Below are 127,091 nucleotides of genomic sequence, written 5' to 3'. Positions count from 1 at the left end.
GGACTCTTTGGTATATTGGTTCAGTCCTGGTTCAAGAGTAGAAGTTGTCTAGACAATGATAGAGGTTCCTATTGGGGCTACTACAGATAGGTTTTTATAATGATGCTACTACAGATAGGTCCAGGTATCATTTTGGTTGACTTATTCATAATGCAGGGACACCCAATTTAATCCCAAAACTACTATAAAAGTTCTACAGTATATTCAAGTAGTTTTTCAAATCTGTATCTTTTCTAGTTGGGTATCCAACCTTTAATTTGACTAATGCTCTACCCTTATATTGAGCTTCTCTTGACTCCTCTTGTAGGTGAGACCAGAGATGGAGAGACATGAGTGGGTGGTGGTGAAGAAGCCGGAATTGGTGAAGTCAGCCCCTCCATCACCCTGCTCCCGACCCCGCTCTTACTCTAATGGATCCCGTGTCTCTACATCTCCACTGCGTCCATCAACCCCAACCCTTTCTTCTGCACCCAGCAGCCCATCGCTCTTTCCTAATTACCTGACAGTCCCAGGAGATGGCTCATGTGGACGGCTGTCTCCCTTCCTGTCTGTCAGGCACTTTCAGCTACCAACTAAAACTGCCTCCATGTTTATGTCTGGGAACAACAGTGGTATTATAATTGGTAAGATATGACCAGTAGCTTCTCATTGGAACACTGCTGGCCAATTTTTTGGTGAAGTTTGTATGTTCTCCTCCTGTCTATATGGGTTCCTCCGGGTGCTTTGATTATCCTTCCGCCCTCCAAAAACCATACAGCCACTATTAAACCTCATATGCCTGTGAAGTGTGTGTGTTCCTGATGTATGGAAATTAGATTGTAAGCTCCACTGGAACAATGACTGATTTAATGATTTAATATTCTCTGATAAGAGCAGCTTAAAGGAGAAGGAAAGCTACGGAGGCATTTTATTGCCAATAGATTAGCTGAAATAGTGCAAGCTAGAATGCTATATTTATCATGTAAAATGCTTTACCACACCTTCTAGAGTAAAAAAAACTCTAGAAGCTCTCTGTTTGTTTAGGAAAGCAGCTGCAGTATTAGCTTTATGTGACGTCGCTTCCTGTCTGAGTCTCTCCCTGCTCACTTATAGCTCTAGGCTCAGATTACAGCAGAGAAGGGGGGGGGGGAAGAGGAGCAAACTGAGCATGTTCACTCCGGGGGCAAGGAGGTTTAAGCTGAAGGTAGGAAGTCTGGTACAGAAGCCCATTTGTACAAAATAGAAGGAAGGAAATTTTTTCTTTTGACAGAGGACTCAGAGCAGCACTACTTTTAGGGTTTACTGGTAAATTTAGGTGGACCTTTCTGATAAGACTTACTTAGTTTTAACCTTTCCTTCTCCTTTAATAGGTCACTGCTGTTTAAATGAAGCACAATAAGAATAATAAAATGCAGGGCCAGTAGGCTTTACATATCATTTTCATAAGCATTTAGAATTCCGAGCAACAGTCCTGCTGTTCTTTAATCGGACCCAGCGTCTTTCCGAGAAGCTCCAGGGAGGAGGCTCATAACATAGTCTTGCTCATCATATTTTAACTACAGATCTACTTTCCAAAATACTTTGTTCTGGATACCTCAAGTGTTTATCAGTTTTATATGATTTATCCTGGCAGCAGTGGCTTCCCGGAGGCCTGTCAGTGTGATGACTTGGCCAATGGCCCATAAAGCGCCTGATTTGAAATGTACCAAGCGTGAGTGGCTGCTGGGAAGATGAATATGTATGGAGCTGACCTCACAGGAGATTATGACAGCTGTGTGTATTATAACTACTAACGTTACCCAAAGAAAGCAAGAATAATTCAGGTCTTAAAAAAGGATGGGCACGCACGATCTTAAATACTGCCATACGGCAGGATGTTTTTCATTCGTTTTAATTGGACATTATTGGCAGTTAGTACTCTTTCTTGTATGAAAGAACTCCCTTTTAATACTAATAATACACAGTTTGACCAACGTTTCCCCACAAGATGTCTCCATGTTAGAGGAGGAAGCAGGCCCCCCCCCCTTCCATTTGTTCCAGGAATTTCTTATTACAGGTGCACCGGTGACTGTTGCCCAAAACTAACAGCAAATTAGAATATGTAGCTGGGAATTCAAATTTGCATCATTGGCAAGGGAAACAGAAAAACAGACCTTGAATGGAAACATTTTTGGGAAAGAAAAACACAAGACATCTTAGGTGGCTGAGGTTGCTGGGACTTGCAGTTCTTAGCAACAGGAGAGCTACAACTTTATGCTTTTATATTATTTGGCAACCAGGCCTCAAATTGCACCACTTAGGACCCACTCATGTGCCATTGCCCTGAATGTTGTGCAAGGTGCAAGGTACAGTGCTATTGGTGCAACTCAGCACCTGCCTGCTGTAGGGGGGGGGGTCTACAAATTGCTCTGTCTGCCCCACAAGTGCGCATCTGCGTTTATTGTGTTAAATACAAAGTTTCAGGGGTGTAATACCAGGTTTTTTGGCAAGCTTGGTCCTAGTTTAGCACGGGCCGTAAAACTATAACACTAACTCTGATATCCCCTTTCAGGTGGTGGAGGCGGCCAAGCTCTGAATATCGATGCTAACCTGAATATTGGAAGGACAGAGCACTGTGAGACATTCGACAACCCCCCTCTCTGCGAGGAGAACTTCCACATTCAGCACTTAGAGGTTTGGGGGTGCCAGAATTCCTGATCCAGCTCTCGGAAACAATATGGAGCACAACAGTATCATTCCAACCAGGAATCTCTAGGGCAGTGGTACCCAAACTGTGGGATTGCTCTCCCCCCCCCGGGAAACTGGCTTTGTTGGGGCCGGGGGCCCCGTCTAAAGCCCAGCATTATGGTGAGAGTATGATTTTGGGGTGACCACTAGGGTGCTGCCCAAGATATCCTTGGTATTGTGCTCAAATGGCTGATACAGTGATATAATTTACCTTGTTTAAAACTAAAGAGGGCCCCATGGATCTCACAGAGGGGTATAACCTAAAAAGTCTGGAAACCACTGCCTTTGGGGATATTTGTGTGGATATATATGGGACATATAATCTGCGACCATTTGGACTGTACAGTTTATATTACAGCAGAGCCCAGAGCTGCAGTCATATTCCCCTTTGTATCCTATAGATACACCTCTAAGCCTCCAAAAGGGGCAGAAAGCTAATTTCATGCCCATGTGAGATCTCAATGCATTGCTGAACTAAACTCCCCAGTGCCCCCTGTGGTACAGCATGCTGAGAATTGCAGTTCTGCTGAGAAAACCACCTTTTTCGACCGAATATGTAATTTAACATCATTTATTGCTGTCTTCCCATCATCGCGCAGCCTTCAATATAATTGTAGCACTTTTACCCCTCCCAGCATTATCACAGCACCATTAAAAATGACTGAGCATGAGTTAGCCACACCCATAGATCTAACATTAAAGGCACACCTATACAATGTTGGCTTCATCTTTTATGTATAAAAACTTGCTGTGTGCCAGGGGAAACCGCAGATCATTATTATGAGTCGCACCTGCCAGTGATTATTAGTACTAGAATATGTGCACATGTATGCCTTTTATTACATAATCAATAATAAGCTTCCACGTCAGATAAACAAAGTCCGGCCTTGAGCCAACTCCTCTATGGAGCAAGGTAGGGGGCCTTTAATAAAAAAGCTTGCTGTATCACTGGCTGAGCAGAGAGGGAGAGAGGGTATCAGACAATTGGGTGTGGTTCAACTGGAACCTGCTGTATCACATCTGTAGAATGACTTACTGCGTTACGGTATTCTGAGCTGCTTTAATTAATTTGCTTTTCTATTATTCCTTTGATATTGTTTGGCTTATTAGAGAGTGTTAATGAAGATGAAAAATAAAGTTTAATGAGTGTTTCCTTTTTTTTCATTATAAAAGACAAAACCTCCAACTCTCACAGGCTTGTTTTGGAGGGAAAGGGTTGAGACCTTCAGGGAGCCATGAGGGCTAAGTGATTTGCAGCTTGTAAATTATTTTGTAAGCAGCCAATCACAGTAACTCTGCCCAGAGGCCACACCTCTGATTGCATCCAAGAGGCTGCAGTGGCTGTTAGATCCCAGCAGGGGCAGTGGTTTGCCCACACAGTAATATAAATAAGAGCTGCCACACTGTTTCCCTTGCACAATGTAATTATCAGATTACATGCATATATACTTATATGTAGTAGTACCCCTAAGTCGACAGGTGATCACATACTGATAAATTAATAGAATTATTACAGAAACACATAGCAAAACATGTCGTCAAACATACTGCGCATGAATTTCAGGTTAGCGCATGCGCAGGAAAGGTGAGACTGGCTGGCGGTAGTGCGCAAGCGTATAGTTTTGGTTGCCTGGTTACAGGTAAACAGGGGATAAGTTGAGGGTTGCTGGGCGACGAGAGAAGCAGAGAGCAGTGATGGCTGGACAGGGAGAGGAGAACCGGCTGGAGTTGCAGGGGATCATCGGGTTTAACGGTGAGAAAAGGCGGGGAGGGTGAACTGCGGCGGATGGTGGGTGGGGTGGTCACGGGCCTCACATTTGAGGCTCAAGGGAGACCAACCATTTGCGCTGGCAGCAGGTACCCTCCTGGTAGGAAGCAACTGGCCCCTGGGTATACGATATCCATTCAATAATCATACTGATAGGATCTGCATTAATAATAGCCATTTATATTCTCTAACCTGCTGCATCACTCCATAGAAATCATTACAGCCTGCAGCATGCGTGAGATCGCGATCAGCTGCCCTGCCAGGATAGTGGGAAATCCCTTTCATCCCCTTCTAAAGAACTTGCAGGAAAGGCGTTTGGCCCCCAGCCTCTTAAAAACAAGAGCATATAGTTTGCAAAAAATCCTTGGAGGGTGCTGGGAGTTGGAGCTGAACATGAACTTCAGGGGGCAGATTTATCAAGGGTCGAAGTGAATTAGAGGGAATTCAAAATTCTAAGTAATTTTTTTGAATACTTCGACCATCGAATAGGATACTACGACTTCGACTGCGAATTCGTTTCGAAGTAAAATCGTTCAAATATTCGACCATTCGATAATCGAAGTACTGTCTCTTTAAAAAAAACGTAGACTTCAATACTTCGTCGAAATTAAACCTGCTGAAGTGCAATGTTAGCCTATGGGGACCTTCTAGAGCAGTTTTCTAAGTTTTTTTGAAGTTGAAAAAAATTGTTTGATCGATGGATGAAATACTTCGAATCGTTCGATCGAACAATTTTACTCTGACAGCAAAACGGTCAAATTCTGTGAAAAAAACTTTCGACTTCGATATTCGAAGTCGAAGTAAAGCCATTCGATGGTCGAATTTCGAATTATTCCTTACTTCGAAATTCGACCCTTGATAAATCTGCCCCCAGGTGTTGCAGAGTGGAAATCACTGATTTATGTAATTCCACTCCCCAGATCCTGCCTTTATAACTCCAGTGATTTCATGAGAAACTCACAAGGGGGGGGGGGTTTACTAACATACGGTTTTAATGTTGAACCAGTGCAGTAACCCATAGCAACCAATCAGATCTTTGTTTTCCCAGCCAATAAAACCTAATTACTGGTTGGTTGCTATGGGTAACAATTGGGTAATCAGCAAATCAGCCTTTGTTTTTTTTTTGTGACTTCATTATTTTATTTTAAACGGCAATTTCCTAACTAAGCAACTTCCAAATAGCCATGCATTCCACGTTCTCATTGGGTTTATAGTTATGTGTAAACATCATTGCTGTTGTCTGTCTGTCCCTTTCTGTTATCTGGGACTCAGGAGTTCAGAACCAGCAGTGCAGCGATTATAAACAAACACTGCTTTTAATATGGTTTTGTGTAAGGTTCACATTAAATTGGCACACTACATATAAAGGGACAGTTGTAGAGATATGGGGCAGGTTCCTACAAGCACGGGGGAAGGGGGTCAAGAAGGAGATCCCCAGGTCCCCCGAGGAAGGAGCAACCCTCTGGGCGGGTGAATTATGAGAGGTAATTTGGGGTGTGTGTGACGGAGCTGTTTGGTATATACATGGAGATGAGACTGCTGATAAGAGGGAACGGGGGAGGGGAGACAAGGGTCTCACACACAGGGAGCTGTATGATGGACTTACCAGGAGTGTTAGTTGACACCAGACCGGGAAAGGGAGGTTCTGGGAAGATGATCGGCTCCTGATAAGACAAGGTAGAACCTGAGAAGGAAGAACCTAATTAAGAGGATCAGATGTCTGTACAAACCTGAAAAAGCAAGGCAGGACCGTTGCTGTTTTTTCTGGACAGGAAGTTGAAACAGCCAGTCAGGTACCCCGTACCCCCCAGACTGGCACAGTAAGAGACAATAATGTTGCCCAAGTCCGTTTAATAAACCAAATGTTGTTTTGCGCTTGTCCAAGCAGTTTGGTTCTGTCTCGTTTAGGACATGTTCCGTCTGGCCTGCTCAGTCACCCTGATAGAGAGCATCTGATATACCCCCTGGGGTGCACTATCATCATCGAAAACCTCAACACCCGCAAGCAGCAGTTCCTTCAGGGTCACACCAATAATGTGTCCTGTTTGGCCGTGTCCAGGAGCGGCCGATACCTGGCGTCTGGTCAGGTCACCTACATGGGATTTAAGGTAAGGACCTGTCTTGTCTCATAGGAACGGCTCTACAGTGAGGGCACCCATGAGTAATTATGGGGTCATATACAGTATTAGATTAGCAGGGCTCTCCTCAAATGGGGCCACTTGGTCGCCTAGTCATCCTTCTGTTTCCGCAGGCAGACATTCTCCTCTGGGATTACAGCAGACGCGAGGTCTGTGCCAAACTAACACTGCACAAGGTCAAGGTGGAGGCTTTGGCCTTTTCTCCTAATGACCTGTACCTGGTGTCCCTGGGAGGCCAAGATGATGGAAGGCAAGTAACCCCTAAGTTCCTGAATCCCCGGGCTGGTATCAGCACCATTTCCAGACACATAAGACCCTTCTTACTATATTTCCAGTGATTGTGGATTTCTCTGGACCAACTTGGGGCCAGTGCAATGTATCTATTATTATAAATAATGGATCTTTAGCTTCTTTCATCCCAGGGAAATACTGATATGTTCTTTATTCCCACTTGTACACCTTTTCTTCACTTGCACCCGTTATTTTCCCCCTGGCAGTGTCGTGGTGTGGAACGTGGCAAAGCGAGAAGCCATTTGTGGCAGTCCTGCTTCTTCCCTTAGCTCCGGACATGCCTCCACCGTCATCTTTGCTCACAATAGTGATGAGATCTTCATGACTGGAGGGAAGTAAGTACCTGGGTTTAGCCCACCTTTCAAGATTCTGTTCTTGCAGGAAACTGGGACATTGCAGCACAGCTGGCTATGATTATATCGTCACCTTTATCTACCACAATGGGCACCGCTCTGGCCCCATACAGTGACCCCCCCTTCTTTACAGTGTGCGGATAGACTGGCGAAATAACATCCACTATAATGATGCCCTCAGTCAATTCTTGTCCAGTAGAATATATGCTTGAGAGAACTGGGCTCCTCCTTCATGTAATCCCTTACTGTGTCGATCTATCCCTGTTATTATAGCCCTCTGTGATCACACATATTTATGTTCTCTCACTAGTGGGACACTTCGTGTCTGGGATCTGGATCTGCCCAACAGGAAGATGAGGCCTACTGAGTGCCAGTTGGGCCAGATGAAAAGAGTGGTGACTTGCCTGCAGGTCAGTCATTTAAGAGGAACCATCAGTGTGTAATGTTGGGTCAAGCAAAGTACTGATTTATTTGTACGCTGGTAGGTGTTTTCTGGTAGCCATTTGATTTAGTCTGCTTCCTTCCTTCAAGGAAGAGCAACCCCTCTGGTAGGAGGATTATATATGTTTACAGCACAAGTGGAGATCCTGTATAATGTGTGGGTTGGCAGGGAAAGAAAGAGGCTTTGAATATCCATTTGATGGAATCACGCCAGTGCATAGTGGCACAAGTTTGGTGCAGTAGGAGCCACCAGCAGGTGGCAGTACAGACACAAGGAATTCATGCTTGATACATATCTGTTCCCCAGGTGGCAGAGGATGACAGCTGCTTCTACTGTGGCACCACTACAGGGGACATCCTTAAAATCAACACCAAGAACAAGCTGCTGAACAGTTGTGCTCCGCAGAAGGGCAAGTTCAGCCTGGTGAGTCAGTCACCTACAGTGATGTTGATTGGCCAGGCGCAGCAGGTTAAAGCCCAGGCCAATGAGTAGTTAGAACAGGGAAAGTGAATATCTGCTGACCGTTATTAATCCTTGCCAGGGTGTGACGGCTCTGACCCTGCTAAAGACTGGTGAACTGCTTGTCGGTTCTGGGGATGGAAAGTTGGCTCTCTGCAAAGGTCCAAACTACAAAGCAGCCAAGTAAGTGTTTTCCAATCCAAAACCTGCACCTGGGAAGTAACTATGGGGTAGTTGGGAAGGGGCCACAGTTTAGGGGTGAAAGATTTGATTTATTCTGTATTGCACTTGCAGGACTGTCCAGCTCCAGGGCTCCGTCAATTCAATCTCACTCCGAGGCCAAGGCCACCAGTTTTTCGTGGGCACAGGAGGGGCACAGATATACAGATTTAACTACCCAGAATTCAAAGAGGAGCTCATCACCACTTGTCACAGTGAGGCCATCAATGACATCACCTTTCCCTTGTAAGTCTTCCTGTGCCTGACGCTCTACTTGCTGATCATGCTGGGAAATGACGTCCAGTCATTTCCGAGAAGCCACTAACTGGAAAACTTTATATCTCACATATAGTCTCACATTATATCTCAGTGTATTCATGTTGTGCCTCAACTCACTTTATATCTTCAGTGGCACCTCCGAACTCTTCGCCACCTGCTCCAAGAATGACATTCGAGTCTGGCACACAACTACCCACAAGGAGCTGCTCCGGGTCACCGTGCCAAACATGACTTGCCTCGCCATTGACTTCACAAGAGATGGGAAAAGCATCATATCAGGTGAGATAAACACAACTGGCTGATTAGATGCCCCTACCACATAGGGCTCCTAGCAGCCTGGCAGGGATGTCATTAGAAATCTCACTGTCTGACCATTACCACAGCTTGGAATGATGGCAGGATCCGGGCTTTTATGCCAGAAAGTGGACGGTTGATATACTGTATAGAGAATGCCCACAGCATGGGAGTGACAGCCATTGCTGCAACCAGTGACTGCAAGAGGATAGTGAGTGGAGGAGGAGAGGGGCAGGTGAGTAGCTACAGACTCCCATGCTGGATATGACACCCTAAATGACACCCAGGAGTTACATTAACCTTATTCCTGCCCTGCAGGTTCGGATCTGGGAGATTGGCAAAGAGACTCAGCGACTGGTGCAGTCCATGAAGGAACACAAGTCTTCTGTCACCTGCATCAAGTTAAAAGGAAATAATCGGGAGTGTCTCACAGCCAGCTCTGATGGCACCTGTATTATCTGGGACATTGTGTGGGTATTCATGGAATTATTATAACTTTTGACACTTTACAGCCCAAACTGCAATGCTATATAGTTGTCAGGGTCACTGACCCCGGCAACCATACAGAGCATCGATGAGCTTTCGGTTCTCTTTGTTATTACTTTTCTCTCTGTTCTTTCCCTCTCTTATTCATTTTCCTGCTGTCTAGTTGCTAGGGTAATTAAACCTGAGCAACCAAGCCCAAGCCTGGGTTCTGCAGACTATAAGATTACACCCATGATATCGTTCTGCCATTTCTGCAACTTGTTTTCATTTCATTTCCTAGTCGCTTTACACGAATCCAGATGGTCTTGTCCAACACGCTGTTCCGATGTGTGTGTTATCACCCCGAGGAATTCCAGTTTGTCACCAGCGGCACTGACAGGAAGGTGAGACTGTGCCCCAAATCTTTGCCTTTCTTGGTTGCCAGTCAGTGACCAGGATAATACCGTGCTCCACCAATATTACTGGGTCCTTACACTGGTGCCAGTGATCTGCGATATGTGATTAAGCGGATTTTTTAATCATTATTGTCCCTTGTAGATTGGATACTGGGAAGTGTTTGACGGCTCAGCCATCAGGGAACTGGAAGGGTCCATGTCTGGGGCCATTAATGGGATGGATATATGTGATGAAGGCTCACATTTTGTCACAGGTAACGTATTTAAACTACCAGTCCTCTGTATTAATGGATAAGAACAAAAACAAACTAAACTACCTCTGCTTTCCCTGTGTGACAGGTGGAGACGACAAGCTGGTGAAAGTTTGGGAATACAACGAGGGCGAAGTGACCCACATGGGCATCGGGCACAGCGGAAACATCACTCGGCTGAAAATCTGTCCCATTTCCAAATATATCATTAGTGTAAGCACAGATGGGGCCATACTGCGCTGGGAATACCCCTACAAGCTCAGATAATTCTTGCCCTGTGCAATGCCTCTTTGGGTGGGGGATGGTGTGTGGTTACAAATCTACTCCTCTTTAACACTGACTTTGGCATCTCAGCTTCTACAAGTCGAACTGAGCACAGAAATATGGACTGAACCCCCAGTGCTGAAACAGAGGCTGCTGCAAGGCTATAAATAGCAGCTCTGCAGCAGACACGGAGTGCCCCGTCTCATACTCACCCCATGTTGTTGTGCTGATGCTGTTTTATTTGGGGGAAAAAAGCTGACACTGAATAAACAAGTTGAATGTTGTGGTCAGTTAGAAATAATAAACCACCTCATCCTGTAGCCTGCAGACCCTCAGGACAAAGGAGACATTAGTCTCTGGTGCATTCTGAAGTTTAGTCACTAGATGGCAGCTGTATGCTGTTAAATGAAAGCACATTGTTGTGCCTGGATTTATGTAATAAGGAGACACAAAGTTTGCCCAGATGCAACCAATCAGCAGGTAGCATTTATTAGCAACTATCTTATTGGTTGCTATGGGTGACTGCACCTGGGCAAACTGTGTGCCTTTTATTACAAATTGGGGGGTTATTATATATTTTACACAGAGATGTAACACTAGCCTCCTACCAGAGATGCATTATTTACTGCCCACCCCTGGCTCCTGTTGTACTCTAACAAAATAAACAATTGATTTGCAGATATTCAGTAGCAATATTGTTCTGTTAATCAACTAACAATGTGATGGGTGTAACAATGATTTGAGGCTCGACTGAGCAGAAAGTCAAAATGTGTGTAAATGTAAATGAATTTGTAGTCTGCTTCCCTGCTGCTAATGTTCAGCAATGCAGATCAGCAGAAACTTACAGTTTCACTGATTACAGAATGATGCTCCACTCACAAGTCGTTTCATGAACAAATGTTTTACGGTGGTGAGGGATTCAAATTATTTTTATTGTTGGTCCCAGGGATGTCTACCTTTATCTCTGGTTGTGCAGGTACAGGTGCCCAGTGTTACAGCTGCAATCAGATAAACACAATGATTGACACACCAGCAGGGCACACAAATGGGCAGAACAGATGGGCCTGTGAATACATTTGTACCCAGGGATTGGGGTTGGGATGGGGCAGATATGATTTGAAGCACAGAACTAGACTTTATTACATAATGAGCAGAATGTAAGGACTAGGGCCTGGCCCTGAGGAGCTGCCACTGTACTGAAAGGGGGGGAGTGCTGTGGGTGAGGTGGTGGAATGTGCAAGGCTTGCCCACTATAGATTTGCTTGCCTTCACTGCACCGTCTGTAGCACAATTAGATTCAAATGAAGCTGGCGATGCAAGGACCCTTGATAAATATGTGGCCATCGCTGGCCTGGTCTATGCATGGGGCCAATTGATATCTAATCATAATCAGGATTAGGCTACTGAGGAAGCCAGTTAATCCCATTAGAAATGATAATAGGCCACGGGTTTGACTCTCTTCTGATAAGGCACCTATCTTTTTGGTCCCACCCATAATGCACTCTACCCTGCCTCTATGACATGGCATTTACAATCCATAGACCACATTAATCTCACCCACAAAGCTCCATTCACTAAAATCAGTCTCCCTCCCTCTCTCTAATCTCAGCCATGCTATGGGATTAAATGCCTGGGTTACCTGCCCTCATCCCCAGCCCTGTCTGGTCTGACTCACTAGCACAGTGACTCGTGCAGCCCCTACCCCATCTGCACCCCCCTAAGGGTCTTTCCTTTAATTCCCCTGGACAATTAGCACGGATTTCCTGCTGCTGATGCCTCTCACAATGGAACACAATGGATTAATGACAATAAGTCATTCATTAACAGATGGACAGAGCCCAAGCGTCAGGTCTCAATATCAGTAGTCAAGAGGATTGGTTATAATTAACCTCTTGCTGGCTGTGAGGGCCAATGACGGGACCAAAAGGCTCTGGTTTAAGTGAGTTGTTTCACCTCTCTGCCCTCAATATAGATATATTCCAATTGGTAACACCAACAGTAACACCAAAAAATTAAAGTGTTTTAAAGTAATGAAAATATCATTTACTATTGCTCTGCACTGGTAAAACTTATCTGTTTGCTTCATAAACACTACTATAGTTATAAACAAGCTGCTGTGTAGCAATGGCGGAAATTTGAATAGCTGCCCCCATGGCTATACAGCAGCTTGTTTATATAAACAATAGTAGAGTTTCAGATGAAAGCACAGCAGTTTTAACAGAACAGGGCAATACTTCATTATATTTATTATTTATTTTTTGATGTTACTGTTCCTTTAACAAAGAAGGGAGAGATTAAAATAGATTTATAGATGATGAGTTGCAGAACACCTTCTCAGCACTATGTAGCATATAGTGTACCCAGAACATGCCTTCTCTGTATATTTGTATTTATTTATATGGGTAACATGAGCCACATTTTTCCCTTATACAGTACAGTGTGAGGGTATAGCCCAGGGATCCCCAACCTTTTTTTACCCATGAGCCACATTCAGATGTAAAAAGGGTTGAGAAGCAACACAAGCCTTCAAAACATTCCTGGGGGTACCAATAAGAGCTGTGATTGGCTATTGGTGGCACTTATGTGGACTGGCAGCCTACGGGAGGCTCTGTTTGGCAGTACATCTGGTTATTTTATAAACAAAACTTGCCTCCTAGCCAGAAATTAGAAAAGTGTCTGCTTTGAGGACTCTGGGAGCTACACCCATGGGGCTGGTGAGCAACATGTTGCTCATGAGCCACTTGTTGGGGATCACTGATTCAGCCTATTGTGTGCCCAGAACTTTCCTTCTCTGTATTTTCTTTATACATATAGAGAGGAGCTGCCATATTGTTTACCTTAGATAGTATAGGGCAGCGTGGAGGTACAGCTTATTCTGTGCCCAGAACATTCCTTCTCTGTACATTTGTACTTATAAATATGGGAGGGAGGTGCCATATTGTTTCCCTTAGACAGTAAAATATGAGGGTATTGTGTGCCCAGAACATTCCTTTTCTGTATATTTATATTTGTACATATGGGAGTTTTTCTTTATTAAAATCAATATCATACACATACAGAAACACAAAAACCATCAACACATTAAATCACCAGAATGAAACATCAGAAAGAAATATGAACATTGTCCCATAACCTAAGATTTCCCTTACAGATTTTAACCTCTTGTGCCTTAATAAAGTGGATTTCACTTATGACAGCATTGACAATATATTCAATGGAATCTACATCTTGGTCTTGATTTTTTACTGTGTAATGGCATAAACAATACTGGTTTATTGCAATTATGATATTCAGTGTTTCCTTATTACACAGGCAGTGCCTCCTCAGTATCCCATATGCAGCTTCAGAAAAATCTTAATTACTTAGACAACCACATCCCAGTTTCCTACAGACTTGATCATAAAAGGCTTTTGTTATTGGACATTCTACCCGAGTCTCGGCCTCCCCGCAGTTCCATGAGCAGTTTCTATCCACCACATTCAGGTAACTTGGTAACTTGCCCTTAACAAAAAAAGCTTTCCCTGAAAAGCCAACCAAGAAATATAAAAAAAAAAGTAGGCAGCCTTTTACTATTAAAATACTGCAATGTTTCTTGTAGAGTGGCACTGGGCAGTCTCTCAGCACAACAGGGGAACAGAGATGAGCCCTTCATTATACTGCAAATAGTCTTTCTGGGGGTCAGATTTAACATACTAGGGCTAATACTTAACTTCCTCAGCATTTTCAGTGCCCAAGCCAATTATGATGGAAGAGAACCACCACAGACCCCTCCCTGCAACCATTCCTTAATAAAGGAGGACACCTAAGATTTCCCACTGTTTTCCCACAGAAATTTACTATTTTGAGATAAAATCCCCAAATTAGACTTTAGAATAGTGATGGATAAATTTCTCCCATTTCGCCGAATTTTCAGCGAAATTCGCGAAACTGAAAAATCTTTTTGATGGAAATTCATAGTGAATTTGCACCTGCTGAATAAATTCGCCCATCACTAAATGATATCAAAGAACAACATGGCACATATCATACCCAGACCCCCCTCCTCCCTCAGTAGGAACATATGGGAGGGAGCTGCCATATTGTACCCCCTAGATGAGTTTGGGGGGGAACAGCTGTAGGCCCATATATATGTGTATAGGAAAAGAAGGGCTAGGGAAAGGCTTGGGGTCTGACTCTGTATCTCGGCTCAGTGTGGAATATCTATGAATATTTGATGAGAATAATATCCTGTTGATTTGAGGAGTGGAATAAATAGTAATAATAAATAGGGTTCAGTTGAAGTGTAGGGGGCTGTTCGGGACCCTTACATTCCCTTGGTTACACAACCAGACAGATGGGTGGCCGCCATGGGGACACAGTGACAAGAATGACTAAATGCATATGGAATGTATGAGCTGCTTGGCCGGATCTCACCAGCAGTAGCAGCAAAGCCTCCCCCCCCCCTCTGCACCCGCCACAAACCTGTCTCTCTCGCTCTCCCTCTCTCTATTCTCTCCCCTTCCCTTGTCTTCTTTCAAAGTAAACCGGGCTAATAAGATTCCAGTGGAGGTGGAGCTGTAGTGGCGCGCAGGAGTGCACTGAGCAGCCAAGTAAAGCTGTTACACACACATCACACACACCAGGAACATGGGCTGCCTCCCTGCTCCACTGCCAGCAAGGTAGGTGAGCTGCAGTAGGATGTGGGAGCAGCTATGGGGGCTACCTGGGCACCCCCTTAATATGGGCAGCCTGGAGCCAGCCACTCTGTGTCTGTAAGAGAAACTGGAAGGTACCGGGATTCCCAAATCCTCCTCCTTCTTCCTGTTCAAGTTGCACTGGCTGTAACCCCGGCTCCCTGTAGCAGGTAGATTGGCGGAGACAGGTGAGCAGACATGGAGCAGAGCAAGGACAAGGCTAAAGGAAAGGGGCAGGGGTCCCGCAAGCTTTTCCGGAGTCGGTCGCTGAAATCTGTTGGGGATTTTGTGCACAGGATTCTCAAAACCATAAGCCATCTGTCCCACATGGGAGAGGCGAGAAACGAGGATGGTGAAGACGATGATGGGGGGTTTAACCAAAAGGGAATGGCTCAAGAAGATTCCCGTGTGGTGCACGGTGGCGACAGCAATAACAATCTAGGGAAAGCACAGGTGCCTGTTCTGGGCCAGGACCGAATCTCCTGGAGTTCTGATGATAAGGTGCCCGGGGTGCAGGGCATGAAGAATCATGGTAACACCTGTTTCATGAACGCCGTGGTACAGTGCCTGAGTAACACCGACATGTTGGCCGAGTTCCTGGGCATGGAGAGGTACAAAGCCCAACTCAACAAGGCTAAAATAAATGGGGTGGTGGTGAGGGAAGCAACGGCGGAACCCCCCGGAGCAGCTGGCGAAGTCACAGAGAGGCTGGCTTCACTGGTTAGGGGTCTCTGGACATTGGAGTACACCCCCCAGCTCTCTGCAGAGTTCAAGGTAAGTGCCCTCCTCTCGTCAGCAACAGAAGGAAGCTTTATTGTAGTAGGAACAACAGTTCAGCTGTTTGGGTGCTGCTGGGAGTCGTGGTTCAACAACAGCTGGGGGGGAGTGCCAACATATTTCATAATTGACAAATAGGCTCCTGAGCCTCAGCGCTTACAATCTACAGTTCTCCCTAACTTCATGCCAGTTCAGTTGTATAATGCAGCCACTTGATCTCTGGCTGCATTATATCAAAATACTGATGTCACTCCAGGGCCCTTGAGCAGTATTGGAGGGCCACATCTGTTCAGCCCTGGTTTCCATGTATAAGTAATCTATTTTTGGGGTACAAGGGGTTATTTCCAATGGTTACAGCGCAACCCGTGTTGTGTGATGAGCCGGCGTGCCATTGGGTGCAGGGGTTAAATGCTTATCTGCTGAGTGTGAGCAATTGCACAAGTGCTTATTTTAGTGCTTGTAAAGCTTTTTCTTTCACTCGTGAGACGTGCACATTAACTCATTACTGCCTGTGGGGGTTCCAGCCTTTCCCTTTAGAATACAACAGCCATGAGAGACGTGCCCATGTTTAGGAATAAACCAACAGAGGCATTAATAAGGCAGTTTTGCACCAATGCTGGGTAACTGTGCCAACTGTAACTGTGGCACTTTTCTATTTGGTTCTCACTGCCTTGGCCTCCCTCCACTCTTACATTCTTGCTCTCCTGCCAGTTTTTGGAGGGCACCTTATAGTCACCATTAAATGGGAAGTATCATAAGGAGGAAATACTTTGCATGGGGGTGTACCATTTCTGTGTGCAAAGGGCCACACATTTCTCATGCTTCACAGTTTATGGTAATAATGCACCGGTGGCTGATTGGCCCTCCCTTGACCAATTATATTGTGCATGGGACTAAAACGTGACCACCTTCCTTATTGATAACTGATCAGTGCTCATTAGTGCGGTCATAGCAGATTGGAACATGACTTGGGTGCTCATACAGTATAGAGATCTGCTACTGGGCCCCATGGCAAAATAATTTTAGGGCCCTCATTGGGAATACGTACCAGGTCAGTACTCCTTGTGTCCCGTATACATCGAGGCCCCCAGCAATCACAGGGTCTGCTTATAGTTATGCTCCTGGACTTGTGCTGAGGCCCCCATGTGAAGGAGCAGGTGTCATACTGATACAGAGGGCTATTCTGCACCCTGTGCCACCCTAAGGCCTTTTTTTCAATGCCATTCCACCTTACCACACTGTGTTTAGTTTTCCAGTTCCAGAGGGGGTCCAGGGGGTGGGCACATCGCTGGTGCAGAGAGCGCAATAGCATTATGTGCAGTAGAAGAGCTGAATTTCCGGTTAATATTTAGAAATTTGGCTTTTATCACATCTGGTAATTTGCAGGGCGTTGTCGCCTAAGACAAGGTTTTCACCTTGCCTCATAGCAGGAGCACCCCTGATACTAACGAGGATTGGCTTGGGCTGGGTTGGCATCACCCTGAATGTTGTTATTTAGGCCATAGCACACTCATAGTGATTGGTTACTCAGTACCTGAAGAGATAGAGGCAATAGAAAAAGTTTCAACGTTTCTAACCCAAAGGCGAACACTTACACACAATAGTTGAGGGGAAGGGAACACTTTATACTTATAGCCTCCTCTTGTTGGCACTAAGTGCCCTCTGACTTTAGAGTGCCACTCTCTGACTCTGCGCACATAAATGGATTAAGTGGCCCTAAGGCCGGCAGATCCCATTACTGCTAATGGTGAGTAAGTGGGGAATTGGCACCACACCCTCTAATAAGTGCTGGACGCGGCACAACCACATTCTCAGGGATGCCAGGCAACGCGACTCCTGAAAATAATGACTTCTCATGTTACTGATAATGTAGGCTGTAGGTAAGAGGAGGAGCTAAAGGGACGTAAGCCCAGAAATAAAATGTTGCCAAATGAAAAAAAATATGATTTTTCCATTGGGCAAAATGTTATTTTGGAGTTTATATGCCCTTTAAGTCATTAATTACAAGTCCATTAAGATACTGAGACCTAGAAATCCTTGTTGCAATTGCAGCCATACTTGTTTCTTTGTGCTGGGGGTGCTGCATAAAGCAATTTGATTGGTTGGTACAGTACACTGTTCCCTGAAATTGCTCGTTAGCGGAGTCATATGATCAAAACATTATGGCGCCTAAATGAGTCTAGTAGCGGTAGGGTGGTTCTATGTGCAGTCATGTGAGTGCAGACGTATCAGTGAGAACTGTGCATGCATAAGAGTTTATACACAACAAACACACCCGTACACACTGTGCCAATAATAATATAGGGATTTTTGTAATGATTAATGCACCCAACACCCAGTTCATGTAAACATGTGACATTTATATGGAGGCAGTGGCACAGGCTGTAGAGGGTGGCATTTAGATGCAGAATGCACCGTAGCAGAGAGACGCTACAGTTGGGCTGCATAGTAAATATGGAGACGCGTCCATCAAATTCAGTCTTTTGCTGCAAAGGGGCAACTAGAAGCCCCATAACAAAGTTATGCAGGATTATCTGTTTCCCTGTGAGACCTTATTGATATTGTACATTAGAAAAAACCCCGCCACAGGGGCGCCTTTATTTATGGGCCCCAGCACTAATATTTTCAACATCTGCCTGTAGCCAATCAGGGTGCCAGACACATTGGCACTGAGTCCCTTCTCCCTGTTTATCTCACCGTCAGGAACCTTTGAACCGAGTTCCTAAGATACAGGGCAATTAAAGCTTTAAGGACAAACAATAGGGATGGAATGAAGCGCTTGGGGTTATTATAGCGCAGGGGTGGGGCGGAAGGTAATGAAGACTGGCACACATAAACCAAAAACTCACCCCCCTACTCATAACTCCCCCTGACATAAGATATAGTGAGAGCCCAGCTGAACCAGAAGCAGCCACACTCACCAACCAGAGACTTTGGGGTGCACAGAATAAAGGGGAACCCATCCAGACCCTGCACACTTTGGGGGCTGTAATTGTAACAAAGTGCATGCAATGACCCATACGATATGCCACTTGAGGTGAATGTACTGATTCTGTATGCTAGGCCGTACATATGGGCAGCTTTCTATTGTCAGAGTCAACCCACCTTAATTTCTTATTATTTTTATAGTTTTTAATTATTTGGCTTCTCCTTCATGCTCTGTAAGGCTACAAATTTATTGTTATTGCTACTTTTTACTACTCATCTTTCTATCCAGGCCCACTCCTATTCATATTCCAGTCTCTTATTCAAATCAATGCATGGTTGTTAGGGTAATTTGGACCTTAGCAACGGGATTGCTGATATTGCAAACTGGAGAGCTGCGGAATTAAAAACGAAATAACTCAAAAAACACAAATAATAGAAAATGAAAACCAATTGCAAGTTGTCTCAATGTGCATCATACTAAAAGTTCCTTAAACGGTGAACAACCCCTTTAAGGAAAAAAGGGGCTGAAACTGGGGTGATAGTGAGTATAGTAAGGAAATTTGGTCTCAGGGGAACGAGCCGTAAGTGTGGGATGGTTAGTATTGTACGGTAAGCTGGTGTCAGGAAAGAAACTCTAAAATGACTTTCCTGACACTATCAGAACAATGGGGTGAGTTTTCGGTGCAGCTGCACTGTGTGTAATTGTACTGGTAACATTGTATTCTATCAGTGCAAGAATCTCATGGTTCATCCTTGGGAGCATCCTGTTGGCACCCGCGGGGCACAGGCTCGCACAATAGCTCCTTGTGCACTGGGAGACCACAGAACTATTTCACATTTTCAGGGCTCACATCCTCCTGATTAAGTTCCCTCCGTTGCCCCTGACATAAGGGTGTGCCTGTGCCTGTACCTAGCTGTACCTGCCCTTTCTACAGGGTCCTGCTTTGTAATGGCCATGTGCACCCCTCCCACCAGTGACCTGTACAAACTGTCAAACCTGGGTGACATAATATAGAGACATATCTGGATTTCATTGTACTCTCTCCCCACCCTTTATATCACCCCACAGAGCCAGAATGGGGGAAGGAGCTTGGCGTAGAATATATGCATTGCTCTCCTAGTAAGGGCATGGGGAATGACAACCAAATTAATAACGAGAATGAAGATGGGGACCAAGTTGGGTGGTAACATGATATAAGGGGGTATACAGAAATATATATAGCATGCAATTAATTCACTGGTGCCTAGTTGATTTTTCTGGGACCACCAGAATTCTCACCCAGAAGCCTCAGTACTGGTAGACAGATAGATGATGGATGATAGTTAGATAATAGATAGATAGATAGATAGATAGATAGATAGATAGATAGATAGATAGATAGATAGATAGATGATAGATAGATGATAGATAGACAATAGATAAATAGATAGATAGATGAAAGATAGATAATAGATAGATAGATGATAGTTAGATGATAGTTAGATAATAGATAGATAGATAGATAGATAGATAGATAGATAGATAGATAATAGATAAATAGATAGATAGATAGATAGATAGATAGATAGATAGATAGATAATTGATAAATAGATAGATAGATAGATAGATAGATAGATAGATAGATAGATGATAGATAGAGAGAGAGAGAGAAAGAGAGAGATGGTGTCAGGAAAGGTTTAGGGCAGCTTCACATGGCTTCCTTGAAGTTAGGTTTGGATCTGACCCGTACCTTTATTAACCTCACTTACTGTAAAACTATGTAGCCTTTTCTGTCACTGTTACTTCTACCCCCCCCCCATCCCTCTGATACCTCTTCTGCCGGGCAGCAGCTCTGTTGATTCATTGTATCTTAAGATACTGACTTGGCTGTTTCAGAGCCAGGAGAATGGCTGCATTATGTACCCAATCTATCCCTGGCGTATTCTATATAAATATACATATTCCTATAGATAGTAAATAACCCGAGGGTGTCTGTGTAAATTCAGACAGCATTACCCCAGCAGATCAGGGGTTAACAAGCGTCACTGGAATCTGTGAATGGATTCACTGGCTTCCTGCTAACAATAGTCTGACAGAACAGGATGGGCCGGTGCAGCTCTTGAGCGTGTTCCTCCCATGATCCCTTGCACCGTCTGACGGCTTCTCTCTGGTTGGAAGGGCAGAACCAGTTCCACCAGATTGTCATATACGTATTGGTATCTGTCTGTGTTAATCTTTCACATGTTTCCCTTAAGGAGGATGCAAAATGTTTTTAAGACTTCTTAGTGTACATTACAGAATCTGTAGCAGCTCTGTGATAGCTCAGAAAACAAACCCAGTTGGTTGTTCTTCCATAAACACCCGTTCCGTGGTTCACTTAGTTCTTCTTTCACTTGCACACTCCCCCAACTACTTTGGGTCTAAGAAGTTAGTACTGACCCTAGGAAGGACTGACCCATAAACATGTCACTGACATTAGTTTACTTTGGGTCTAGGAAGGACTGACCCATAAACATGTCACTGACATTAGTACACTTTGGGCCTAGGAAGGACTGGCCCATAAACATGTCACTGACATTAGTACACTTTGGGCCTAGGAAGGACTGACCCATAAACATGTCACTGACATTAATACACTTTGGGTCTAGGAGGGACTGACCCATAAACATGTCACTGACATTAGTACACTTTGGGCCTAGGAAGGACTGACCCATAAACATGTCACTGACATTAGTACACTTTGGGCCTAGGAAGGACTGACCCATAAACATGTCACTGACATTAGTACACTTTGGGCCTAGGAAGGACTGACCCATAAACATGTCACTGACATTAGTACACTTTGGTTCTAGGAAGGACTGATCCATAAACATGTCACTGACATAAACAATCAACCCATTACTATGAGCCCTAGTTGCTGGCAGTTAGTCATTACATGACAGTCTCTATAAATAGATCCACTAATTGGTGCTTTGTTAGACACTGTCGTCCAGGAATGTTAAATGAGGATTTGGCTTCCCTAAATAATTGCTTTAATTAGCAGGTGTAAGTATTATTTGTTTGGCCCCGTGGCCCTGTGGGTGAATCAGTAGAAAAGAGTGTTTGTGTGTCTTCTGGGGAATGTGTCCCAGATCTTCTCTAGTTCATCCGCAGTGAGCTGCCCATGATTAGCCCTGCATGTGTGTAACCTCTGTGCTGCTTCAGGGTTACACCACGTGTCCCTTTTACCCCCCTTATTTGCACAGGGTGAGGCAGGTCACACTGGGTACAAATCATTTGCCCGCACACTATGGGAGTGTAGCTTCATATAGTGTGGCTCTATGGGAAAAACATTGCTCATATGGGCCAAGCCCTCTCCTACAAACCAAACCAAGTTCTGCCCTGTTGGTCCCTACTCCTGTGGCACAGCCTGGGCTATACTCATCACCCACCTATCCTCTTCTCTCCCCAGAATGTTGTTTCCAAATATGGTTCCCAGTTCCGTGGAAACTCCCAGCACGATGCCTTGGAATTCCTGCTCTGGCTACTGGACCGAGTCCATGAAGATCTCAACCCCACGTCTAGCCAGAAAGCCAAGCCATCAGCCAAGGTGAGAACCAGGGTCAGACTGAACTGCCAGGGTGCCAAAGGATCTCCTAGTCGATGTTTTATGTTTTACCCATCAGCAATTTGCATTATTGCCTGTGGGAAAGGATTTTTGGTAGATTTGTTGCCGCGGTAGCGCAGATTAAACCACAGTGGACAAATCTTCATATGCTATTGCTTTAAGGGTTAACACTAATCCAGCCTCCCATACCAAATACTGCTGCCTCCCTTACAGAACTTTTTTCCTTGACTGGCAGAGTCTGAAATCGCCAGTCCCTAATCCGGCCTTAATTACAAACGAAGATGTGCTAAATCCGACTTAATTGTCTCTTCCAGATCCAGACAGTCAAACCTGCTCATTATCGGCCCAGCTTCGTTAGGGAACATAGGGGTGGGGATGTGAGGCTTGGAGGAGAGTTTTTCTTGAATGACTTCAGATTAAATGTAGGGATTATTCATTGCAGTACCACTTCCCACCAGTTTTAGCCAGTGTTCTCCATAGGGCTGCAATAGAACAGCACCACCATCTCATTGCTGCTGTAGGTAGCTTCTGCCACAGCATGGGGCCCTTCATCCAACACCGGGGCACTAGCAGCCCATTTTTTAATTCAGCTCTGCAGTGCCTGTGATTTGTGATGCTGGAGCCCCAATACCATTTCTGTTCAGGGGCCCCCTGCTGACTGTGCCTCTTCTGCACAGTGGGAAATGGATGGTTAAACATTTAAAGGAACAGTCTGAATTATTAACATTGTGTGATGCCATGGTGCATGAAAGGATGGCACGCACATCTCCTCTGTGCTGGAACTCTATAGCTAAATAAACCAGCCAGAACTTCCAGCATTCAGGACATTGGACAGAATACCATCATTTATATCCAGATGTGCTGACCTACAGATCCCAGCATCCCCTGGCAGCCTAATTTCTTGGTAAAGCTAAGCAAACCCTCTGCCATTCTGTATAGAAACCCCTGTCCTTTCTAACTGACATTTATCTCTGCCTCCTGTTTTTCATCCTGTCCCACTGCTTGTTTCTCATCTTCTGTCCTTCCACTCCCTCTCAGATACTCTGTATATTTCATAATCTACTTCCTTCTCTCTACACTCCAGCTCCTTCCTCTGACTCCCTCCATTACTTTCATTCCAGTCAAAGGGGAACTTCACCCACCTAATAAAAATAAATTGTAAACAACTTTCTCCTCCAGGACTAGCTACATTCTTCATGGACGAGTCAGAACCAGCAATGCAGAGAAGCAGCCAGACAGGCAAAATCATTCAGTCACATACACTTTGCTTTCTTGTGGGGTTCCAGTATTTCATGGCTCATTTAACCCTTTTTTATAGTGTACTAGGCCTATGGGCTAAAGCAATTGTACTCCCAGCAGAAGGCTTGACTGCCTCTCACGTGCAGCATAATGTAGTGAAGAGAGTGGAAAACAAGTGACAGTGCAAAAACACAATAAAAGAAAGAGCACAGTGATTACATTCTGTATAGGCCCCGCCCCTTATTGTGCAACAGGCCCTGACTTATTATTACACTATACAATTACTGTATTTACATAAGGGATGGGCTCTGAATGGGCTTCTGGGAGTTGTAGCTTAAGATCAACTCGAGGGCTGCAGGCGAGTGGGGGCTGACATACGACCTGTCAAGTTCTCTAGTTATCTCCTATGCTCTGTTGGACAGATTTCCATTCTACACCCCAGTCTGAACAAGCCCCAATCAACCATTTCGTTTTGATTAGTCTGCTACAAGTTAGAATATAAAAGCAAATATATGATTGGTTGGTGGAAATTTATCTATTGGGCAGGTTTTTGGGTTCTGTTTGGACCAGTGTGTGGATGGCCAAACTGGGCAATAAGCATGCTGGGAGTTGTAGTCCAGTTTTGTGCCTGATGCCATTCACTTCCTGTATTTGGCAGCCAGACAGGGCACATTGTTTTTCCACAGCTGAGCCAGTCCTAGTGGTTTAGGTTTCGCAGTTTAGCAGGCCCAGCCCACAACCTCACTCCCATGACATCACCACTTCCTGGATCTTTATTTACAAGGCAAATAAGGTTCTCCTGGCAGGGCCCCCGTGGGCTGGGATCATGCCATATGTCCGGCTTTAGCTGCTGAGTATTTTAGCAAACAGGTAACATCATGTCATACTCCAAATAGCACCGAAGCACAGACAGGGCGCCCAGACAGACACAGGGCAAATGCTTATGTGCCAATGTCGGATTCAGATCACGCCTCACATTCAGCCTGTAACTTCTTTTTACGTCATATTGGGGAAAGATGGTGACAGTAAGGGGCAAGACATACAGTGGGACAAGATGGAGATTATAGGGTAATATGAAGGTATTGGGGCAAAATGGAGACAGAAAGGCAAGTCGGAAGTATTGGGGAAAGATGGAGACAGTAGGGCAAGATAGAGGTATTGGGGCACAATAGAGACAGAAGGGCAAGATGGAAACGGTGGGGCAAATGGAAATATTAGGGCAATACTAGCCCCAAGCGGGTGGGGGTGGCAGTTGAACAGAGGGTGAGGGCAGCACAGTTAGGCCAGTGCCACATAACAGCTCATGCAAGGCAGATAGATAAACAGTGTATTCTTTTTAGGAAATCTCTGCACCCGCCTCTGCTCTTGGCATGCAACTGGCAGGCCTCTTCTAAGCTGATACTGTGTATTTTTCTTAAGTGCCTCACACAATCGCCTGCCAGCGCCTGCCCCCGGGCATACGTGTATATTTAGAAACTTCAACTTTGCCAGTGAGCTTACAGTCACATTTAGAGTGGCGCCAGCTGTGGTTTATGACTCTGTACACCACCTTAGCTAAAAGTGTCAGAGCCTTGTACTAGCTGCAGCTTATCTCCTTGTGCTTGCTGCCAGATTCCTTCAGGAACATGGCACTGTACCCAGAGGCTGGCATCCCTACTTCCTGTTATCAGATAAGCCTTGGGCTCACAGTGGTACATAAGCTCCGCGTGGGAGGCATCCTTATGCTCCCCCATTACACAGACTGCTCCCACCACACAGGGGACATGCCAAGTTGCTACCACAGAAATGAAGAAGCCACATAATGCACACATATATATATAGCAGACATAGCCTGTGGTATTGTGTTCTACATAAGCTGCCGCACTGTGGTCCCTATGCCCCTGACTAACATTTGCTTCCATTTTCACTACAGGCTGGTGCCGAGCAGAACCAGATGGTCCATCCCCAGTCTCCAGAGTTGACAGGAGGAAGCCAGAGCTTTGTTCAGGAGCATTTCCAGGCTCAGTACAGGTAGGAGACAAACTATTTCCCTGGAACTTACTTATCAACCTCAGGGCATGATAGAAAAAAGAGAATAAAGGGCAGATTTTAGTTTTGTGTTCCCAGGCTCACAGACTCAGGGCCAACCAGTTGGGTATCTGAGGAATGTGCCAGTCTGCTCTCTCTTATCTGTGGATTCCTGAGCGCTGACTCCCCCCTCTCACACCTCCCAGTACATAAGCCGATGATACATCCAACTATAATTACTTCTACCCAGAAGCCTCAGCTGGTTCCACATCAGCTATGTATAGTGCCAGTTATGGGCAAACATAATATTATGTATAATATTATCACTCTCATGGGCCTGCTTGTATTAAAGGAGCATTAAGGGCAATGTCTGTGAACTCAGGTGACATTTCTGTTCATGTAGAGGAGGAGACTGGAATGCAGAATATATCTATTTGTCTGCACTTAAACAAACACTGCAGGCACCTCTGACGGGCATAGCCAGCGCTCAATTGTTATGCCTCCTTCACTTAAGTCACATCCTCTTGCATTGCTGACCTGCAGTTAGCTCTCTGCCCAGCAGATTAGCTTTTGACATGGCTCAACTGTGTTAGTTAACCCAGAAACCAATACTCAGCACACTGTTCTACTCACCCGAACCACAACTGCAAAAATGCTAAACTGCCTTTCCTGCATGTGTCAGTTTTCTGCCCCATGTCAGTGACTCTCATGAGGTATGAATTGTTGTCTGTTTTATTTCAGGTCATCCCTCACATGTCCCCACTGCCACAGACAGAGCGACACATTTGACCCTTTCCTATGTGTCTCCTTGCCCCTCCCACTGCGCCAAACCAGGTACTGAATTCCACATGTGTCAGTGAAAGGACAAGTGCCTCAAGCCACTTATGTGTGTATTAGAGATATGGATACTGTCATGTTATATTGCCAGTTTGTCATACTGTCTCCATCTTGTCCTACTGACTCCATCTTTCCCTACTGTCTCCATCTTGCCCTACTGTCTCCATCTTGCCTTACTGTATCCATCTTTCTCTACTGTCTCCATTTTGCCCTACTGTCTCCATCTTGCACTGCAATCCTCATCTTGCCCTACTCTCTCCATCTTGCCCTACTGTCTCCATCTTGCACTGCTATCCTCATCTTGCCCTACTGTCTCCATCTTGCCCTACTGTCTCCATCTTACCCTGCTATCTTCTTCTTGCCTTGTCTAAATCTTGCTCTTTTGTATCCATCTTGCCATACTGTCTTCATCTTGCCCTATTGTCTCCATCTTGCCCCACTGTCTCCATCTTACCCTGCTATCTTCTTCTTGCCATATCTCAATCGTACTCTTTTGTTTTCATCTTGTCCTACTGTCTCCATTGTGCCCTACTGTCTCCATCTTGCCCTACTGTCTCCATTCTGCCTTACTGTCTCCATCTTGCTCTACTATCTCCATCTTGCACTGCTATCCTCATATTGCCCTACTGTCTTCATCTTGCCCTACTGTGTCCATCTTATCCTACTATCTTCTTCTTGACCTATCTCAATCTAGCTCTTTTCTGTCCTATTGTCTCCATCTTGCTCTACTATCTCCATCTTTCCCTACTGTCTCCATCTTGCACTGCTATCTTCATCTTGCTCGACTGTCTCCATCTTGCCCGACTGTCTCCATTTATCTTCTTCTTGCCCTATCTCAATTTTGCTTTTTTGTATCCATCTTGCCCTATTGTTTCTATCTTGCTATCTTCATTTTGCCCTACTGCCTCAATGTTGTCCTTGTATCCCTGCTATCTCACACTTTTCCTACCTATGATTTTTTAGCCCTCGTCCATGTACTCACTAAAGACAATTCTGCTTACATTGTTTGTATTGACGGGTAACACAGACTATTTGCCCCATGGCTGTACCACATGAAAGTTCTCCCATTGTCCTTGACAGGGCCCTGAACCTTACATTAGTCTTCCAAACCAAGCAGCAGCGGTTTCTACGTGTCGGGCTGGCGGTGCCTCTGCTTGGTACTGTGGCTTCCTTGCGGAAGATGGTTGCAGATGAAGGAAATATGGCACCAGATCAGGTAACTTAACACAGTGCATAGTCTTTCTCCACTGAAATGGCTTCTGGTTATCAGACTCAGAACCCCAGGCAAGGCCATATGCAAACATGGTTTGTTACTGTAATTATATGAATGTATTTGTGGGTGCATGGGGGTTAGCTGGATGGGCTATTGTCATGTAAATGTATCTAAACAGAATGGAAGCCAAGGGGAAAAATTAGATAGCAGATCTGGAAATATACTAGAAAGTCAGACCAGGTACTCTCGGGTAAATACCTAGTTATTTAACAGTTTAAAGTTTTAGTTAAGACCAAGTTACCTAGCAATGCTACAGTGTATAATATAGGAAAAGGGACAATGAATATATTACGACATACTTATCCCTAACACTAGGGACCAGGAACTAACACTAGGACTGTCAATCTGAATTTATATCTATATGTCTGATACCAAATGTTACTGTGAACTGTAATATAAAGGACACCACTCATTGTGTTTAATACTTTAATATGGATATGTATAAATGTATGCACCTTGATTAGAAGAAAAGAGGTTCCGCCTAAATATTCGGAAGGGGTTTTTTACAGTGAGAGCTGTGAAGATGTGGAATTCTCTCCCTGAATCAGTTGTACTGGCTGATGCATTAGATAGCTTTAAGAAGGGGTTGGATGGCTTTTTAGCAAGTAAGGGAATACAGGGTTATGGGAAATAGCTCATAGTCCAAGTTGATCCAGGGACTAGTCCGATTGCCATTTTGGAGTCAGGAAGGAATTTTTCCCCCTCTAAGGCAAATTGGAGAGGCTTCAGATGGGTTTTTTTTGCCTTCCTCTGGATCAACTGGCAGTTAGGTAGTTAATAAACAAAAAAAAAAAAAAAGGTTGAACTCGATGGACATGTGTCTTTTTTCAACCTTACTTACTATGTTACTATGTTACTATGTTACTATGTTGAAAATGCAATAAAAAAACTATTGTTAAAAAAAACCCAGAATGGAAGCCCTTGGGGCCAGTTCCTTGGACAAATGCTTATGAGAATGTGCTTCCCAAGGTGATCCTGGTGGAGTTGTACCCCAGTGGCTTCCAGCGATCTTTCTCCGATGATGAGGATCTGAACACCATCGCAGAGGGAGACCCAGTCTATGCTTTTCAAGCCCCTGTGGCCATACCCAAAGCAAGTGGCTCCTCTCGTTCATCAGGTAGGTGATCAGGCAATTACTGACGGCAAGAGCTCCATAAGGGTTGGTAAGGCAACTATGAGTGATTAAGGGCAACAAACCAGAGTAAATAACAGGGCAAATAATTCAGCAGAGTATAAATAATTGGTCAATAATCCATTAAACTAATAGGGCCCTCTCATAGTAAATGAGGGTTTATTTTCTCCTTTAGGACATCCACGCAGCTTGCCTTCCTCCCCCCGCTACCCTGACCCCGAAGCCCAGAAGTTCACTGGAGCTGGCTCCAAATCTTCTGACTTCCTGGCTGATCCCGACAAGATCTTGCTCCTCCTGTGTAACACTGAGGGATCTGGAAAGCAGGCCAACAGGTAAGGACAGAGGATTTCTTCCTGCAGTAACTGACAGGTGTTTTTAATTTGCTTCTGGCTGGATGACCATTTAATACTTTTATTTGGGGCAGATTTGGGCCCCCTCTGCTGGTTAGAGAAGATAGCACAATGTCCTGGGATCAGCTGCAACAATGTATCCTTGGAAAGCTCCGCTACCTTTTAAAGAACGAGTCACACCTCCAGGTGAGTATCTACAGACCTCAGAAGACTGTAGGACAAGATGGAGATAGCTGGACAATATTGCGACAGTTGGACAAAATGGCAGTAGCAGAGCTGGCAAGACTAAGGCAAAATAATGACAGTAGTGCAAGATGGAGACAGTAGGGCAAGATGGCAGCAGTAAAGCAAAATGGAGACTGTAGGGCAGGATGGTGACTGTAGAGTAAGATGATAACCCTAGGCTAAGACCACAATAGTAGGGCATGCTGGCAATGGGAACATTATATATAATTCCTGCCTAAAAATACAGCCTTTCAATTGATGGAGTACAACTCCCAGCACCCACTGACAGATGTGAGATCAGGCAAACCTGCTTTAATTTGTATGGAATGGAACATGTCTTAGGCAGCTAATCAGAATTCAGAATCAAAGGACCTTTCATCCTGTGTTCATTCCTTGCTGTATTCTTTTAGCAGAATGGAACAGCACTCCTCCATGTCCGGGTTGTCGGGGGTCCTGCAAGTGGAAGTTACCTCAATCCTAAAGACCCCCAACCTCTCCAACACCCTGCAATTGACCGGTGAGTTAACATAATTACATTTTTAGATCTGATTTTTTTTTTTTAAAAAAAAAAAGGTTTCATATAATGTAATTAACAGCACTGCTTAGCTGCCTTCCTAAATAGTGACTGCCACCCAGTGGCTTTTTTTTGGTAATTCAACCCCAAATACATTATAGTGCTAAAATTATTTTCTGTACATCATAGAGCTTTGAAGCTTAGCGGAGCAGGAGGGCCGCCCCATGTCAAACTGGCAATAGAATGGGATCCAAAGACCAAAGAACGGTGAGTCTGCAGGCCGGAACTCTGTACAAGTACACACAAAAAATGTGATTGATAGGATGAAACAGAATAGCAACTGTGAACAAGTCCTGAAATGAATCACTTTGATGGTTCACATGTGAATAAAAGATTTAAGGTTATTCTGGTGTTAACCCCTTAATTGATTTAATTGCAGTGCAGTATAGTGTGTTGTTTAGTTGATGGCAGTGAGAGATTATCACAGTTCATTGATTATACAAGCAGGGGCTCAGTCAGTAAATAATGAGAGTATAATAGTGCCTTTGGCTTCCAGGCTGTTTGGGAACATTCAGGAGGAGGTGGTGCAGGATGATGAGTCAGTGAGGATACAGCAGTTGGAGCACCAGCAGCAAAACTGCACCCTGGATGAGTGTTTTCAGCTCTACACTAAGGAGGAACAGGTATGTCCCCTCCTACAGGACTGCTTGCTACAATACAGTCATGGTGCCCTGCATATTACTTTTCAGCTTTACATAGTGAGAGCCACTTACCCAGTATAGACTAGAACCCCTGCCCCAAAGTGTTAAGTGTAACTGGCATAGGACAATATGGCATTTAGCAGGGTCTTTCTATTAAGCCAATGAATTTAGATGCCCTAATTAGGTGTAGGTTACCCTTACTGGCAGAACTTTCACCTGGAGGTAGGCTACAGAGCCCAGTGGTACAAGGCTTGAGGCCTTAGTAACTTTATACAGACGATAAATATAGCTTCCCTATCCAAAATAAATAATTTTCCGAATTCACATTCTTAGCCATAAAGAAGGACAGTGATAAATAAGAGTATTAAATACAACTTACCCCATTGGTGCCAAGGGGCTCAGATGTCAGCAGAAATTCCCCCTTGTGCTGCTACTGATCCAGAGTAGGAACCAACAATGACAATCCATTGACTCCTGATTAGGAATTAGTACCTGTCCCACTTGTGCTGGGTGTGAAACTGGGTATTGTATCTTAATACTGAGCCTTTCTACGAATAGGATCCAGCCCCCCAAGGCAGGTATTCATGTAGGAGTGACACAGGCAAGGATTTGGAGGTCTTCTCTACATATATATTCAGCTTTTTCTAGAGGGTTGCAGTTAGGGCCGGAATCCATGAGCATTTTTCGTCTGATCGGTGTCAAAAACGCACACGACACGACTGTCGGATGCAGACTGCATCCGACAGTCGTGTTGCATCGGATCAACGCTGAAACACCATCCGACAATGCTACTACTTACCTTATTTCTGTCGCATCCAAAATGACGCCTGCGGAAAATCGCCCGTGGAGTCCTACCCATAATTGGAATGAACAAAATTTGCAGGTAAAAACGACACGGATGAAGACGTTGCTTTCTGCGTTCACATCCTACAGTCGTGTCACGTTGTATGTGATGTAGTTTTTACCTGTAACTTTTTGTTCAGTCCAATTATATCTTGGCGCCTTCAAATCTGTCTGATTTGTCTCCCGCGTTTTGTTCTGGATGCCGATCCAAAGAAAAACACTCATAGAGGGTGAAAGCCCTGGCCAGTTCTATATTGTGCCCCTTTTTCTGGGGAGGGTGTGTATAGTAAGGCAAGACAGTTGTAAGGTGCTTGAGCTCTGAAAGGAATATTAATAAGCAATGTAATGTAAACCCTTTCTGCCCCAGTTGGCTCCTGATGATGCCTGGAGATGCCCTTACTGCAAGGTCCTGCAGCAGGGCACAGTGAAACTGAGCCTTTGGACTCTACCAGATATTCTCATCATCCACCTCAAGAGGTTCCGGCAGGTGGGCGGGCGCAGGAACAAGCTGTCAACTTTGGTCAGGTTCCCCCTCACTGGGCTGGACATGGCTCCACACGTGGTTAAGAGGAGCCAGGGTAGCAAGGGGATGCTGGGGCAGTGGTCATCATGGAAACAAACTCATGCCTCTATGGAGAATGGACAGCTGGATGTCCATTATGACTTGTATGGTGTGTGCAATCATCATGGCAGCCTGCAGGGAGGTCACTACACAGGTGAGATTCATCTCTAACACACCCTAACCAATAACCCGTAAATGCCACATTTAAGTAATCCTTTTGCCCAGGAATAGTATCCAGTAAACTTTTCCAATCATTAAGGGACCAGAGTGCATATTAATAACCATTTTGTGTTACCAGCATACTGTAGGAACTCCCTGGATGCGCGCTGGTACAGCTACGATGACAGCAATGTTGAACATGTCCAGGAGAACGACGTCTGTACACGAGGTGCCTACCTCCTGTTCTATCAGAAGAGGACCACTATCCCAATGTGGTCAGCTAGCAGCTCTGTCAGAGGTAGGGTATCTGGTCCATGACATATTGTGTTACCACCAGGATGAGTCCAGTTCAGCAACCATATATTGTATTTCTAAGACACAAAGATGGTGGTTTGGAGGAGAAAGTGAGACCAGGATATCTTAGTCACTGGCACCAACTTTGATCTCCTGAAACATTTGTGCATGATTACACTGGATTACCAATAGGAATCTAATAATATAGGTCTTTATCTTCCATGTTACTGTCTCATTCAAGGTTCTACAAGCTCCTCTGTGTCAGATCATTGGATCTTAAGATTGAATGGTAGCAGGAGAGAGAGTCTTGCCTCACGCGCCACCACTAACAACTGCCCCAACCGTATTCAGCCTCCAGACTCCCCAGTCTTCCTTGAGAAAGAAGTGCACCCTGAAAAAGGTAATTGGTCAGCTACAGTAGTAGTGCAATAAAGTTCAACATTTTCTATAGAGAAGGCCAAATATTCCATATATTGTAACACATACTGTATTTAGGGGCTTGTTTTTATTAAAATAATGATTTCACACTGGGGTTCATTGTTAAATTCCATGGAGGGCCACCTCTAAAATGATAAGTTTTAAGATATCTTCATTTTCTATTTATTCCCTTTAGGAGCTAGTGGATCTAAATCATTTGTACGAGGTGTAAAAGGAAGGAGTGCTAGTATGAAGCTGCCTTCTGCCTCCAAACTCAAGTTGAGTATCAGCAAGGCAATGCCTTTACGGTGGTCCTTTGGATCCAAAGATAGAGCAAAGCGTGAGACTGGCGAGCTTGTAGAGTATTTGGAATCTGGACGGAGACCCAAATATACCAATGAGTCTATTGTGCCATTGATGGCTGGTCTTACAAAAACTGAAAAGGGGGTTGAAGGACAACAACCAAAGGCAAACCTTTCAAAAACACAAGTGGTCAATGGGGCAGCAGCTTCCAGTCCTTCAGCAGGACACTCCAAGCCAACACCATCATTTGCAAGGTTGGATTCACAGATGGGGAAGCCAAAAGAGAAGGATAATCTCCAAGAAAGCACTTTGAATGTTCAAATGGAAAAAGGGGTAGGGTCAGCTATGTTGAAACGCAGAGAGACAAGGTCAGCTGGGGACTGTGCATCGGGGATGAGTTCACCAGATCCAGAATATGGTTTGAAAGGCACAGTATTATTAGCCAAGAAGGGAGAGAGCAAACAAAGGAACCTTATTAAAAATGGCAACAATATTAGAGCCAAACCTTCTGAAGCTGAAGGACAGCAGGATGGCAAATCAACAAATCTAAAATCCAGCCTGGTTAAGAAGGAGATCAGGAGACAAAGTGGCACAGAAAACTCAAGTGGGATGGACCTTTCTAATGGAATGCCTAGGACTTCTATAGACAATGCCATTCTGGGTGATGGGAGGACTAGTAGTACAATGACACGTCAGCACAGAGAGGACCTCACTAAAATCAAACTCCAGCAGGACATGAGGCGAGCCCATAGCTCATCTAATGTCCAAAACAAGGCAGACTTTAATCTTAAGAGGTCAGTTTCTTTGTACAGGAACGGCAGTGCCTCCCAGCAGCCTTCAAGGCAAGTGGCTGCTGAGAAATACTCAACAGGGTCACTGCAAAGACTAAAATACAACACATCATCCACAGGCAGGAAGAAATCTGTTCCTGAATCTAGCTTCTAAGGATGTAGAGATTCTCCCCTGTCCTGGTAAATTTTGTCTGCTGATCTGATGTTGCTACTTGGTCCCCTCTTAAAACCAGGAATGTGCAACAGGTTTTATTAATAATTCTTTGGGGCAAGAAAGGGACACATAGAAGTTACATTAACATTTGTTATATTTATATCTCTAGAATATTGTGTACCTTGCATTGCTGTTATATCTGGGTGCTCTTCATCCCACAACTATAGTGATACCATAATACAGTCCCAAACACAGAGGCAGGTGTTCTATCAGCAAATCAGAAGAAATGTGTGTGCTTTATTCTATGTATCTCTGCATCAGTTCTTTATAAATACAGAGGAAAGGGACTGTCCCCAGACAAACTCATAGATACAAAAGAAACAAGGACTGGACTGTTAGCAATGGATATTTGCAGGGGTGGACATATGCGCCTGCACAGGGTCCCCCACTCAATCAGACAATCCATTCAATTTTGGGGCCCTTGCACTATTTCTGCACGGGGGCCCTATGCTCACTGTGTCCACACCTGAGCTATTTTCTCCAACATTGCACTTCTGTCCTGGGTCTACGTAAATGACCCCTAAGGTATCTTGATGATTTATGACTCCTAGGGATTATCGGTGCTTCACACTCGTGGGTTTCCCAAGAGAAAAGTATAAACTTGATAAAAGCAGATATTTATAGACATTTATAGATGTTGCACCAAAGAGACAGTATGAAAATAGCATTAAGCCTTATACCTACTGATTCACTATCTGTCCATTGTACAATCATTACTCTGACCTCCCCCTTTCCCATTTACCTAAATGATCCTGTATCTGAATTGTTTTCTTATTAACGTGTTTGTAAATAAATCCCGGCAAAAGAAGGATAAAAACAAACAAACAAACAAAAATGAACTCTGGAACTGAAGGATTGTGGGTGTACATGTGAACATACTCACTGCAGCTATATGACTGCAGCACTTTTTTTAGTGCCCTAATGAGAAGCTCAAATCGTTTGCTGTTTCATAGAGAAAATATTTATTATTATTATTATAATATATATATATATATATATAAAAGGAAAAAATATTTTCTATAAAATATTCGTACAGGCGCCTGAAAGGGGCCTCTATTTTGATAAGAAAAATGTGAGTTCTGTTTCTCAGATGAAGTTCTATGCAATAATACATTTTATTGATTCTCATTGATTCTTTCCTAATAACATGAAGTTAAAGTGTTTTTTTTGTTTTTTAAATAAAGCGTTTTTGTATTTCTGGGTGTTTTGCTTTCTGATTTACTATAACTTGAATATAAACACAATTGGAATGGTTTATAATGCACTAAATCTAGAAACATAATAATATAACAATAATAATAATTATATTATAATATATACAAGTATGGGATCCGTTATCTGGAAACCCATTATCGGAATTACAGAATGCCCGTCACCCTTAGACTTCATTTTATCCAAATAATCCAAATTTTTTCTGTAATAATAAAACAGTACCTTGTACTGGATCCAAACTAAGAGATAATTATATTAATCCTAATTGGAAGCAAAACCAGCCTTACCATATCTTACCATATATTAACTGCTTAGTGCCACAACTCAATGCAACTTTTGTAAAATATAAACTGCAACTCACCTTGCACCTATGACCAATGTTATATGGTGACATATATGAGAGATACTCTGAGTTCCCTGTATAACTCAGTCTGCAGCCTTCTGCCTTTATATGGTCACAGAACCCCCCAGTGTCTTCTAATATCCTTATAATTTACAGTAGGGGGTACATTATCCCTTATAATACATGGGTGATACTAAGCGTTCCCTGTATAACTCAACCTACAGTATAGCCTTGTGCCTTTATATTTCACAGAACCCGCCAGTGACTTCTAATATCCTTATAATTTACAGTAGGTTGTACATTATCCCTTATAATACATGAGTGATACTCAGAGTTCCCTGTATAACTCAGCCTGCAGCCTTGTGTCTTTATATGGTCACAGAACCCCCCAGTGACTTCTAATATCCTTATAATTTACAGTAGGGGTACATTATCCCTTATAATGCATGACAAAAAAAAAACCTCTAGTTTGAGTCAAAATGACTAAAAAAAGGTAGTTTTTCCCTTTCATTCAGACTTCATATGCAGAGGAAACTGGATTCCACTTGGCAGGCTCTTTGGAAGGTGAATCATTCCCTTTCTAACTTTGTAACCAATCAGGAGTCGGTGAGTGAGTATTTAAATAGTCACTGGGACAACAAGAAACTGGAAAGACCAAAGAATTAAATCCAAGCCTGGCCCTCAAATTCGGTTACCAGGCTACCACAATGCTTTTGTAAATAGAAACAGCTAGTTACAAAGCTGCTCCGATCTCTTCCTCAAATCCACTTACTTTCTAATTAGAAAGCTCTATCCCATAGCCTTCTAAAATATATTTAAATATTTTACTCAGATTTTTTTGGGGGGAATGTCATCATTATTGATTTCCTCTTTTTAAAATTTAATTATTTTGAATATTTTTTGAAAGAGGTTAAGACGTAAAACTTTTCTTAGATTTTGTTTTTTCATCCCTAATGGTTTGAAGTTAAATATTGTTTGATCGCCAGTATTGTTCGTTGGTATGGAATGGAGGATTATGGGAGAGCCAGAGAGACACCATGGAAATCAGAACCAACACCGGAAAAGAATGGAAGCAGCTATTTCCACCAGCTGCTGAACAAGCGTGTAGTGATGAGTGCCAGAGAGGATGTGGTTGGTTTTTTATTACTATCTGGTTATTTGTATACTATATATATATATATATACATACAGATGTTGTAACTGTGGGGCAGTGGGTATTATAAGCCCTTGGTATTAGGGTTAGTTTGGATTCTTGTTAGGCACACTGACTGTATAGATTGCTACATGTTTAATGCTAATGTCATTTCTGGATCCTGTTCCTTCTTTTCAGAAATGTCTTCTTCATCGTTTGATCTTTGTCTCCAAACTGTCTCCAGATCTGGCAGATAAGAGGGACCTTGGAGGTAAGGAATTGTTTGGCAGAAGCTGACAACTGTTGTTAATCAGCAACTCCCAGAATCCCTTTTAGCTTCAGCATAGTTTAGCAGGAGTAGGAGCTTGCACATTGCACAGCCCTGATATAAATTTATTGGGCACAAAATAGGTTCCTGCTCTTTGGGGTCCCAATGAATTGAGTGGCTTGAAGGCAGACCCATCAGTCTGCACCCCATTGCTCTGATTGCTGGAATCCTAACTAGGAGCATGACTTTTGTGGGAAGAACAGGATCCTACTACACTCGCTAAAAAGGTGTCAACCTGAGACATGAAGTGCCTATCTATCCCCACCCCTCGGCTCAAAGCTAGGTGACATTTCCTTGGTCAGTTGTAACATGATACCTACTATTGTTAGCCAGGCTTTGGCACCTTAATGTTGTACTGCAGAATGCAAGCTCACTGAAGTGCTTGAAGAACACTAGGATCTGTCCAGGAGTCCATTGGGCATTTTTGGGCTAGTGGTGTTATCTGGAGGGTTGGTAGAGGGCATGGTAATTTATAAGGGGTTCTTTACAATCTAAAAAGAAAAATCCCCAGAGTAAGGCCAATAAGTAAGTAAGGCCAATAAGTTTATCTCACCAGTAATACATGGGGTCTGGGTGCACATGCCCCAGACCTACAGCTCAAGGTGGAGGTATCCAACCAAAACAGAAAATGGCAGACTCTCAGAGATCCAACAGACAGGATTGTAAAATAACTTTATTTCAGGCCACAAAGTAAATTAATACATAGCCTTGGGCACTTAATCATAGACTTTATGATCTCCTGCAGATTACTGGGAAGGTCAATTCCAGCGTTACAGTCAAGGAGAAGCCGTCACTGGTCTCCTGTTACTGTATCCTTCATATACAATACATGTGCTAGAGGTGAGTACTCCATCACATCCATTTACAACCTTCCCAAACAATGTTTAGTCAAGCTATCAACAAGCTATTAGTAGGGAAAGCCACAAGCTGTTGAAGGTATTTGATGGCTGCATACAAATCCTGGGAAGGGAATGTGTTGAGGTAGCTTGGGAGGTTCTCGGGTCCCTTGGAGTTAGGACTGACATGGCCTCTATATTTTAGTCCAGCAGTGAAGTCCTGTACTGTGTTCTCCACGAACTTACACGGATGAAGAAACAAGGAGGCAGGTGAGTGAAAACAGGACTACAAACCTAAAGGACTACAAATCAGCTGCTTGTTACTATTAAAATGGCCTATGGAGGAGAGTAGGTATAAATCTATCTGGAACTTACCATCAGGTCTGGACTGAGAATCAAAATAGGCCCTGGCATTTCAGGTACCCAGAGGCCCACACAGACCCCACCAGCCCACTAAATAGTGAGTGTCTATGGCATCTTACAGCAGCCCGTCTGGCATTTGCCAGTACCCACAGATTGCAAATCCGGGCCTGCTTATCATATTGACGTAGATGATTATAGCATATAGAACACCAGAGCATTCCTCTTTCAGTAGGATATTAAATTAGAATCCAATAATATAGACCTACAGAACTTTTTTCTTTTCACTTATCTCATGAAAACAACACTTAAGGTGGCCATAGACACACAGATCCTATCGTACGAATCGAGGATTCGTACGATTTTCAGATCGTGTGTGGCGTGTGCCGACATCTTTCGTCCGGCAGAGATCGGTCGTTTGGTAGATCGGTCAGGTTTGATTTTGACCCGACCGATCCCGCCAGAGCCCATGGCACATCGTAATCGGATCATAATCAGATTACCCCCGATGTAGCCATGCCATTCGTATCACTTTATCTTTGCGTCAATGGCCAGCTTAAGTGTTCCTAGTAGGAGGATTGCACTAGACTAGATGATTGTGTAGTCAGTTTTAAGTTTAGTGCAGATCTAAAATCACTCCATGCACAATGTGCTTTCTCTTCTGTACTGTGTCAGATCATGGGATCCCCCCATCTGTGGAGTCTTTCACTTTGACAAGAAGTTTTCTATCTTCCAAGCACTCACTTCTCACTTCATTCTCAGGGCTCTGGTTTTGGACCCCAAAATCCTGGTGATGTCTCACAATATTCCCAACCGACTGTTTAACCAGTGGTGCTACAAAGTATTAAACGTCCCAGGTCAGCACCTGGCTGACAAGTACAACGAGTCGTCCACGGACAGTGTTATCAGTGAGTGTCTGAGCAAACTGCTACAGATCGGAAAGCACCTCACTAAGTATCCCAAGGTCAGTTGTGATAAGAGCATACAAGGATGGGGGCATGGATAGAGCTGGGTAGTGGAGGGACTGTGTTTGGGCTAGAATGCTGTGAAGAGTAATGTAAGGCAGGAAGTTGAACATAAAAAACTATGCTTTAACTTTAGTTATAGGAACAATTATCAATAGTAACCCACCTGGGTATGGATTTATGTATGGTTATGTTTGTTTTTTTTGCTGTCATGAAGGGCTCAAAGAACATCCCAGACTCAGTGTTTGAGAAGGTGCCAGAGTTGATTGTCCCACAGGCTTCCATCTACCACCTCCTGAACTGCAAAGAGCTTCTCACTCCTGACCAGTTCCTGCAGGTCTACGGCTCACCTCTTAACATTCTCTTAGATTCTGGTATGTAACCTGCACCGTGCATTGGCCCACTGGCACAATGTTCTTACTTGGATTGAATGCAAAATGTTGCCAGTGCTCTTCATGTTCTTCTTCTTGTAGAAAGTGTTCAAGAATCAGTGGTAGGTCTGGGCACACAAAAAGCTATACCCTCATACAGTACTGTCTAATGGAAACAATGTCCTACCCATATGTATGATTGTTCTGGGCACATAAGAAGCTATGCCCTCATATTGTACTGTCAAAGGGAACCAAAATGGCATCCCCTACTCATATATATACATATAAACATACATTTGAGGAATGTTCTGGGCACACAATACTGCTCAAGGAAACAAATATGGCACCTCTGAGAATTTGGGTGGCTGTAGCCTTGAAGATTAATAAAGCCTTTGGGAGGAACAATACATGGTATAATAGTCCTACTTAAAAGGATGGTCCACTTTCCACACACTTATTTCAGTTTATTTGTATTCAGAGCTCCTCCAGGCAGACATAAGAAGGTGAAAAATTAAACTTTAAACTTCAATATTACAAAAACTGCCGCACATAGAAAATATAAAGTAATTGAAAAAGACAACTGCAAAAAATTGTTGAAAGGTGAACAACCCCTTTAAAAAACAGGGTATATTTCCCATCTGAAAAATGCATCTTTTAGGTAACAACCTCATAACTAGATTGATCTGTGTTTATTTGATTAAAGGACATGTGTTTGGGAGTATAAACCAGAGCACAGTGTAGGCTTCTATGAGCCAGTGAAGGTACAGTATTGTATGGAAGTCCAGTCATTCCTGCATGTTATTTTCCCATCTCCACTCTACTTTTGCCCTATGGGGCTACATCTTCCCTCACTACCAACGCGATCCTCGCCTCTGCTAGCTTGCTTTTAGTGGAATGTGTAAGTAGCTTGTTGGACTGACTTCATGAATGTGCATGCTTCTAGATGTAGTAATTAACATCTAATTTCCTCTTATGTGTTAAGTATTCAATGTGTGCACTGTGGCCGAGTAGAGGGTGTAGAGACCGTCCATGTCATGTGCCACTATAAAAGGTATTTCACTGTATGATGCCCATACAAGTGCAGGCATCCTCAAGAGATCATTTTGGCATCCACTGTACTCCTCCGAAACTGTTGCAAGAAAAAAAATAAAGGGTCATTTTGTAAGTGGGGGGAAAATATTATACTTATATTCTGCCAATATTCCTTTAAATACATTTCCTGCCAAATAACCAGAAGCTGTCTATCAGCTGGGATGGAAGCAAACATATAAACTCTTCCTTCTCTCCCTCAGATTGTAAGAGAATAATTTGGGGTTTAGAAGAGAGACAGTGGGGGTCATTTATCAACTCTGGGCAAATTTGCACTTGGGCAGTAACCCATGGCAACCAATCAAATTGCTGCATTCATTGTTCTACTTGCAGCTGGCTTCAAAAAGCTAATCACTGATTGGTTGCTATAGGTAACTGCCCATGGGCAAATTTGCCCAGTGTTGATAAATAAGCCTCAGTGAAGTCTAATAACTCTTCAATGTCCTGCAACTTACATACTGGTAGATCTGCAACACAACACCTGTTAGTATAATGATTGTATCATTGAATGATTGACTCATATTTCATCAATAATGAAGATGAGTCCATCAGATTTTGTGGCATTTTTAAATAAATCTGCTATAAGTAGTGATGCAGAAAGTAGGGTTTCACTGAAACTTATTTCAAAAGCTAATGCCCTGCTTTCTTTTTTCAGACCGCGTGTGGCCAACTCCTGTTCATCTAACGCCAATTAAGACTATAACTGCCACTTAAATTTCCTCTGAAGATGTTGTGACGTTCTACATTCTCTATATTGTCAATACAATGTCAATGAATGAGTTCCTCTGCCATTGTGCTGTTTAAGGCCTCCTCGGGAGTACCATTTTTGGCCCAACAATAAATTCGCTATGAACACTGATGTGTGACAGACTCCCGCAGGTATAAATTAATTGCCTTGGTATCATATTTATTTACTTACTTACCATGATCAAGGTGAAAAATACCTTAATTTCATGCCTCCAAAAGCATTAAAAGCTTTGTTTGTACACACCAAGAAATTGTGTATTAAAGGAACAGTAACCCCAAAAAATGAAAGTCTTTTAAAGTAATGAAAATGTAATGTGCTGTTATGCTGCACTGTTAAAACTGGTGTGTTTGCTTCAGAATCTCTACAATATTTTATATAAACATGCTGCTGTGTAGCAATGGGGGCAGCCATTCAAAGCTTGAAAATAAGAAAAGGCACAGTTTACATAGCAGATAAAAGATAAGCTATTTAGTATGCAATGGGATTCGTCAGAGTGCATCTGTTATCTATTGTATATCCCCGTGCTTGAATGGCTACACAACAGCTTTTTTTATATAAACCATAGTTGTGTTTCTGAAACAAACACACCAGATGTACCAGTGCAGGGCAACAGTACATTATAATGCCATTCCTTTAAAACACTTTCATTTTTTTGGTGATACTGTTCTTTTAAATGAAACTTTGTTTTTATATAGGGATCATTTACAACTGCAAGTGCAGTTGTGGTTACACACACTGTTGTGCATAACAATCTCATTTATTAAAGGTACCTGCTAGGGATGCACGGAATCCAGGATTCAGTTTGTGATTCGGCCCTTTTCCGTATGATTTGGCAGAATTCAAGTACCATGGTGAGCCGAATTTGAAAAATTACGTGACTTTTAGTCACACAAACAAAAAAGTCAAAATTTTTTAACTGCATGCTGTACTCGTCATTTTCTTTCCTCCTTCCTTCCCTAAATTACATATGCAAATTAGGGTTCGGATTCACAAAGGATTCGGACTAATCCCAAAATAGTGGATTCAATGCATCCCTAGTACCTGCATCAAAACATGCTCCTTGCATGTTGCTCTGCCTGCTGTTCCAAATTTCAGCGCAGTGTTCCTTTTGATGCAGATAAACCCTGAAGCTACTGCCACCTTCGGAAGGTGGTGGTAGCTCCATGAATGGCTTTTATCAATAGACGGAAGTGCACTTGTGCTTTAAAGAATAGGACCTGCATGTTATTTTGATGGATGTGACAGCAACCACACATATAAAATTCTCAAAAGAATTGCATCAGTTGTATCTCCCCCTGGCGTTAGGGTTGCCACCTTTTCTGGAAAAAAATACCGGCCTTTTTTCTTTTTTCCCTATTAATAACATTGGGATCAACCATCATTTTTTATTCCAGGTGGCAACCCTACCTGGCATCCACAATTACTCTGGAATGATGGCACTTTGCACACTGCACTTGGGGTTGTAAATGTCCCTTATAATGTAATACAATACTTCCTTTTAAAATTATCTGATATAGGGCTGCAGTCAGCAGGGCCGCCATCAGAAATCACAGGGCCCTGTACGACAAAAATTTCCTTAAGCCCCACCCACAAGCCCGCCCTCCCCACCCCACAGGTCCACCCCCTACCACACTAAAAAAAACAACAACAAAAAACATTGGTGGCTAGGGTCCCCACATCTTAATAAAAAAACATTTGTGGTCAGGGCCCCCCCTTAAAAAAAACATTTGTGGTCAGGGCCCCCATTAAAAAATATTGGTGGCTAGAACTCCACACAGTAAAAAAAAAATTGGTGTCAATGGCCCCCCACGTTATAAAAACATTGGTGGCCAGGGCCCCCCTTAAACATCCATGTAAAAAAATTGCCCCCCCAGAAGTTTTAAAAAAAATTGGTGTCCAGGGCCCCACCACACAACAGGGACCACAAAGGGTTACCTTCAGGGGGCCCTGCCACGTTGCACTTACTTCATTAGTGTGACCCACCTGCTGTCAGTGAGCTGCCAACTTCAGAAGGGAGGAGGGGAGCACAGGTGGCTGCATCTTCTTCCATTGACAGTATTTTCTTCCCTTATTGGTCACAGAATTTCAAGTTCCGGTAAAGCTGCATGGTGATTGGATGAGCTGGAGGGGACGTTCAAACATCAGCTATCCAATCCCTGAGCAGCTCAACCGGGACTTAAACTCTGTGAACAATAAGGGAAAGGAATGGACAAAAGATACCTCCCCTTGTGCTCCCACCCTGCCTTCCCGAAGTCGGCAGCTCTCAGAAAGCAGGGGGCCTGGCTAATCAAGTAAGTGCAGCATGGCCGGGGCCCCCCTTAACCCTCGGAGCCCCCTACAACTTTCCCCCCTGTCCCCCCCTGATGGTGGCCCTGGCAGTCAGGTTTAAAAGGATCTTGTAGATTTTTCTCTCATTCATTCCTTCTACATGGGAGAATATTCCAGAAATTGATCTTGGAGGGAAATGACAGTGAGGCCGTGCTTAGCCAGAATCTCAGAGGAAGAGGAAAAAAGCAGTCATCTTTACTTTCATTCATCTTGGTTTTTATTTAAAAAAAAAAAAAAAAGAAAATAAACCATTTTGGGGAGCAGAGCCCCTGGAGAAGCAATGTCAGACCAGTTGTTTGATTACAGAGTGACGCACTGATACAATAGATTTATCTGTAGGATATTGAGACACAAGAGACAGAGAGACAGCCTAGGGACGGCCTGTTAGGAGATCCACTGGCAGTTGTAATGCTCTTACACAAACACACAAATCACAGGGATCCGTTTCCTAGTTGTGCATAATAATATTCAACTGTATAAAAGGTCTGGTCTGTTATTGTGTTTGCCGACTTGCATATGTCAGTGGTGCTGTACAAAAATAAAAGAACTTTGCGCTGATGTTCCTCTCCGTGTGCAGCCATCTTTAGGGGCGGGAGGTTCACAGGGCAGGGAGAGGTGTGGCAGACTACACAGGTTACAAGGCTTGGCTATTAGCAGTTCATTTGTAGATAAAATGTATGGCCCAAATTATTGGTTACTATTAAACATATATATATATATATTGATTTGCCAACTTCTTCCCCTCTCCTAATTAATCTCATGCCGACAATTAACAATTCAACTTTAAAACCACATTGGCAAGAGAGAAAGAGGAATTTCCTCAGTGCATGGGAAGTGGCAAATATATTGAATTCGAGCCTAGACTTCGACTCCTCCAGTCTATGTTTTATTTTCAGAGGGGCCAAAGTGAATCCAGGATTAATTATAAAGTGGTTTATTCTTACCCTTCTGCCTTAACAGAATCCATCCCTATTTATATAGTACTAAAATTATTACTGAGGGGTCTGCCCATTCTGTCCGGGGTCAGGCTGCTTTTTGCACCTCAAGGTGCAATGTGCAGCATTGGTGAGCACACGGAAGCCCTGTTCTGTTCTGCCTGCCATAGGGCAGATGGTAAGTACAGGGCCTCAATGTAACCTACGTCTGCTGGCACTCCCTAACTTGCACGTCTGAATAATGGCCAATTTAGGGGGCAGGAGGGACTGTGACTCATGACTCCCACCACCCTCCCCCAAGAATTCATAGGCAGCACTGTATTCATGGGGCAAATGTAGGTCTCTGCACTCAGAAACAGAAAGCAGAGACCCGTGGCAATTCTGGTACCTGCAGAAGACATAACATATTGCACCTGTTTTGTGCGTTTTGCACCCTGCTCCACAGGTAGTTAATGACCCCTTTCTTGATAATGGCTCCACACCCATATCCTACATTAAGACTGCAGTTGGAGGAGTACAGGGATTACTGCAGTCAGGAGTCCCATGGCAGCAGGGCATCTGAGATAGAAAAGCATCATTTGTAAGATGCAAAGGAGTCAGGTTTACAGGGAATGAGAAGGGCTTGTGGATTGTGGACGGGATTTAGGCAAAATTGGAGTGTGCCGGGACAGATCAGGGATATGACCATGCTTACAAAGGCCTTTTTTTCAGAGGTGCCTAATTTTACTTGTTAGCAGGACCCACCACCCAGGGGTCCCATTGAGCTAATAATTGGGCAATCCTGGGGTAAGAACCTGCTAACTTTGTTGTATGTGGCTTAATGATTGCTGATGGCAGCCCTACCCGTCATTCTGTACAACCAAAATTAATACAGGCCACACCCTCTTACCCATCATTCTGTTGGATGGATGCCATAGTACAACTGAATGGGTCTGGGCAAAGAGGAATACGTTATATAAACCATTTACTTTCATGTAGGTAAGTGAGCCTATCACATAAAAGATTACAATTCAGAGGGAGATAACATTATATCCAGTGATATACCGCCAAACATTCTAATATACCCCTATCCCAGGTGGCCTTGCAAATAGGGATGGGCAAATTTGACCCATTTTGTTTCGCCAAAAATTCTTTTTGACGCGCGTCTTTTTTTTGTTTGACGCACAACACCATACAAGTCTATGGGCATCATTTCTGCTGCAAAACAAGGCGAAAAAATCCGCCCATCCCTACTTGCAAATATTATTTTTAATATTTTGATCAAATGGGTAAAATATATTCCCTGCTGAGGGGAAAGACTTGAGAATGAACAGCAGGCCGCTATTTACCCATAGCGTCGGCAATACCATAACAGATATAAGAAGAGAAGGCGTAACAATGGGAGATGGACGACAGTCATGGTAAACTGCAGGACTGACAGACAGATTTAATAAATCTAATATTTACATCACTGCAGGAAAATACAAGTCTCTTCTCTTAACATATCAGTGTATATGTTGTTTTTCCTTTTTTACAGTTTTACTGTACATTAGTAGACTCTCATATATTTGTATGAACCGATACCTATGTACATACGCCTTGTTTGTAACACTCAGCCACGCACTCACTCCTACACAAGCAAATAAGCTTAGAAAGTCATCATCTGATAAACAGCCATTTATATTTATATATATATTTATATATAGAATCTCATGTAAAAAATAAATATTTAAGCGACCCCACCCTTCACACACAGACAGACAAAAATAATCTCACTTGGGGGAGCCAAACAAATGGATAGTTACACTTAGCTGGGGGTGTAAATGGAATAGTATTACATCAATGCCAAGTCACATGTTGAACATTGAATTTGCTGCACTGACAGTAACATCTCTGGCTTCATTACCCCAGGGGAGGGAGACCTCTCTATTTAGTTTCTCTTTATCTCAGTTAAATTAAGATGTAATCTGTATATTATATTTAAGACTTTCTCTGTAGGCTACAATCAGAGCTGTAGCCCCTACAAACTCTTGCACCAAATACTGCCTATTTTTCTGCTCTAACCACGTTATTGTCCCTCCTTCTTAAATTAGAGATATCCTGCTCAACTCCCTGATAGATGCGATTGGAGAGTTCTGGTCCAGCCCACTGTTTGAATTTACGCTGCTTGAGTGTTCTGTTCTTGTCCATTGCTTGAGTTACAACCTCCCCTCTGTAAGCTTCAAGTGTTGTAGTCCATCCCACATCGTAAGTTTCAGACTATCTTCCTCTCTAGACATTGAGTCTGTAAAGGTGGCCACACACGGGCAGATTAAAGCTGCCGATATTGGTCCTTTAGACTGATTCGGCAGCTTATCTGCCCGTGTGTGGGGGCTCCCGACGGGTCCTCCCGATCGATATCAGGCCAAAAATCGGCCAGATATCGATCGGTCGAGTTTGATTTTTTGTACGATCCAGGACCGCATCGGCTAGTTGATGCGGTCCTGTGACCGTCAGAGCCCATTCTTAGTATTGTGTCAAACGAGTGGATCTTATAGTGTATGGCCACGTTAAGTCAAGCAAGTGGGTTGGACTAAACACTCTGATGGCAGCTTACAGGAAGAGTGTGGTTTAGCGTGTCCATTCTCTCTGCATGGTTTCCAAGATGGCAGCCACGTGGTTTCCCAGCAACAAAACTCTGGTGACAGCGTATTAAACGCTGATGTGTCACGTCCCATTTCCAAGTTCAATGCCCAATTATAGGTTTTATTCTGTAAGTTCCTGGATGTGTTTTAAATTGCTTTTTCTGACTGATATTTCAGTTTCTGAATCTGCTAATCCATTCTGACAACTCTGATTCCTGCCTGCCTTGACCTTTGCCTGTATTCGACTATGAGACTCTTTGGGGCAAATTCACTAAGCGCCGAACGCTAGCGTTAATTCGCTAGCGTTTGGCATTTTCGTTACTGCGCAAATTCACTAACGAACGCTGGCGTAGTTTCGCTAGTGTTACTTCGCACCCTTACGCCAGGCGAATTTTCGCTAGCGACGTAACTACGCAAATTCACTAACTTGCGCAGTGTACTGAACACTACCTTTTACGCTAGACTTCCTTCGCCACCTCAGACCTGGCGAAGCGCAATAGAGTAGATAGGGATTGTTTCCAAAAAAGTCAAAATTTTTTCTAAGTCCCAAAAAACGCTGGCGTGTTTTCTACATTATTGGTGATAGGCTGAAAAAGATCGAAAAATTTTTTGGGGCTCCCCTCCTTCCCCCCCTACATTTCCTGACTCATGGCAACTTACCTAGACAGTGGGCACATGTGTAGGGCAAAATAAAATTTTTATTTGATGATTTGAAGGTTTTCTTGGCATTTGTAGTGCTGATACGTATTCCTCCATTGAAATTTGAATTTGGTGCCGTATGCAAATTAGCCTTCGCTAGCGTAACTTCGCTTTACATAGCGAATCAACGCTAGCGCAACTTCGCAACCTTACGCTACCCCTGAGTGCAACTTTGGATTTTAGTGAATTTGCGGAGCGCTGGCGAAACTACGCCTGGCGAAGTGCGGCGAAGTTGCGCCTGGCACAACTTCGCATCTTAGTGAATTTGCCCCTTTATCTCCTTTGACACTGCGGTAAAAGCACTAAATCTCTATAAAAGCTTCAGCATACTGAAACAAGAAGTTTTCTAAATATATTTCATTAAAAATTCTGTACTGTTTCTGAAATAATTAAGTTTATCTTCACTATCCCTCTCTCAGCATCTGTTTCTCCTGATTCTGTCTTCATGCGAGAGTTGGGTGTTAGATATTCATTGACAGTTAGATCCAATATATCTTATAGGGGGGGCTTCTTTTGCCTAAAAGATGGATTAGATCTTACTCTATGAAAATCACCAGATATTCGGTCTCTCTACATGCAGAATTTGTGCAAAAGTTATTTTGTTTGTACTGGAATCAGTTATTTGAGTGAGCACCAATACATCTGCTAGGAAAGGAAGTCCCCTGTAAGGTATATTGGATCTAACTGTCAATGACTATCTGATACCCAACGCTGCAAGAAGACAGAATGAAGAGAAACAGATGCTGAGAGAGGGATAGTGAAATCATGCAGAAACAATGCAGAATATTTAATTGGTTGTATTTAGAAAATTTCTTATTTCAGTATGATAAAGGTTATATTAAATTTTCGCGACAGTTCCTTTTTAAGCAGTGGGTGAACACTCTGATGATAGCTTACAAGAGGAGGGGCATCAAGTCTTTAAGGCAAGCAATGGGCAGGACTAGAATACTCGTCGTAGGGAATTGAGTTGGTGAGTAGCAGCAGTTAGTGTCACTAGAACATACTAATGGCAGCTTACAGGGGAGGGGGAAAGAGTCTGTAACTCAAGCAGTGGGTCGGGCTAGAACACTCTGATAGCAGTTTATAAGGTGTGGTTGGGGCTAGAACACTGTGATGGCAGCTAACAGTGAGAGGGGGAGTGAAGTGCAGTAGTCAGAGTAGAAGGTGGAAGTTACAGTGAAAGAAGCTGGAATCAGTGGCCCAGGATGGGATTTATAATAGGCCCTGGAATTTCATGTATACTGAGGCCCAAACACTCCCCTCACCATTTCAAAAAACAGTGAGTGTGTATAGTATCTTAAAGGAGCCCCTCTGACATTTGTCAGAATCCACAGATTAACAGCCCAGGAAGCTAGCAAGTGAAGCGGCAGGGACTCTGTAAAACTCCTTGTTCCTTTTAAATTTAAAATTCACAGACAATCACATTTTAAAATTCTAAATCCATGTAGACATCCAAGTATACCTGAAATGAAAATATGTTTTTTTTTTCCCTTTAACAATAAGAATGCATTGCCCAGGATGTCTAGTCAACCCTGGGAACAAAAATGTAAGTCAAAAAAAGGAGATAAATCTAATTAAAACACTTGGACTTCTTTGAACACGATCAGGAAAAATAGCATGCCAAGTAACCCCTTATTGGCATTCTTCTCTCTTTATAAAACTCTGCAAGGACAATATATTATTTTTTGCACTGGTTAAAAGTGGGGCTACCCTCCCAGACATAATGATACAGAAGCACTGTATAACACAAATAAAAGACTATAGACTTGGTGAAGACTTGGCCCCTTTGCCATCAATTAAAGGCTTAGATACAAACTATTTTTTTTTATAAATTAAAATATAAAATAAAATTGCATCTGGATATAAATATTTTTGTTTTTTTAAGTCCTTTTTTACCACTTGCTGACCAGGAAGATATGCAAAAAAAATGAAGGTGGCATGGAACTTATGACATAACCAAGAGCTTGGAGAAATTCTGCAGATTACTTATATGCCCTTTCCTTCCCATTGCTGAGAATGGAGTATAGGTTGGGGTTCTTTCTTTACTGACTCTTATTCTTTACTGACTCACTGCTGAAAGGTTGCAGCTATCAGAAGTCCTGTGTGCAGGGCGACATTTTCTGTTTGGAGCAGGATTCCCATTTGAGGATATACAATTATATGTGAATACAAAGCAGTCTCCTTTTGGGGAAGCTACGTCTGCCTAAACCTACATTATTTTCCAGCTATGAAAGCTACTGAGCGGTTTTAGAACATGCAGGGCATGCACTGATGTCACAATACTCAGCACTGTTCTAGAATGTGCTGTCCCATTGGCCTGGAGTATTTTAAGCAGCTCTATCCTGTTTGGTTTGGTTGCAATATTAAATGGTATGACAGCATACTGAATGAGGCTGCAGGAACTTGTATGCAATTAGAGAAGAAGTGAGTAAGCCTTATCTTTCCATTGCCAGCCTCTCTGTGACACACACAATGTTGCTTGCTTATTGCAGCAAGCCCAAACCATATTCTTGACACTGGTTCTTTTCATCCATAACTAGGTCAACTAGTGTGCCCCTCCAAGCACTAATGATTCCCCCCTTGGTTTGAGCCTTGTGGATAATTTGGCGCTGAGTGCCATATAATAATGGCTGTGGGTAAGGTGCAGACAATTTGAATGCCTGTTTTGGCTTTCCAGGAAGGACCAGCCAAATATTTCTTCTGATGCTGGGTATTTAGATGACAACACACCAGTACAGAGCAATGGAAAATGACCACACGCAAAGCAGAAAACCTGACTAGTCTGGGCAATTGACTTGCGAATATAGCTCCATATTGTGAAAGTGGAAGTAAGCAATGAGCTTAACGTTTACAAGGTGGGGCCGATAAACAGTGGCCAGGTGGAATATGTAGTCATTCTGAGCAAACAAAACTAAAATAGCAGCAGTGACCACTTTTAACATGGCTGAGGATTTTCCTAGATTTATGTACATATAGATGGACACATTACTATCTGCATCAATAACCCATTGAGTTCTAGGGAAACATATATTTTATACGGTGTTTGTTCCTTATTCTTATTGGTTTGTGGCCCAAAGGATTGTAGCATGAATCCTGTGTGTGTAGAAAGGACCCCCTTTATCAATTCCAATGGCACCCCGATTGTAGAAGCGGAAACATGGATATAATACAGAACTTGGCACAGGTTTGGCTGTTGGGTACGGAGAATGACTAACGTCAAAGCACCGTGCTTTCTGACTCCTCATCTGATTCAGCTCTGCCCTCCATGGAACGCCTTTCTCGTTCCTCTTTCATGGCATCACGTTTCAAGGCAGTGTCAATTTCAATAAGGATGGACGGAATGTCGAAATGGATGATATCTAGGAGGCAAGAAGGAAAATGAAAAGAATTAGCAAGCATCTGTCTTATTGCTGTTCAATCAAGAATGCTCAGCTCAAAGAAGCTCCTACAATGCTTATGAGGAACCTGGAATTAAGCTATAAGGAATGGAAGGTTGTGATTTGCTTAGGAAGCTGCCATGAGTTCTTTTTTCAGTAGCTCCCCATTCGTTTCTTAATGGGCAGTATGAGGGTGAAAGGCAATGACAGACAGAAAGAGCTGATTCCTAATTCCATACATACAAACACCCCAATATATTTTGGCTTCTGGCTCTACTGTTGACCATGTTCTCTTAAATTCATATATTTAAGAGCTGAATTCCACCCTTTTCTCTGGCTGCAAAGAGAACACTCATGAAGTATAATTAAGCATTCAATATAACTGGGGTACATGCTTATATCAATCACAGTACCTCTTCAAGGTCTATAGCAATGCCTAAAGGTGGCCATACACGGATAGATCCGCTCGTTTGGCGATGTCGCCAAACGAGCGGATCTCCCTCCGATATGCCCACCTTGAGGTGAGCAATATCGGGCTGATCCGATCGTGGGCCCTAGGGCCCAACGATCGGATCCTAGCGTTCGCCAAACGGGCGGTCGGATCGCGGGACCGCATCAACGAACAGATGCGGCCGCGATCCGACGGGATTTTTAATCCCATCCGATCGAGATCTGGCCGACTTTCGGCCAGATCTCGATCGGGGAAGCCCGTCGGGGGCCCCCATACACGGGCCAATAAGCTGCCGACTCGGTCTGTCGGCAGCTTTTATCGGCCCGTGTATGGCCACCTTAAGTCTCATAGCATCCTAGATGACCGCTAGCTACTTAAAACTGAATATGTCTAAGACAGAGCTTTTCATCTCCTCCTAAACCTGCCCTCTTCACTCCATTCACCGTTACCCTCAACAATACCACTCTACATCCAATCTCCCACAGTCGGTGTCTGGGTGTCACATTATAAGATACCCTCAACTTCAGAGTTCACATTAAATACCTGACCTGGACATGCCGCTTCTTTCTCAGGAACATAGAAAAAATATGTACCTTCCCGTGCCTATCTACTGCTAAATCACTGAATCAGACCCTTATCCTTTTCAAGATAAAATACTGCAATCTCTTACTAGCTGGCCTCTTATAAATGGCCACTTCAATCCATCCTCAACAATGCTACTCATATTATCTCACCTGCTTCTAAGCCACTCTCCTCCCTTTTACTACTAAAGTCTCTCTCCTGGATTCTGGTCAAGACAATTCTCATTCTTTTTTTCAAAGTACTGCTCAGCTCCTCCTCGCACATTCTGTTCTCCATATATGCAATTTAATATATTGTTGTTCATATTGTTGTTGGGCGCATGATGATGCAACATGGCTAATTATGCTGTTGTTTTTCTTCTTGTAGCCTGGCTCATGCCTTTGGCTTGTCTTTTTCTAATAAGATATTGCCTGGACCTGTTCTGAATATGTTTTTTTCCTGACTCAACCTCGGATCTGCCCTTGGTACAAATAAGAGATACGGGGAGCACTACTTACACTCTTCAGGTGTTGTTGCATACAGTGGTGCTATTCCTTAGATGTATGGCCCCCTGAAACATTGTTCTGTACTTAGAGTGGTAAAACTGGCTAAAATAAAGGATTATTTGCACAGCAAGAAGTGGTAAAGTACTTGCCTTTCCTGTGAAACTTAGCCCTTGGGTCCTCACAGACCCAAGGGACCATTACTGGCCTTTATTCACATTGTTGGTTTGCTGTTCCAGCCTCACGCAAGCTTGGTGAAGGTTAAGCTGCGTGTGGGTCATTTCCTATGCCTGATCCAGACAACTGTCCTGATGGTGTGACCACAAGAGCTGAGTCTCGCATACAACCATTTCCCCTAATTGACCCAAGGCTCTACAATGGTCTACAAGACAAGCCACTAACTTTTTTCTCCTGCAAAACACTCCCGACTATGGGGCAGGGACAATATTCCAATTGGGTATTTGGGTGAAATGGCAGCTGTTTAATACCTTCAAATCTAGCTTCTCAGCAGAAATATGTATTATTTTGAGAACATAAAAGCAATTAAAAAGATGCAGTTTAAGGAGTTTTAAGGTTAATATGTTACCCTAAAAAAACCTTAGGGAAAAAAAAGTTTTTATGATTCCATAAAATACATTTCCTAAACTCAGATACACAGCTACTAGTTACCTACATAACCAAACACCCGGACCATAGAACTAGTATAGAATGAATTAGCCTCATTATGACCACGCCTACACACTCGTCCAACTTTGTCTTGCAACATCTGTAAATGGAAATGTTTTGACTAATGTTTGGAAAACGACCAAAATGTTAATCTTCAATAACGACTAATATAAATGCTACTTTTTATGCTTCGACCCAAGCAAAATCAGCAACGCATTTCCAACCACATTAACACAATATTGAAAACACAGAAAAAGGCTCAAACATGTCAGCGACACACAACTAAGAAGTGAGCAAGACATGTTTACAACAGACTTCTGTGCCAACTGAACAATTTGAAACGCAGGGGGGGAACTTACAACAAGCAACTAGTTTTACTCAAGTATTTGTGGACTGTTATTGCCAAGAGGTAAGCGGCTAAAGCTGTGCGTTTTGGCTGTAACCTCATGCGAAGGCTACACAGTAGGAAGAATTAGTGATGGGGTAATACACATAGCTGTCAGGTCTCCTCTCAAGGGGAATAGTGGAACATAAATAAACTGAAATAGGAGTCAACAGTTCATTGTCCTTTCCTTGAATATGAACATACTTCAGTAAAAGATGCAAAAATAGTAATGAGGATTGCAAGTTGCAGGAGCTCCTAATGAATTCTATAGTGGATTTGGCTATGACAGCTAAGTGTAGAAGCATAGGTGTGCAGTCAGAACACAGTAGGAGATAAAAGAGGCAACAGTTTATCAGTGATGGGCAACCAAAGGCAAGAAGAAGGGCGTAGACAATGATTTCAAGGCATGCCAGTCTTAATTATACCTGAATTAATTTTATTATTATTATATTATATTAATTATGCCTGAATGTCACACAATTGCACTGTGTTATAGAAATACAATTAGGTTCATAAATCTTTGGACAGAGACAACTTTTTTCTAATTTTGGTTCTGTACATTACCACAATGAATTTTAAATGAAACAACTCAGATGCAGTTGAACTGCAGACTTTCAGCTTTAATTCAGTGGGTTGAACAAAAAGATTGCATAAAAATGTGGGGAACTAAGGACCAGTAAAGGCCTGGCAGAGCATTAAAAAGGAGGAAACCCAGAATCTGGTGATGTCCATGAGTTCAAGACGTCATTGTCAGCAAAGGGTTTTCAACCAAGTATTAGAAATGAACATTTTATTTTCAGTTTTTTTACTTTTGAGTCCCTGAAATGAAGTGATTGTGTGAAAACAAGCTTTAGTTCCTCACATTTTTATGCAATCTTTTTATTCAACCCACTGAATTAAAGCTGAACGTCTGCAGTTCAACTGCATCCGAGTTGTTTCATTTTAAATTCATTGTGGTAATGTACAGAACCAAAATTAGAAAAAAAGTTGTCTCAGTCCAAAGATTTATGGACCTAACTGTATGTACTTCCCTTCTTGAAGCATTTCCATTCAGATATGCGGCAGAACTAAACCCTTTGCACTACGAGCTTATATTAATATTATGACCACTATGAGCAAAGGATCATAATGTTGGAGCGTAATGGCACTTGCAGGGGAACAAACTGGCAGCTTGAGTGCCCTGCCCAGTACCTTCTTTGGTCAATGGTTGCTCAGCTCTGTCTATAGCAGATGATTAAGGCAGGTGTGATGTGGTGGGATCTGCAGCTTACCAGGAGATTCCCCCTCACACATAATCCAACACAGCGCCACTCACGTCAAACGGCTGCAAGGAAAGGGGTCAGGAGAACGAGGGGAGACAGAGGGGACACAACAGAAAACAAAAAAAGCTTAGTACTATGTGTTTGTAGATTTGGGTATTGGGCAAAGTTTGGAGAAAAGGGATGGGTTATCTGTGAGCAATGCAGCTAGAAGATTTTTTGCCTGACTTATTGTTTTGTATTCTTTAATATAATCTCCTGACCTAAACTACTAATAATTTAAAACGAAATCTCTCAGTGCCTATCGACTTTGTTAGTGGGTGGTAAATGGCTATGTTTCTAATGTTATCTTGCCCTACCATCTCTATTCTGTCCTACTGCCTGCATATTGTGCTCCTGTCTCCATCTTGCCTTACTGTTTCCATTTTGGCCTACTGTTTATGTCTTGTGATATTGTCTTTATCTTACCTTACTGCATCCCCTTTACCCTAAAGTCTCCATCTTGTTCTACTCTCACAATAGTAAAGCCGAATTTCCAGTTTAAAAAACGGAAATTCGGCTCTTAAAGGTACCAGGAGCGGCTTTTTGCTGCCCCTGGTAACCTCTCCAGCGTTGCCGCCTGAGGCGAGTTTCTCAACTCGCCTCATTGGCGGCGCCCCTAGGTGTAACGAGATATTACTGGGCCCCATAGCAACTTATTTTCAGGCCCCCAAAATGTCTACAGGTTGGCCTATTTTACCAATATTTATTGAAATTGTATATGAATTAAGGCCTTGCAGCTGCAGAGTTCTGCTCCTGGCCATAACATCTTTCTCTGCTATATCTGTTATCCCCACAGTTTGTATAACTGCTGAATTGTGCGGCCCAGGACAGTCACTCCTATTTGTTTCTTCAAAGGACATATCTGTTGCTTTAGCCCAGATTAAATCATTATAGATATAGCTTGACTGTATTCCTTAACCTTTAATTGAGTTTTAAGGGGCAGATATGAGATGTAAAGAACAGGCTGAGCCTGCAACATTCCTAAAAGATATATATCTTACACTGGGAAAACAGATGAAATTGTGGAGTAGGAGATACATACCTGTAGACATACTTTCCCCAGGAGATAGGCCATCTAAGATGCTGTTCTCCACAGACTGTGGGCTGGAAGCAGACTGACTTGAGGTGGGAGGCTGGGGTGGGGGAAGAGATGGTCTCTGTCTTGGTTTTGGCAAGGGACGGGATTTGTTTAAAGTGCTGGTCAGCGGTGGGGGTGATGATAGATTGGGAGCAGAGGTCAGACAACCCTGGTAATTCAGTCCATAAGGAGATGGGGTGCTGGGAGGTGTTGGGGAAAGACTGACAGGAGACGGCTGACCCGTGGATTGGTCAGACACTGTTCCTGTCTGGTTATATGTAATCTTGGGTGGCACTGGTGCTAGTTTCTTGGATACTGTTAAAATCAAACAAAACACAGTAGATGAATGTGACATATAGTAACATAGTGAAATCAGGTTGAAAAAAGACCAAAGTCCATCACGTTCAACCCCTCCAAATCAAATTTAGTGTCCATACATACATACACACTTGCACCAACCCTTCCATACACTCAGATAGACTATATACACCAATATCTATACTAATTGTAGATTTAAATATCACAATAGCCTTTGACATTATGTCTGCCCAAGAAATCATCCAAGCCATTCTTAAAGGCATTAACTGAATCAGCCATCACAACATCACCCGGCAGTGCATTCCACAACCTCACTGTCCTGACTGTGAAGAACCCCCTACATTGCTTCAAATGAAAGTTCTTTTCTTCTAGTCTAAAGGGGTGGCCTCTGGTACGGTGATCCACTTTATGGGTAAAAAGGTCCCCTGCTATTTGTCTATAATGTCCTCTAATGTACTTGTAAAGTGTAATCATGTCCCTTACAAGCGCCTTTTTTCCAGAGAAAACAACCCCAACCTTGTCTACCCTCATAATTTAAGTCTTCCATCCCTCTAACCAATTTAGTTGCACATCTCTACACTCTCTCCAGCTCATTTATATCCCTCTTAAGGACTGGAGTCCAAAACTGCACTGTATACTCCAGATGAGGCCTTACCAGGGACCTATAAAGAGGCATAATTATGTTTTCACCCCTTGAGTCGGCACTTTATTTTCTTTAATAGCCATAGAATGACAACTTGTTATCTCCAAAACGTGTCCTTCTCAGTTAAAGGGGTGATTCACCTTTAAGGTAACTTTTAGTGTGTTATAGAATGGCTTATTCTAAGCAACTTTTCAATTGGTCTTCATTATTTATTTTTTACAGTTTTATAGATAGTTCCCTTTTTCTTCTGACTCATTGCAGGATTCCAAAGGGCGTTGCTGACCCCTTCTAAAAAGCAAATGCTCATTAAGGCTACAAATGTGTTGTTATTGCTACATGGCATTCCTCATTTTCTATTCAGCCCCTCTCCTATTCATATTCCAGTCTCTTTTTCAAATCAATGCATGGTTGCTAGGGTAATTTGGACCATAGCAACCAGATTGCTATAATTAGTAATATATAAATAAAAAAATGAAAACCAATTACAAATTGTCTCAGAATATCCCTCTCTACATCATGCTAAAAGTTTTCTCAAAGGTGAACAACCCCTTTAAGGAAACTCCCATTTAGTGTATAACTTGCATTTATATTATTTTGCCAAAGTGCATAACCTTGCATTTATCAACATTGAACCTCATTTTCCAGTTTGCTGCTCAGTTTTCCAATTTAGTCAAATCCCGCTGCAAAGTGACAGCATCCTGCATGGAACCTATAGTTCTGCACAATTTAGTATCAGCAGCAAAATAGAAACAGTACTTTCAATGCCCACCTCCAGGTCATTAATAAACAAGTTAAAAAGCAAGGGACCAATGACAAATGAAAGACCCCTGTGCTACTCCACTAACAATGGTCCAAAAATGTTTCATTTACCACCACTCTTTGTTATCTATCTTTCAGCCAGTTCTCTATCCAAGTACAAAGACTGTTCCAGGCCAACATTCCTTAATTTAACCAGTCACCCTCTCTGTAGTACTGTGTCAAATGCTTTGGCAAAGTAGATTACATCCACTACCACCCCAGAGTCGAGGTCCCTGCTCACCTTAAGAAATGAAATTAGTCTGGCAAGATTTATAATGCATAAAACCATGCTGGCACAAACTCATAGTATTGTTATTTGTAATCAAGTCCAGTATCTTATCCCTTAATACCCCTTCGAAAATCTTTTCCACCACTGATGTCAGACTAACTGGCCTATAGTTTTGAGGCTGAAAACGGGATCCCTTTTTGAATAGCAGCACCACATTAGCACATGGTGCAGTCTTTCAATGAATCCTAAAAAATTAAGTAAAGAGGTCTGGCTATCACAGAGCTAAGTACCCTGGGATGAATAACATCTGGTCCCGGACCTTTGTTTATCTGTACATGTTCTAGTCTCTTTTGAATTTCCTCGTGCGTGAACCATGCATCATTTGTTGCATTACTAGAATTGAGACTATAAGAAGGAAACCTTTATTAGCTGGTTTCTCTTTTGTGCTGACAGACAAAAAAAACAGTTCAGAATCTCTCCTTTTTCTCTGTTCTCAGCAACCAACTGAACCCCATCTGATATTAAGGGTCCCATTCTTTCCTGCTAATTTTTTTTTACTATTTACACGTTTAAAAAATACGTTTGGATTGCTGCAATACCCTTTTCCATCTCAATTTTATCTTGTCTTTTTACATGATTTATTGGTCATCTTGTAACTCATAAACATTTCAGCTATCCCAGGTAACTTGAATGCTTTAAAAGCACGTATTTTCTAACCCACCTCAACACCAACATCGAACCACAAAAGTTCTATGACAGAGGATAAGGAAGAGTACAATCGATCATGCTTAAACAGTTTTTACATGTAGTACAGTATTTGTCATACCTAAAGTTTGGGGTAAACTTCTGATGTTAAACAAAGAACTCAGTACAGCAGACTAGGGACTATATGAATCCCTTGGGTGACAACATTTGGCCCACGAGCCTCCAGTAAGGCAGGCCTGATCTAATACATCATACAAATGATCATGTTTTTATTCAACTGTTAAATGCGTAACTCAAGTGCAAAAACAGGGCTGTGTGGTACTTGGTGCACACCATTTTCCCATTTTCTTTATCATATAACAGACACATGAAATTGGGGAGCATGCAAGTACCTTTCCTAAGAGAATGAGGGCTTTGCTCTATTGAAAGCTGGCTCAGTCCCATCCCACCTGAAGACACCACATGGCCAGTACTCGTGCTCGATTTTGGACCAGACACAGGTGACAGCTCCTTTCCTTTTAATGTGCTGAAATATAAAACAAAGCACTTTAAAAAAAAAGAAAAAAAGTTGATGCTCTGGAAAACTGTATTTCTAAGTCTTATTTTGTCTTGGAAAGTGTCTCCAGATACCATATTTGGTTGCCCTTTAGTGTAAGTAATCATATAATAATGGCGGCCCAAAAGGGCACATCTTATATCTTTAGGAGACTTTCAATGAACAAGCAGAGCTTGACTAAACATTTCTCCAGTTCTGGACATACAAACATGGCATAGGTAAATATTACACAGACACCAATGGAAAAACATTCTCTTTAGTTTTGGCACTTTCAAGTCAATGTGAGTTGTCCCAAAATACTACAAACCATGTAGATGTCACTAAGTCTGCAAACACTGCTATCTGTGTCTGGGGGTTAAATGGCAATAAACAGGCAAATTTGCTAGAAATGTGGGCATCATCTCAATTAACATTTTTTATTTAAGGGGTGGTTTACCTTAAGGTGGCCATACACAGGCTGATAAAAGGTGCCTACAGACAAAGTGTATAGGGGCCTCTGATGGGCTCCCCCAATCAGGTAGGCTTAAAATTTCTGCTGGATCAAGGACTGCATCAGTTGGACGTCGTGGTTCTCAATCCCATCGTCTGCATTAGTGGTGTTGTGATCCCTAGGGCCCATGATCGGATCAAGGTGGGCATATCGGTGCAAGATACGCTCGTTTGCCAACCTCTCCAGACAAGCAGATCTGCCCATGTATGGCCACCTTAAAGGGGTTGTTCACCTTTGAGATAACTTTTAGTATGATGCAGAGAGTGATATCCTGAAACAAATTGCAATTAGTTTTCATTTTTTATCATTTAAGGTTTTTGAGTTATTTCAGTTTTTATTCAGCAGCTCTTCAGTTTGCATTTTAAGCAATCTGGTAGCTAGGATCCAAATGATTCTAGCGACCATGCATTGATTTGAATAAGAGACTGGAATATGAATAGTACTGGGCCTCAATAGAAAGATGAGTAATTAAAAGTAACAATACATTTGTAGCCTTACAGAGCATTTGTTTTTTAGAAGAGGTCAGCGACGGCCATTTGAAAACTGCAAAGAGTCAGAAAAAAAGGCAAATAATTATAAAACTATTAAAAATAAATAATGAAAACCAAAAGTTGCTTAGATTTGGCCATTCTTTAGGTTATCTTAAAGGTGAACCCCCCCCCCCTTTAAGTATGTCAAAGAATGGCCAATTCTAAGTAACTTTCGAATTGGCCATCATTTTTTATTTATTATAGTTTTTCAATTATTCTTCTCATGACTCTTTCCTGCTTTCAATAGGGGTCAATGGCCCCATTTCATATAAAAATCAAATGATCTGTAAGGCTACAAATTTATTATTATTGCTACTTTTTATTACTCATCTTTCTATTTAGGCCCTTTCTTATTCATATATACATATACTCTCTTACTTAAATCAATGCTTTCTAAGGTAATTTGGACCCTAGCAACCAGATTGCAAGCACTGACTCTGCAAACTGGAGAGCTGCTGAATAAAAAGCAAAATAATAAAAAAAAACACAAATAATAAAAAATGAAAACCAATTGCAGGTTGTCTCAGAATATCACTCTCTACATAATAATAAAAATGAATTTAAAGGTGGACAACCAATTCAAGAATAAAGAAAGTTATAAAATAATCTGATCTGCTTGTTCTTAATACTATCCACACTTTTTATAAGGAGGTCGTTTTGATAAATAAACACTCAACCCAATAACACAATGCTTGAAATGGTTTCTAAGCAAATTCTGAATAATAACTAGTAAAACAGATCTCATATGCCTAAAACACAGATTGTCCCATATGCAATTCTTCGCTGCTTGTCTGACTCGTGCTGCTAAATCATTTTGTCTCTTTCCCAGAGCAGATCATTAGAACACGATGTTTCCAATCCCCTGGGGATATTGTAGGCTCTCCAGAAAATCTATAGAAGCAGTTTAAAGCTAAAGTCACAGCCTTACTCTGGAAACCATCAATCATTTCCTGCTGGCATGAGAATTTGGGGTTTTTATATGCCAGCTCTGCCAAGCTATACGCCTCCCCACAATGTGCCTTACATTACAATCATAAACAACAAACTTTTTTAATTACCTAGTCAGCTTGGTTCCCTTGTCTCGAGCACAGGAACAGCTGAGCCATGGGGGTGACATTGTGGGAAGGTTAGGTGTGCCAGATGGGTCGGGTTTGGTTAGAACAAGTGGGGTTTTGATGTAGAGGGGAGAGATGTTAGGTTCTGCAGTGTGGGGTTCAGTCAAGGAGCTCTGCTTAGTGAGGTGTAAGAAGCAAGGTTTGGGGTTGGAGTTAATGTCAAGCTTTGGTGGGGAAGGAGGCAAAGTCTGGCTGTACCCAATCCACCGGTAGGCAGAAGGGGCATCAGCTCTGGCAGCTGGAGGAACTTTTGGAGGGTGAGGAGGGAGGGTGGGGTATTGTGAACATGAGTGCAAGGATGTGGTTCTGTCTTCTTCAGGGGAAGGATAGTTGTAACAGGAATCCGACCACTGAGGCGAAACCTCATCTCCACTGTATTCGATGGAGGGATAACAAGGATGGGGCAAACACGGGAACAAAGAGAGTTGAACAAAAAAAACGAGAAGGAAAATAAAAAAACAGAAAAAAGAACAAATATTTGTACATGGAAGAACCCAACGAGATAGAAGAGAGAGAGAGGTTGTGAGAAGAGAAACGTGATAGGAATAGAGAGAGACACTGCTAGAAGCCATTCGCTCTGCGTGGCACAAAGGGGAGCTGGAGGTGGCACATGAGTGAGAGACAGGAACGCAAACGGCCATTGGATTATGGCTTTAAAGCACAAACAGTTTCACATGACATGCAATGGAACGGCTAAAGGGGACTCACGGATACACATTTCTTGTACAAACATGGGCACACACATATGCACAGGCTGTATGGACTTGAAATCTGGACACAGAAAGGCCAAGGCAAAAGGTTTTTATTATTACTGGAGTAAAATTAATATGTCGGCCTTTAGCAGATTACAACTTGCTGTTTCCAATTTAACAGAAATTTTGTGAAAGTTCTCATTCATCCAGGTCATGGGATAACTATATAAATAAGTCAAATCAACTGGACGTGCTATGCTTCAAGAAAAAACACAGCAAGTCCAGTTGATTTGAATTATTTCTATAGACAATTAAACAGAACTTAAATAGGGCCCCATTGTCATATGACTAAATATAAACCTACACCAGATTCACAAAGTCCCAACAGAGACATTTCTAAAGCTCAAAACTTGGCCAAGGAAATCTGGTAAAGTTATAGCTGAGAGGCTTATATGCATAAAAGAGTTGGAGGCCATTGCAACTAGGGGTGTTTATAGTGCAGAGTCAATGGGCAGGCTGTGTTTTGGATGAATGAAGCAAATACACAGCAGCCAGGCACATGCCAGAGGAGAATGAGGTTGCTCTTCCAAATTCCCCGTGTACGTGCAGGGCCGCTTTTAGGTAACAGAGGTGATGGGGTAATTTCTCCCCGGTCTTCAAAGTGTAGGTATCTACATATCAACGCCTTATTGGGACAAATGGAACACTAGCTCATCATGGCTACCCAATATCCAACCCCTTTACATCTAAACTGAAATTTGCCAGCATTAGGTCCAGTCTCATTTCAGCAAATGAGGCTTCTCTGAGGTTTCCACTGATGGAACCTACCTAAAGCTGTTTGGAGAAAGAGTATAGATTCAAATGGACTCCAGCAACAGCAACTGGAATGTTTTTGGGACACCTAAAAGCGGTCTTGGAGGAGGATTCTTGTTAGGGTGGTTAGAAAAGACGTGGAGCTGCTCGATGCAAAGCTATGGCAACAGCGTTGAGGCCTTACCTTGTCCTCTCAGGACCCGGTTGGGAGCCACTACTGGGAGGAGTAGGGGAGGGACTTTCTACGGACAAGTCAGGATTTGGTGACTGAGGCATGGCTGCGGAATCGAGTGGAGGAGGAGCAGGGGGCTGCATGGCGGGTGGGGTGGAGGGGCCTTTGCGGACTAAGGAAGAACCGCGCCGGGCAACCCATGAAGTGTCCATCACCCTCACGCCCATGCTAAGGGGGGAATACAAAGACATCTGCTTACCATCTCTATAAAGGAGGTTAGAGAGAGAGAGAAAGAGACTGTAACACTGTAGAACAGACTCCCACACAGCAGGGGAGTGGAAAACAAATGGAAACAAAGGTTTAAAATAAAACATATATACAATTATATACATTTCTTATGTGTTGGGTACACCAATATATGCTACTGTATACACTGATACCGAGTACAGGACGCATCGTCTACCAGTAACCTTTATTAGGTAAGCTCTATATATACATTGTGTGATATTTGTGCCAGTGATGAAGCTCAGAATACCCCAATATTGCTATGGTTTTTACCAATGGCAGAGCTGTACACAACTATTATTTCCAAGGGGACAACAGGAAAGGTTTGTACCAGTTCAACAACCCATAAGAACCAACCAGAGGTTCAATCAGGTGCACATAGTTTAGTTACCATGAGTATTTTACTACATAACCCAGGTAAGATGTAAAAAAAACATACTCTGTATCATTATGCAGTACATTCAAGAACAAAGAAAGTCAGTGAGACTCGGATTTGGGAAGGGTCACAAAACACGTAGTTTACACTGTACAACACACACCAGAGAATTTAGTTATGCTAAAGGGGATAAAGAATGATGTGGGGGGGAAGGATTACAGGACAAGGCACAACAATAGCAATAATAGATTAAACATCTTGGCAAAGCCTTCCCAGATATACACCTTACCTTTGTATTTTCCTAAGGCTGCATGGACAGAATCACAAAGAACATTAGTTGGGATATTAGTGGGACATGTGTGTCTTGTGCACCCCCACCGCACTGAGCAGAAAGGGTTGTGTTACTATATAGATTGTGATGGCTCTACTCTGGTTGGATGATTTTTTCTCTTTAAAAGCTGCATTAATATAAATAGATTCTGTACATTTTTGGCACCTACAGGACAGTATTAATAGGGAACATAACTGTATTCAGCTTTTGGTAGTTTGGTGTTAATCTGACCATTTGTGTTTCTTTTCACTAGCCAGTAGAGTTGGAAAGGGTTTCGGGACAGAGTGGGAATAGTAGAGTGACACAAGCTTTTCTTTTTTTGATACTATCTGCACTTTAACAGCAGCACTTCACTTTTTGTGAATTTAGTGCCACAAAGTGATTTATTGGCTCATAGTGGCGTAAAGACAACGTTTCGGGCCACACAGGGCCCTTTATAGACTTGATATATGAGCCAATAAATCACTTTGTGGCACTAAGTTCACAAAAACAAGCTTGCCGCTGATTATTTGAAATAGACGCTATAGATAATTGACCTTAGGCAGTTTGGATCAAGCGGTCAGCACCTGGTACCTGCAAAAAGGTTCCCGGTCCAACTTGAGCACTCTGTATTTGCTGCGACTATCGGCAATAAAAACATAACAGACCTAGTACAAAGCAGGAGCTGGTGAATGACCAATGATACCAAATGATCACTCTTACACTATGTTTCATATGTTTCTTTTACATGGTTAATATAATCCTTATTGATTATCAATTTCTCAGTCACTGTATCTGTCAGTTTGTATTGCATCTTTAGATTACTGGTTGTCCTCCAGGGGTAAACATCTTCAAAACAGAACCCAATCACCTGAATGATAGATGATTACATGTGTGTATTAGGCTAGGGCCAAACGATCTTTACGAAAGCCGATTCTCCGCCGGGGAGAATCCGCTGCCCTGCTGCTCCCCATGGGGCAAATTTACTAAAGGGTGAAGTGACTGACGCTGACTAGCGTGACGTCATTTCCGAACTTTACCGATTTACAAACGGACGCTGGCTTAACTTTGCTAGCGAATGAAATAGACTCTAGCGGTACTTCGCTCCCTAACGCCTTGTGCTCTGGAGAATGGACGTAACTACGCAAATTCACTAAGATCCGGATTTTACTGAACGTGACCTCTTGCGCCAGACTTGCCTTCGCCACCTCAGACCAGGCGAAGTGCAATAGAGTAGACAGGACTTCCTCAAAAAATAGTTGAAAGTCCCAAAAAACGCTGGCGACTTTTCATTTTTCAGGGTGATAGGCTGCAAAAGATCGTAAATAGTTTTTTTGGGGTAACCGGACCGGAACAGTGTCTATCACTTTAGGAAACAATGTCTATTTGCCCTCCTAGATAAATGTCCAGCTTAAAGACCAGTTGAGATTTGGGCTGAATATTTATTATTTGCCCTAGGTATTCTTGCAACTGTGGTTGAATGGCTGACACACTATCGTTCTACTGTATTTGTAACCTTGTTCCCCATAAAAGGTTGGACCTCCTAGGGAGGCTTGAACATAAAGGGGTGGTTCAACTTTAACTATCAAAGGTCGAAGTAAAAATTAGAATTGAAAAAATTTTTGTGTACTTCGACTAGGGAATAGTCCAAGTTTGGTTCTAATTCTAAAAAAAATGGAAAATCTGAATTTCGAAATTTATCATGTACTGTCTCTTTAACAATTCGACTTCAATCATTCGCCATCTAAAACCTGCCAAATTGCTGTTTTAGCCTATGGGGGACATCCTGGAACCTATTTAGAGTCAATTGGTGGACTTTGAAAAATCAAAGTTTTTTTGGGAAAAACATTGAATCGAATTCGATCGAATGCGCTATTACTTCAATTTGTACGATTCGATTCAATTGAAAACTGACCTATTAGATTGAAAAGGGACCCATTCGGTCAAAAAAAACCTTCGATTTAATTTTTGAATTCGAATTTTGAAGTTTTTCAAATTCCAAGTTGACCCTTGATAAATCTGCCCCCTAGGAAACTTTTAGTATGTTATAGAATGGCAACTTTTCAATTGGCCTTCCTTTTTTATTTTGTATAGTTTTTGAATTATTTGCCTTCTTCTTCTTCTGACTCTTTCCAGCTTTCAAATGGGGATCACTGACCCCATCTAAAAACAAATGCTCTGTAAGACTTCCAATTAATTGTTATTGCTTACTTTTTATTACTCCTCTTTCTAGTCAGACCATGTATTCCTACCTGAGTCTCTTTTTAAAATCAATGCATGGTTGCTGGGGTAATTTGGACCCTAGCAACCAGTTTGCTGAAAATTGCAAACTGGAGAGCTGCTAAATAAAAAGCCAAATAACTCAAAAACTGCAAATAATAAAAAATGAAAACCAATTGCAAATTGTCTCAGAATACCACTCTCTATATCATAGTGAAAGTTCACTTAAAGGTGAACAACCCCTTTAAAAAGTCTGACGTACTACTTTAAGGAAAACCTTAGTAGTGTCACTGCCATCAGATAGTAGACCCTAACAAATTATCGCTGATACAAAATTATTAATGAAGTTAAACCTTGGCCCCTTAAATTTCATTACTTTAAAGGGATACTGCGATGGGAAAAATATTTTTTTCAAAATGAATCAGTTAAAAATGCTGCTCCAGCAGAATTCTGCACTGGAATCCATTTCTCAAAAGAGCAAACAGATTTTTTTATATTCAATTTTGAAATCTGACATGGGGCTAGACATATTGTCAATTTCCCAGCTGCCCCAGGTCATGTGACTTGTGCTCTGATAAACTTCAATCACTCTTCACTGCTGTACTGCAAGGTATGGATAGGGGGGCACTTTATGAACATTTATGAACATTGAGAATGGTCAAGATCATGTGATCTTACTTCCCCTTATTGGCCATGAGGGGATTACAAACCAAGATAAGATAAAAGGAAGATAAAACATTATACCCATCCTTCTTGTAGAACTCCAGCATCATGTTATCAGTAGCCACGCTGAGCGGCCTCCTGGCCTGGTCGTGCAGTTTTCTGTCTGAATGGTCCATATCGGGGGACGGCATGGAGCTGTAGTTGGCATTGTGGTTGGTGTGCACGGGGCTGCCATAGTTTCCCGTCACATTAAACTCTATGTCTGCGTAAACAAAGTGAAATCTCTTTATCAACATTCTTCCATTATATACATGCAGTGTCTGTTTAATTTAATACTATAGGATTAGTGCATGTTTATTATGAACATAACAAAAGACATATACTCACCGCCAGGGAAGAACCAATCAGCATGCTGGATTAATGGCTCAATAATTCCCACTATTTGGAGCGATACGGTGGTCATCATCTCTGTTATATTCCTGGGTTTGACATATACAGTATTACATTAAATATATTTTACAACTGGATATTATGACTGTATTATTATGTGTTATTTATATAATGTTAATACACATTCCAAAGTGACATTATACCACTTTTTGCTCCAGTGGAGGTGAATGTAAGGTAGTGTTTGGCAGTCACCCCCCTATCCAAGGGGAAAAAAACGACATAGGAAAATGCCTTTTTTTCATGATGCAAAGTGTCAGCTGTAGGAAACTACTCACTCTTCTGCCTGCGGCCACAAGAGGTTAGGTCCCAGTACAATGGCCATATTGCTGGGGGTCATCTTGTTTGCGTCCTGGTACTCTGTTAACTTGGCCAGAAACTTTATGACATATCTGCAAGTTCATTTTTTTTGTCCGGAAATGAAAGGAGAATATTAATTGTTAGAATATATACCAGTGTATATAATGCACAGGCTGTGAGCATTGACTGACAGAAGGGAGGAGCTAAGCATGGATCCTAGCCAGTGTCCTGGTGACCCAAAGTGAAGAATTGGGAATTAGAGGCAGTACAGGGCTATGAGATTGTTTCACCCCTTTACCCTCTTTGTTCTGATTGGCCGCTTGGAAAAATGACCTTTTGTGTGAGTGTGTAAGAAAATAGGGTTAAGTAGCACTCGCTTCCTTTCTTTTCCATTTCAGGCAGCTCAGTGAAGTGTCTCGCTGTCCTGCCATGTTGCTGGGTATTTGGTACAATTCGATATTATTGGGGGGGCAAATGATGAGGGTAAGGTGCTGGCTGGGATTGTGCAATATTCTGATGCTGCCTCTGTCATGTGCATAATCGCATATTTAACATAGATATGTGCAGTAACGAATAATGCAAACTAGTAAAAAGAAATAATGTAACTAATATAATGGTAATGGTGTTGTTTAAAGAAACACATTACTTGAGATTGTTATAATTGGCCTTAGGAAGCTTCTCGCATGCGTTACATAGAGCTTGCAGCCTCTTGTCTTGTTCCTGGAAGCTGCGGATTGAACACAGACATGTAAAATGTTATTGGACCGTTCTACATGGATATCAGTAAGACTTCTTACAGCTTGAATCTAGTTCCACCAGAGGGTGCTATGTTCCTGTTCGTTCAATGTCACCCACTCTTTCCTTTTTGCCATAGGTGTTGCTTTACAATAAACTCACTTTGATGCCTGTATCCATTCTTCATACAGTTCAAATGTCATGAGGGGCTCAGGAAGCTCTCGGAGATAAGACTTTAAGGCTCCTAAAGGAAAAATAACAATATTTTACATTTCAACAAAAAAAACATCATTAGCATAGGTAAAGGTATGCTCAAGAGGGGAATAAATACCCTAGCCAGAAGCTGATTGTAAATGTGCAATATGTTTTTGACCTACAGACAGTATGGCAGCTCCGCCAGTTATATATGAATACTGATATTGAGATAACTGAGCATTACAATTAGAACTAATCTGTTATCCATAGGAATAAGATCAAATCTAAGAAGACTTTGTCCAGCACCAACCCGCTATGGCATGTGGGTCAGCAGAATATTCAGCCACATCCACTACGCAGCAATCCAGGGCAGCTTTTAACTTCTTCAGCTTGGAGGCAGAAGGAGCCACTCGGAACAGGCCCTGGAAAAACAAAGGCAAAGTTGAAACTTATAGAAGGTGTGGGGCTTAGTGCCAGGCTATAGAAAGTGGTTAGGCTGACAGGGAGAGAGTGAAAGGGAAAGCAGCAGGAGAAATAGAAGGACAGGTGACTAGGAAAGGTGAATAAAATACAAAGGGAGAATTATAAATACCAAAAAGCAGGGAGTTTATGTCATATTAATAAATCTCTTTATGAGTTCCCCCATGATCACAGCTGGTTATGGCTGAAACCATTTCCTTACATGCCTCACTGCCCAAAGTATTCTATAGAGGCACCTATGATGTGCAGTTGCTCTACATTATTGCACCCAGTAGCCATTGATGCCACAATTCATAGTCCCCTTCTTAGCCAGGGTTTCTATGAAGAATTAGTAGACCCTCGTAGACAACAACCAGTAAGAAGCCATGAAGCAGTATGATGGCTATATTTTCATATTTATAGGTTCTGTATCTTTAACTTGAATATGCACATATCTAAGTTAGTTTATATGGCTTAAGTGAATGATATAAAAGTTTTCATAAACACTCCAGGAGGGAGGGAGATGGCAAAGTATTTAACCCTTTGGTATGATGAGCAGTGGGGTAGTGGGAGGAATGTTTGGGAATGCTGTTTCCAACCCCATGGGAAGTGCAAATGATTTCCAGCTGCCTTCTTTCAAAGGGGAGCATACAAACTCCACTAATCGTCTCTTGCCACTGACCTTAAATTCACTTGAACAGGCATTTTACTAACACTGCAAAAAAAAAGAACACATTCCAGTCCTGACTGTAAGAATGTGGATGGTCGAAGGCACAAAAGGAAAAAACTATTATAACCTCTGCTACAGACCGTAACCCATCCTGGGTGCATGATGTTACTGTTCTCATATTCTCTTTCTTGTGTTGTTTAGAAAGTCGTTTGAATTGTTCTTATTAAACCAGATGGAAAAGGAGAAGTGGCATCAGTACTGGCAGTGAGAAGGTATAGGGAGAAAGTGGGCCAAGCAGGCTCAGATTTGTGGAAAGGCCACCAAGGCCCGGGCCTAGGGCATCCGGATTTTAGGGAGCGGCATGAAGCCCAACCACACCTGAATTGGTTCGGAAGTACTGGGGCTGATCATGAGATACAATTTTTTCCCATGCTCCAATCCCCAGCACTCCCGACCTCAAGGTGAAAAGTGGTGCATGTGCACAAATGAAGGGCAGGGGACAGAGGTGACGAAAGACAACAGCCCTAGGGGCGCCTGCTATGTAAATCCGTCCCTGGGGCCAAGTGTAGTGCAGAGTAACCCCTCCACAGCAGGCCTGGACTGGCAATCTGTGGGTTCTGGAAAATGCCAGAGGGGCTGCTGTAAGTTGCCATAGACAGTCACTATTTATTGGGCTGGTGGGGGGCTGCTTGGGCCTCTGTGTACTTGGAATGCCAGGGCCTATTGTGAATCCCAGTCCGGACCTGCTCCACAGGGTACATACGACCGCTAAATAATGTGCAAACATAGAAGTGACAGAACTGAGATATTAGCCCAACATATGTTTTATATCTATACTTTTATATATTAAAATTGCCTCCATATGCTGCCATTTTTTCCCTGCAAGCAAACCTGACAGTTAAGAAACATTATTGCTCTTGGTGACATATAAATAACCACAGCTTAGTGAATTTAGGGCCAATATGGCATCTGGAAGACATGGGTGTAACAACTGCCCTACCTCCTCTTGCATTCCACATTCCAGCAGCATGGTGACGCACGCCTCTATTGGAAACGCAATCTCTCTCCCACTGACCGTCAGATGTTCCTCTAAGGGCTTCCCAAATGATGGCTTTTCTATCCAAGCCTCTGGTGGGGAAAAAGGAGAAAAAAGGAAGGTGATCCTCCAAAAAATAATGATTGGTCACCCTCCAAAATATGCTGTATAACAGACAGGGTAGGAGGCTACCCATCACTGATTTGTTTTCGATTGGTGAGCCCAGTCTTAGATTATAAATTCTCAAACTGTGTAGTAGAATAAAAGTGGTGGGTAAGGGCATGAATTAGGACTAAATTACATTTGGAATGTTATTGGGTAGATATTCAGTTAGGAAACTTCTTTCCACAGGCTGACAATGTATAGACTTGTTCAGCGTTTGAATTCCTTAATACTTATCAAGAAGGGATAAAATGTAGTTTGATGTTGGTGGTCAGAAGACCAGAATTAGGGACAATCAAGAACATGAAATGGAATCAGATAAATGTATTTTACATGTATTTTAAATTCTGTAATACTGAAAGTAGCCACACCTTCCTATGCCAGAATGGCAAACAGCAGGAGAAAAAATGTCTCATCCCCACCAGTCAAGCCCACTCCCTCCAATGGGATCTGACTTTACAAGGACCACATCTGACTTTAAGGAAGCCCTGAACCAGCTGCTTCGGATCAGGAAACCAGCTTTATTCAAGGCAAAAGTCATAAAGTTCTTGAGTGGAATGTTTGGGGAGGGGGAATTGTCTGTACTTTTTTTTTTATGTGAAATGAGTTTTGGTCTTGCAGTTGAACAGGGTTCTCAGCCAGTATAATTGTGGCAAAATACCTGGGGCTTTAAGCTCTACTCAATGCATTGTTTTAAGAATTATCAGATATTGGTAACATACAATATTACTGTACCTAGGGCAGACTATAAGTATAGGGCTCCTTTGTGCCCTGCTCACTCAGCACACAGCAACATACGACATTGAAGACCCAGCCCAGAAAACACTTTTTTAGCACTAAAAATCAAAAGCATTAACAATGGCAGATGTTAGAAATAGTGAATGTTTGCTAGTTCCACTCACCTTGTTGGGCTTTGATCTGTGGCAGCACAGCAGTCAATAAAGCGAGTGATTTCCGGTGGTACTCTGCTTGCACTTCTATTAGCTGCAAAAGACAGGGGTGTTAAGGAGAAGTCTGGATTGCACATAGATTATCAAACCTCACAACAAAGATTTCAAGCCTCCTGGTCTAGATAAGACTTTAGCATTCTGTGCATAAATGGGGGAAGATTATCTCTGGCGTCTAATCCCCTGAAGGTGGTACGACGAGGGACTTGGAATAAATGACCTCTTGAATCATTGATGAGCTTAGATTTGAGACGGATATTGATTCCTGCTTGCTGCGGTTATATTTTTAATGTTACAGATGAAATCATTCTAGAATAAAATGACGTACTTATCCTGTAATTCTCATGGGAATGTGCATTAAATAATTACACTGTCTGTGCCGGCGCAGTGAACCCTATTTTTTAACAAGGGAGAAAGATCGAATGCATGCTACCCTTGTACTCATGTGGGGCTCAGCCTGGATACTACAAGATACACCCAGCTGATTTATATAACAAATGCGCTATTACGTCGATTTGCACGATTCGAATTTACCCGAATATGGACCTATTCGACTGAAAATAGACCTATTCGGCCTAAAAAAAAACTTTGACTTAATTTCGGTTGGTCTTTTTGAATTCAAATTTCGAAGTTTTTCAAATTCAAAATTCGACCCATGATAAATATGTCCCAGAATGTTGCTGTAGGACAACTTTGGAGGCCTGGATTACTGTTATAGGATTGCTAAACCTTTGGGTTGCTGTTATAATCTCGGCAGACAAATACAGGAGTAATTGAATGTTTTCGATATGATAGTGACTCTTTATTCAGTATATTTTGAACGTTAAATCTAAATACTTACAAACACCATAATTTTGCTGCAAAGGGTGTGAATAGATGTGACTTTCAAAACCACACTTCTCATTTCAGTTAACATTACAAAGGAGCAGACTAAATGATACAGCAGCTGCTGCTAATACTATATACTGCTAATATTATATGATATTATAATAACAGCAGGTTTGTGTATTGCTTCACAGTTTTGGCAATGACTCCACAGCTGTATAAGGACCTAACTAATAGACTTACCGTCTGGAAGTAGTTTGCATAGTCTATTTCTTTGGCCACAAAGTTGTACATATCTGCCGACAACTGATCCTGCAGGAGACAAAATAAATAAATACAGATATAGGCACAATGGCTTCTGCCCATGGTATGCAGCATTAGCATGAAAGAATTACTTCTTCGAGTATAAGCCGAGTTTTTCAGCCCCCAAAATATGCTGAAAAACTCTACCTCGGCTTATACTCGGGAAAAACGGTCGCCGGCTTCTAAGAATAGTCGCCGGCGTCTAAGAATAGTCGCCGGTGTCCAAGAATAGTCTCCAAGAATAGTCGCCGGCGTCCAATAATAGTCTCCAAGAATATTCGCCGACGTCCAAGAATGGTCGCCGGCATCCAAAACGAGATGCCGGCACCTCCAATGGGAGCAGAAACCCTCAATTTTTTGATTGAAACTTACCAGAAGCTGCTGCATTTCTCACCCTAGGCTTATACTCGAGTCAATAAGCTTTCCCAGTTTTTGGAGGTAAAATTAGGTACCTCAGCTTATACTCGGGACGGCTTATACTCGAATATATACGGTAATACAGATCACTACCTTAGTCCCATACAGAACCCTATCTCATTAGAGAATGGAAGTAGGGAAATTAATACAGAGTAATAACTGTGTGGGGAGGAAAATATTTGAGGAGAAGTCTATAAAGTCAACTTGCTGGAGTTGCCTGCGGAAAAGACGTACCCTACATATTTCAACCCGGTTTGCCGCCTCCTCCATCTCTTCCCTGAGTGCGTCAGCCTTAGCTCCCGAGGGCTGCAGATTGCTGGAGATTCCGGAAGATTTAGCAGACTGCTGCCACCTGTTGGAGACAAAATGGGCCATGTGGATGCCACATTGTACCAAATCCAACCCAAAACCATGATTCTTGCATTGCTATATAATGTGGCCTATTTAGGAGCTTTTGTTTAACCAGAATCCATGAGCAGCTCCTCCTGACTGACGTTTATATTCCCATAGAGTTCTCTATCCCCACATCTTCCTCCCCATAATTACTCTTTCTTGGTTTCTCTCTGAAGGTTATTATCCTACTCTCCATTTTTCTTGTCTCTGCTAAGCGGTGATGTTCCTTGTCAGAGAAGTGACTCATCTCAGCTCAGGGCTATCAATACAGAAGCCCATTTCATTATGGAGCTCAGGGGACAGAGATGCTGAGTCACACATAGGCCACTGATATGTGTGTGTGTGTGTGTGTGTGTGTGTGTATATATATATATATATATATATAATTTCCCTCTTTCTTTCCCTATATGCTTCTATGAAGCTGTTACTTATTTAACAACTTCAGTTTTGTCTAAGCTTCCATTGTTTTCAGCTTGTCCTAAAATACATCTATCTGGGAAGCACATAACTAAGCGGTGTTTTTTTCAGGGTTGGACTTGGCCACCTCAAGCCCTCCTAACAACCAGGGCACACTCTCATAACAATTAGATAGAGACAGTGACAGATATTATAGGTTACATATACCTAATGTGGAAATAACAAAAGACTGATGGGTATTAACCTAGGCTGGGATCCACTGGACTGTGGTGTCTTGGGAGGCCTGGTTTTCTATAGGCATATATATGAATATGACCAAACTGCTCATAGCCAATACAGAAATATTTATTCCCCTTTATTAAGCACAATGCTGCAGTTAAATATTAGATTATTGCACTCATGTAATTAAATACATACAAATGAACAATATTGTCAATTACATTAAAGGATTAGAAAGTATGGGTGAAATAAACTGCACCTCCTGATTTGGTATGATGGTAAAAGCACTTCTAACCTTGCTCTAGAAGAATCCATGTCCAAGACTAATTTGGCTAAGTGTTTTCTCTGTTTTTGGATGTTAGGGATCTCCACCTAAGAAGACATGAAATGTAAAAATGGCATTAAACAGTAGCTGCCAATATGCAGAAAGGTATTTTGTCAGCAAATGCTTAGCATTATGTTGGTAGCATGCACAGCAAAACATCTAAAGAGACCTTTTTACAGGGTTATATTAAATGTGAGCCTTTGGTATTTATTATAACCAGATGAGAAGCTGATGGTATGTAAGCGCTTGAGGAAATCAGTGAAGAATGAGGATTTCATGGAACTGAAGGAGAAATAAGGATTTTATATATATTCAAGAGGGTAGAGAGGTTTTCACAGTCACAGGGGAGAAGCGAGGAATTTGTGGAATCAAAGGAGAGATTAGAACTTCCATAATAGAATAAGTGAGGATATCAGACACTAACCGCAAATTATACAACTAGTTGTGGACGTTAGGTGAAATGGGGACTTAAAACTAAAATTTAAGAAGGCTAGACATAATGCTACACATTATATTCTGTTGTCTGTACCAGTCCAAGGCCAAAGCCCTTTCGCAGGGACAATCTGTGCCTCTGAACATGCCCCAGAAGCTCCCCACCTTCTTCTCTGCTGATTCATTGAACATGTTATGCGCTGCTGCCACTTATCTGACCTTAGGGACCCCCTCACACTATATATATAGTGAAATATATATATGAAATCTTAAGTTGATGATCAAGACTGACCAGTAACTACTTCAGACTCACATTGCATGGCAGCTGCTTTACAATTAAAGAATGTGCCCTGCAGCATCAGCTTCTATGGCAGACAAAATCATTTCATAAATTCCTATAACTCCTAAGCTCAGCCTCTCAGCAGCAGCCCAGGGGACACGGAGTGCCACTGCCACTGAATAAAATGGCACAATAAGATGAGAAGCTGCTGTGGACACATTAGAAGGCCTGTGTTTCCTTTAACTTCAGTACATTCAATACAACATTTCTAACAATTCATTTAGGCTTTAGTTCATGGGAATGTAAAAGTACATTATATATGAGAAAGAACAGGCAATCAATAAAATAGTGGCACTTCAGGGAACCAGAAGTGAGGAATTGGGAATCAGGGGAGATATTAATCAATAATATGGCAATTAGTGATGGGCGAATTTGCGCCGTTTTGCTTTGCCGAAAAATTAGTGAATTTCGCGCGAAATTCGCGAAACAGCGAAAAATTCGCGAAACGACGCCGGCGTCTCGTTTTTGACGCCGGCGCCCGTTTTTGACGCCGGCGTCCGTTTTTTCGGAAAATTTTTTTTTGACGCCGGCGAATTTTTGCCACGAATTTTCGTGGGCGTTTCGCAAATTTATTCGCTGGCGGCGAATTGTGCATATTCGCCGCGAATTCGTGCCTGGCGAATAAATTCGCCCATCACTAATGGCAATCAATAATTTACTGTACATTTAAAAAGAAGGCAAAGCCTATGATCATGTGCTTAGTTAGATCACTTAATGAATGGCCAACAAACACTCGGCATGCCAAGTTGCTGTACAAATCACTCTGTTTTGCAGAACAGGTAGAAGGACATTCCATAGGTCAGGAGTTTATTCCAAGGGAAGCTCTTTATGATGCCCCATATCTTACCTCCGCCAGCACAAACAATGGGTCCACCACGTCTCTTTCCATATCCTGCTCAAAGTGGATAAGCTCCTGGGCTAGTTTGTCCTCTGCCTCTCCGCATAGAATCAGCATCTTCCTGGAACAGTACAGGGAAAATTCGAGGGGTGTCACAACCAAGGGAGCATGGGTAATTGAGGCTAAACAATTATTAGATCACCAGAATATATATATATATATATATATATATATATATATATATATATATATATATATATATATATATATATATATATATATATATATATATATATATATATATATATATATACATATATTTCCCAGTTTTGATCTGTACTCGCTCACTCCAGATCTCCAAACGAACACTACACTCGGTGCTGATTAATGAGGTACTGGCATGAAGATCCAGGAGTGTGCTTATATATATATATATATATATATATATATATATATATATATCTATATATCATAATGTTCTTAATTTATATCTAAGGCAAAAAGCCCCCAGCATCATTCCTAGCAATTGTCCCAAATGATCACTGTTTTTCCATCTTTCCTGTTTTTTATGTTTACCTTATATCATATAAATGAGATCTTTGACATCAAAATAAGATTAGTGGCATAAACAATGAACTGCATGCTCACCCAAGCAAAGAGTCTTCGCCCAAAACAGCCGATCCTTCAATCAAACACTGAGCCAGGGTTATTAAAGGTAGCTTTTTCTATGGAAAAGAATGAGTGAAAATGGTTAAAGGAAAGGGGTTATATAGGGAAAATCATACACCTAGGGGCAGATTTATCAAGGGTCGAATTTCGAAGTACAAAAAACTTCAAAATTCGACCATCGAATTAAAAAACTTTGAATTCGAATATCGAATTTGAAGTTTTTTCAGCAAATTTGGCAATTCTGTGATCGAATAAAAATCAATTAAACGATTAAATACTTCGAATCAAACGATTCGAAGGATTTCAGCAATCGCTCGAAGGATTTTTATTCTATGTGTAAAGACTTAGAAAATGGTTGTAGAAGGTCCCCATAGGCTAACATAACACTTTGGCAGGTTTAAGTTGGCAAAGTATTGAAGTCAAAGTTTTTTTAAAGAGACAGTACTTCGATTATCGAATGGTCGAATATTCGAGCGATTTTTACTTCAAATCGAAGTCGAAGTAAATTCGAAGACGTAGTATCCTATTCGATTTTTACTTCGAAAATTCCCTCGAATTCACTTCGACCCTTAAATCTGCCCCCTTATGTCAGAAATAGTGATTATATGGGTTCACTCGGAAAAATAAAATCCATACTGGTAAATCTTTGGTTAAAATAGAGAGACCCTGACACTGCAGGCTGAGTTATACAGGGAACTTGTAAGGAACTTACCTGGTGGTCTAGTGGGGGGACGGCAGGGACGCCTGCCTCCCCCTCGACGGGGACGCCCGTCACGACGCGCTGCTTCTGTGCCGGCTCCCTAGCGCATGCGCACTCTGATTTAAAGGCGCAGGCGCGCTGACGTAGTGACGTCAGCGCGAGAGGCGCCAAATTCAAAAGAGTATTTAAAGGGCATTCCTATAGTTACCATTGCCCGTGATAGGATTTGTTCCTGGTGCTTTTGAGCTTGTTGCTATATTCTGTATCCTGTTTTTGACCCCTGCCTGGCTATTTGACTACTCTGATTTCTGGATTCTGACCCTTGCCTGATTACTGACTACCGCTTCTGATTACCCCTCTGATTGACTTCCTAGTTTGACCCTTGCCTGCCTGATAACGTTTACTCTCTGCCTGCCTCGACCCGGCCTGTTCTGACTACTCCTTTGCCTAACGTCTTGTACTGCGATCTTCTGTCCAAAGACCTTGCCTTACTGTCGTGCCCCTCTGCCTATCCAGAACCCTCATCTTGCACCTCTCGTTTAAGTCCAGGTGGCATCCAAGTAAGCCGAGGGCTCCTCCCGAGGCCCAAAGGCGGTCACACTACTGGTGAAGCACGAGCCGTGACCAGGGTGCCTGGTGTTTGTTCTGGTGTTGGGTGCCGACCGTGACAGAACTCTAAGTATCACTCATGTGTTAGAAGGGATAATGTACCCCCTACTGTAAATTATAAGGATATTAGAAGTCACTGAGGAGTTCTGTGACCATATAAAGACACAAGGCTGCAGGCTGAGTTATACAGGGAACTCTGAGTATCACTCATGTATTATAAGGGATAATGTACCCCCTACTCTAAATTACAAGGATACATTGTTTGTGACACAAACAACATGTCTTGGCACTGTTTATAACTGATCAATATAATTTATGGCTTTCATTTATCATAAAGGAAAGACCCTACCGATCTCTTGTCAGTGTCTGTCCCCTGTTGACCCTGAAGGCAGGCTGTTAATTTCTTGTGGGTGCTATGGGTGACCTGCTTCACCAGCTCCAGGCGCTTCTCCACCTGCAGGATCAAGAAAGACTTATAAGACAATCTAATGTGCTATATAACAAGAATAAAAAAAAAAAAATATTATATATATATATATATATATATATATATATATATATATATATATATATATATATATATCTATCATAGTGAGAATTCTGATTGATATGTTTGGATTGAAGAACATATTAGTATTCAGCAGCAGGTGAGCATTGGCCAGTCTTGGATGTGCAGTCTTTTGATGTACTCACCTGCAATAAGTCTTCACTCAAAACCTCAGTCTTCTCAGCCCTAGAAGGAAATTTTTTTAGAATGTTAGAGATTTAACAAGGGTACCAGTGGTGCAGCTCTTACATATACTATACTATGCAGAAGGCCTTTTACTACAGGTTAGAGACCACGTACTTGGTGGGGTTAATGTTAGGAACTGTGCGGGTATGGATGAAGGTGGGATGTTGGATCTGTGGGTTTCAGGTTCCAAGGTAGGCTCTGCCGTCGCCTTTCCTCAGATGACAGGTTTATAATGACATCACTTCCAATCAATGATGATATCACTTATGGTTTTATGGTACATAGGTTGCAGATAAAGCAGTTCTAGGCTGGACTGGACAGCAGTTTAAATGGCTACAAATGTGGGTTGCGGGTCAACAAGCACTAAGTGGGAAATGGTTCTGATGGTTCTGGTGGCACAAAAGCACAGACTAGTCTATGGAGATAACAGGGGTGAAGAATCAAGCATGGGCAGAGCCCAAAGTGTAAAAAAGAGAAGAAAACTGCCATGTTTTAACACTTTGCACCCGTGGGATAAGTGCTTACAGGTGCAAGACCTGCACTTTCCCATGAGGAGAGGGCTGCGGAGGGATGTGGGGATGCTGTCTCCCCCCTTTAGGTCTAAACCTATAGATGTATGGTTGGAAACTCACTGGGTTACTTGATGAAGGGAGTTGTGTACCCACCAAAATGTTGTGCATTTTTTCTGGTATGTCACTAAAAAACACTATCCCAGAATTTGATTTTGCTGGATGCAAATTGTCACAATTGCCATGGTCAAACGTTTAAGAGATGCACCACTGCTGAAATGGTTGGGTTAAGTGCTGGGGGTGCTCCTCAACTTTCTTTTTTTCACTGTATACAACAGCTTTAAACTATACTGGACTTGAATGTACCTGCCTGGCAGTTAATATACAAGCTATAACCTTTGATACTGCTATAACATTGCTTAGCACACATCAAATAATCCATCTATATACACAAGAAACCAGACTTGTGACTTTTGTACCTATAATTTCATTTACACTTACTGTTTATTTTAAATTTCAAGTGTCCTGGCAAGCAAGCAAGCAGCACTGGTTATCACATGCAGAATCCTGGCCTCACCCACTTGCAGATTAAAACTATTAAGATTACTGGATGCAAAACGAATTTTATGTGCACAAAACAATCTTTGATATTATATTATATTGTGTAAAGGGAAACAATAGGCAGCTACGCATATGTATAAATAAAATTATACACAGAAAGAATATTCTGGGTACAACATAAGCTATAACCTCATAGGGTACTGTCTTGTTTGTAATCCATCCATGCAGGAAAACCAACACACTGAATGCAAAATAGTGGAATATACAAGATCAAAATGCAGCTTGAACTCTATTTTCTCTTGTGTGACTCTTTGTGGGGATACTCAGATAATCAATCACAAGTAACTCATAAGTATCACAAGTATCTCATTGCTGCCAGGTCCCTCTTATCTAACACCTCTTCTTGTTTAGGGCCAAAACAATATAGAACATGCAGAGATCCCCAGGCCTGGGCAGCACGAGGAATGCTCTCTTTTATACAAACTCAGTGTGCCGGCAGCAGACGGAAGCCGGACATTTCCACCAATTGTTCTCACAGCAGCAGCAGGTCAAAGAAATGGACACTAAGGAAAATCCCATTAATCTGTAAACAGCAACAGGTCTAGAGGCTCTCCCAAATGCATGTGATAGTGTGACGCAGGCAGGGAAAGTCTGCTCCATATACAAGTTCAGGGAAAAGCTAATGATGCCCAAGAGACTGGCTTCTGCAGGTGAGGCAGGTTACCTGGGGTAACAAGCATTGGAATCAGCAAGTGCATCTGAGCATCATATCAATGCAAGCACACAAGATTACTGTTACTATCTGTCTTTGAATATCAGTGTACATGGTTAGGATTTCAGCTTCAAATCTACTTTAATAAAGCATTATTACAATGTTCGACTGGAGCTCCTTGGGTCCATCACTGAACCTGTCATGTAAATGTAATAGGGGCCATACTCACCTAAGAAAGGACTGATGATAATAATCATTGACTGGGGCCTACCAGGGCATCCTTTGGCACACCAGTCCAACCTGGCCTACTTATTTTCTACAAGGTCATTTTGGGAAATGTAGAATTGGCTACACTCATTTGGCCTTTCATAAGTCAGCTTGAAATGCATCTCACTGGCAGCAGCAGGGCCACTATTGGGCTGGGACAGAAGGGTATGAAGTCAGGGGTCTTGTTACAGAGGAGAGCCCCAAGAGAGGCAAAGGTCTAGTTAGTGGGCTACAAAAGGGGTGTGGTTCATGGGAGAATCAGTGGGCATTATAGGGGCTTCAGAGCATTGCCTAAGGCAATACTAATTTGCCCTGCACCTTCTTTTAACTGGAACCCCTCCAGCTCCTCACTGCTTATCACCCACCCCTTGACTGTCACTCACTCCATTCTTTTTTTCCCTGTCACCAGTCTGACAACCAGAGCTGTGCCCCCCCCCACTGCACTGTTGACACGTGTCTACTAACCCTACCCCTAGTTTCGGTGGGGCTTGTTTGGGAGCCTGACTATGCGTGGAATGTAGTAGCCCATTTTTTTTTTTAATTAGGGCCCCATTTTACTCTGTAGACAGGTGGTAGACTAATAAGTGGGGTCCCCTGCTAAGTAGTATGGGTCCCTGTGATTTCTGATGGCTGCATGGCAGCTAGAACTCATATTGTTCAAAGAGCTCAGACATAACACATGCAGTGTCGGACTGGCCCACCGGTATACCTGGAAAACTCCTGGTGGGCCCAGGTGTCAGTGGGCCCTCCTGCTGCTAAACATTTGGCCTATTTCATGTTCATTCTTTATTTCCATGAGAACAAAGGGGCTAAATAGATGAAATAGTATATTATAGTATTGTAAATATGTAAAGAAAAGAGACTAGGACAATATCAGTTGAGTGAGGAGAAGAATAATAACTGAGAGTGGGCCCCTGGTCTAAGGTTTTTGGGTGGGCCCCTGGTGTCCCAGTCCAACACTGAACACATGTTAAGTCACATAGCATACACAAGTCTGATTTCTGGGGATTAACAATACAGACAGCAGGGCCAAGAAAAGGTCTGGGGTCCAGGAATATTGAGTACCAAGTATGGTCCAGTTTCACTATATGTGAGTGGTCTTCTTCTTAAAGGTCCAGGGCAGTAAAACTTTATTATTATTCTGCAGCAATATCTGTGCTCTGGCTCTCTGGTTTCTACCCTACCCTGTTTGTGCAGTTGTTAATAAAAGAGAATCCAATGTATCCAAGCTTGTTACATTATGCAATGAAACATTCCTTGTGACTCACAGCAATGCAAACTGTTGGATTCCTGCACTACAGATACAGAAAGCTTTTAAATGAATATCTGCTTAAGAAAATGAGGATTTTAGCCTCTGGACATGGTGGCAGAGCTTTTTACTCGACACAAAAAAGAAGCAAATAGAAGAAGCTGCATTTTACTGTGAAGAAGAAAAGGAAAGAATCACGCAGGGTCTGAGAATATGTCCCCCCCATGGGGAAATCCACACAACATATATTAAGAATTCCTCCTTCTCTCATCACAAAACCCTACAGCAGGACTGAACAGATCACTTCATGCTCATTATGTTTAGAAGAAGCAATACAGCTCCATTCTTTCCTGTAGTCAGCAGTGAATCAGACTTCTCATGTGCTGTGGAAAGGCAGAACTAGGTAGGAACCCGACAGTGCAAAGCAACCTTCAAAAAACTGACAGATTGTGCAATTGAAGAAAAGGATGTTTATAAAAAAGGGGTAGCTTAGAGGTCATGCAATTTAAACACGTTTAAGCAAGTAAATATAAAGGAACCTTTAGATAATGGCAATCTATGGAGACTGGAGGAAAGGAGAATTTGCCAAGAGCATAGGAATAGTTTCTTTAAGGACAGTCAGGATATAGGATTTCCTTCCAAGAGAAAGGGGGAATGAATGGTGGGGGATGAAAGAAGCTTTCCCCATCAGAATAGGGAGGGTTTCTTTGCTGTAAGGGCAGTCAAGTTATGAAATTCCCTAAATAATCTATAATGCTTGTATACTGGGTTTTATTTCAAGCTGTCAGGGTGCCTAGATTTCTCCATATATTCAGGGTGATGCTGGGAGTTGAAGGTGCAGGTGGAGGGCCTCAAGTTGGACTTCTTTAATATATGTAGTATATGCCCCCCCAGCTCAAATGGGCAACCCAGAAGAAGATACTATACAAATAAAAGGCTATAAAGGGAAGCAGATCTGTATGTAGCGCTCAGCCCCCCCCTATTTGCTGTTAGAGCCAGTGTCTCCAGTGCTGTCACATTACATCAGCTCAACTAGCCGTGAGGCAAACACTGCAGTGTCCCTGCTCTATGGCTCATTGCCGTGTGCTCTCATGCCTGCAGGAGAATGGGGGATTGTAGGAAATTCACAGGGATTGGGGGGGGGGGACTGTGTGAAGCTAAGCGAGTGAGACTGAATGTCACCATTCTGATCCACAACTGTGCAGGGAGGGGGCTCGTCCTACTGACTATAAGGGAAATCTTACAGTTTATAGTGACTTGATGTGCTGCCATCATATAGGCATATTCTTTCTCTTAAACTGGCTCTTTCCCATTCTGTACCTCACTTCTTATTGTTTCACGCTCTCCCATTCTCTACCTATTTACCCTTTCTCTTTTGCTTGACCCATCTTTCCATCTTCTCCCACCCTTTTATTCTCCATTATCTCTTCCTCTCCACACTTTTCTCTTCCTTTTCTATTCTCTACTCTTCTATTCTCCCCTCTTTACCTCATCTCCCACCCAGGAATCTCTGTTTCTGGCTCCAGTGGTTGCAGCAGGGTGAGATGAGGGCAGATGGGAAAGAGAGATCTGTGACTATCCATGTAAAGGTGGCCATACCCTGGACAATACACTTGCTTGGGCATTGGACTGATCAGCATGTGGATCAAATGGACAGATACTGTGCAAGTCTATGGCAATCTTTCTATTGTTCTTTTTGCTTGGCCCAACAGCTTTACTTGTCAAATATATGCATCTGCTAAATGTTAGTAATCTGGGTGCAGAATAGCAAGTGGTGTTCAATCCAAGATCCAGTTCTAGTTTTAGGTGCCTGGATTTGTAAACATTGCATATATGTGACTGTCTATTTAACCAAACAGAAGAAAGGGTTTCTTCACTGTAAGGGCAGTAGGGTTATGTGATTCTCTAACAAAAGAGGTGAATGAGTGATTCATTGGTGTGGAGGAAAGAGGATATTGCCATCAGCATAGGAAAGTGGTGGGGAGGAATGAGATATCACAATCAGCTAAGGAAAGGTTTATTTACTGTAAGGGCAGTCAGGTTAGGGGATTCCCTACAAAGAGAGGGGGAATGAGTGATTAATTGGAGGGGGAGAAAAGGAGATTTCACCATCAGCATAGAAGGGTTTCTTTACTTTAAGGCCCATCAGGTAATAGGATTCCCTACTGAGAGAGGGGGGAATAAGTGATTAATTGAAGGGGGAGAAAAGGAGATTTCATCATAAGCATAGGAAGGGGTTACTTTAAGGACAGGTTATTGGATTTCCTATCAATGTGTGATTCATTGGTGGGGGAAGAAAGGAGGTATTACAATCTGCATAGAAATGGTAAGGTGGTTACAGGATTCCCTACAAAGAGAAGGAGAATACGCTCAGATGTAATACCATTATATCCAGCAAAGGTGGAGCCTATATTAAAGGGTGGTGCATATGCTTGTCCTGGGAGGGGTATAAGCATAACAGGTGGAGATTACTAACACTCTGTTGTCAAGGGATGTAGCTGAAATTCCCAGTACTGCCACAGGAATGAAAAAAATCTATAAACAGGGTTTAATGCAGCACTGGAGTCCCAGGTTCCATCCCAGCCAGGGCACTGGAGCTCCACTGGGCAGGAATTGATGAGAATTATGTATAATTTGGAATTGGATGTATGGAATCATGCATATAAACAATACAGAATGATACCAATAAGAATATACAATTAGAAGTAAATAAAGCCCAACTGTAAATTGTCTTTGAACCTCTCATTTAAGGCCATCCTTATAGGTAGCACAACCCTCATTGTGTATAGTACTAGAGAGAGGCAGGTGGCAGTTTATAATCTGGGGATCATGATATCTGATGTTGCATTCTTCCATTGCTGGGCTTGGGGGAACTGGGGCCAGAGTCTGAAATAGGTAGGTAATGGGGGTCTGGAGGAGAGAGGGGCAAGGGCTTTGTGTATGCCTAGTGCTGGAATATTGATACATTGCTAATTTTGTTTTGCACCACCCCAGTTTGGCATTGAAACTGTAGATGTGGTTTTTAGGGTCCTGCCTATCCTAGCAACTAGGTGTCTGTTTGAATACCAAAATGATTGCTAGTAAGCCAACAGAATGGAAATACAGACAATATACATCAAAATGTCAAAATCATTGCCTTTAGCCAGCAGGGTCTATGTTTTTATTCTGGACAGCAGCAAAAGAGAAATAATCCAAACAACTGCAAACTAAAGCAGATTACTTGCGCCTCCAATACAATCATTTCTAAGTGAAATCCCCCTTCTTACACACCCTTCAGTATAATATATATCCAACGTGTAGCTAATACACAGGGATACAGAGTGCTAGCATGACTCCATACACTCAGACACAAGCACATTTGGCATCAAGCCGTTATGGTTTGTTTGCAAACGAGGGATTGCACATATCATTATTTAATAGCTTAGTAATGACACAGGCATAATCAATGAATCACAACCTACGTAACATGGCAATGCCGCCCATTAGAGCTCTTTTCTGGAGTCAGTGCCCGGATTTCTAAACGCACGCCGCCAAATTCCACACAAGCGCCACTAATTTCCAGGGCCAATTATTGCTTCAGCAAATCAGAGCCAAGCGAGATGGCAGCTCAGCCTTAATTAATTGGCGATAAGGTTTGTTTCTGTGTGTCTTTTCTCTGTAATGACTAGAGGCGGCTGGAACACGGAATGGGAAGGATCACAAACGGATGCCACAAAGCCTGGATAATGTGCAAGGCATATATTCCTTAAGCAGGCAGGGCTCAGTAGAATCTGGGTGCCACTTACACCCAGGATACATACCCTTATCTAACACCTGTCTTCTATTGGCCACACTATAGGGGTACATACCCTAGCAGCATAGCATTAGTGTCTGCAGAGCATAATCACTATCAGACTCAGCCACCACAAACACAATGATAAATCATTACACTAATGCGCATTTGCATTTCTCCCACCAGCTTTAATTAAGTGTAATTGAATTAAAAGCCCATAGCCCACCCCTCACCAAGAAACACCTACAATCCCCATGCCTTGCCGGCACATAACAACATGCACAGCTGTGCTCTCACAGAGAATGGACTCCACAATACTACAGGATGCCTTGAGTACAACAACGGTGTAACTATGGCACTTACAGCTACATCTGCCCTGATAGGAAGGGCAAATACAAATGACCCAGAGACAGTAGCACTGCAGCACAGTTCAGATGGGACCCTGAAGCCATCCCTAGCAGAGGGAGTTTTGGATCAATAGTAATTATATGTCACTGGAACCTTCAACAGCTGCGTCCCAAGCCTGGGCTAGAAAAGGCCTGTCCATCTGTCTCCCAGAGTATCCGCTGACACAAGGGGGAATCACAGGCAACATACAGACACTGCATGGAATACTTGTCACATTACTATAAATCATTTGTGCTGTACTTTCTAGACAATGTGGCTGCTCCTAGCAATACGTTTTCACCATTTATACAGAAAAGGAATGTTCTTTGCATAATCTATTTCTTATTTAAGTAGGATTTCCATTTTCCTTTGGGGGAAAGTATTTATTAACATTTGCACCAGGGCAGTAACAAGCATTTTTTGCTTTTAATATTCTACCTGCAGCAAAGAAAGCTAATGGTACTTAGGGTTCATTCAGGGATGGGGTACATCTGAACTCTGCAAAAAGTGAAGGGATCTGGTCAAATCCTGAATTAGGAGAAACACTTGCAGCTTAATCCAGTGGAGGAGCTGGATTCTTCTACAAATGTACAGACAGTCCTGTGCATGTGCTGAATGGCAAGAGAAGGGGGCAAGCGGAGGTCCAGGGCCTAGGGTAGAACTCAGGCCTGAACTTGGATTCAAAATAGGCCCTAGCATTTCAAGCACAAAGAGGCCCAGACAGCACATCACAGGCCCACTAAATAGAGAGTGTATGGCATCTTACAACAGCCCCTCTGGCATTTGGCAGAATCCAGAATCCAAAGATTGTTGGCAGCACTGGATCAAAATACAGCCCTGCATATGTAACTCAATTTATATGTTATTGCATATATAGTGATAGGACCAATAACAATGAATTTCTGGAAACAGCCACAAAATATTCAGAGTTCCAAAAACAAGATGCTAAAGCCTCCGGCGGCCACAAGGTCACAAATGTTCCTTTGCCAAAATAGCTCCAGAACGGAAGTCTGGGGGCGAATGCAGTTAAAACAGCAAAACTAGGCCAAGGGCATCCTGCAGAGAAAGCTGCGTGTGAGTGGATGGACCCCAAGGAATCCATTAGGCTGTTGGGCTTTGCTAATTCTGCCCCATCTTGGGTAAAGTAAGGATGTAGGGAAGAGCAGCACTGATTAATGGGGTGCACTGTCATTATATATATAGATGTTACTGCTATATGTTGTAAAGCCATCTTTCCTCCCCTACCTCTTACCTTTGTTTGCTTGCTTATTTTGTAGGGGTTAAACATCTATGATACTATAGACTGGCATGCTAGAGCAGACACATACACTCAGAGTGCTCAGTAAAACAATCCTATAAATATGATGCCCTGATTATAATATGTGCTAAACAGTGTACTTACAGCTTATATTCCCAGGAGGAACCAGGCCAGCTAGTCATTGTCATGCAGGGACTAAAGATGGTCCTGGGGCTTTGGGTAGCAGGAGATGCTGTGCTTCAGTAGACAGGGGAAGCCATACACAGCACTACCTGCCCCCCCTACATAAAATAAGCATGAATGGATAAACAGCCTGTCTATGAGGCAAACTTCCCAGCTGGGCATTCACTTACCACTGACACAGCATATGGCATCAATGCACTGTACTTACCAACACCATGACCCAGTAAAGCACCATAATGCAATGTGTTTATTCATCACAGGAAACAGAAAATACAAACCCTAGTAAAGCCTGGGTTCATTCACTTTTTAATGGATAGTATTTGCCCTAACACAATACTCAGCATCTTCAGAAACACGGGCAGAACTACTGGGGGGGAGGGGGTGACTGCTAGTAAGCTGCCATTGGCTGAGCTCCCCACAGGTAATCTATGCAGTCAGCACAATGGGAGGCAGTGCAAATGTTGCACCAGGACCCACAGGGGAAAAAGATACATTGAGAAACCTTCTGTAGAAACCCCACCCCCATTGCAGTTACAGAAAAGAAACAGTTAATCCATTGGATCTGGACAGAATTTTCAAATTCTCAAATTTAATTTTTATTAATCTCCATCACATCTACTGAGGGGCTAATCCATGTATTGCCCATTCTTTTGCTTTCTTTCATCACTCCTCCCTCAAACTGCAGATGTAAGCCTCTATTCCCAGCTCCCTCCTGAACTCTATTCATTTCAATGTCATTTTAAAGCCAACACTTTCCCTTCAACCAAAACCAGTGCTCAAAGTGTGGTCTTTGCACTGTCACAATAATCTCCTTTGTGCTGCTAATACTTCTCCCTGGCCAACTAAGCATTCTGCTGACCTTTCCCACTATGAACACAATATGGCATTCTCCCTGGGGCTTGGTTATTTCTTGGCCACCTCATATAGTCATATAGATACCTTCCTTCCCTCTTTTGTAGTTTAGGACAATTGAAAGTAGGGATAGTGAAAAGTTTGCTTTATAGGCCTCATAATAAAAGCTTTTAATTTTTTAATTGGATCATCATTGTTCAACCACTAGATTCATATACAAGGTTTATCTGCTGGGGTGTAATTGTATCTGTAATGTTAGAACTTGCTGCTCTCTAAATTATACTCCTTTGCCCCACTGAGAAGCAACAAATAATGGAAAAATCTGTCTGTTAGGGGGTTTCTAATCTGATGCAAGTAAAGGTGGCCTTAGACGTAACAATTACGATCTTTTCAAGAAAGATTATTTGTTTCAAAACACACGTGTATAACTGAATCGTCAGATATACAGATTGAAACAATAGAATTCTACCTGTATCTGATGATTCAGCACTAACAATGGCCGATGTTTGGGTTCCTTCAAAGGCACCCAATAATAATTTTCCATCCAGCCCAATCGACGAGCCGACCGATATCCAAGTCTTCTTCCGATATCGATCAGCACTTTTCCCGACCTACATGCACTAAATATTGTACGAAAATTTTTTTGTACGATATTATCTGTGCCTCTATGGCCACCTTAGGACAGGACTGCTGCTTACAATGGGTATCAGTATCTGTGTCACTGTGACAGAATGCTCTGTTATAAAGAAAGCTAGAATCTCAGCCATAAAGCAGGGCAGGACTGCTGCTTACAATGGGTATCAGATAGGATCTGTGTCACTGTGAAAGAATGCTCTGTTATAAAGAAAGCTAGAATCTCAGCCATAAAGCAGGATAGGACTGCTGCTTATAGCTAGAATCTCAGCCATAAAGCAGGACAGGACTGCTGCATATAGCTAGAATCTCAGCCATAAAGCAGGGCAGGACTTCTGCTTACAATGGGGATCAGATAGGATCTGTGTCACAGAGAATGCTCTGTTAAAAAGATACAAACTGAATATATTTCCCTATGGCATTACTAAAATGACTATGACCTTTCCCGAAAAAATATACGCTAATATCAAAATCACATGCAGCCACCAAGGAATTTTCATGACAATCATTACATCATCATTTCAGTATAATCTTACCTCACCATCATCCTTTATTCATAGAGCACCAAGTAATGCTGTGCTTCGCATTAACTTATAACAGTAATACAAAAGGAGGTTACAGAATAAACATTGGATTGAAGCAGTGAGTATGTAGCAAATTAATGTAAGGGGACAGTCACACAGCTGAAAAACAGAAATAAGCTGACACTGCTGGGTGTGTGGTTATGTGGGTTGGGGTATAACTGTGATAACTTGCTGGTGTAGGTTGTGCAGGTGGCGGTGGAAATGATTGGAGGTCCAATTGATTAAGGGGACATGCCACCCAAGAATATGAATATAACTCTCTCTATGAAAAGCAAACATATATGACCACAAGTGAGGTTAAACTGCAATGGATGTAAATGTTGGATGCACAGATGGTATTCAGTTAAGGTACTTGTGTACAGATGCCCTTAAGGCCTATGTACGAGGTGAATATATATCACATATTACACAATTAAATTCTCAATACAATTCTGAAATTGACTCTAATGAAAACGGTAACCGTGGCTGAAAAAAATATATGTAAAAAAACATCAACCCCCAAATGCTGATTGACTGGCAAAACACGCAAGCCCAACTGTTGGTGTTGCAAACTGAACTAGTTAAAAAATCCACCCTATACAATGCTACAAATGTTCTGGAGTGGGGTGACAAGTGCAGCAACGTTCTAGCACAGTTAAGTAAGGACGAGGCACAGAGCACAGCAATTCCAGCCGTTAAACAAGCGGATGGGTCTATAACCACACATCTGCACAAGGTTAATGATGTCTTTAGCCAATAGTATACATTCCTATATCAAACTAAGCTTACAATAGGACTGGCTGAAATAACAGAATACCTTAAGTCAATTGACTAGAAGCCACAGACAGATTAGGACTTGAGAGTCCGATAACAGTGGTAGAGGTCCTAGAGGCCATACAGCCTTTCCCTACTGGAAAACACCAGGCCTGGAAGTTATCCCCATGGAATGGTACAAGACATTTCATGCTTTGCTTATCCCACATTTTGTGAAATTGTACAATGGCATCCCTACCTGAGGGGGCATCCCTACCTGATTCAACATTTGGGGAACAAATAATACTGTTGCCAAAAACAAGAACCCAAGGGAATGTGCCTCTTATTGGCCAGTCTCGTTAATACATTTTGATGAGAAAATAATGGTCAAAATCTTAGCTTGATGCCTAAACCTAGTTATACATACTATAATAGCACCTGATCAATCGGGTTTTGTACCAGCCAGGGCCACTGATATTAACCTATGACGCATCCATAAAAAAAGAATATTGATAACGAATAATAATGCAGGCGCAAGAGTGATTGAATCCCTAGATCCCTAGATGGCCATACTTGTGAGCAACACTGCACTTCTTTAGGCTTTAGATCAAACTTTGTGAAATGGATTCAGGCGCTGTACAATTCACCTGAAGCTACCATAAGAACTAACCTCAATATATCACCACCCATCTGGCTGCAAAGGGGGTACAAGGCAGGGTTGCCCCCTCTCACCACTCTTTTTGCTATTGCAATGGAACCCCTGACGATTAGAATACGACAAGCTGATAACATCGCTGATCTCAAATTGGGGCATTTAACCGAAAAAATATAATTGTTTGCTAATTATATGCTTCTGTACCTCGCTAACCCCCACTCAGACCTAGAAGCAGCTGTTGCTACAATAAATACACACACCCGGTTCTGGTGGTGGTTCTGGTCTGAAATTAAACTGGCGAAAGTCAACTGTGTTTGCTATAGATAGACAACCAGTACCACTGTCACCACTACCAGGCGGTCTACAATGGGATGATGAATTTCAAATACCTAGGGGTGATAATTCATCTGGATACCACTACATTTGTGGAGCTAAATATAGAACCCCTCATTATACTCTTAGAACAGAAGGTTAAGGAATGGATGCAACTTGCAATATCCCTAATGGGCTGCATTAATCTATTTAAGATGGATGATCATTCTGCCAAAGTTCCTCTATGTATTCCGACAGACCCACCATAAGATACCTCTTAGGGTTTTTCTCTAGACTAGATCAATACTATCTCAGTTATACTGGAACTTCTCCAACCCCAAAATTAGCTCAATGAAATTGCAACTGCCCATAGATGCGGGAGGCATGGCTGCCCCTAACATGTTCCATTACTACCTAGTGGCAAAACTAACCACAGCATGGTGGTGGGCATCCCCAACCCCAACCCCTGACAATCCGGCAAAACATCTAGAAGCACAAATCATACTTTCCTATAAAGCACCCAAGAACCTGTTCTATAGAGGCTGTACAAACACAAACAAACAAAGTAACCCTGGAAACAATTCCAGATCCACAGTTATGGGCCTCCTTTAAGATAAAATATGTGAAAGACATTACCCACGATTCAAGCCTAAAGAATTTGGATAAGCTTAAGCACACATATGAACTCCCTAACAATATGTTTTTCTGCTATCTCCAACTGAGAAATGCGTTACAAGCAGAGTTCCCCACTACTCCAATAAACACCATGCCTGAGGATCTATCTCACTCCCTCGGTACTGCAAAAATCACTATCTACCTTCTACGTTGATTTGATCTGGGCTAATGACTGTAAACTACCTAGACTTCTAGATCAATGGAAGAAGGACATCCCCACACTAACCAAGGATACTTGGGTGGATACACTCGATACAATCTTTGATAACCTAGTCTCATCCAGCGACAAACATATCCATTTTAAATTCCTACACAGGACCTATCTCACGCCATAGAGGCTCCATAGAATCTCTTTAACCTATATTGATGAATTCCCTCGATACAACACTAATATCCATTCTGTTAGCATACACTAAGAAATGTATCATTATCAAATGGAAAAATCCAAATCCCCCAGATAGACTTGACTACCTTAACTCAAGTCTACCCCTACACAAGTCCATCTACTCAGTGTGCACTGCTATGATGCACAACCTTCTTATCTCTTGATTAAGATATCTCTGGCTCTAGCCCTCTCAAAGAATGACACTAACAACACAGTTGGTATTGGAAAATATTATTCTACTCAGTATCTTACATTAACTGCATGCAACCTCGATGTTTAGAAATAGCTTTGTAATTGTTTGCTTCTATTTCTTTTGTTAAATGTTGTTATTGTAAAATTCTAAATATTTACCCTACTGTATTGTAGGACATGCAATCATTGAATATAATGTACAATGTTAAGCTACATTTTACTCTGTAATGTTACACTGTGATATAACTCTGCTTGAAAGAACTACATTGTCATGATCTGCTATTGTATAATTCAATAAAACCGGGGTGTATTGTATACTTGTATACAAATGTGCCTAATGACTTTGGGAAAGCCTGGAGTTGAATGTGGTGCTATTTCCAGGGCACCAATAGCAGGTTACATCAATAGCTGCAACTGATGTGCACCCAAAAAATAGCTCACTAAAGCTATTTTACTACTGCACACTGGAACTGATGCTGTTAGCTTCTGCCTAACTCCATCTCCCACAATGCTTTACACGTCTATTAACCAGGTGGCTTCTGCTACATTTTATGAAGAATCAGAACCAGCAGTGCAGAGAATAGCAAGGGACAGATGATCCTTTCAATAGCAATTACTGATACTGAAAATATAGTGTATAATGGAAAGTTGCTTAGAACTATATTTTCTTTCTTTAGTATGTTATTTGGGGGCAGGGGTTAAAGCCCCTTTAAATAAAACCAGTGCATCCAGTGCTATTACTGTAAGTAGTCTATGTCTTCAGCCATGTATCCTTTGGTAACACTGCTCATCTCAGAAGAAGAAAACAAGGCTTGCAGTGTGGGGTCAGGGTGCAAATAGAAAACGTTATAGTGCTTGTCAACTAATAATCATCTTCCCTAATTATTTCTCAGGTTGGCAAATCAAGAGTTTAAGAAATGGAAGGAAACAGTGAATCTACAGCAGTTGCATGCAGTGGATAATCCAACCAAAATTGGGGACATCAGTCTATGTATGAGCACAATGATCAGATGCCTAGCAAACCAATAAAACAGGGAAACAAGAGGTTTAGTGACCATTTAATGTAACATGACCACTTTTTATATTATTGTCCCTTTAATAGCACAAATAACCTTGCAAAGAGCCGAGCCACAAATCTTTCCGTGACAATATTCCATGTAGAACAAGCGATGGAAACGATGAAAAGAAACATCAATCTGCAGGTTCAATGTCAGGTCTCTAATACTCTTCATGCTATAATTTAGCCGCCAGCTCCTGTATCTCACAGCATGAACTGTTTCCTGGGCACAGCAGACCTACAGGTTCACACTGCTTAATAGTCTCTAGAGGGTAAATATGACACAACACAGACCTCAGTGGTCTTACATTCTCTATATATGATTTCCGATTTAACCCATTCATCACTGAAATTCAATCCCCTAAAATGGACACACAAGGGCCCGAAGCAGTTCAACAAAGCCGAGTGGCAGTATTTATAAGCTTGGTGTACATTCTAGAATGAACTGGCATAATAAACCCCTTGGCTATGGGGGCCTACAGCCACAGAGGTCCCGGCAAGGATCTCTGCACCCTCTTGGCCCTCAATGTCCATTCTCTATGTAGCCTGTAATCTAAATTTGGGCCCTCCATGTCCCTCAATCCTTAATAGGATCCATCAAGGATCTCCATTTCAGACACCCCATTCTTCGAGTTTTAAATCTAGCACTGGTGCACGAGGGAAAAGTGGGTTTAAGGACAGTGATGGGGCACAAGTGGTCTACAGTTATCCCTTGCCTGTAGAGGCCCCAGTAACTAATTTTCACTTAACCTGGGGCCAGCAGTTAGTGCACCTTCACCTGCTTATGTATCTTCCAAGGTAGGTTATTTCCTACTAGCTAGCTCTGCCCAGGGTCATAAGATCTCCTGGTGAGACCCAGTCCTGGACAATTCCCATCAATCCTTCTTATTTCTATTCCAACATAACATAAATATACTATTTGGTACATCTCATCAGGTTCAGTTCAGGTCAGGTTCTCCTGTGGGCCCTAGGAGGTCTGACACTGGTTCTACTACCCTGAACACCAAATAAATGACCAGCTTGCTGGGAAATAAATAATGAACACTGTTATTTTCACAGCTATGACGCTTAATTTTTCTGATTACTAGACCGTGAGCTCCACTACTCCTAGGCTCCTATTAAGGAATGTGCTTGTTAAAAGGTCTGGCTGATGAAATCTGGCTGATGAAATGTGATTTACATTACAGGGAAAGAGTCTGGGAAGCTCCGAATGTAAGTGCTTTTGTCACTGCACCTGACCAAATACAGGACTTGGCTATTTCGACCAATAGCAGTCCCTAGCATCACTTCTACCTGTCTCCATGTTAACCAAACACAGAGGCCATTACCAGCATCCCAGAGCCTCCAGTGCAGTATCCATGGCAACCCAGAGAGAGTGGGGGGGAGAGCGAGAAAAAAAAGAGGCGGTGAGGGAGCAGGTGGGGGTGGGTATGAGAGATAAAAAAAAAGACAAGAAGAAACATAAAGCAGAGAAAAGGGAAAGGGGGAGCAGCATTTAATCTGAGAAGGTGAAGAGAGAACAGAAAGCTGGGGAGAGAGACATGGGGAGACCAGCAGGTAGAGCCAGTCCATGAATAACAAGTACAAGGGACAAGGGGTGTGGGGAGTGGGGGTCTAGGGGGTGGATGAATTGGAAAGAGAGAAGGATAAATAGAAGTGAAATCCAGAACACAGTAACTGTGTGGGAGGAGAGGAAGTAGGGCCCTAAATCATTGTTATATGGGATGACTCATTTAAATCCACAGGACTTAGCCCCATCCTGGTCTATCTGGCTCATCTATAAGGCTCAAATACTGGCATTATCTGCATCAGTGTTTCTCAAGCCTCAGTAGGCGATTCCATACTAAAGTGCCAAAATATTGCATTGTTTCTCTTAATGTTCTTTCCCTGTAGGTTCAATGCAAGCATGTAAATAATCAGCGGCGTTACCAGGAATCTGTGGACAATCCCACCACTAACACCTGTTGCTCCCACTTCCCTCTCCAGTAGAACAGGAAGGTGGTTTAGTTTTAGGAATGGGGATCAGAGCACACAAGGATTTGCAGGTACTTAGGCAGAGTAGGGAAAACCTACTCACTTGTAAAGTTTGCCAAAGAAGTACATTTTTGCACAACCTGCCCCTCCAAGGTCAAATTGGGCCAATGATTGCATCGCATTGTGTGGTCTATGCAGACCCATTGAGAGGGTGGCATCCACAGACTGATACACTCCTTGCCCAACAGCATTTCCAGCCTTCCCAGTGTCTGCTAGAGCCCCGATCAGATAAGGATGCAGTCGTTTTTGCTTCATACATGGTCGGTAGTGGCAGAGCCAGCAGCCAATGACAGTCCCTGTATGGCAAGATATGTTGTTGTTTAATAAACCATTAAACCTTTTAAATGGTAAAGTAATTATAATAAATAGGTTGGTAACTTACAACTGTATTTACTGTACTGCACTTTAGGTGTATGGTCAATGCAAAGGGCCTGTATCTGAAGGAGCACAAGGGATGTAACAATAAGGCTGTAGAGAAGCCCAGGGCCATGAAGAATCAACTATCAACTCTGCATTGTGGAGGGAGTAACACAGTCCCAAAGGGGTTTAACCAAAAGGGTGTGTATATATAACTATCCAAATAGCAAAGAAACCGCACTCCAGGTCTTTTAAGGTGAAAAAATCAAATCATATTTATTTCGACGTTTCGGCTCCTAACTTAAGCCGTCCTCAGGAAGTGATAACAACACAAACAACACACATATTTTAACCATTATATATATATTGCAAAGCATCCTAATTATTTAATGATCATATTTGTTTCTGAACTGCTTATAGTTATAATGAAGCTCCTGTAAATAAAGGTATATTTTTTTTAGTTTCATACGTTGGATCTCTGCAACTGGCATTAATTGCTGACATCCTGTAATAAGTAAGGCTTTGCATTCCAGTCATGTAGCCACACAGCATCCCAAGGAGAACCCATATGGCTTGGCTGGCAATAAAATTTAGGAGGTGTTCTGTAGCCAAAAGAACCACGGTAGCTCTGATAGAACAGAGAGGGTGGGTTCACTTGAAATCTGTCATTTTTGTAGCACGTACCAAACATACCATGTATCAATCACACTGTGTACCAACCTCTCAGGGGTTTCAGTTCTATATTTCAAAATTGTAAACAGAACGGAACATACTTCAATTAAGTAAACTAAAGAAATGAGTGTGTAGGGCATTAGGGATGGGTTAGTAGAAATTGGATATGGCCACTATGGTCTTAAAGCAGAACTAAAGCTTAAAACTGGCTAGAAAATGCTGTATTTTATATACTGAACTTACTGTATCAGCCCAGAGGTTCAGCAGCCCTATAACTGTAATGATCTATTCTAGACCTTCACATTTTCACACCAACAGCTCCCCATCTTTAACCTTGTTAGGTCACCTTTCAGTGTCGGACTGGCCCATCGGGAATCCGGGATACCAGGAAAACTCCCGGTGGGCCCAGGTGTCAGTGGGCCCTCATGCTGCTAAACATTTGGCCTATTTCATTGCAATTCCCTATTTATATTGAGAACAAAGAAACAATAGATCAGATAATAGATTCTAGTATTATAATATGTAAAGAAAAGAGACTAGGAGAATAGTGGTTGAGAGAGGAGAGGAAGAATATAAGTAATGAAAGTGGGCCCCAGGTCTAATGTTTTAAGGTGGGCGCCTGGTGTCCCAGTCCAACACTGTCACCTTTTGTGTGTCAGCGGCACTGCACATGCTCAATGAGCTCTGGGCTGCTGGTGTGAAGCTTAGAGGTCATCAGAAACCATCAAACAAAAAATGAGGTTCATCTATCACAGAACATGCTGCTATAGGGCTGATTATTAAATTCTGCTGCCATGTAACCTGAATTGATTATTATTATCTTTGTTTTGACTTTATATTTAATATATATATATATATATTGTAGGATATGTGTGTCAAAAGTGCACAGTATCAAGTGTATTTCACCAGCATTAGGCTGGTGAAATAAGAAACTCCAGGGAAAAGTCTGTGTGGCTGCAGCAAGTAATGCTGTTTAATTCTATTCTGGCTTAGGAAAAGCTGGATAGTGGGTCCCTGGAGTGAATGGAAGAGAGCAGGCTGGGCTTCCATTCCTAGCTTCAGAAAGGGTTTTTTAGCTGCCAAGCTATAGGCAAATAACTAATTAAGCTACAGGTGAGCTGTAGTTAAAAGGAGGTGTGCAGCAACTCCCCTGGATATCTCCTGAAGATGGAGGAGGGTGAGGACCTTCTTGAGTGAAGGAAGGTGTCTGTGTGTAGCTGGGAAGGAGAATGATTCCCTGCTGACCTGAGTTGGAGAGAGAGCTCCAAAGCACTGGAGAGGAAAAGAGAAACCCCTCCCAGGAGACAAGTGTGTCTCGAGTGTGCCCAGAGAGGATTCTGGGATTTGTGGTCCACCAAAAGCCAGTGAGGGCTAAGGAAACCGTGAGTTAAAGTTAACACCAGTGAGGGTGTGAATTGGGACTGTTAAGGCTTATGTGAAGCAAATGTTATCCCCAATGTGAAGCCAGTGGGCTGAAGATTTGTGTTTGTGCCAAATAAAGGTCAGTAAAACTGCATTTAAACTTAAAGGCGTTGTTGGTCTCCATTCTCTGTGCTGAAAACTGTTCCGGGGCCTTGGGGTTTTGCTACCTGAAGCTCACAATATATATATATATATATATATATATATATATATATATATATATATATATATATATATATATATATATATATATATATATATATAAATATACACACACAGGGAGTCCTCGAGTTACATACACCCGACTTGCATACAACTCACACTTACCGTATATACTCGAGTATAAGCCGTCCTGAGTATAAGCCGAGGTACCTAATTTTACCTCCAAAAACTGGGAAAGCTTATTGACTCGAGTATAAGCCTAGGGCGAGAAATGCAGAAGTTTTTGGTAAGTTTCAATCAAAAAATTGAAACTTACCAAATTTCTGCTCCCATTGGTGGTGCCGGCGTCTCATTTTTGGATGCCGGCGACCATTCTTGGAGACTATTCTTGGACGCCAGCGACTATTCTTGGACACCGGCGACTATTCTTAGACGCCGATGACCGTTTTTGCGCTTGACCCGAGTATAAGCCGAGGTACAGTTTTTCTGCATATTTTGGGGGCTGAAAAACTCAGCTTATACTCGAGTATATACAGAGGCTTTTACAGTAACATACTGTGGTTTCCTTGACTTTTATTAGCATGTAGCCCCAATCCCCTCTAGCATGTGTTGTCTACTGCAGAGCACAGAAAGGTAAAAATAAATATGTACAGAAAGGTAAAAATAAATGTTAAGACAAACATCTAAGTTGCATTAATTAAGTATATGTACAAATTCAACTTAAGAACAAACCTACAGACCCTATCTCGTACGTAACCCAGGAGCTGCCTGTATATATGTATTATAATAAGTGAAAGCAGCCCAGAGTATATAATGTGAGTCAGCAGGAAAAAAGATGGGGCACAACCCTTATGTTTTTGCACACTGCATTCTCTGCTGTACCCAACTTCCCTGGAATTCTGGGATAACCGCACTATGATACATGCGTTTGCACACAGGATGGGTTGGTAAGTGCCATATTATGCGCCATCTGCATAAAAGAATATCATTGTCAATTTTAAAGTTTGCAAACACATAGTCCGGGAAGGTTAGCACTGTAAAATAAGAGCTGACTTGGCAAACAACTTGCCCCCCTCATGCCTCTCATCTGCAGGGCTATTTCAGTCTCCTGGTTGCAAAGGGAAATGAGACTGGGGGGGGGGATGAGATATCTCATGTTAATCAGACTTCCCCCTGGGACCAGTAACCTCTGTGCGTTCCTCACTTTCTGCTCTCCCGCTGATGGTGGAATTTCAGCTCAAGACAATTCAACATCCAGCCAGGAATAATAAAAAAGGGGATATTTAAGACTTTCAGTTGGACACATAACAGAGCTATGAGACCACTGAGAAAATAACTTTTCAGCTTCCCTATGGGAGAAGAAAACCCTGGGTCATTCCAGAAAGAATTTGTTGAGTTTTTTTTTTGTTCCATTTTTGCCCAACTATGTAAATTCCATTATTTATATTCTGCTGAGCCTGCAGCTTTAACTAAATCATTTATACATGCATCTCAAGGAGAAATGTGCAGTATGAGAGCAGAGTGGGCAGACTGAGAGGGTCGCTTCCTAAGTGGGGAGAGGGCAGTATTAGATGAGTGTATACTGGGAGAGGGGTTAATAAAAAAGGGGGTTCAACATGGGTAGGGATTGAACAGAATGAAAGGTCTGTGTCCTGGAAGCGGAGAGGGCAGAATGAGGGTGGGACCTGGGTAGCCAGAATGAGAGGGTGCACTGTGGGCAGGTAGTAGACAGAATGAGAAGATGCACCAGGTTTGAGAGTGAGCAATAAGTGTGTGATTCACCCCATACTCAGCTGTATGAGAGGGGTACACCCTGGGTGGAGAGGAGACTAATATGAGAAGGGTGTACCATCTGTAGGAAGTTGGCAAGAGTGAGAGGAGTGAAAGTTGACAGGGCATGTAACTTTATCCAGTGGCCTATGGGTTTATTACTATGTATGAGGCTTCTCCAATCAGAAGAATGGGCACTGATTCCAAGCATTCCCTACCTGTGCTGGGCTCTCTATACACACAACAAGCCTTTCCCTTCTGTGTGATGCCACCAAACACCAGCCATACCCCTTACTGTATTGAACCTGCTGATAATGCAACTGAAAGGGTTACTGGGGTGTGCTGATGGGGCAGAGCAGCAGGTCAGGGGCAGAGTACTGGGAACTGCAGCAACAGGAAAAAGTTAGGGTCCTGCAGACAATACCAGTAAATCATGGTTACTATGGTATCTTAAAGGAATACAATCGGCCCAATTCAATCTGGGCTGTGTATATTACAGAATTCTTTATGTACATTGTTGTGTTAATGTTTCTTATTGTAAATAACCAGGCAGGGTATCATGTGTATACATACAGGTTTAGCTGGGGACCATAGGAGACTAATGAATGCATGTTCCCAATGTTCCCAGATAAGCTATGGGGGCAGGTATAATGTTACTAGCAAACAATGGCACTGTATAAAGCACTGAATATTCTCATTCCCTGACACGCAGTCCCTATAAGAACAAAAGCCGTGGTATAATGAGGCTCATTTTGCATCACTTGTTCAGTGGAGGAGTTACAAAGGATCTGGCAGGTAAGGTTACTTATTTAGGGACACCGCTGGTAACCAAGACTAGTTTCTAGCAACTATATCCCAGGCCCTAATATAATGCTGAGAATAATGAAGGAGGGGCCCTAAAAAGACATTATTTTGCCCAACTAGAAGGAAGATGCACTTATAATGAGTTTTTATTGTTGGAAGCTATTTGTCACTTAGTTATTATGATTTAGAATTAAAAATTGTATTTTCCATAAACATACCAAAAGTGAATGTAAATGTGAACTTTATCCTTAAAGGAAAAATAAAGCTTAAACATGTTGTTGATATTCTTTTTGCCACCTTTACGATCAAGCTTTAGGACCAGCAGCAGAAATGACAGGCCCCAGAGGGACCGAGATATTAATCCATAACCCACCTGGGCCTTGGTGCAGGGGGATAAGTAAAATGGGACCCCTGAGAATGGGAACACTGAGTTGGTACAGAGATACATCTCCCTCTCTAATGCTGCACACACTTATGGAGGTCTGGTAGAATAAACTAAAGCAGCTCTGCAAGGAACAAATCAATCGATACAATAGATCTGCATCATTTAGGTATGTGCCCCCCCCACCATCATGGAAGTTTTAACCCTTCCAGTTTCAATGGGAAATCTGATTGGTTTATAACTGCCCTGTGTTTTTCTGAATCCTTGCAGATCTAATTACCATTAGCAGAACATATTTAGAGTTATATGGCAGCATAAGGTTCCAGACATACAGATATGTTTGTCACATGTAATGTAGCACCAACAAGATAGAGCAGCTTATACAAAACATATCCAGCATGTTCATCACTAAAGACATGACTCAATATATATTTTATACACAAACAGGGCTAATATTTAACCAAACATTCCTTTTCTGTCTAATCAGGGTATTTTTTTTCAATTGAAAATAATGAGCTCTGTATAAACAAAGCAATCCCTTCCTTAGAGTGCTGATTTTGTAAGCCTTTGAGACAAGTAGAAGGCCAATATACAGACAGTTTATCCCTGGACTGATAAATGTTGCTACTTTGTGACTCAGCAGAACCAAAAAGTGGTTTCTTTTCAGTAAGTGAGAAAATCAAAGTGGTTTTTTTTTCTTATTTACGCCAAGAAATAACAAAAAAACACAGATATTTAGCTCTAAAATATATTGTAGTAATGAATAATTTATGGAACTGGTTTCACTTTGGCCTAAAAATTATTATTATATTTAAGAATGGCCCCTTTATCGGAGCTCCCTATAGATCTGCTACTGTCACTGTCCCTGTTTCAAGTGAGGGATTGGCATGTCCTAACGTTGCCTGCAAGAAGCACAGTAGGGGGATAGCCAATCACAGCCCTGCTACGACACAAGCAAAAACAGGCTTCAGTTCCCTATCAGGTCAGCCTAGCTGCTGATTGGTTTCTATTCTACAGTGCATTGTGCTGAGTGCCACCAGCTCTTCTGCACAGCCTGGGAAAGGAGGCAGCTATAAAAGAGTATAAAGCACTGGCACATTCCTGTTTTTCAGACAATATGTCTCCTTTCATTTAAACAATTGGAAAAAAAAAGCATGTTCAGTACAAGCCCTATTCATTTAGCTCATGTTGAAAAGGGGTGGTATGTCATCAATTTAAGATTCTCCTAATTTTCATGCCATCTTTTCTCTATGGAATCCATCATTTTAGCAATACATGAATGTAAAATTCCCCTCAAGTAAATGACAATTTAGTTTTTCTAATGAATTTATAAGTTTATGCTAATAATTGAGGTGCAAGGGCCATTCATTCAGTGGAGAGTGATGCGCTGCTTTGGTTTCACAAATTCCTTCTCTAAATGGACATTACACAAACTGATGCTGCAAGGAAGGATTGCTGGGCAACATAGATACACAGTACTAACCGATTGATAACCTAGTACAGGTACTGGACCTGTTATCCAGAATGCTTGGGACCTGGGGTTTTCCAGATAATGACTTTTTCCGTAATTTGGATCTTCATACCTTCAATATACTAGAAAATCATGTAAAGATTAAATAGACACAAAAGGCTGATTTTGCTTCCAATAAGGATTAATTATATGGTAGTTTGGATTGAGTACAAGGCACTGTTTCATTATTACAGAGAAAAATTTTATACTTTTTGTAATGGAGTTTATGGGAGACATCCTTTATGTAATTAGGAGCTTTCTGGATAATGGGTTTCCAGATAACAGATCCCACACCTGTACTCACTGTGAAGTTATTCACCATTGCTTAGGGAAAAAATATAATTCTAAGCATTTTTCCAATATCCAATCATTCCTTATTTTTCCATGGTTTATAGTTACTGTCCGTGTAAATGACATAGCTGTGAAAGCATTGTCTGTCTGTCCCTTGCTATGCAGCACTGATAGTTTGAATATTGGATGTAGCAATAACAATGGCGTTGATACCGTTGATACGAGTCCTGGAACAGGATAGACCTAAATACCATAGAAATCCCTTTGGCTACTCACTTCATAGCACTTCCTCATCTTTTTATTCAGATCCTCTTCTATTCATATATATGGTTGGTCTGATAAACTCAAAAACCACAAATAATAAAAAACAATTATTGACTCTCTACATCATAATTTAAAAGTGGACAATTATGATTGGAGAAGCTTGGAGAGAGATTGCAGTCCCTCTACAATGAAACTGACCTCATTACCAGTAGGAAATAAGTGGGACTTCATTTTCATACTTTTTTTTTTTTTTTTTTAGAAGAGTCTTAAAGCTCCAGCTCCATCAGCCTCATTGCTAATATGGCCCTGAATGCTGTTTTTAACATCTGTGAGAAATGATATTATATACCTATAAAAAATAAAACAATAACAAGTATCGGGACACAGTTTATGCGCACGCAGCAATAAATAAACTTTTCTCTGGCTAGATTCCCAGAGGGTAGAGACATGATTTATGCTCCCTGCCCTTTTCCGCTTTATAAAAACAGAATAAAAAAAAAAGATAGAGAAACATGTGGTTAGGGTACTGGGAGAGAAGGGAGCCAGGAATTAATGAGACCTTTCCGAACAAAAACATCTATATGTTATTGCCCAACAGCTGGAAATTTCACTTTTTTATATTGGAAGCTGCCAAGGAGCACAAATGGTCGGTAGGGCAGTCTTGCTTTAAACGTGCCTTAGTTGAACATATTGTACTGTACAGGCCCAACAATATGACCTGATTATTTGGAATCATCCTGTGCCAGAAGCAGGATTATGAGGCAGAGGGCGAAGGTTCCAGGAGAGAAAACATCACTGCTTCCTTGCTTGCCTACTTTGATGTCACCTCCTTATGGTTCTGGGCATCTCATCAGCAAGGAGGTGCCCCATTTAAACTCAGACGCTACAGAAACCATCATTTATTAATAGTTTGTGGCCCCACAACAAACCCAGTATAAAAACTTGCCAGTTATTACAAACTGTTTCCAGGACTGGTGTGTCACAGATGATGTACTCTACAGAGGACACAATGCACCATGCCAGCATACAAAACACACCCAATAGGCACGATTGCTAACATTTTTTCTGAACAATTTTGCCCCTATAAATTATGGGCAAATTTATCTAAAGCTACCCAAACGCAGGCTGATAAAAACTGCCAATCTAGTCTATCGGCAGCTTTTTGGATGGTGTTTGGGGCCCTTTGGTGTCCCTGCCTGACCAGTATCTGGTTGAAAATTTGCCAGATATCTATTGGACAGGTTTGAAAATCCTTTTGGACTGCATCTGTGCATTAATGTGATCCGTGTCCTACTGGTCCACTCTGCAGGTAGACCTTGTAGTATGTTTCTACTATTGGCCCCAGGCCAGTGATCAAATTAGTACAATTTGGCACGACACATGGGTTATTAAACCTAGCGATGATGGCCTTGCCAAACAAAAGGATCTTTACATTTATGGCTAACTTAAAATGATACTGACACTAAAAAAATATTATTCAAAAAATTAATGCACATCAAAAGTTACCCATAGGTCATGTTAATCATTTTTCACTGATAGTTCTGCTTTTGTAAGTAATTGTTACTTGAAGTTCTTAAACCTGACTGTTTTGCCAACCTGACTGTCCCTTCTCAACATGTCAGTTAGAGTTTCTAATGGTAACAGACTACTGCTGAAGCTCAAATATGGCAGCCCCCTCAGCGAGGAACACGGGGGATCCGATGGGTAATGTAAAAACACCTGTAAATACTTTTATGGCAAAATTATAAATAGCATGGGAAGACAATATTATGATGTAAAAAAGGTTTAATTTCTGGTGTCAGTATCTCTTTAAGGTGCCATGTACGTTGGGTGTTAATAAATAGCACATATACTGCCTATTTATGATCATCACCAACTGAATATCTGCTGTCAGTGCTAGACACAGGTTAATTTTATTTACAGAAATACAATTTACATTGTTTATTCTTTTCAATGAACAGATGATATAAGAAGGGAGGAAGGCTTGTTGCACATGGGACAAATTCTTTTCTGACCCCTGTTGAGGATACAACACCATAGCCAAGCACGCAAGATGGTACTAGCCTCTCATTTCCAAGACAAAGTGGCCAAACACGTTATGGACAGCAGATCTGTTTCCTTATATTATATATATTTATCCTTGCAACTGGTGGGAGAAGTAGGTTAAATAAAATACAGCATCCATAAGGCCATGGCACAGAATACTAGGCCGGAGCATGGGAATGAGGGAGACTGCCCAAGGTTATCTAAATAAGCTCACTGTTATACCAAACCAGAGAGCCCCATCCTCTTAAAACGTAATACCTTAATGCCACACATTTGTAAACCATTACTAGGCAGAGATAGATAGATGATTTATAGATAGATGATTGATTGATAGATATAGGTAGATAAACAGAGAGAAAACTATATATGTATGTATATATATATATATATATATATATATATATATATATATATATATATATATATGGAGAGAGAGAATGTATAGACATAAATTGATAGATAGATATGCATCGATAGACAAAAAAAATGGATAGAAGATAGATGAATATATAAAGAGAGAAAACAGATAGGTAAATGTATAAAGGGCAATAATAAACAATAGATAGATAAATGATAGATAGATATATAGATAGATCGATAGACAGGAACAGATAGATAATGATGGCAAAAGAAATAGATGATAGCTAGCTTGCTAGAACGATAGATATAACAACTGATATATATGTACAGCTAGATAGGTAGACAAACAGAAAGATGGATAGATGATAAAAAAATATTCATTAATAAAGGATAATAGCATATAGCAAGATAACTAAAAATGAAATAGATTAACTATATAGTTAGAATGATAGATCGATGATAGCTAGACAGATTAGAAAACATAATAACATAGCAAGAGAACTAGCTAAAAGATAGGAAAGATGGATAACAGATAGATTGATCGTAGCTAGCTGTAGATAGATAGATGATAGATAGATAGATAGATGATAGATATAGTAGCTAGCTAGAAATAGATAGATGATAGATATAGTAGCTAGCTAGAAATAGATAGAGAGATATAATAGCTAGCTAGAAATAGATAGATAGATAGATAGATAGATAGATATAGTAGCTAGCTAGTAATAGAAATAGATGATAGATAGATATAGTAGCTAGCTAGTAATAGAAATAGATAGATAGATGATAGATAGATATAGTAGCTAGCTAGAAATAGATAGATAGATAGATAGATAGATAGATAGATAGAGAAGCTAGCTAGAAATAGATAGATAGATAGATAGATAGATAATAGAAAGATAGATAGATAGATAGATAGATAGATAGAGAAGCTAGCTAGAAATAGATAGATAGATAGATAGATAGATAGATAGATAGCTAGATAGATAGATAGATAGATAGATAGATGACAGATAGATATAACAGCTAGCTAGAAATAGATAGATAGATAGATAGATAGATGATAGATAGATAATAGATAGATAGATAGATAGATAGATAGATAGAGAAGCTAGCTAGAAATAGATAGATAGATAGATAGATGACAGATAGATATAACAGCTAGCTAGAAATAGATAGATAGATAGATAGATAGATAGATAGATAGATAGATAGATAGATACAGTAGATAGTTAGATAGATAGATAGATAGATAGATAGATAGATAGATGATAGAGATAAATAGATAGATGATAGATAGATAGATAGATAGATAGATAGATAGATAGATAGATAGATATAGTAGCTACCTAGTAAGAGAAATATATAGGTATATAAATAGTAGCTAGAGAGATTGCTCGACAGATAGATGATAGATAGATAGATGATAGATAGATGATAGACAGACAGACAGACAGACATTATAGAAAGCAAATAGAGTGATGTTTGCTAGTTATTGGTATTGTATATAGATTGTGCATGCAGAGGGAGCTCCTGGAGGAAAGCCAGCTATAAGGAGCAATGCAGTACCTAGAAAACATTGAGACAAGGCATTCTGTGGTCTGCTCATCCAGGCACAGAACATTCTCACACCAGAATTTTATCCTTCTGGATCTGGTATTCCTGCAGTAATCTGCCCCCCCCCCATTTCAACTGGTTTCTTTCAGAAATGCAAATGGACTAGCTGTACCCATAGGTGTGCACTCCCATAGAGGAAGCCATAGACTGTATATAGTAAACAGGCAAATGTCATGTTTCAGCACTGACAGCAATGTCACACTGGGAATGCTCTGCGCTGCTATGCTAAGCACGCAGGGATCTGTAAATATGCACACACCCCGGCTCTATAACCTGCAGCATCTGTTTAGTAAACCTGGCACACAGAACGCAGGCAATGATACCATGTATCAGCTGACATCACCGCACAACCATCTCCTGGCACAACGCACAAATAAATACAATGTATCAGCCGACATAAACAAACAATTGTCTCTGGAACCCCCTGTACTCACGCAGCCAAACCCAGTGACACAGAAAGGGTTAAAGGTAGTCAAGCCCACAAATGCAGAAGAGTCCAGGCCCTGTGGGGGCCAAAAACAGAAAGGGGCACAGAGAAGATCCATTATCCATAGCTAGATGACAGTGATGGGGACAGCCAATAGATACAAGGTGCCTTACCTTCCCACTGTCTGGTTAGCCAGCTGTCTCATCCGATTGAACTGCTTCTTCATCTTTGCTGTAGGTATCTAATATCTGTATATATATATATATATATGTATATATAATTCTCTAGTGGAGACACCAAATAAATAAATAATAAATAGACCCTTCCCCCCAGTGCAGCACAAACATTTACATGCCCCCTCCGTTATAGGGGTGCTGCAGCACGGAGCATCTTCCAGTGGAGCGTAGGTGCCAGGGTGCAGGGTAAATCCATGGGTGGAGAGGGGGCATCCAGGATGGAGGGGTGCTTCCTCGTTCACCCCCTCCTCTCCTTAATTGCCCCTTTATTGCATGGTCCAAGTGCTGACAGATCCAGCCCCAGATTTGAAGCTCAATACTGAACAAATGGGTTTAGCAGAGAGTGAAAATAAGAGGCAAGGAGTGGGAGTGCTGGAGGAGGGGAGGGCCGGCATGGCTGGGGGTGGAGAGGACCAGTCAGTGGCTTTCCCCACCCCCATACAATATACATGCACTGCAGAACTCCACTCACGTCAGATGCTGCCGGTGCAACCTTGTCCACAGCTGCTCCGCACTCCAGGAGCTTTTCTAAAGGACAGGGCACATTAAATAACTTGTGGGCAGCAACAGCCTGGCAAATTTTATTCAACACATAATGTGCCCCTGTGCTCTGTATCTTATGAGTGTGCTGGCTCCACAGACCCCTTATTGTTACTCTTACAGATGCTTTGTGACCCCAAAAAGATACTGAGTAGCAGCTGGTGGTAAGTAAGAAGGCCTTGGTGATAGCCTGGCTGTAATAAGTACCTAAAGGTGACCATATAAGGGAAGATTTAAAGTTAGGCACCCCCAAGTGATCGTATATACTTACCCCGGGACGGTGCTCCTATCAGCAGAAATCTGCACTGGCCCGGGGTTCTTCCAGCGAGCACCACGGAGTGATCCTCTTCCTGCGACTTCTTTCTTCACGTATGGGTGCACATATGCAGTATCGCAAAAAGTCTAACTTATTTTTTTTATAGCTAAAATTTTCATTGTTTTATAACACATCAAACATAAGACAAAAGATATGCCGTAAATGCGGTTGAGTTACTATTACAGAGCTTTGAGCAAAATATTTACTTACAGATTTGTTTAGTAGTTTGGTTGATACACTCAACATCTAAAATATAGTTCAAACAGTCATACATTGAGATGTGCATGTTACCTCTGGAATACCTATAATCAACATTGAACAGTAACAGCATGTTCTAAATAAAATTAAGAACTTTTGACTTTTATAGTATAAATGTTTCTTTTCATGTTAGGGAGCCCTGACCCCCAAGCCCCGATTAGCACAATGGACTCCATGTTTTTTCAAATCTTTTCAGTGAGCCTCTGGCTAGTAAGGTGAGTTCTGATTCACCAATGTTATCCAGTTTTGTACTGTGGGTGGTTGGGGACCCATTCATGCCATGGCAATTACTTTCTTGGCATAGTACAGAAGTGTTCGGTATCTAACTCTGGCATGATTAGTGTATATGATTTCTTCATGTGCACAACTGTGGAGTCAGCAGCTTAGGGAAATCAAATTTATCTGCCAAGATATCCAAAACTTCGGTCCAGAACTTGGAGACCAGTGGACTCAACCAAACCATGTGTAAGAAGTTGGCTCATTCTGCCCCACACCTATGACATCTTGCAGTTGGATTACTTCCCATGGCCTTTAATCGCACAGGGGTGATATAGAATTGGTAAAGCCATTTAAAGTGAACTAGTTTGTTGCGTAGAGATGACTATAACCTTTATCTATTGCTTCCTCCCATTCCTCATCTTCGCGGTCTGGGATGTCAGCTAGCCATTTTTGGCAAAAAGTCGAACTTTAATGAAGTTGGCTATTTCATTCTTCTGTGCATGGGTCTGCCCCAGGAAATTTGAAAAAAGAAGGAAGCCGATTTTTCTGTGGTGCTCGCTGGAAGAACCCCCAGGCCGGTGCATTTTTCTCTTCATAGTGGCACTGGCCTGGGGTATGAAGTAAGTATTTAAAATCACTTGGGGATGCCTAACTTTTGGCACCCCAAGTACATAGAGCATTTCCTTCTGCTTTAAGCTGCTGATTTGCCCCTTAAGACCGATTTGACAGGATATCTGACTGTGTACTGGCCTCTCCTTGACAGATAACTGGTGTCGTATTAGCTTGTTGATGTTGCCCTCTCCTTATGGCCTGCATTATGATCAACGCAATATGGCTCAGCACATAGATAGTCGAATCAGGTAAAGATCACCCTGTCTGGTGAGTTTTCAGGTGTATGGACACCTTAGGCTAGGGCCACACAGGGCCCGATTTTCACCCAACCACTGGTAGTCACATCCCCTCTTTTCCGCATTCAGAATTATTGAATCGGAAGTGACGCAAACTGAATCAAAAAACCCAGAGTCTCTGCATTTTGAGCTGCAATCCAATGAAGTCTGTTTGCTACCGATTCAATATTTCTGAATGTGGAAGAGAGAGGATATGGAAACCAGGAAGCGGATTTCGGCAAGCGGTTTTTGGCCCCTGTGTAGCGCTAGCCTTAAAGCTTGCTTCCCACTTCCCCACCACAGTCCAGGTCAGTTTGCACCCTTACAACCCTACCTTATCAGCAAGTGCACAATGTAGCTCCCACTTCCTTGAACCAGATCTCCCAATCTGTTTTGTGGGGAGGACCATGCTTCCTATGAGAAGTTGGTCTGGTCTGAGAGAAACATAGGTTAGGAAAGTGATGTTGGCCACTTGTGCTGAGAATGCAAATTAGAAATGGACCACTAAACATGCATGCACTTGAAAACCGGGTAGGGGATAGCGAGGAGGATAGGCACCACCAGGCCACTGGGAGGCCAGGCAGGATTCAAGAACCAGAGAGCAAAATTGCTTTCAATAGCAATTGCATTTACAAATAACATTACAATTATATTTTCTTCAATGGCATTGTTGCACATAGAGCTGGAGCAAGAACTGGTCAAACTGGTAGAGGCACATTGGTATCAGTGTGAGCAAAAACATTAAAATTTGTCCAGTAAGGCCAAATTAAAAATGCAACCCTGAGGCTGCCAGGTGCTGGGGTTTTACAAGACATAAAAATTCGACATTGGTGTAAAAATTGAGTGACCTTGTGAGTATTTTCCAGAAGACTTTGGTTCAATGTCTTTAATGTTACATTACAGTTGGTTTATTATACTATATCAGTTTAACATTACAGGTGTGGCCCTCCTGTGTTCCTTATCAGATGTGCAATGGGATCTGCAGCAGCAGCAGCAACTTTTTCTCTCGAGCTTGGTCAGCAAGCAGATGTGTATGTCTGCATGCTTGGAGCTGTAGTTTAGTGAAGTATTTGCCATGTTCTAGTGTGGGGGACCCCAACCTTTTTAACCCGTGAGCCGCAGTCAAATTTACAGAGTTGGGGAGCAACACAAGCATGAAAATAGTCCCTGAGTGTGCCAAATATGTGCTGTGATTGGCTATTTGGTTCCTGTATGTGGACTGGCAGTTTGGCAAGACACCTGGTTTTTATGCAAACAAAACTTGTCTCCAAGCCAGGAATTCAAAAATAAGCACCTGCTTTGAGGCCACTGGGAGCAACATCCAAGGGGTTGGTGAGCAACATGTTGTTCATAAGCCACTGGTTGGGGATCACTTGTTATACTTGTTGCTTCTTGTTATTTTTATTAACTGCCAGGGATATTTTGTACAGACCTAACTCGTTTTCATATATTACAAAAGTGAGTGGGGTGCGGGGGGGGGGGCTTGTTGGGAGGGTGACCCGCCAAAGCAGTAAAATTGTGGGTCACTTGCAAACCCCAAAATTGCAGAGGGGTATGAAACATTTTTTTTGTGGGGAGAACCTGGGCCCCTAGAGGTTATGCCCCTGACAAAAGCATATAATTTGATATAACCTGTGATAGGACCCACAATTCCCATTATTACGATGGTTAAGGCCATCATGGAACAGAACCCCCCCATACCCACTCTGAAACTGTTTTGGCACTGCACCTTTACAAGAAAAGAGGGTGGAGACTGGCTGCATGATAACATATAGCAAACTCAGGCACAGGTATCTTATTGCTTGCTAATAAGCTCAACAAGCGCACTGATTTGCATTCTGGTTTTCATAACACAAACTGTCATCTCCTCTAAATATACTGGTTCTACAGGCTATGGCACTTTGTTCCACATGTGTATGGATTCTTGGACGGTATCTGTCTGTTCAGCCCATGGGTCAGCCGGTTGGCCACTTGGCCTTTAGACTCATAAGAGTGTACTGTCTATGTTATTTCTCTTTAAAGGGGTTGTTCACCTTTGAGATAACTTTTAGTATGCTGTAGAGAGGGATATTCTGAGACAATTTGCATTTGGTTTTCATTTTTTATTATTTAAAGTTTTTGTGTTATTTAGCTTTGTATTCAGCAGCTCTTCAATTTGCATTTTAAACAATTTGGTAGCTAGGGTCCAAATTCCCCTAGCAACCATACATTGATTTGAATAAAAGACTGGAATAAGAGAGGACCTTACTAGAAAGATGAGCAAGAACAGTTGCTTTTAGTTGGGGTCAGCGACGCCCATTTGAAAGCAGGAAAGAGTCCGAAAAAAAAGGCAAATAATTATAAAACTATAAAAAAAATAATGAAAAACAATGGAAAAGCTGCTTAGAATTGGCCATTCTATTACATACTAAAAGTTTACTTAAAGGTGAACCACCCCTTTAACAGTAGTATTATATGAATCATCCTTGGGGTTTATGTATTAATACTTACAAAGTGTATCATAAAGAAAGTGCTGTGTTATATTCCAGTGGAAACCCTCTGGTTTCAGGACACCAGTAAGATGTTTATCAGTAAACTCCTTTTATTCTTGAAGATGAATTATTTATCCTTACTTCTTTTATGTTTGCATCTATTATTTACACAACACTCGGGCTGATGCACAGAATTAATTTTCACAAAGATGTACAAGGACTAGATGTATTTCTTATCTTCTCTGATAATGGAACCCCTATTCTAACTTCTTTGAAAGAATAGTCACTTATGCAACAATTTAGTATATATGCCATTTTCAAGCTTCACCCTTCATGTACCACCTCGAAAATATTCTTTATTAAACATTATATTTTCTGGCTAAAAGTATCCCAGTCTAAATTGCTTTGCCCTCAGATAAAATGCTCACTGCTGAGTTCCAAACTGTCTCCTGAAGCAATGTCATCACAAGCACTATACATAGGGAGTGTGGTGTTTTTATAGGGATCAGATCTAACAGCACCATGTGCGGCACCACCACGGCCGCCCTCAGAAATCACAGGGCCCCGTACGACAAAATTTCCTAGGCAGCGCCCACCATAAGCCCCACCCACAAGCCCGCCCTCTCCAGCCGCTACCACACATAAAAAAAAAAAAAAACATTGGTGGATAGGGTCTCCACATGTTAATAAAAAAACATTTGTGGTCAGGCTCCTCCATAAAAAAAACATTTGGGTCAAGGCCCCCCATTAAAAAATATTGGTGGCTAGGACCCCACAAGGTAAACAAAAATTGGTGTCCAGGCCCCCCCCACATTATAAAAACATTGGTGGCCAGGGCCCCCCTTAAACATCCATGTAAAAAAAATTGCCACCCAGAAGTTTGAAAAAAAAAAAATTGGTACCCTTGGGCCCCCTACAACTCCCTTACCCTCCCCCCCTGATGGCGGCCCTGGGCACCACCATTGGACTCTGGAGCAGTGGTAAATACCTCCTCGGGAGGGATGTGACGTTTCACCATCTGGTGGTAACAGGGAAAGTCTATGATGCCAGGAGAACACTACCTGCATGAATGCATAATGCCATTGTTAAAAAAGGGCACTGCTGCCATGAGGCGAGATGAGAAACTCACAAGTTATAAAGGGCGTCAAAAAGCTACTCCTATTAACATTAAGAACCAATTTGCAGCCAGAAATTCAACTATGCTCCCCCTTGAACCAGCTCCGGCACAGGAAGGGTAAGCACTGGGTTCAAGTCGGCAATGCAGAAGCCGCCTCAATGGATAGTATCACCAGCAAAGAGAGGGGCAAGTTTATATGAATCCCCTTGGTTTGGGAATGATATGTTGGAGAGGCAGGTATTCTTATCCGTGACCATATAGTGTATATTATGGCACAAGCTGTTCTCCATGAATATTGAGCCATTTGGTTTCCCAGCATCCTGGCTGTAGTAACAGTGTGTGGGCATGTGCACAAATACAGCATAAGTACTGGGTGGTACAGAAAAGAATCCAAAAGACATTTACTTTGTGTCTTATGCATAATTGCTGCAAACTTGGACATACTTGCAAGGTAAGTTCTGCACATTCTGGTTCCTACACAAGGATCCATGTAGCTGCCATATGCCACGGTGGATCAAGCCACCATCATCTACATGTTGACTCCAATGAAATCCCCCTTGATAAATAGGCTGATATACATATTAGCTTATATTTAGCATGTGACAATGATATGTTCTCTGGTTGACAGTGTAAGAGTAAATTGTCCTTGTTATCATCGTTCGATATTTCTTTTCATTCTATCAATGTCTCTGAATGTGTCATGCAAGCCACTAATGGGTTGCTAAGGTTAGCAAGCCCCTAGCAACCTTATACCAATTTAAATTTTAAACTTTACAACTACAGGGCAAAAATAACTCACTAAAACAAACAAACAAACAAACAAACAAAAGTCTCGGCAGCTGCAGCACTTTGGTCAGTCCCATCCTTGCCCTAAGGTTTACTAAAATGAAACAGAAAAATAAACTTTCCCTGTAGATGTTAATTTTGTTTTATGTGGATTGGACAAATTTGCACCTAAACAGTTACCCATGGCAACCAATCAAAAGTTTGCTTATGTTGTCAATCCTGCAGATGGCTGAAAACAGCCAGATCCATGGTTGCTATGGGTTACTGCTGAGGTGCAAATTTGCCCAGCATTTATAAATGAGCCCTATGAGCTGGGAAGAAGGATCCATTCTGAGCCACCTAATGAAAGTCAGTGCCTCCTTGTCCATGTCTGAGCATGGCAACAGCCTAGCAGCGAGCCAGATCTCGGGACTCAATATCAGGACAGAGACCCCAGGGAAGTACAAAGCATGTGTATGGGCAAAGAGGCCAGTGAAGCGCATGAGTCTTACCCAACCCTGCAGTGACTCAGCTTATTAGTCAGCAAGTGGCTGGTCTTCTGGGCATTGTAGGTGGATATAATTTATATGTCAAGCGGCAGCAGGACTCTATGATCAGATGTAAGGGCACTGAGGTATTCCACAGAGAGACTTCTGATTAACCGAACAATAAGTGGGAATAGTCACACGTTTCTAACATTCTGTCCTGCGTATATTAGCCTTTATTTTATTGCCAAATATGGCACAGCCAATCATTTCTTCCCCATTGGCAAATGTCATACAAGAATCATCATTGGACCATTCAAAAAGGATCTTCCAGTTCTATTTCTGTAGATTTATGTAACACTTTTGGAAGGGGTACTTAAACGCACCCTTCCCTGCATCCATGTCCCCAGGGAAAAAATGTGACATTGACCTTCACATTATAGTACGGTAACGTATTTACGTTTTTCAGACTATCACCCACAATGGTAAAACACGCCACAGCGTAAGGGTTGCGAAGTTGTGCGTCTACTTCGCTAGCGTAAATTCGCCAGAGACGGTCCGTGGGGCACATGCGCAGTAGTGCAATCCCACGGACACAGGGACTGGACGCAGAGACACTTCAACTTTATTATATATGCTGTGCTGTGCCCAGGAGGGCAGAGTATGGGTATACATAAGTATCTAGAAATCTCCTCCCCAGTTCTGTATCTCATGTTTTATACACACTAGCTGTGGAAAGTAGTTCTGTTGCACAGATTTTTGTCTTGGGTATTAGCTTCCCTTTAAAGAAAAAAACCTATAAACTCAAACTTGGGTCCTGAAACTGGCTCACCCTGGGGTGTAGTTCTTACCTTAATATCTTGTGTAATTACAGTAGTAGCTTTATCCAACATATTTACTATGTCTGACCTTTCTCAGGGACTGAAATGCTGGGAAGCTAAACATAGTCTGTTAGCCCCAAAATAAACTTTAAGTATCAGTATAAAAATTATTTTATATGCACTCTACAGTATCTGGACACTATGTCATGTCCAATCGCTGCTGAGTTCTAAATTGTCTTCAGGATAAGAACTGTTTGAGTGACTGGGAATTTATGGGGGGACCAGGGTTATGGGTGATCAAACAAACATCACCATTTATAAAGCTAAGTGCTGGCTCGAGTAGTGTAAAGTAGGGATGTAGCGAACGTCGGAAAAAAAGTTCGCGAACATATTCGCGAACTTGCGCAAAAATGCGAGCGGTTCGCGAACGGTTCGCGAACCCCATAGACTTCAATGGGAAGGCGAACTTTAACATCTAGAAAAGACATTTCTGGCCAGAAAAATGATTTTAAAGTTGTTTAAAGGGTGCAACGACCTGGACAGTGGCATGCCAGAGGGGGATCAAGGGCAAAAATGTATCTGGAAAATCTGCCTGTGTGTGCTTGGAAGAGATAGTGTAGGGGGAGAGCTGTTAGTGATTTCAGGGACAGATGATAGTAAGTTTGCTGGCTAGTAATCTGCTTGATACTGCTCTGTATTGAAGGGACAGAAGTCTGCAGGGATTTGAGGGACATTTTAGCTTAGGTAGCTTTGCTGGCTAGTAATCTACTGTTCTCTTTAAACAACTGCCATACGTTGACCTTGTAGGCATTGTTTGCCCAGTTTTTTTGGACGCAGCCACTGAAGCACAGTTGCCATAAAAAATATGCCATATAAATGCTGAAAATAGTAATTTTTCGCCATACGTTGACCTTGTAGACATTGTTTGCCCAGTTTTTTTGGTTGCAGCCACTGAAGCACAGTTGCCAGAAAAAATATGCCATATAAATGCTGAAAATAGTAATTTTTTGCCATATACGTTGAGTCAACGTATGGCAAAAAATGACTATTTTCAGCATTTATATGGCATATTTTTTCTGGCCTCTGTGCTTCAGTGGCTGCGGCCAAAAAAACTGGGCAAACAATGCCTACAAGGTCAACGTATACACTACTACAGCGGTGGATACGGATTACGTAAAATATATGAATGCTGCTTGAAAAAAGTCACTCTGGTGTTTTTTCTGGAGACGGTAATATTATGGATATTTAGACAGAATGTGAACAAGGTCACACAGCTAGATGGCGGGTTGAAGAAAACAGTGTGCAAATAATGCCTACAAGGTCAACGTATACACTACTACAGCGGTGGATACGGATTACGTAAAATATATGAATGTTGCTTGAAAAAAGTCACTCCGGTGTTTTTTCTGGAGACGGTAATATTATGGATATTTAGACAGAATGTGAACAAGGTCACACAGCTAGATGGCGGGTTGAAGAAAACAGTGTGCAAATAATGCCTACAAGGTCAACGTATACACTACAACAGCGGTGGATACGGATTACGTAAAATATATTATGGCTGCTTGAAAAAAGTCACTCCGGTGTTTTTTCTGGAGACGGTAATATTATGGATATTTAGACAGAATGTGAACAAGGTCACACAGCTAGATGGCGGGTTGAAGAAAACAGTGTGCAAATAATGCCTACAGGGCAAATAATGCCTAAAAGGTCAACTTATACACTACTACAGCGGTAGTAAAATAAAAAAAAGTAAAATAAAAAAAAATTAATATTAAAAAAAAAAAATTAAAGTTGGTGCTGCTGAACTACTAGGAGCAGCAGATTAGCACACCAGTCCCACTCCCCAACACTGCTAGACTAATAGCACTGGGCTCTTATAGTAGTAGTAGTAGTAGTAGTAGTAAAACAACAAAAAAATAAATAAAAGCAGTCCTTACAAGGACTACTGTTATTGCAGCAGTCAGCAGATGAGATCAGAAGCAGGACAGCTGCCCACTGCAGCTACATACAGAGCACTGCAGTAGAAGGTAGATTACTAGCCAGCAAAGCTACCTAAGCTTAAATGTCCCTCAAACCACTGCAGACTTCTGTCCCTCCAATAACAGAGCAGTATCAAAACGATTACTAGCCAGCAAACTTTCAACTGTCCCTGAAATCACTAACAGGCAGCAGCTCTCTCCCTACACTATCTCTTCAGCACACACAGGCAGAGTGAAAAAACGCTGCAGGGCTTCGGTTTTTATAGGGAAGGGGAGTGGTCCAGGGGAGAGCTTCCTGATTGGCTGCCATGTACCTGCTGGTCTGGGGTGAGAGGGCAAAAAAAAGCGCCAACAATGGCGAACCCAAAATGGCGAACGTCGCGCGACGTTCGCGAACTTCCGGCGAGCGCGAACACCCGATGTTCGCGCGAACAAGTTCGCCGGCGAACAGTTCGCGACATCTCTAGTGTAAAGGGCACCACCATCAGAGCAGTGGTAAACTCATTCTATGGAGGGATAAATGGCATAGGCTGGGGCTGTTTCCATGCTATTTTCCCCCTGCTTCCAGTAAAATGTTAGGGCTACAAGGTATAATGAATTCCTGACAATTCCATGCTTCCTACTTTGTGGAACGGTTTAGGGAAGGCCCTTTCCCGCTTCAGCAGAGGACATGCAGCCCCCCATACTGTTTTCCTTGAGTATATTTTTACAATATCAAATGCCTACATCATACCAAGATGAGCATCCTCTTAACAGAAAATTATCTTTAGAAGTACACAACACTTGGGGGCAGATTCACTAAGGGTCGAATTTCGAAGTAAAAAATACTTCGAAATTCGACCCTCGAATTGAAATCCTTCAACTTCGAATATCGAAGTCGAAGGATTTAGCGCTAAACGTTCGTTCGATCGAACGATTTTTCGTTCGATCGAACGATTAAATCCTTCGAATCGAACGATTCGAAGGATTTTAATCCAACGATCGAAGGAAAATCCTTCGATCAAAAAAAGGTTAGCAAACCTATGGGGACCTTCCCCATAGGCTAACATTGATTTCGGTAGGTTTTACCTGCCGAAGTAGGGGGTCGAAGTTTTTTTTAAAGGGAAAGTACTTCGACTATCGAATGGTCGAACGATTTTTCGTTCGATTCGTTCGATTTCGTTCGTATTCGAACGAATTTAACCAATTCGATGGTCGAAGTACCAAAAAAATACTTCGAAATTCGAATTTTTTTCATTCGAATCCTTCACTCGAGCTTAGTGAATCGGCCCCACGGTTAGTTTTTTCATTGTTCATAGCTGTACCAAATCTTGTTCTCTTTGGCAGCATTAGTTGGGGATGGATATACCGTAGGTCTGTACATTTCATGGCTTAATTGACCATTGTGAGGAAAACTTACAGGCAGATTATATACAGGGCATGAAGCTCCCACCTATAGTGGGCAAGGATTGGGTACAATAAGATGCTATAAATGCCTTTATAATGCTCACTGGGAGAGCTGCCACAGTACAAAAATACAATGCTTTTGTTAAAGGGGAGGTCAAACCTCCACACTCCAGTCTATCTGGGTTTTCCTTCATTACACAAGACACAGGCTTCACAGCCTTATAGTTTGGGAAAATTCCATGTGTTGCAGGGCACACTGGCTCAATCATTGTCCCTTTGAGGGTCCTTCTCTGAAATGTGCTTGTATCACATCATATATTCCTTTTATCTCCGAGCTGGGCTGCTAAGGGGTACTCCAAACATGGCCAAAATTGCTAAGTATGTCTCTGAGACAGAACTGCAGAACATGGGCTCAGAATCGCATGAAGGACTTTCTGCTTTGGGGGAGCCTACAGTGCTGGAGAAGTATATCCAACTTTGTGTAGCAGAATTACTGGAAAGTACCCTCTTCATCTTCTTGGGATGTCTTTCTGTGCTTGTAAACCCTCATAATGCTGGCCCACTCATCCCTGCTCTGGTCCATGGGTTCACACTGGCATCAGTCATCTCCGTCCTTGGCAATGTAAGGTAAGGCTTGTTGCTGACGTAGCCCTTCCTTCAGCCCAAGTGTACTAATGGAAGTGATGTGTTTGTGGGCCAGTCCTTCCTAGTCCCATAGTATAATATTGTCAATGACATGTTTATGGGTTAGTCCTTCCAAAGCCCAAAGTGTACTAATGTCAGTGACGTGTTTATGGGTCAGTCCTTCAATAGCCCAAAGTGTACTAATGTCAGTGACATGTTTATGGGTCAGTCCTTCCTAGGCCCAAACTGTACTTATGTCAGTGACATGTTTATGGGACAGTCCTTCCTAGGCCCAAAGTGTACTAATGTCAGTGACATGTTTATGGGTCAGTCCTTCCTAGGCCCAAAGTGTACTAATGTCAGTGACATGTTTATGGGTCAGTCCTTCCTAGACCCAAAGTGTACTAATGTCAGTGACATGTTTATGGGTCAGTCCTTCCTAGACCCAAAGTGTACTAATGTCAGTGACATGTTTATGGGTCAGTCCTTCCTAGGCCCAAAGTGTACTAATGTCAGTGACATGTTTATGGGTCAGTCAGTAGATAAAATAAAATAAACATCCTATAGTAGCTCTAGTGCACTCAACAAATAACAGTTTTTTTAGTATCAGGCCTTTATGTTATGCATTGTCTTTTTGTAGTTCATTCCTTCTCTTCCAAATGGAAACGTCTCCAACTAACATCAAACTCTCTTTTAGTGGAGGACATTTCAACCCTGCAGTGACTCTGTCAGTTGTTATTTGTGGTGGGCTGACTCCTATCTTGCTGGTGCCCTACTGGATTTGTCAGTTATCTGGTGGAATGCTGGTAGCTCTCCTGGCCAAGGTAATTTTATTCTGAAAACATAAAAATAACTGGAAAAGTGTCATGTTCCCTACTGATACTGATGGTCTTTGGTGGGGCAATGTGTAACATAGGTAGTAGTTTGGTGCCAGGGAGTGCAGAAGTAGCAGTTTCATAACATCTGAAGGGCACTAGGATTAACAGTCTTACTCAACAATAAGGTCCAAATATACTTTTCCCCTTCCATGCAACATCAAAGTCAAGGACAAATTGATTTTACAGTAATTTGTGCACTGGAAGACAAGTGCTGTCATTTTCAAACAGCAAATGTTGGACATTACAGAATACAGCAGGGAGAAATTTGGGGCCAATTGTGTTCATTACATTACCCAGTTGCTGTGACAAACAGCACCAGTTTTATTAATTTCTTTATTGTATTTGTTCCAGGATCTGGCAGATCAGGAGTCATTCATCAATCACACTGGAGCCCTCATGTGGTACTGTCAAGGGAAACAACATGTTCAATTTAATGTGCAAATAAATATAGTGTGACTGTCGATTCTTTACAGAGGCTCTATATTTGGGTCCTGTGTAAACCCAGCTTGAGCATTGGGTCCTGCAGTGGTTGCTAATTATTGGGACCACCATTGGGTCTACTAGGTTGGCCCTCTGGCTGGGGCTCTTTTGGTTTCTCTGCTATACAGGTAAGTAAAAATAAGGATGAAATAGTGACATGGATAATGGGGGGACAGCACTTGTCCTAATAATCATTGGTAAAAGCTAAAAAGGCATATTATACCCTGTAACATTTATTAGTATTGTCATCAGTGATCTCAGTCGCTTATCCCTCAGGGGCCCAAGCTTGGCTGTCCATCTTTTCTGTAATTCCGGCCCCTAACAAATTCTATTGTAACCATTTCTTTTACATATGAGTGGATGTTCTCATATTCTAGTATTTTCAAAGCAAAAGCTCGGAGGCCCATTCAACAATGCTCCCCGGCCATGGGACAGAAATACTCCTGACCTAGATTGGAAGGAAGCCACAAATAACCATTCATGCAAATGGAATACCCAAGCCAGCAGTACAGGGAGAAACAATCAATGTTACTCTGGGATTCTGCACCATATGTCTCATACATTCCCAGCATGGAATAAGAATAAACAATATTTTCTTATCCAAGTTGAAATTTCCAGAAATGGCAGATGATATATATAAATATAGTAAATCAAATTGAGTAACCACAGCACATTATTACATATATTAATCAACTATATTTTCTAGTGCAATTGCAATGCTTTAAAATGCACACAAAACTTAGTGCACATTGGCAGCATTCATAAAAGTACTTTGGGCCAATGCACACTCATAACCATGCTGCAGCAGCACTAATGCGTCTGGCCAACCTATTTTCATTAATTATGCCCAATTGCGACCTGGCAGTATTTCCAGTTGCGTCAATAATTACAACTGAAGTTCCAAGTGAATCATATGCTTATTATTGATAGCACACGCCGTTATGTCATTCTAAAACTAATAATGGTGACATTCCAGACCTTATTAAATATTGTCATTCTTCTCAGGTTTATTCTGGCAGGAAGATCCCATAGGTTGTTCCTTAAGTGAGCAGAGACCAGGAATTCATATCCAGACAGAGACGAAAGAATCCTAACATATTCCCATTCTCCGAACCAGCAGATACAACAGTCGTTTCGCACCGAGAGCTGTTTGACTACTAAACCTTGCCCCGAAACCCCACATTGAGTATGTAAGAGGGGCAATATCTACATTCCGTTTTGCTGTATGATCCTCCATAGAGTCTTTTGGGAGGTCTTTCCATGCATCTGCCATTTGTCTCATACATCAAATCAATGAGAGCCAAAGCAGTGAATGGTGCCATATGCCATACACACACCATAATGGGTTTCACTGCAGCATTAGTGGCCTTTGCAAACAACACATGCTTTGTAGTGACTTGTCTTCTAAAACAAGACACTAACTACCATGTCCGAGCATTGAAGTTATTGCTTGGTAAAAATCTCAGTATGCCTTGCAACAGTTTTCTTTTTCTTTTCTTTCCACAAAAACATAACTTAAGCTTTTTGAAAAGTAAACATAATTTCAAGCAACTTTGCAATATACATCAATTAAAAAATATGCAGACTTTTCAATGGTTTCTGACAGCTCCCTAAGCCTAGCCCCCTGCTCTCCTGCTGATCTGTCTGACTACTTTGCTGAGCTGGCTGACTACTGTAACTTTGTATCAACAGCCAGCTGTCCTCAGCCTGCATCCTTCAAATCCCACAATTCCCTGCACACGTGATTTCAGTAATGAACGGAACATCACAGTGCAATGCATTGTGGGTTATGTAGTTCCTGCATGCTGTCTGTAAGCTGTGGAGAAGTTGTTACAATTTCAGAGTTTTAGTCCCTCCTTCCCTGCCAGGATTTTAAATGATGCAGAAACAAAAGAACTGTTAACCAGTGCAGCATAGAAAATGGCATTTATTCATACTTTTTAAAGAAACAGGTAACTGTGATGGGTATATTAGGGGTTTCTGTGTTATGTGGCCTCTGTATCAAATTTTGGTTTGGAAGCCGGAGTTCCCCTTTAATAATCTGGCAAACAGATGGTGTTGTTCCCTTATAATGTGTGGATGCTGGTCGAGCAATTTGGATCCTAGCAACCAGATTGCTGAAATTGCAAACTGGAGAGCTGCTGAATAAATAGCTAAATAACTTATAAAATACAAATAATAAAAAATGAAAACCAATTGCAAGTTGTCTCAGAATATCACTCTCTACATCATACTAAAAGTGAATTTAAAGGTGAACAATCCCTTGAAAGGCAGATGTTATAATAGACACAACAGTAGCTAATATTCCTCAGATGCTGCTGAGAAATAAATATAGCAAATTGTTCAGAATCTGCTCATGGATTACTGAGCTGCCAGACTGAAACAACAGAGACAGGATCATTAAACTTTAAACTTCAGTTTTGGAAAGTATTTGAGCAAAGTCTTTATTTCTGGTGAACAATCTGAAAACAAATGAAAGTGTTTGAAAGGTGAAAACCCCTTTAAAAAACAGTGTTCAGCTATTTATGCAATCTTAGCAAATACTGCCTCCAACTGGTGATAATGAGGTACATCTTCTTATGTGATGATATTACGTGCAAGACTAATTCCAGGTAAAGTTGCTGTCCCGTGTTAGCCAGTAAAAATGTTACAGGGCAACCCTTAGCAAGAGTGGTATAAAGGTGATACCTTTATTGGCTAACTAATATAATCATAGCAAGCTTTCAGAACATTTTAGTTCCTTTTTTTTTTCCAATCTGATTACCAGGTTGAAAAAGGAACTAAAATGTTCTGAAAGCTTGCTATGATTATATTAATTAGCCAATAATAAAGGTACCACTTTTATACCACTTTTATTTTTTTAATTTCAAAAGGGTTGTCCTGGGCAAGACTGACAAACACATGAGTGAGTAGAAGCACAGACTTCAATATAATAACATGATGAAACCCACACCCCATTATGAGGTGCATTTAAATAACAACAACAAAAACACTGCCTATGAAATTATATTTTAATGGTAGAAAGTCTGGGAATGCCTAAAGGATATTTGCAGTGAATTCCTGAGCAGGGTGTGGGTGAATGTTTATTAATAGATGCCATCCTTTTACTGGCTGATGTTTTCTAGATATAATGAGAAAGAGCAGAAAAATCATTTGAGTTGCCCTTAGCTATAGCATTCTGCTCACTAGATACATGTATATAATATATACAGCTTTCTGTATGGCTACTGGAGATTTGTAAAAAAGCATAAATGTACTTCTACAATAAATACACCACACTGTGGGATGAAATGGCTGGAGGCATTTATTAAACAAACTTAAATATAATATGCAGTATACAAAACCTATAAAATAAATAACATTGTAATCGTGACCACCAAACAGTCATGTACACATAGCAACAGTTTGTAGAACAAGCAATTAACTAGACCAAAGAATCTGTCTAGTTCTAATACCTGAATCCTGTACAGTTTCTTAACACTTCATGTCAAAACCTATCTATCTCAGGCCTCAAATGTAGTATATAAACACCCACTGCTTACTATTAGTGATGGGCGAATCTGCCCTGTTTCGCTGAAAAAGACGCGAAACTCTGCGTAAAATGAAAAATTGGCCAAACGCATTGAAGTCAATAGGCATCAAATGCGGCAACAATTCTGACACAAGCAACAATTTTTAGACTTGCGACTCTTTTGTCCAAATGCATTAAAGTCAAAAATCATTTTGCCGAGCAACGATTTTTTTTCCACTGCGAATTTTCACGCCAGTTTCGTGAAAACATTTACAGTTGGCAAAGTGCAGAAATTCACCACAAATCCATGCCTGCCAGATTAATTTACCCATCAATACTTACTAAGCCTCCAAGTCCCACACACTGGCCGCCCCACTAAGGACACTTCTGCCTGTTTCCTTAAAGGAGAACCAAACCCTTAATTATAAAAACTCCTACCCTACATAGACTCCCTCCCTGTTCCGCCCCAGCCTAGGTGTTGGCCCCGGTAAATGCCCCTACCTCTTTACTTACCCCTCTGTGCAGATTCTGCGCAGAGGAGTTCACTGGCGCCATCTTCTTCTCTTCGGTAATCTTCGGGAAGAGAGTGGCGTAATGGTGCATGTGCAGATGGAGCAATCTTCCGGTCCGTGACAACTGTGCATATGCCGAAAGTGATGGAAATTGCCGCATCACTGGAAGAAGACCCAAAGGTTACCAAAGAGAAGAAGATGTCGCCCATGAACTCCGCTGCACAGAATCTCCCAGAGGGGTAGGTAAAGAGTTAGGGGAATTTATCGGGGGTAACACCTAGGCTGGGGGGAAGCATGGAGGGGGTCTATGTAGGGTAGGGGTTTTTATTATTAAGGGTCTGGTTCTCCTTTAAGGGTGGTTTAACCCACCATAAACCAGGCTCAAGGATTTTTCATCTTTCCTTCCAACGCTTTGAAAAAATGTCCAGTCCTACCACAGACAGATGGACATCATCCCTTGTATAATACCGAGGCATCTTTTCGTCCAACTCTCGTCTGACCTATTTTGCTTGGCAAAAAAGTTTTTTTGTCGCGCAACAATTTTTTTCACTCATTGGAGTTTATGCAGCAAAACTCGGCTAAAAATTTCGCTCATCACTACCTGTGACACACAACTACATAAACAAGTTCATGCAAAAGCCTCTAACCAAGTTCCTGAATGTCACCGTACTCTCCAGTTGCTCTCACCAGTTCTCCAGTTGCTCTCACCAATACTCAGTCCATGACACCTCACCCCTTAACTTGCTCTCTTTCTGACCTGCTTCTGGTGGACAGTACTGATCAGTGTCTACTACTGCAGGTCCGCTGACCCCTGCCATGGGACTTGGATAACACACATTTATATATACAAGCTGGTGCTTGAAATCTCATGAAAGCAGGAGAAAGTGGTTTAAGTAAACTAGTGTATAATGGCGTAGACTAAAGGTGACCATACACAGAGAGATCTGCTCATTTGGTAATGTTGACAAACAAGCAGATCTCTCC

General features: G+C 42.0%; 5 protein-coding genes across 19 annotated transcripts in view; 4 read left to right on the top strand and 1 right to left on the bottom strand.

The window, feature by feature from the left end:
• Window positions 1–3,855, top strand: part of tbc1d24.2.L (TBC1 domain family, member 24, gene 2 L homeolog) — an 11,239-nt gene extending 7,384 nt beyond the window's left edge. For all 3 annotated transcript variants that reach the window (XM_018235469.2, XM_018235468.2, XM_041576211.1), the window contains exons 6-7: window positions 308–623; window positions 2,531–3,855. In XM_018235469.2, the coding sequence (XP_018090958.1) occupies window positions 308–623; window positions 2,531–2,676 (462 nt within the window). In that variant the 3' untranslated portion in view covers window positions 2,677–3,855. The remainder of the gene's footprint in view (window positions 1–307; window positions 624–2,530) is intronic.
• Window positions 3,856–4,383: 528 nt separating this feature from the next.
• On the top strand, window positions 4,384–11,027 carry cfap52.L (cilia and flagella associated protein 52 L homeolog). The gene is given in 14 exon segments (NM_001095991.1): window positions 4,384–4,459; window positions 6,383–6,582; window positions 6,726–6,862; window positions 7,110–7,238; window positions 7,567–7,666; window positions 8,005–8,121; window positions 8,240–8,340; window positions 8,452–8,622; window positions 8,786–8,934; window positions 9,039–9,184; window positions 9,268–9,419; window positions 9,716–9,818; window positions 9,973–10,084; window positions 10,170–11,027. Coding segments are annotated over 14 exon segments (1,854 nt in total). The 5' UTR covers window positions 4,384–4,401; the 3' UTR covers window positions 10,349–11,027.
• A 3,805-nt stretch (window positions 11,028–14,832) lies between these two features.
• Window positions 14,833–35,370, top strand: LOC108701178 (ubiquitin carboxyl-terminal hydrolase 43). 3 transcript variants are annotated; one of them, XM_018235466.2, is made up of 15 exons: window positions 14,833–15,792; window positions 22,156–22,293; window positions 25,463–25,560; window positions 26,299–26,391; window positions 27,475–27,610; window positions 28,637–28,784; window positions 28,948–29,131; window positions 29,224–29,335; window positions 29,788–29,891; window positions 30,078–30,155; window positions 30,445–30,571; window positions 31,800–32,148; window positions 32,293–32,451; window positions 32,689–32,847; window positions 33,061–35,370. In XM_018235466.2, exons 1-15 carry the CDS (start codon window positions 15,217–15,219, stop codon window positions 34,110–34,112), a joined length of 3,513 nt encoding a protein of 1,170 aa, XP_018090955.1. In that variant the 5' UTR covers window positions 14,833–15,216; the 3' UTR covers window positions 34,113–35,370. The 3 variants fall into 3 exon arrangements, with proteins under 3 accessions (XP_018090955.1, XP_018090953.1, XP_018090956.1); XM_018235464.2 differs by having other exon boundaries at window positions 14,834–15,792; window positions 29,785–29,891; XM_018235467.2 differs by having other exon boundaries at window positions 14,837–15,792; window positions 28,975–29,131; window positions 29,785–29,891.
• A 980-nt stretch (window positions 35,371–36,350) lies between these two features.
• LOC108701177 (testis-expressed protein 47) lies at window positions 36,351–41,663 on the top strand. 3 transcript variants are annotated; one of them, XM_041576933.1, is made up of 8 exons: window positions 36,352–36,858; window positions 37,058–37,130; window positions 37,933–38,027; window positions 38,229–38,293; window positions 39,146–39,347; window positions 39,566–39,722; window positions 40,423–40,480; window positions 41,464–41,550. In XM_041576933.1, exons 1-7 carry the CDS (start codon window positions 36,733–36,735, stop codon window positions 40,458–40,460), a joined length of 756 nt encoding a protein of 251 aa, XP_041432867.1. In that variant the 5' UTR covers window positions 36,352–36,732; the 3' UTR covers window positions 40,461–40,480; window positions 41,464–41,550. The 3 variants fall into 3 exon arrangements, with proteins under 3 accessions (XP_041432868.1, XP_041432867.1, XP_018090952.1); XM_041576934.1 differs by lacking the exon at window positions 41,464–41,550 and having other exon boundaries at window positions 36,351–36,858; window positions 40,423–41,107; XM_018235463.2 differs by lacking the exon at window positions 40,423–40,480 and having other exon boundaries at window positions 36,360–36,858; window positions 41,464–41,663.
• Window positions 41,664–48,892: 7,229 nt separating this feature from the next.
• On the bottom strand, window positions 48,893–109,228 carry arhgap44.L (Rho GTPase activating protein 44 L homeolog). 9 transcript variants are annotated; one of them, XM_041576242.1, is made up of 23 exons: window positions 108,793–109,226; window positions 79,490–79,529; window positions 79,146–79,250; window positions 77,467–77,543; window positions 76,828–76,939; window positions 75,179–75,255; window positions 74,089–74,206; window positions 73,378–73,446; window positions 72,265–72,346; window positions 71,165–71,292; window positions 69,346–69,457; window positions 69,003–69,084; window positions 68,752–68,832; window positions 68,084–68,197; window positions 67,746–67,837; window positions 67,440–67,620; window positions 64,455–64,472; window positions 63,517–63,768; window positions 61,771–62,199; window positions 59,529–59,662; window positions 56,408–56,758; window positions 55,336–55,388; window positions 51,375–51,480 (listed from the first exon to the last, which is right to left on the bottom strand). In XM_041576242.1, exons 1-22 carry the CDS (start codon window positions 108,843–108,845, stop codon window positions 55,381–55,383), a joined length of 2,715 nt encoding a protein of 904 aa, XP_041432176.1. In that variant the 5' UTR covers window positions 108,846–109,226; the 3' UTR covers window positions 51,375–51,480; window positions 55,336–55,380. The 9 variants fall into 9 exon arrangements, with proteins under 9 accessions (XP_041432174.1, XP_018090949.1, XP_041432177.1 ...); XM_041576240.1 differs by lacking the exon at window positions 55,336–55,388 and having other exon boundaries at window positions 48,893–51,480; window positions 108,793–109,227; XM_018235460.2 differs by lacking the exon at window positions 55,336–55,388 and having other exon boundaries at window positions 48,893–51,480; window positions 63,517–63,732.
• Window positions 109,229–127,091: the final 17,863 nt, after the last annotated feature.

This window comes from Xenopus laevis, chromosome 9_10L (assembly GCF_017654675.1).
Source record: "Xenopus laevis strain J_2021 chromosome 9_10L, Xenopus_laevis_v10.1, whole genome shotgun sequence".
NCBI lineage: Eukaryota > Metazoa > Chordata > Amphibia > Anura > Pipidae > Xenopus > Xenopus laevis.
The sequence above is the reverse complement of the archived record's forward strand: the minus strand, read 5'-3'. Positions and strand labels throughout refer to the sequence as shown.

Excerpts from the sequence above, each read along its gene's own strand:
- LOC108701178 (XM_018235464.2), top strand. The coding sequence starts at position 15,217 with ATGGAGCAGAGCAAGGACAAGGCTAAAGGAAAGGGGCAGGGGTCCCGC. Across the intron at positions 28,785-28,947 it reads TGGCTCCTCTCGTTCATCAG|TAAATGAGGGTTTATTTTCT; the intron begins GTAGGTGATCAG and ends GCCCTCTCATAG. Across the intron at positions 29,132-29,223 it reads TCTGGAAAGCAGGCCAACAG|ATTTGGGCCCCCTCTGCTGG; the intron begins GTAAGGACAGAG and ends TATTTGGGGCAG.
- LOC108701177 (XM_018235463.2), top strand. The coding sequence starts at position 36,733 with ATGGAGGATTATGGGAGAGCCAGAGAGACACCATGGAAATCAGAACCA. Across the intron at positions 37,131-37,932 it reads AGATAAGAGGGACCTTGGAG|ATTACTGGGAAGGTCAATTC; the intron begins GTAAGGAATTGT and ends GATCTCCTGCAG. Across the intron at positions 39,723-41,463 it reads TAACATTCTCTTAGATTCTG|ACCGCGTGTGGCCAACTCCT; the intron begins GTATGTAACCTG and ends TTCTTTTTTCAG.
- arhgap44.L (XM_041576240.1), bottom strand. The coding sequence starts at position 108,845 with ATGAAGAAGCAGTTCAATCGGATGAGACAGCTGGCTAACCAGACAGTG. Across the intron at positions 73,447-74,088 it reads ACCGGGTTGAAATATGTAGG|GATCAGTTGTCGGCAGATAT; the intron begins GTACGTCTTTTC and ends TGTCTCCTGCAG. Across the intron at positions 51,481-56,407 it reads TGGGGAAAGTATGTCTACAG|ATATCATCCATTTCGACATT; the intron begins GTATGTATCTCC and ends CTTGCCTCCTAG.